Source organism: Numenius arquata, chromosome 10, assembly GCF_964106895.1.
Source record: "Numenius arquata chromosome 10, bNumArq3.hap1.1, whole genome shotgun sequence".
Lineage (NCBI taxonomy): Eukaryota > Metazoa > Chordata > Aves > Charadriiformes > Scolopacidae > Numenius > Numenius arquata.
This window is the reverse complement of record NC_133585.1, coordinates 3,063,194-3,175,102: the sequence shown is the minus strand read 5'-3', so window position 1 is coordinate 3,175,102 and position 111,909 is coordinate 3,063,194. Positions and strand designations below refer to the sequence as shown.

The window sequence follows — 111,909 nt, the reverse complement described above, 5'->3', positions numbered from 1 at the left end:
GTCCTTAAATCAGGATTTCATTTTCAAAACATTTTGAAAATTGTGAAAATTTCATTTTCAAAAAATTACCTGATTTCGAAGTAACCTTAATAGTGCTGCCCACTATTCACGTGAACCTGCTGGGTTTTTTCTCCAAACACTATTTTGTCTCATAGTCTAAAAAGCAAAGTTTGTTGGCTTATAACAGTACCACTCTTGTCGGATGGGCAAAGGCCTTACGTTTCCATAATTATATTACAAAAGACGTTGTGCAGGCCTTGTTTTCCTCAATAGGCCTTCTGTTAAATTGTAAGATCTTCAGGTGGATTTTCCTGCCTGCTTTGCACACCTTTGGAAAAACAGGGCCTGGCTCCTCCATGTGCTGGGACAAAAATTTTATTATTACAGTGGTTGTTTTGGGAAGAGGCGTGTAAGGCTAGAAGAAGATTTACTTCTGAGCTGGAACCTCAGCCAGCATGAACTGGGCTTTCTGTTTGTTTTCCAGTGACTTGGGTGCATATTTTGGGGGGTCTGGTACCAGGCCCCCCACAGGTGAGAAAGGGAGGTTTGTGTCATGGTTCTGCTCTTCTGCCCATGTGGATTGAGTGACCGGGTGATGCTTTAGCTCAACTGTCTTCAACCCATGTCATCTCTGTGGATCGTCTCTGCCAGGAGGAGTTACAGACGTACAGAGTTTATGAACTAATCACGGTGTGTATGTAACCAGTATAAAATCGATATATTAAGGGTGTCTTAGAGTCTCATTTGTGAGATAGGTCACAAGTGAGACTCTAAGACACCTGTAATATATCGATTTAAAAAAAAAATAGCCTGGTGTACCCAGACAACACCAATATCTTCTCATCACACAGACGGGGCTTGTGTCAGAGCCGAAGTAGAAGCAGACTTCATACTGCACCACCGTCCAGCCTCTGCCCTAAACAATAACATACAGGAACCACAAACAAGAGAAGCTGAGCTCTCAGAGCATGGTCAAGGCTGCAGAGTGGGAGACTACTCCTAGGACTGTGCCCTGGGAGTGACATGCAAATCATTTAGGCCTTTAGAAGTAAAAATCTTGTGTTGCATATGTTTATATGGCAGACCTATAGACAATCTATAGGAAGAGCAGGCTCCAGGTAGTGATCTGCCAGAGCTTGCAGTGTCTGCTCCTTCTGGAGGGTCCCTTCAGCATCTACTTCTGTCTATTTACTATTACAAGCACTTTATACACATATATTTATTTATGATTAGAGGTTCTTACCTCTTATTAAAGTCAATGGGAAAAGAAAGTTTCATGCAGCTCTCTGCTCTGACCGTAGGTCATGATCTTGAGAAGATGTTAACTGGACCCCAGCCATCCAAGAGAACTTCAACAAAATCCATGGTGCTCAGTCCTAGCCTTGAATCTGTCCAGACAAATCAGCTACCAGGATTGGAGCCCAGACAAGCTGGGATGTTAATAAATCCCTTTAAAGTGAGCTATTTCTGGGGTAAGGTTTCAATTTCCTTTGCAGACAACATCAAGGTCTCATTGATAGCCACATGCTAAAATTAACGAGAAACATGAGTGCGTTTTTTCAACTGGCTTCTTCTAGACGAAAATGGGAAATATTTTAAGAGCTATGTTGCAAGTTCAATCTGAATATCTTGACCCCTGGGATTATTTAGCCTTAAGCCTGGATGTAATAACTTCACCCTGCCCTCAAGACAGAAATGTTCTTTTACTTAGTAGGATGTCTGTCTCAGCACAAACTTTTGAGACTTCAGAATGGAATGTCTCCACTGGTCATCAGGTGAGGGAAGTGTCATAAGTGTTATAACAACGATTAGTGGGACAACCTCCCTCATTAAACTAACTCCCAAACAAGTATGTTTAAAAATAATTTGGGCTTCTCTTTAAAAGGCTGCTGGTTTGCAAAGAAGGAGCTGTGGTGGTGTTAAAATCTCAGTTCCTTGGCTGGCAACTCACAAAACCTGCAGGCTATATATCTATATCTATATATCTGTATGCAGACATACAGCTATTTTACTGGTGTATGGCATAGAAGTTTTACAGGGTATTTTTTACATTGCCACCTCATCAGATAGCTTCATGTCAGGTCCTTACAGGTCACCTTTGCTTGGGAGGAAAAAGGTAAGCATAACTAACTTTATTTATACATTATACACAAGTCCTTGGAAAGGGTTGGTTACAAACACAGATGATTTGAGAGTTACGTGAGACAGTCCAAACATCAAAACTCAGTTCCCAGGGAGCAATAAGCCTTGAGAGCTGGTTCCAAGTAGACAGAAAGGGAAATTGTGCCACAGCTCTATCCAATGGGGTGGCAGGGTCCTTTAGAGCTCAAGCTCCACCGCCTGATTCAGCGAGCATCAAAACCCAAGCAAAGCTGTACCACGTGGTGAATCCTGCCCTGTATGTTCAATAGAAATTACTTACCTTCCAGCAGACTTGGTGTCTGTCAAAACCTCCAGTTCCAGGAAGCGAGGATTTCAGTTTACCCAGAAAACAGAGAGCACAAGGAACAGTGACAGCACAAACTCCCATTTCCCTGACACTGCTGCTGTTCTTACCCCGGGAATGGGTCACAGACCTACCTTTTCTTGGTCCCTTTGACACTCCGGACCAATTCTGATGCAAGTTGTTTAGAGACTGCAAATATTTACCTGGATCCACAACAAAAGAGGGAGACGCATTTGGCAGAGCACCAGCCTTGGACCCGGGAAGATGCGATTTTGTTCCTTGCAGCATCACAGATTTCCTGTGTGACAACAGGCACGGTCAAGCCCTGCTGCAGGGAGCAGCATCGCTCCCCGTATTCACTCAGTTCTATACCCTAAAGCAGAAGAGAAATGTAATGGGACTTTACACACACAAGGAAGTATTCAGGTACCACAATAAAGGTGTTGTGTAAATACCCCCAAGTAACAGCAAGAGATGTTTGTTCTGCAATGATTACCATCGTGACATCCAAAACTCACTGCACCAGATTTATTTATCAGCAAGACACAATCATAAATACATGATGCCTTTCAAGCACTGTGACATTCCCTTCCTGCAGATGGCTGGAAATGTTCTTAGATACAATATTTGCAATTAGCCTGCTGATGAAATTAGTGCTCTGAAATGGTTAGTTTTATAGATGCCCATGTTGCTCCCTCTGAGGCTATTACTGGTTTAACCTCTTTGAGACCTTGGCTGAGAGCACTTTCTCAGGACTGCAATATTGAGAGCGCAGGTCAGAAAGGAACTGAGCCCAGCACAGGCAGAGAGAAGAGCTGGAGCCCCCAGGTGGGTGATTTGCCTGGGGCTCTGACGAACTGCATCCTAACCCCTGCTCCACTGCTGACCCTGAACCACTCACTCCCCTCTGTTTCTGTCTCAGCAAAATGAGGACAGTTCTTCTTACTGCCTTCTAGCCCTCCTGCCCCTGGCAGAGGACATGCCATGGGAGAGCTCAGAGTCATCAGCATTCCCAGCGGCCAGTCCTGGCACCTCCTTTTGGCATGCCTAATCGTCATTCCTGATGTGCTGCCCTGCCCCTCTCATTTACCCAGCAGGAGGGTTTGGGGCATGTGTTCGAAACATTCAGGAAAAAATCCCTCCAACTGTTGCCCCTGAATTCCCCCAGGAGAACCATGCTGGTGAACACACTGCTGAGAACACTTGCCCCTTACCTGTAGACTGGAAGCACATCAACGATGGAAAGGGTCCATCAGGAATACAGGGACTTCATAGGTCACATCAGGGCTCTCGTGGTGTCCCATGCACCCAGGGCACAGTTGCCTGAATCCTTTTTGCCACTGTTCACTGCTTTGTGCCATTGGGATGTACGAGAGAGCAGAGTCTCTTCCATAGGAAGCAACCAGGAAACGCAGAATTTAATGAAGCTCGGATTCCTACTCTCTTTGCACTCATCAATGTCTGGGGCTGGTTTTCACCTTTCACTAACAATAAAGTAATTTGCTCATAACAAACGCCTTCTCCTCTGAAAGGGGACTGGCATGAATCATAGCGAAGGCATGAATCAAAGAGGACTGGCATGAAAAGCTCATGCTCATTTTTAAGGGCTGCATTATGCCCTGATTAATTGGCAGTGGCTTGTGGCTCTATCAATAGGACACGCTCCCTGGAAGAATGACACATTTCCGAGAAACCCTCAGCAGACCCAAGCATGTATTATTGATGAGATAGGAGAAAATCATCTGGGTCTTGTTACAAACCCGAGGTTTAAATCAGTTTTGCTGGGAGGTCTGCCAGTCTTTTTGATTATGGCTTCCCTCTGAAATAAAGTGAATTTCCCCTGAGGTAAAGGATTTAGCTATGGCACTAGCCTGCAGCTCGGGAGACCTGTTCTCCCTCTTTTGTTCTGCTTCAGACACCATGGCTGGAAGGTTTCCTATGCCTGCTGAGCTGGAGTCTTGGTTTTAAAAGCATCTACATGGCCGCAATGTCAAAACCCAAGGAAAGCAACCCAGTGGGCTGACTGGTGTGTCGCTCCCCTCTCCTCCATTCACCCCGTTCTCTCCCCTGTGGTGGTACAGTCTGATGATCCCACCAGGGCAGGGGTCTGAGCCAGCAGGAAAGGAAGGAGGTGGGTTTGCTATTACTGAACTAAAGTAAGAAGGGGATTTCTCTCGTCACTGAGCTGATGCAATTCCCTTCCCAGGAAAGAAGTGTTTTTTGCGTGTGGTCAGACAAGACCTGGGAGCATTGACAGGCAAGAGTCCATAGAATCACAGAATCACATGGGGTTGGGAGGGACCTCTGGAGATCATCTAGTCCAACCCCCTGCCAGAGAAGGGTCACCCACAGCAGGGTGCACATGAAAATATCCAGGTTGGTTTTGAATGTCTCCAGAGACAGAGACTCCACCACCTCTCCGGGCAGCCTCTTCCAGGGCTCTGCCACCCTCAAAGTAAAGAAGTTTCTCCTCATGTTTAGGTAGAACTTCTTATGTTCATGTTTGTGCCTGTTCCCTCTTGTCCTGTCACTGGGCACCACTGAAAAAAGACTGGCCCCATCCTCCTGACACCCACCCTTTAAGTATTTCTAGGCGTTGATCAGATCCCCCCTCAGTCTTCTCTTCTCCAGACTAAAAAGACCCAAGTCCCTCAGCCATGGTTGGGAGCAGGGAAGGGGGAGCGGAAAGGATTCTTTCACCATCAGTGAGTTGTTTAGTTGGTTCACGCAACCCCTTGAGATAAATTTGCAGCCTCAGCTACATATCTTGAGGTAAGTTCTCTACTGATTTGTCCCCAGAACCAGCTCGTCACTGAGTCAGCCAAGTGCCAGAGTAAAGGACATACATCATGTCTGCTAGGGGAGCAGGTAATTAGCACAGCAGCAAACCCGTGTCATTAAATCACATCCTAAACCACCTAAGTTCCCCTTGGCTGGATCTACCACCCATCCCATATCACCCATCCCATACCTTGTGTGTTTTTTCTATTTAAACTCAGCCTTGGATCAGGAGCTTCCCCTTAACATGGACTTGTACAACTCGCAGCACCATGGGGATCCGGTGTTAATTGTATGCCTGGAGATCGTAACTACTCTTTAAGTAGTCTCACAAAAAATGGAAAGCATTCAACTGCTGCCAATAATCCTGGCTGCCCGGTAGCGCTCCTTCCTCGCTGCAGTATTTGCAGACCTAGTTTGGAGAACTTTTCCATCTTCTTCTGTTTCCTGCAGGGGTATTATCTGTGCTTGCAGGGATTCAATTAATGCCATTGATGTGGAATGTTGTTCCATTCATCACCGGCCACTGCATCTAATGAATAGGATAATCTAATTCTCCCCAAATAAATATGACACCAAATTAAAAGAGTTCATAAACAGCCTCCAAAATGGAGTGAGTTTGTTTCAATTTATTGCCTTTCAAATTGCACTGGAACCCTCAAGTACCAACCTAGCTATAAACAAGTCATTGACTGAATTTGAAAGTTTATTATCACTAATGTTTGCCTTTATTTATACTAGAATTGAGTATTAGTATTAGCTGGAAGAACAGCAAAAGGAAGGTCATCCAAATGCCACAGCTTTTAACCACAATTTTCCTAAACTAGTGAGAGCACTTTAGGCACACTGTATTCTAGATAATTATTTTTGCTGTGTTTGCTGAAACATTTAACAAAGTGGTTATGATCTACCATTAGAACCACGTGAAAAGTTCACCAGGAAATCAGAAGAGACTTCTCTCCACGTCTTCCATCAAAACCCAAACCAAGAGGTCTTCCAACTTTTTGCTGGGTATAATTTTATTTGGAAGTCAGCTGTTAGACAAATAATTACGTACGTGAAGACAGGTCATCCTGGCAAACTCTTCTTTGAATTTAGCCTGGTTTTCAGTATCCTAAGTTGTCTGAGCAGATTTTCCAGAATTTTCCAGAAAAAGAGATAATCCACATGGCTTTGAATTTCTTACAGGATGATCTAGATGAAAGAGGAAGAGAAAGGAACTATAGACTTGGTGTGGTGCTTACAAAGTATATCATATTGGATCACCAGTTTAACAATGGACAATGTCGCATGCTTCAGAAGAAACCGACCTTGTGATTTACTGCTTGAAAATCCTATTTATTTAAGAGCTTTTATTGTTAAATCTGAACACTTTCCTGAAATTAATCAATTTAGCCTCATTACAGACAGTCCTGAGATGTAAGGATCTATTTCTACCTGGCTTTTACAGTTAGCAGATTACTCACGGTAATGAAGCTCCAGCTTAGTAATTTGGGGCTATCATATCTGCAGAGCAGAAAACCATCTTGTGCAGGGATTTTTTCTTTCCGTCCCAAAAGCATGACAAGCAGTGAAGAGTAAGTGGATTTATCATAGACTCATAGAATAGTTTGGGTTGGAAGAGACCTGTAAAGGTCATCCAGTCCCAACCCCCCAGCAATGAGCAGGGACATCTTCAACCAGATCAGGTTGTTCAGAGCCCTGTCCAACCTGACCTGGAGTGTTTCCAGGGATGGGGGATCTGCCACCTCTCTGGGCAACCTGTTCCAGTGTTTCCCCACCCTCATTGTAAACAATTTCTTCCTTCTATCTAGTCTAAATCTTCCCTCTTTTAGTTAAAAACCATTACCCCTCATCACAACATCACAAACCATACCCCTCATCACCCCTCTTTTAAACAGTTTGTCCTCATCTTTCTTATCAGCCCCCTTTAAGTACTGAAAGGCTGCAATAAGGTCTCCCCGGATCCTTCTCGTTTATATAATGCTTTTCAAAGACCTCAGGACATTTTTCATTTCAGCCCTAGGCTCAGCCTTTCATACTCCATGTGTGCAGCACGGACTCTGAAAGCTTTTTCCACCTTGCCTGCAAGGACAGAGCAAAGGCTGAGATGGCGACTATGTGGGGAGAACCAGGAGATCCTGTCATATTTAAGCAGTAATTTCTTGCGTTAATATGAATGATTTATACATTAGGGAAAGCAGTAGCTCTGTTTATTTAGTGAAAGCATCTTTTTTTTTTTTTTTTTGAGTCTAGGATACCAGAATATTGAATGAATATTCTAGTATTTTAGGTTAGGGAAAAAGAATTCTAAATAGCTAATAAGCTTCTGAACAATAAGCTGTGGTTGGAATTGTTCAGCAACAGAGTGTGAATAAGCTTCTGCACCTTCCTTTTGCTACTTTTTCTGCTGCAAACAGGAAAGGTGACCATGACTTAGCATTTCTTACAAAAATATTTCATATTCTCGTGCCATAGTTGCTTCCTAGCAAAATAATGAAGGAAGGTTAAGGTGAAATCCTGGAAACCGCGGAAAGGCAAGGCCAAGTGACCAACACAGGGAGGTAGCAAAACTGGTGGGGGACTCTGATATGCTTCAGAAGCTTTAAATAGGAAGTTCTGGCATGGCTAGAAGTTGATATCAGCTGTACTCTTCCTATTTCTTCTTTTCTAGACTTTTTGGGATCTTTTTAAACTCAGAAGTTAGCCCCCACAGCACTGATCTTGTCTATTGGAGAAGATGGCTATTGACATTTAAAGCAGTGACTCTTCCCTCCTTTTTGAAGAACATCGGCCTTTATTATGGCTAAAATAACACAGCATCTTTCAGCTCGGTGGCTAAACCAAGGAACCGAAGGGGAAACTGTGGTTCTTCGGCTTAAACTAAAATAGAAATTCAGGAGATATTTTGGGAAGTAAAAAAAAAAATATTCTGAGGCAAACTGAAATATTTAACTTTCTCCCCTCCAAAATGTCATGTTTCAACTTCAGATTAATGAAACCTTTTAATAATTGTTTTTCATCCTGAAGCAGTTTTTAAAATACAGCTGCCATTTTAAAATCAATACATGGAAATGTTGACTTTCTTTCCTCCCCCTGTTTTTCTGCCTGAGATTCATTTTTAAGCTCAGTTAAATTTCATTTATGTCCACCAAATGCCATTTTTCAGTGAATGTACTACTGTCAATAACATTTTGCTCAGTGCTGACTGTGATTCTATGCTTCCCTAGAACATTGCTACACATGACTCAGTTCCTGCTTGGACTGTAACTCAATTTCAGAGCTCACTGTCATCTTTAACTCCAAAGAGCAATTTCAGCTGAAATCCTAAATTGAATTACAGATTTGTACTGCATTGCTCACTATTTATTAATAATATTGTGCCTACAACATATCCTGTTCTTCATTACCACAGAGAGAACAGTACTGGTTCCTCCCTGTGATCCAGAGCTATTCATTTCTCCAAATGTTAGATCCCTGCATGTGCAGAATCTGGGGACATCTGCATTTCTTTTGCAATAAGTACTTTTATCTAACCAGTAATGCAGGAAAGGTTTCTTAGGACTATAAAGCCACTTGGATGCATCTGTGTGATTTATAAGTCATAGAAAAATATTACTATGTGCAATTCTTCTAGTAGAAATACTAAGTATTATGGGATAAAGTCCCTGGGAACTTTTAACTCCTGTGTCAATGAACCCCTTCAAGTGTCAGGGGTACAACTTTCATTCAGAAATGCCAATCCTGAGCCTCCAACAGACACGAGCAGTCCAAGGCATGATGCTGACGCACCATGGCTAATTGAGATTTGGAACAGGAAGGGATATTGGGAAAAACAGAAGCACAGCTTGAACAAATCATACTTTCCTCCTAACAGACAGGAGCCCAGGTCCCCAGGGCTGACTGTTTCTATCATCTTCTAGGAGGACAATCAGATATAAAACCTAAAGTACTGAATTTTTCCTGCAGCCTAACATAAAGTTTTCAGTAAACAACAAATTCTTTACCAATAATTTCTTGGAACCTACAGGATGAGTCCTTTGGGTTCAAACAGATGACACCAGAAGGCTGAACGACAACTACTTACAAGGTCAGTATTGTTTGCAGCGACGGGAGTGATGGAGAATTGGAGTGACCTTCTTGTTTACATGTGGTCTGAGGAGAAGAGGTCACTGCACTGCGTCAAACAAAACATCCAGGCATGGGGATGCACTGCAGTTATCGACCCCAACCACTGAAGAATTGAAGAGTATTTGGAGTCACCTCAGGCATCTGAGTTCAGGGTGGAAGTCGAAGGAAAGCCTGTTGTGTCTTTGGCACAGTCCCATCTCAGCATCTTACAGTTTGGTACTATCTTTCCTGCAAGGGAGATACCATCTCATATGTCCTGAGGCAGGTCTACAGTTTTGTCATCAGATGGCCACCTTGCCAGCAAAACGGGCTCCTTCAAGAAAGCCAGGCAATAAGCCACCACACTAGGAGACTCCATCATCCCATCTGGATGCCTGTGGCAGCCAGTATTTCCTCATGGCAGTACGTTACATTAATAAATCAACACTAATTTACCACTAATTTATTAAGAATAGAAAATAATAAATTTCCATTCAGAAAGGCTCCCATCTGCCTGGCAATGAGGATGCTCTCCCCTCAATCCTCCCTTCAGCCCACCCCAGAGCAACTAGTGGGGCCATCCACACTGGCACGACCCACCTCCCCCCCCCAGGCCACACACTGTTCTGTCCTTGTTTTGGCAAACCCACCCTCTGCTCTGAGGAGAAGAAATGCTGTCTGGGCTGCCTCATAGATGCCCCAGTGCCAGCTCTGGTTCCTCGGGCAAGGCTCTTCCCCTGCCCCACACCAGCCCCAGCTCAACAGCCTACACCACCCCAAGGTGCTGGGAAAATCATAGGAAGACTGAACATCCTTCTCAGATGATTTCCTCACCCTTAAAAATCATTCCTAAGCACAGGGAGGCGGTAAAGAGATATCCCACTTTGCAAACTCGGATATTTACCATTTTCTTCTTCCACTTCCCTACAGGAACAATGCTTTTTTTAACCTCAGTTTGAACGCTTGAATATGTTTTATCCAAAAATGCTCCAAACTGCTGCAAAATTGAAATGCATGTGAAGCCAGACCCATCCAATCTTTTCTTCTTCTCTCCAGAATTCAGAGTGATAAGGTATCTCTTAAGCAGAGCCTTTGTTTGTCTGTGGTTGGTCATTGCCTGGGGATCCTGTGGTCAACCTACTGGGTTTGAGGCCACATCTGCACTGGGGTGCTTGAAGAATTAAACAACATTATATAAAGTCAGCTTTCTTTGGAGTGGGAGTCTTCAGGAGTTAAACATGATTTATGTGCATTGGCATCATATCTGGAATAGCTTTTTTGGTTAGTTTTCCCAAGTGTCAGGAACAGAGCTGGTAGTTGGAGTCAACTATTCCTACGTACAACGGGGTGTGGGTCGAGCAAAGAGCCTACACCCCAGCCCATGGCTGGTTAGCACAGCTCCTGCCCTGTCCGTGCTGTGTCTGGGGACACAGAGCAGCCACACAGGGAGGGGGACAGCAAGGTGGCATTAGTGCCATGCCTGGGGACCACCTACACACAAGTCTTCCTCAGCACGGGAGGTGGAGAAAGGCTGGCACATGGGCAGCAGAAGGCCTGCACCAGTCCTGGGCATTTTTCACATTGCCCCTATTACCTCTTCCTTGCTGAGCATTTATCTTGATTTTTGTGCAATAAAATCATGTTAATTAAACTGTGAATGACTAGAAAGGCCCTAAGTCAATATTTGCATTTGGAAAAGACTGGTTAGAACAAGCTTAGGAATTGATTCCGCTTTATTAAAGCACCTGTTCACCCAGGGAACATTTTAGCAGCAATCAATATGTAATTAAATCTTTATTGATGTTTTACAATTGTTTTGTTTCCCAGCAATTATGGTGATAGAATCAGCTTCCCTCAGTTGTTCCTGCTTCCCAGCTTTACTCCTGAGCTCCCGTGAGCCTACGGGCAACTCACCTTGCAACTCCCAAGCTGTTATTAATAAATTGGGACCACAAACAACACTGAAACAACTGTCTAATCCTAACCCACTGTGCTAAGCACAGCCCAAGGAGAAAAGCCAGCCTCTGACCTGAATAACCTGACAATAATGACAACAACAGGAGCTCTGAGATGGTGTAAGCACAAAAACTTCAGTGAAATCAACAGTCAGACAGCTCTGAACTAAAATATCTTTGAAGATCTGAGCTTTCTTTCTTTTCTACCCAGATCGTTTTGTTGTTTTTTTTTTTTTTTTAATTTGCTTACTTTTTCTACCCAGCTTTTCTACCAAGTCCCTCCAAGCTGGGATCACTTCTCCCTTGCTGCCTGTCCAACCTCAGGAAGCACAAATGTTGTGGGTACCACCCTATAAATCATCCACACTCCCTGCTTGGGCAGTTACAAATTCCCATTTGGCCTTCCCAAAATAAAACTCCAAACACTGGGGGAACGGCTCATATTTTGCCTAAAGCCTCATCACAGGCATCTGGTCAGAGGAGAGCATTTCTGCAGAGCCTCTTGGCCACACCAGGGCTAAGTGGCCGCAGGGTGAGAGTCCCCAAAAACTGGAGTCACAAAGGGGACATCTGTCCAAATGCAACCCTTGATTACAGGTTTTAAAACAGCTGGAAGGGAACGTGTGAGTTGTTTAAAGGGGACCAAATCTCACCACCTTGCGCTGGCTCAGCATCTCTCCGGCTGGAGCCCTGGCCCATGCCCCAGGCGTTTGGGCACTTGGCAGGGAGGCGAGGGGCACAGGGCCACCGGGATGGTCCCGCAACTCGCCCTCTTCGGCCAGGGCTGCACACAGGCTGTCACCCACAAGATGGTGGTGTAAGCACAGTTTTCTCTGCAGCAGGCACCCCCATCCCCAGTCCTGGCATGCTTCTGTCTAGAAATCACCACCCGAACCTGCCCTAAAGCAAAACCAAGGAGAAAAGCAGCTCCCCGAAAAACCAAAATCAAGCAGGTCCTCTGGCTGGTGGAAGGCAAATATGATTTCTGACCTTTTGATGCCTGCAGCTGGCCCACATCCCCCCAAATCTGAGTAACGAACTTCCCCTTGATGCTCAGTCTAGGGACGTGTCTCCAACTCATTTTAGTTCACATAAGAAATTGGGCTACCAGTGAAAACACAGAGTTGGGGTTGTTCAGCCTGGAGGTGAGAAGGCTTCAGGGAGAACTTATAGCCCCTTCCAGTCCCTAAAGGGGCTACAGGAGAGATGGGGAGGGACCCTTGATCAGGGAGGGGAGCAACAGGATGAGGGGTAACAGTTTTAAACTGAAAGAGGGGAAATTTAGATTAGATCTTAGGAAGAAATTCTTTCCTGTGAGGGTGGTGAGACACTGGAACAGGTTGCCCAGAGAAGCTGTGGCTGCCCCATCCCTGGAGGGGTTTAAGGCCAGGCTGGATGGGGCTTTGAGCAACCTGGTCTGGTGGGAGGTGTCCCTGCCCATGGCAGGGGGTTGGAACAAGATGCTCTTTAAGGTCCCTTCCAACCCAAACCATTCTATGATCAGAGACTGAAACCTCCTTCTCTTCATGTTCACCTGGAGATACCTGCAGATACCCTGACCCCAGCTCCGAGTCCCGGCACCCCTAAGCCTCCGTCAGAAAATTCACCCGCTCCATCAGAAATGCTACATCTCCAAACACAATGGCTTTTGGTAATTACACATTTAAATGAGTTGCTTTAAGTGTGGGGAATCATCCAGGAAGGCAGACCTGAGCTTCTCAAAGCATTTTGTCCAGTTCTCTCTGTATCAGTGGCCAAATCTGGGGCCTCACTCAGCAAGTGGTAGGTGGTCATGGAGGTGGTGGTGGTGGGGAATTTTCCAAGGGAGTCCACTGACTTCTTTGAAGTTTCTGTGAAACTATGAGCAGAAACCAGTCCGCTCCCAAGAGCAAGATATCCTATATTCACCAAGTTGTTCTTTCCCCACGCTCTGACACTGATGTCACCCCCTGAGCTGGCCGGTCCCTCCCCTGCAGACACTCACACAAACAAGAAGGAAAAAATATAAAAATCAAGCAATACAGCTTTCAACTTTCACATGCTTACAGCCAGTTTGGCTCTGCCATTCCCTGCTCCTTGGGGACCCCCCACTGAAGTTATGCAGATAAGGCTGCTAAACCAGTCCCCCCCCGGGCTGTATTCTCCATTCTGACCCGTGCCCTAAAGCCCCATTAACATCTGGGACTCTTTCCAGCCCTACCCTGCCAGCATGGAATGGTCAGTGCCGTACCACCTTGTCCAAGCCCAAGCTTTGTAGGGTTGTTCAGACTTGTGCAACACCTACAGAGGGCTCAATGGCTCAAAAAAAAAAAAAAAAGCCTTAAATTTCATGCCTAAGTTCCCCCCCTTCACAACTTGTTAAAAAAGAAGGGAAATCGCAGAGAACGAAACAGAAACAAAAAAGAAACATTCCCACTTGTGTTTGACAAAACTGCTAGGGAAGTGAATAGCCTTTAATGTGTAATGAGCACCCACGTCCTTCAGAGACCTTTGGAAACCTTGATCAGTAATTTAATCTTTTTTTTCTCCCCACTCGGATCAATAGAAAGACTTTTCTAGGTGTGCATTTGCAGACTCTTGTTCACTGTTAATTTCCCCACTGTATCCGTTTCAGCATCTTCCTCCTAGATTTCGTCAGTCACTGCCACAGAGATTCAGTAAAGCTGTCTTGTAATCCCCACTGGTGTCATCCTGACAGGAGAAAAAGAGGGGAAAAAAAAAAAAAAGAGAGAGGAAAAAATAGGTGAGTGTGGAAATTCCTCTGCACGCCCCGAGCACTGACTTTGTCAGTCCGTGGAATATGCCCACACGGGAAAAGGAGTTTGGAAAGAGCAAGCCAGACTTCAGCAGAGCTACTGCCAGCTGACACGCCATCAAAAATGAAGGGAGAAATGAGGCTTGTAGCTGCCACCTGAAATAACACGTATAAAGTCCAGTTCTTTCCTTTGGAATGCAGGTGAGCAATCGCTCGTGGCTCCATCCCACAGAGCATCACAAAGTCAGCAACAAACGAGAGCAACCGAGCCTGTTGTGTTCAGATTTTATGTCTCTGGGGATTTGGGCAGCATTCTCTCCCCTACAGGAAGGGAGAGGGCAGTATAGTTAGCCCTGACATATGACTTTTTTTTTTTTTTTTAAAAAAAAAGCCACAAATATGGTCATTTTGATCTAGAGAAGCACTCCAGAGATAGATACCAGATAAAAAATGTGCTCCCTTTGAATGTTTTTGTGATGACAGGTGTAAAGCCAGTTACACTTCTCAGGAGGAATGAATATTCCACGCAGACCCTTGAAGACTGATCATTAATCAACATGACAGACACTGACAGTGCAAATTAGAAGAAAGGGCCTTTGTTACAGAACTAGACTTCCCATGGGGGCTGCTGAGGATAGGGCTTCTGTGCCATTTGCACCGGGGGAGAGGAACGTCCCAGAGTCCTTAGGACAAATGGTAAAACCCAGCATTTCAGCCCTAAAAGGGGAGAGTCATTCACTCAGAGCTGAGACTCAAACCTCAGAAGCTACAATATGCTTTGACAAGGTTCAGCTTCTAAACCTACCTTACCACAGTATAGACCAGGCCTTCATCTGGCATAAATCGGTTAAAAAACAAAACAACCAAACCAAAACCACAAACCCACCAATGGCACTCCTTTGACTTATATGGCACTGGCTCGACATGGTTAAGGACAACAGAGAGAGGAGAAAATAGCACAGCAGTGTGGGAAAGGTGTAACAGGGAGAATTAAATGAATCTAGATTCATCTAGGAGGTCATGAAATGCACGGATACAGAGTCTGGTCCATGAAAAAGCTGGAGCAGTCTCTCCTCAGGGTTGGCTTTGCCCAAGTTGGTCACAGAGCACACAATCTGACTCACCTTTCAGGCACATGTGTCTCTTAAGGAGCTGATTTTTAATAGGCCTAATGAAGGAGAGCAATCATCTTCGCAGAAATGACACTTATACTGAAAACAACCATGGAATCATCCCGCAGTGCTGGACAGATTAGGAATGTATGTGATGGCTAAGAACCATCACATGAAGATGCTGCTTACCAGAATCATACTGGAGAGAGACTTTCCTGCGATCTGCTTGAATTCAACCTTTATAAGATTTAGGTCAACTTCACTTCGAGAAACGATCACCCTTATAAGAGTCCCGTCACGGGTGCCAGCCCCCTGAAATAACAGATATATCAGTCTGTGATGTTAGTGGGTGTTCAAGGGATAAGCTATTGAAAACTGGTCCAGGACAGGAGGAACTTGCCAAACATCACTTGGCAGATGTTCTGCAGCACATCTTCTTCTCCTTCTGGAGGACCAGCTCCCACCCGCTGCCAGAGGCCACTGTCTGTACCACAAGCCCACCATGGAAGCATGCTGTAAGTCTTTGCACGTGTCAAATGCAAAAACAAACATGCTACAGAGTTGGGAGCAGGCACTGAATTCATATTGTCCTTCTGCAGCACCACCCGTAACAACACTTGGCTTCAACCAATATTGTTTAATCACTCACAGGAAAATTAAGATCATGTCGATAACAAAAAATAATCACTCAGCTTTCCACGAACTTGGTAAAAACTGACATCTTTTACAAATCAGTTGAGAGTTACAGGGGCAGAGCCTGCAGATGCTTTATGTGTCCCCATCTGGGACTCTTTCATTTATAATGCCACTGGGAGAATTGCTTCCTCAAAAGAAAATATTGTGGTTCAGTCCATTAAGTCAACATTATGGGCTAAACTCCACCATGATCAGCCTCTTTGAAAAGCAACTTCCAGAAGTTTTGTCCATGCTCCAGAAGGTGGGACTAGGCTCCTTGCAGACTTCTAAGTCAGAAAAGCCAGGCTACCTTGGTATCTCAATCTTAAAGGGTACTTCTCTTCCCAAGATGCTGGAAGGGATTCTACTGGCAACAACAGCACTAAACTTGCTGGATTTCACCAAAACTTTGGCTCTTCTAATTTGAATTGGCAGAAGCCAGGTTACAAGCTAAGGCCAGTATGAAAACAAGAACCTTACAATGAAGAGTCTTACCTTTAAAGCATCATACAGCCTCTCTGCAAAGTAGCAACGGATGTTCCTGGTGCATTTCACTAGACATACAAAGAACCTCAGTGAGAATCAATGGTAATTCCAGCCCAGAGCAGCAGGTAGCAGAGATTCAATATGCTTTCCATTACTTCAGTGTGCCCCTGGGATCCTAAAGCACCCTTTACTTCCTACCAGATACCTTTATTATAAAGTAGATCCATCCCATAACAGTCAAAAGAAAGGGAAATGAAGCCCCTCTTACCAATAGCCAGCATGGCATCCTCAAGTGAACCATTAGTTTCACTCTTGATAGAGTCTTCTATGCTCTTACCAGCCAGTTTCTGGTATTCTTCAAACACTGTTCGAAACAAAAAAAATTTCAATTTTTTGCCAAGCAACTGCTCAGGCATTTTGTGCCCAATATTTCCAGGTATTGCTTGTATGGAAACACAGATCCTGCTAAAGCAACGGCCACGTTTGCACCAACTTCAGGAGGCTTCAGTCAAGCCCAGAAATCAGGTACAAAAGCGGATAGTGACATTCACAAACACCCAACCCATCCACAAGTCTTAACTCCCTGCAAGTTCAGTCACCTCATGGTTCATTTGGAACCCTGACCCTTCAGCGCTGCCTTTAACCACAGAAATGAAGCAGACAACAGCAGGTTAAGCACAATTCTATCATTTGGTCTCTTGTTTGTTGACATCACTAGCTTCAGGAGCCAAAATAAAATAAAATAAAACAAAATAAAATAAAATCTGGGACTACGCTGCCTATGGCACTTGGACTTCTAACTCATAGAATCATAGAACTGTCTAGGTTGGAAGGGACCTTTAAGATCATCTAGTCCAACCATCAACCCAACACTAATGAAAACAAAAAACCCATATATCTAAACCATGTCAGTAAGCACCACGTCTACCCATCTTTTAAATACCTCCAGGGATGGTGCCTCAACCCCTTCCCTGGGCAGCCCATTCCAAGGCTTAATAACTCTTTCAGTGTAGGAATTTTTCCTAATATCCAATCTGAACCTCCCCTGGCGCAACTTGGGGCCATTTCCTCTTGTCCTACTGCCTGTGACTTGGGAGAAGAGACCGACCCCCACCTCTCTACACCCTCCTTTCAGGGAGTTGTAGAGAGCTATAAGGTCTCCCCTCAAATGATGACAACAGTTTGGGAAAACTTACTTGTTCAACCACAACTTTTAATAAACGCAGAAAATATGAGCAAAACACAGATGCAGTTTCCAAGATATTTCAACTCCCACATTAACAAAAGCTCAGCAACAGAGTTGTTGTTCACCTTATACACTCTGGATGCTCTGGGGTTCAGAGTTACAGCTCTCAGCTTTGATTCCCTAGCTTTCCTAGGAAAGTTCCTAGATTCCTAGACTAACAAAGAAGGACAACTGCTACGTGATGGAATGGACATCTTCATGAAGTTGGCTCAGCTTTCAAGGTTAGATACCCTAAACATTAACACTCGGATACTTTGGGGAAAGGCAATACCGCTGAATAGACAGATGGAAACAACCTTCTCAACACAGGCCTACTCTCCATATTAAAAACAAACAAATCGGCTGCAATAATCGCACTCAAGTTTTGAAGATAAATGGTTACAGGCTGCTGTAGCACGGAGGAAAATACTTGTGTGGTGATACAAAGGTCCCAAAGACTGGTTGCATCCTGACAACAACTAGTTGAAATTCAGTTCTTAAAGGGAGACACAGCAAAAGACAAGACCACTTTTTTTTGGGGGGGGTGGAGGGGGTGGAGGGGTGTTTTCTAAGTGATGGTGGAGATTAAATTGAAACACAAGGGGGAGCTGGCCTCCAGGGCCTAGAAAACAGCCTCGGAAGACATCAGCCTGAAAAAGCTCAGGCGTACCTAATTACGGCCAGCTAAACTTATCAGTTTAGGTCCAGCTGATTTACACAGTGCTTGATATGCTCAGATTCAGCTGCCATAACAAAATCTGTTAGCATTGGACTGATGAGACAAGTCCCTGCTGCACAGGGCAGTGGGGAGCCCAGGGTTTCCTTAGCTGGAGCTGGCTCAGTGTCTTCCTCCCTCAGAAGAACCTGAAGCAGAAATGCAGGGTGCACCCTGTGGTTCTCCAACAGTGAATAACCAGCTACTTTTTCAGTGATTTTTCGATCCCCAGAGGAACCCACGTCCAAGGAATCATGCATCTGTCCACTGCATGCTCCTACCTGGTTAGAAAGGGACTCTCTCTCTCTCCCTCCCCTTGGGTTTAGAAAACCAGCTATACCATCCAGCCATCATCACTGTATAAGGACTCCTAGATAAGCCACTTGATTTTCAGCAGCACTAAACCTTCCTAAGTTTTCAGGAAAGCTGCTGGCAGCTTTTGATCACTCAGTAACCAAGGTTTAGGACACAGACTCAGGTACTTATTTCTGACCACCCATCTCTCCCGTCCATAGCCGTGCCTCCTCTTTTTGCTGAGAGTGATTTCTCATTTCAGCCCTTAGGTCTATGGGCTCTGCTCCTTACCTTTCAGCAAGTGCGTAGCACTCCTTGTGCACAAGATGGTGATGAACTGTATCTCGTCAGTGCCCCGAATCTTCTCCCCAGCAGCGTAGAGAGTCTGTAATTTAACACACAACTGTCAGAGAGATGTTCTGTGTGTGCAGCTGGCAAAGGAACAGAGTCTGGCCTAAAGCACTGCCAGGGTAAAGGGGTCTGAAGTGAAAACAGTGTGAACTAGACTCTCGCAGAATGGTTGATTATGAAAACCCTTGACCATATCTTCTAGTCAAATTGGAGCGGCCGCTATCTCTACCCTTCCCAGCCCTCCTGCAGCAGGCAACAATACTTTTGTATTTTGAAGTTTCCTCCCTATTCTTTGCTGTCCCACTCCACCATACTTTCACATATGCCCAAGCCCAGCTCTCATCACTCCTCTTTGGAACCAGCAAGGCTCAGCGGTGCAACAAAATTGAAGAACCCCAAGTTGCTTCTGCTTGAAGACCAGCTCTCTCCAAACTATTGTGGCTCCAGCCCTCTGGTGACCAGGACTCTGCTGCCCACTGAAGCACTCTGAAGCTCAAGACAGGTGGGATGCAGGCATATGACCAATCGCAGGCATTTGAGGGTACCTCTGCATCCTGGAGAGCCCGTGCTGTGTCCACGTAGAGGGTGGCATTGTCCCTCTCACCCTATGAGAAGAAAAAGAGAGGTAAGCTTTTTGTCTCAGGAAGATCCTTCCCTGTATAAGCATCACAGCGTACATTCTGGGCAACGATTGATTGCCCTTCTCAGCTATCTATTTCTGCAGAGTATTCAAGCAGCAATCTCAGACAGCACAAGGGCTGACCCCTTCACTGAAAGGCACCAAAATCAGTCATATGAAGCGCAGCCAAAAAAATTGCTAAGCAGGAAAATTTGGGAAAAGTGATAGGGTAAACACATCTGAATGCACTCAGCATTGAGGACACAGACCCTGGAAGAGGGTGAATCATAGTTGAGGGGCGTTGTTCTCTAAGAACGTTGTAGACTGCAATGGCTTTGTCTCCCTGCAGCAGAGCTGATGGTAAGTCCCCAGCTCTCTCACTGCTGCTGAGGGAGGGAGTTTCCCTGCTTCAGTCACATTGAAGCTGAAACACGGATGCAGTGCAAGTGACATAGAATGGTTTGGGTTGGAAGGGACCTTAAAGATCATCCAGTTACAATCCCCCCTGCCATGGGCAGGGATACCCCCAGGTTGCTCAAAGCCCCATCCAGCCTGGCCTTGAACACCTCCAGGGATGGGGCAGCCACAGCTTCTCTGGGCAACCTCTTCCAGTGTCTCACCACCCTCACAGCAAAGAATTTCTTCCTAAGATCTAATCTAAATCTCCCCTCTTTCAGTTTAAAGCCATTGCCCCTCGTCCTATTGCTCCCCTCCCTGATCAAGAGTCCCTCCCCATCTCTCCTGTAGCCCCTTTAGGGACCGGAAGGGGCTCTAACGTCTCCCTGAGCCTTCTCTTCTCCAGGCTGAACAACCCCAACTGAACATGCTTGTTTCTGCAGTTTATCTGGTGATCATGACAGTCCTGCCTCTTCTATTGAATGCCTTCTCCAAAAAGGAGGACAAAAATGTGAAGATCTTTATACCCTCATTTCTCTTCTCCAGCATTACCTGAAGAAGGCAAAGCAGAATCTGTTCGAAGTAGCCACTTGTTTCCGATTTTATGTCTTCTTCCAGATCAGAACCGTATTCTACCCAAGGGAAAGAGAAGGATAAGGGAAGGATTTGTTATTTGGGCCATATAGTCAGGGTATTACCAGTCACCCAAGGACACACAATAGCCCGACACTAGTCAAGAAGGTAGCTAGGATAAAAAACCAGGGCTGAGATCAGCTCACACTCTCAGTGATACCCAGGTCAGCATTCACATCCAACTGAGTCTCTAGCTCCACTAATGTACAAGAAATAAACACAGAGCTAATGTTAGAGATAAAAGTTTAAGGGACCAAAGAGATGCCAAGTAGTTACAAATACATTTTTGATAAATTCACATCTTGAGTGTATTTAATGGGGAGAAAAAGCCAAGTGCATAGCTATAATTCTGTTTGCATTCTGGCAATAGCCTCTGTGGCAAACTGAACCAAATTTGTGATTTGCTGACTGTTTCCTCTAGCTTGATGGAGAGTTGGAAAGGAATTTTCAAATTCTTTCTGAGTAGTCACATTCTGGTTGCCAGGCTGAAAGCAGAGTTAGGTTGCATCTTCTTGCTTTTAAAAAATCCCATTTTCCTGCTGCCAGTGCTAAATTGGTAACACCATTCCCGGTGCACAATCAGGCACTCACACATGTCTCTGACCACGCAAATTAGAGCCCCAGGTACTTTACCTTCTTTGTATGCCTTGATTATCTCTTTGATCTGAGCTTTTGTCCGGGATGCCAGGATCTCTATGATAACATCTTCACTTGTTCCTACACCCTTTAATAGAAAACACAGTGGAGAAATAAAGGTGGGGAGAGGCACCTAGTCACGGAGTGTAATTTATTGCTAGAGAAGTATAGTTAAGGGAGGAGTCAGATGGCAGTAAAGTGATAGGCTGAATGCTGAGCTGTGAGAAACTGTCAGGATGAAAGCTGGAGACACAAAGCACATTTGGTTTGAACATGGTTTCTTCTATTGAGGTGTCTAATTCACTTCCGCAACACATTTCTGGATCTGGATCTTTGATGACAGACAGTGTTAGAGGGTTAGGATTCCATGACGTGGGTTGACCAACGCTTGCCTAGTCAGTCCATTTTAATAGACCTCTCTGCGTGTGAAACTTGAAAAGAGACTGTATCAAGAGGTAGGATCCCAGCCAACCCACCCTGACCCTCACACCACCACCCCTTGGTTTCTTAAATGTTTCATGTGTCAGGTGGGGCACCAGGGCAACCGCTTTGTGTCATTAAGCTCCATTCACAAGAGGCACTGCAGAAAGCAGCGAAGAGATGTTTAACCGAAAGCCATCATCTGTGGACGTTCATTCCTTGCCAAAGCTGAGTTTAGTTTTGCTGCTGCCTTCCCCAGGCTCCGAAACACGTGTGTACGGAAACTCTCGTACACCCCTAAATATTAAAGCAGCATTTCCCCCCAGATATGCATTAATGGCAAAATTAACTATTTCATAGAATCATAGAATCATCTAGGTTGGAAGGGACCTTTAAGATCATCAAGTCCAACCATCAACCTAACACTGCCAAAACCACCACTAAACCATGTCCCTAAAAGGACATTTCTCAAAGGCCACTGCTAATAACAAACTTAACCATGTGACAGTCCAGTTACTATCACTTGCGTTAATTAGCAGAGTTACAGGAAATTAACGCTGGATCTGTGCTGCTATGTAAGGGTCAGCATGCAATTCGCTCACCTTCATGGCATCATGGAGCTCCTTGGCATCATACTTGAATGGGGAGTACATGAGGGCTACCATGAGCCTCTCAAAGTCGCCACTCAGTTCAGACTTCAGGCTTTCAATCAGGTCCTGTTAAACACACACCACACAGTTACATAAAAAGCCTCAGAGGACCTCTTTACTGCCTGGGGCTGTTTCCATCCCCATGGCCTACAGCAATGAAGCTGAACGACAATATTGTCTTGTCAGTTTATTAGAAAAGGTCTTGGGACTGAAAGAGACACCTAACTCCAAAAGGGGATGTGTCTAGGTCCTTCCCCATTCCCTGTTGTCCCATTACTCAAGCTTCTCCCAGGTACTAATTAATTCTGCAGCAGAGTAGGGAAGACAAAAAGCTCCCTCCACCCTCTTTTACTCAGCGAGCGGAACCAGGCAGCTGAAGGCTTGAATTGAGCAAGGGATGGAGCTTCACCCAGCCAATTCCCAAAGCCTGCACATGAACAGGCACCCAGGACTTCTGCAGAATCAGATATACAGTCTGTTTGAATCATAGAATGGTTTGGGTTGGAACGGACCTTAAAGATCATCGAGTTCCAACCCCCCTGCCATGGGCAGGGACACCTCCCACCAGACCAGGTTGCTCAAAGCCCCATCCAGCCTGGCCTTGGATAGACTTGAAGATAGACTTCAAACTTTCCTTTCACTATAATGCAGGTTTTTAGGGTATGACTCACTCTGTTTTAATGGGATGCAAGCACTCTATTCATTGTCCCATACTTGCCCCCCACCCCCTTGCATGGCAGCCCCCCTTCCAGCAAGGGTCATTGGAGATCCCTGTTTCTACACTGACGCAAGATCCTATGTTGCTCTTTCCCAATACATTTCCTTCTTTCCCCCCCGCCTTAACTGTGACTCTCAGAGAACTAGCTCTGGAGTATGGCTGGTGGAAGAGTTTTTCCCAATAAAAGTAAGATTTTACCAAAGACAGAAAGATAGCCTCAGGAAAACATGGTTGTCAATAACCACAGATTGTTTTCATTTTCAGAATTTCCAAACAAATGTAATTAAATAAGTCTAAGTTGAACTTTCTTTGGCATTTAGAAAGGCCTCAAACCAAACCAATATTTTACTTAAAATGCTACTCAGAAAGCTATCGAGTTTTTTTATAGCTTTGAAAGCAATAAGTTACACTTCTAGTTAAAATCGATTTTTAAAAAATATTTCTGGTCAAAATGTAATTTAGAAAATAAAATTGGACTCTTTGGGAGAAAACCAGTTTTTCCAACAAAAAAAAAATTAAATTTCACACATTCAGTCCAGGCCTTATAAATAAATATTAATCTACTTATTTGCAGAAGACCTGCGGATTGTTTACACCATGCTTGCAGCATGAACTGCACACCCATTTACTACATCCTGCACGCAGTGAAACAGCGACTGAATATGGCCTTGTTTTGGAGGAACCTTTCCAAACTGTGCTTTGAAGGATTTGGCAATCTGTTGACGCTGCATATTGCTCCTCTTGGTTAGCACATCAATTATAGCTTGTTCATCAGTCCCTGTGGAGAACAACGATAAGCCATAAACACAAAGTAAGTTAAGACTTGTCCAAAATCCTAATTCAAGTATTCAGACAACCTTCCCTAGTTCATTGCCGTCATAGAATCATAGAATGGTTTGGGTTGGAAGGGACATTAAAGATCATCAAGTTCCAAGCCCCTGCCAAGGGTAGGGACACCTCCCACCAGACCAGGTTGCTCAAAGCCCCATCCAGCCTGGCCTTGAACCCCTCCAGGGATGGGGCAGCCACAGCTTTTCAGGCAACTTGTTCCAGTGTCTCACCACCCTCACAGGAAAGATAATGTAGAAGTTTAAGTATGTACTGAGGAAACTTTAGTTTTTCATTTTCCACATCAAAAAAATGGTATCTCTGGCTGCAATTTTCTTAAGGAATGGTTTTTAACTTGGCAATTATAAGCAGAATGTAGAATTTACACCTGTGGTTGGAGTCAACTCACCAAGCCCTTTCATGGCCTTGTACAGAGTCTGGGCATCAGGCGTGGGGTCGAAGTTTAAAGCACCGGTCACGGCCTTGCCCTCTTCTTCACTCTGAAAGAAGAAGAAAAATAGGGGGCTTTTCACCACTGCTTTGGCATCAGCTGAAGAAAAAAAAAAAAAAAGTATTTTGGCAAGTAAAATATTTTTATTGATTGCCTACACACGGGAAAGGCACAGGAGAGTGGAGGGGTTGGTTCTACTAGGCTGGTTGGTTTGTTCTAGTTCTTCTCCTAGCTGAGTAGGCTAGACTTTCTTATTCACCCGTTAAATACGATACTTCATAACATGTATGCTGTCGTATTATACTGCTATTAGGAACTGCATTTCTCAGTGGTTTGGTGCAGGGTAGCTTTTTCCCCCCACAGTTTTTTGATTTCATGGAGTAGTCATGCTCTCCCAGACCATTTCTCCAGGCAGCAGATTTATTCTCCTGCTGTTGCTTCACTTCTGCACAGCTGATCTCAAGAAGGAAGTATCTCTGTGGGAAGGATTTGGGCCAAGAGACTACCTTGAAGGTACAGATTCACCTGGAGAAGTGAAGGTTTGATGTTTTCCCCTGAAACAAGGGCCAACTAGACAGGAATCCTCCTGACAGATGCCTAAGGCACTGCCAGTGCTGGAGTCCCAGGGCAGAAAGACAAGCTGAGACTTATTCCACTCACCACAAGGCGGTGGGGCCATCAATCAGAGCCCAGGCTTGAGTCTAACAAAAGCTGTTAGTCAAGGGACTGGCTGGAATACAATAAGGTCCTTTCAACAGGTGAGTACCTGAGGGGTTAGTCACAGAGAGTCACCACCACCTTATTCCAATAATGGACAGAATTTTCTCTTCCTTAGCAGCAGAGAGATTTAAGTTGCTCCAGGAAACTACTATATTCTCACAAATTTACTTGCAGGGATGTGGTTAATATTGAACTAATGATATCGGTATGACTTGATGGATTTTTCAATGGGGGTGGCCTCAGAGTCAGATAAAAAGCACCTTTGAATCAGAGCTTAAGGACCAGAAGGAGTCACGATAGTTGTCCCATCTGACTCACGTAACACGGACCACTGAGTGCCACCCAGTAGCCTCCTGCTATGGTGCAAATCCCTTCTGCTCTTACCTCCTCTGCTAAAGAGGGTCCTGCCCCTCTTCCAGAGTGTCACCCAAGTCCTCCCCAGAAAAAAAAGCCTTCCAGCGATTCTCACCAGGTAGAAGAGCTTGTGGAAATTCCCTTCAGGACCTGCATTCCTGCTTTTTAATGAGAGGCTGGAAGTTTAATGGCTGTGTGCTCAGGAGAGCCTGTCAGCCAATGCCAGGTCTAGCCTGGTGCCATAGCTGAAGTGTACCCAGATGCTCAGGCTGGCTCTGGCCAAACTAGCTCAGGTGTCCTTCTTGAGTGCTTTACCAGTAGATACAGCTGGCACGTGTTTGCAGGCTGGCCCTTTTGCCAGCCAAGCTCTGGGAGCAGTGACAAACAAGCAAGTGGCAATGATGGGCATCAAGAGAGGCAGCGTGTTCATAAGCCTGGAAGATCTGGAAGAGGTCTTCAGTTTGCAGAAGTTTGCTTTACAGCCAGCACAGGGACAGAGAGGACAGCGTCAACAGGAAACTTCTCAGCAGATGCAGCTTTGAGTCCCAATGGCTACTGAGCAGCAAATTTAATGCCATGGTGAAGCTGTCACTGCAGAAAGAGCAATCACCAGCTAAAGCATTGCCATCCCCAAAGGTTTCTCATGGGTCTGGAACAGGAGTTTTGGCTGAGCTGGTAGGACCATCGCAAGGGCTTCTTTTCTGCTGCCCTGTGAAGTCAGCCAGCTCCATCACAACTGCCCTGGAGAGCAGGTTACACGGAACCATTTGATTTTGCTCTGAAAAAAGATGGACAATCCTCCTTTCTCATGTGAAAGAAACACTTTGGACCTGTGCCTGGTGACTCAGAGAAAGAGGGAGTGCAAAGCCGAGCTTTCCTTTGGAAGCAGCGGAAACAACTTAAACAATAGTCTTTTTTTGGTACTAAATTCCAATAAACATTTACAGCCCATCCTGGCTCAAGCAGCGCAGTCATGACTCATGCATACACCTCATTATCCATGTGTTTAATTGTTCCAGCACAGGTACAATCACAACAAGTTTCCAGAGTAACCCTGTTGAGTTTGGTCTTGTTTCCCCAGATTAATTGATCCTACAATTACCCAACTGAAACTACTCGAGACATCTGTCTTAACGCTCATGTGAAGGTGCATAATTGGTAGGAAGGCAATGGAATCAGTGTACCTTACAGCTGGTGCTCTGAAAAGTTTTACCTGTAAATGAAGGGGAAGGGAATTAAAATTTCTCCTACCCAAATATTTTCAAACCTAAACAGTAGTTTATTGAAAAGCTGGAGTTTATGGACGGGTGGGGTTGCTGGGTTTGGTCTTTTTGGTGTGATTCCTCCCCTTCCCCTCCCCAGTGGAATATTTCTGAAAAAGTTTCACATTTTTTTCATACTGTTTGCTTTTCAACTCTATTTTTTAATGAAGGGTTTGGAAAACTAAAACAATTTTCTACCATCCTTCCTTTGCCCTCTCATCTTCTCTTCATGCCTCCACCCCCTACAACACCAACAGGTAAGAGATTGCTGGAGCTTTCAAGGGCTTTTCTCCTTCTCCTTTTCTCACTCTAAGTTTTAAAAAGATTCCCAGCTTGGGGTAGGGGTGAGGTTTGAACAGATCAGCAGAAAGGGAAGAATTAAAGCCAGAGCTACCCCAAGCTTTGGAAAAAGTCCATTTTACTGTACTAAACTTCCAAAAGGAAATAGGAAGGCAGAGGGCCATCGGGGAAAGGAAGATTACAATTTTAGTATTTCTGGGGATGAAAAAAAATCATTATATGTTTTTAGATCACAAAAAGTTTCCTATCTGAAGGAAAGTAGGAATTACCTTCCTAGGAATTCCCCAACCACCAAGGTGTTCTGTTTTTGTTTTTGTTTTGTTTCTCCAGTTTCCACCTTCACTGTTGCAAAATTATAACCGAGAACCTGAATGGTCATGTCCATGCAAAGTGGTTTCTCACTCCTTGATGATGTGTTGCACCTGAGGTAATATAATAGACCCCGAGACAGCTTTCCTACGCTTCCCAGGAACCTTCACTGGCACGTGGCAGCAGAAGCCCCTTTGAGACCCCCCGCTCAGCTCACCCCTTGCATGTGCTGCCAAAACATGAAGCCTTCTTCATGACAAGGTGAAAGGACAACACAAATCTTTCTGAAGACAACACAAAAGCAGTCAAGAGAAAGCCCGTGCACTACCAGCAGCGGTGCTGGGCTGGGAAAGAAGACTTCTGTGCCAGTGTTCCTCCATCCCATATCTCCAGCAGGTCTCTTCTAGGTCTTGGTTTATAGGTATCTGGAGATCATAGAATGGTTCAGGTTGGAAGGGACCTTTTAAAGGCCCTCTAGTTCCACCCCCCTGCCATGGGCAGGGACACCTCCTACCAGACCAGGTTGCTCAAAGCCCCGTCCAACCTGGCCTTGAACCCCTCCAGGGATGGGGCAGCCACAGCTTCTCTGGGCAACCTGTTCCAGTGTCTCACCACCCTCACAGCAAAGAATTGCTTCCTAAGATCTAATCTAAATCTCTCCTCTTTCAGTTTGAAACCATTACCCCTCGTCCTATCAAGATAAACCCTAGGGGTAAACGTGGCCATGGGAGAGCTGCCATCGATGGCAAGATCTATGCACATCACCAGGGCTGCCTCCTGCCTGACCTGACCCATGCCCTGAGGCCGCCTCAGCACACCCCCCAAGCATCCCCCCATCCTGCCGCATTCCCCCCCCCCCAACCACAAGAGTTTAAAAGAGAACACACGCAGCATTTCTGGCTCCCAGCAGACAGACAGGGTGCCCAAGTCCACGTCGTCGCTGCGATATTAAAAATCCACCAAGGATAAAGACACCGCGGCTTGGCCACATCATCCTCCCTGACCACAGCCTGCCAGCACAACTGGGGACCAGAACAGGGACAGGCCAGTGCCCTGAACTCACTGTTCAGCAGATGAAAAACCTGCAGCTTCCAGACCTCAGCTGTGTCACTTTGCTTTCCCCGCGCTACCGTCTCCCCACGCACCAAGGCACACAAACACCCCCTGTACCCCTCTTGACTGAAGGACCAGGGAGAGCCTGCTCTTCCTTGTAAAGCCAGCAACCATCTTAACGCCTTCTTTAATTAAGGTTTTGGAAGTGCTGAAAGCTGTTTTACACTCAGAAAAAAATCAGTAAAGAGGTCTGGCTGATTTTTAAAGGGAAACGTTTCCTTCCCACCCAGTGCCTGATGCAACCTGTAAGTCGAGGTGTTTTACTTCAGTATTTCCTCTACTTACCCAGGCCTTCCACCATGCCATTGCAGTCTCAGTAGTGGTACCTGGGTCTGTTGGTGAAAAAAACCACACGTGTCACACCCCACAGTCAGGGAAACTGAGATTTGAAGGGGGTAAGGGGAGAAAAAAAAAAAAAAAAAGAAAGAAAAATTCTTTTCGATAAACTTACCCCAAGAAAATTGGAATAACTGTACTCCTCAGGAGGCTTATTCCCTCTGGAAGCTGCAGAACGTAACTGGCCTCTCTGTGCTGGGAACATGCAGGTATGAGCCAGCCTTATCTACAAATTCTGTGGGGAAACGCCTTCGGACATGGCTCAACCTGTTTTTCACATATGATCTCACCGGGAGAGCTCGAGTTGCTTAATAAAGCAGGCTTCCCTTGTGAGGAGCCCTACACTCAACCCCGTTGACTAAAGCTCACTGCAATTTTTCCACTGCTTCTCCCCGCACACACCCTTCCCCGCTAACATTTTGGCCCCTGGCACCGACACAAAACGCAAATTGCAACCAGGTAATTTCTCCACTAAGACTCAGTGAGTTCTGCTACAATAAAATAAGCCACTGGCTCATTACTATGGACTCTTTCTATCTGTACCAATCTGGAACACAGCAAAACAGGACTCGAGGAACTTAACAAACCCTCCTCTACTTCCCTTCCTTCAATAAAGCTTATTTAAAAAAAACCAACCAAACAAAACCTCAACACACACAGCCACATTATGTGTCCTACATCTTATAGTAAAGCGCAATAAAGCAGCAGACTGTACAGAGACTTAGAATCATATAATGGTTTGAGTTGGAAGGGACCTTAAAGATCATCAAGTTCCAACCCCCCTGCCATGGGCAGGGACACCTCCCACCAGACCAGGTTGCTCAAAGCCCCATCCAGCCTGGCCTTGAACACCTCCAGGAATGGGGCAGCCACAGCTTCTCTGGGCAACCTCTTCCAGGGTCTCACCACCCTCACAGAAAATAATTTCTTCCCTATATCTTATCTAAATCTCCCCTCTTTCAATTTAAAACCGTTCCCCCTCGTCCTATCGTTCCACTCCCTGAAAGATGGGATCCTCCCATCTCTTCTGTAGACCCCTTTAGGGGCTGGAAGGATGTTATAAGGTCTCCCCAGAGCTGCGTTCTCTCCAGGTTGAACAACCCCAACTCTCTCAGCCTGTCTTTATAGGAGAGGTTCTCCAGCCCTCGGGAGATTCCTCCCCCATCCCATATCTAGACTTGCATGGCACGAGTCAAGAGGCATCTCTAGGCTACCATAGGGCCAGCATATTTAAGGCCAAAAACTTTCAGTGGTGCCAAGCCCAGCAAAGCTGTCACAGGGCTTGCAGTAGCCGCTGTGCCATGTTAAGGCTTCAGAGTGGAGTGTGAAATGTTTTTTAGATTTTAATTTTTTTTTTTTCCTTTTTGTGTTTGTTTTAAAAAGAGCCGAACTGCTCTTAGTACTTTAATTTGGAGAAATGTTTCTGTGAAATCAGCTAAAATATCTTATGGTTGTAGCAATATTTTCCTGTCTAGACTTTTGTCAGAATCCACCCGTGCCAGCATTTATTTATCTATTTTAAATGGAAAGCTGCCACGATGGAAACGTTCCCATCAGCTATATCTTAACCTTCGTTATATAGGAGGTTTTTCCCCCTCTCACATTTACAGACCCACATGGGACACTGGTTAAACCCCAAACTATGGGCCTCTCGTTTCCTTTCCACACGCTGCTATTTCACTTAACCCAACAGGTTCCACGATGGCCTGGGAAGCTGCCCTGGCCATTCCCAAGAGAATGAGTTGTGCCAGCTGCTCCTGCCTCAAAACACATCCATCATATGGCAAGGACAAGCTGTGAAGAAGGAGGCATTGCCCTTGGCATAATAAGCCTGTCACTAGAGGCTGGTTTCTAGCCATGTTGGAGAGGCAGGTACATCAACAACGGGAGCTTCATCAACAATGGAGGACCACATGGGTGGTCCTCCATTCCCTCTCCTCCTGGGGAGAAGATGGATTCTCTTTGCTGGATCCCAAGGTTCTGCCCGGCTGGTTACACATGCCTTTTCCCTGTGTTGGGATTTGGTTGGGTCAGCTTGCCACGGAGGTCAGCTTTCTCGAGGTCTCCAAGGACAAAGAAGCCCTGCTAGACAGAAAAATCAGTCACAGCTGTAGGTCGCAGAGGGGAGCAGAGACCAAACCAGGCAGAAAATGGGAAAAAAGCCCAAGAGGTCATTCTCGCCAGCATGAACTAAGAAGGCTGTGAAGGGACACAACAGGGGATTTTAAAGCAGAGAAACACTGGCCAGATTTTAAGAAATCAAGATGGATGGGCTAAGAAAGGTCTGGAGAAGCTGAACCCCGCAGCAAAGATCAAAGCTCGCTCAGAGCACACACATCTTTTATACCACCGCTAAGCTATGAAAGGCACAACCTCACATACAGCCCAGTGATTACCCCCAGGAACACAGCGAACTTCAGAAAAGGGGCAGAAGATGATTCATGGGTTCTCCCAAGCCTCACTGTCTCATACACACACTCCAAGGCCATTTTTGCACCTCAGATAATACTCCTTTTCGGAAAGGGAACTCCAAATCCACTAACAAGACTGTCAATAGAAATTCTGCCCAACATCACGTTAAGGTGGTTAGAATTTGACTCGGACATCGATCCTGTTCGCTTGTACTGTAGGGTACACCGTGGTACCCCACAAAATACAGTCATCTCTCAGCTGTCTGCGAGGTGGCTACCTGGGCAGCGGGTCAATCACACTGTGGGTACAGACATCCATAAAGCGTCTCCATAGTCAACCTTTCTCAAACCTCATCCGTGGGCTTCCTCTAAGCTTTCAGAGAATCCCTGAGCTGCCCAGCACAGTCATCAGCCAGCAAGAGTGGGCAGAGACCTCCAGCAGAAGAAGCACACGCACCCATGATCAGGTTTGGTTTGTGGGTTTTAAAGCCATTTGGTCCAAATCAATTTTCAGCTAGACAAAAATGAAGAAGCTACCAGGGTACTTTGCTTTTCTTGACTCTGCCCTTGGGACTTTCCGAGCTTGAATCGGTGACAGCGGAGCTGCCCATGATATATACTCAACCAGCATAAGGAAAGTTAAGAAATCACAAAAAGGTTTGCTCCACCTTTTTCAACCCCCCAAAATATTTAAGGCATGAAATAAAGGTGCTGGTGCATTCCTGGCACTGTCTCAAGAAGTTTTCACCACTCCTTAAGCTCCGGCTGCTCTGTTTTAGGTCAAATAAGAGTAGCCTGAAGCATACTCTAATTTAGATAGAGGGTGACTAAGATCTTGTAGGGTGCAGGGGCAGCCCCCTCTTCCATCTGTAGGTCTTTAAAGTCTGGCCCTGCGCCTGGAAAGCTTCAGGTCAGGGGCTGACTTGCTTTGGAAGCTTATGGAAACCAGGTTCCCAACTGCTCAGCAATTTCTCTTCCTCCACGGCTTTCTCTTCCAATAGAACTTTTTCAAGCCTAACAAGAACAGCACAGCTCGTTGGGAATTTCATCCCAAAGTTTGTATTTGTTTGGGGTGGTTTTTTTTTTTTTTTCAGCCAGGCACTTGGAAGTCAACTGGAATCATTACGGAAACAACACACCAAGCACACAGAGATACTTTCATGCAAAATGATCTGAGGGATCGTATAACAGAACTACTTAAATTTGAGGAAATCAGAGCTCATCCCTCAGCCTGAGCAGGAGAGAGGTATTCTGTTACAAGGCTAAAATATTAATAACTTTCTCCAATCCAGTCTGAAGTGATACCACGTAGAACTGTAGCTCTGGTGAGGAGACAGCTCAAACTGCAGAATTTCCTTTTATACATAAAAGAAATGCCCAAACTCACGCAGTCCTCTGCTTTCCAGGTCTCGACATAACCCCCTTGCTTGTAACAAGTCTTTTAGCTCTACAGCCATTATTAACACCGCTTTGCCCTACCTGCCAGTGATTTACACCAGGCTCTGTCCCCAGCAGCTGCTGTGTTTGCAGACAGGCTTGGACTCTCTCACTGTGCAAACTACACTGATTTCATCCCACTGATTTCAAGCCACTGCACAAACCAGCCCAGAGACAAGGCACTACCTCCTTCTACTAACCCCCCACCTTTTTCTTTTCTTCCTGTTTATCACTACTTAAATGGGCACAAGCAGCTGAATGCCCTCACAATCCTTTAGAGCAAATGCCCTTACATCTGCTAATCAGCTCGCCATCACCTGAAATCAGATCATTATATGGGAGAGCTGGGTAAATTTGCCAGCAAGCCAATCCAAACAAAAAAGTTATTATCTGTTTATGAAGGAGGTGTGAGCTGGGGAAAATGAGCAGATGGGGAAGGCAGCAGTTCTGAGAGCAAGGAGAGCGTCTGCAATGCAAAAATAAAGTCACTAAAGCCTAAAAAAATCATAGTCACATACCTGGCAGCCCAGTGCTCACCCTGCCCTTTCCTCTTGTGCCTTTGAACCGTCTTTCACAGTGAAAGTGACCCCAAAATAGGATTATTTCCATTTGAAAATCACTACCACAGCTTAATTTCCCAAGTTTCCTTTATTACCGCAAGTGTTTTTGTGCCAAGTATCGTAAGAGAAAATCGTTGTGGGGGTGTGTGTGTTCAATCACAGAAGCAGCAACAGAGTAAAAACTCAGGGCTCGATCCCACTCGGCACCTTTGTGGCTCAGGAGGATGAGCCCTGGGGCCAGCGGGAACTGGTCTGTGGTGCAGGGGACTTTGCCCAGAGGTTTGCACGGATTAGTGAGGTCGACTATTGCTTTTCCAGAGCACCTTTGCTGCACAGGGCCCCTCTGCGGCCGGTGGGAGAGGCAGGAACACAAACACAGCCCCTTGGCTGCCTCCACCTCTGCTCTGCTTCTGGCTGACTCCGCCGGAGCGTTTTTCTCCTCATTCCTTTCTTGCAGCTCCAGCCTGGTGCCAAGGAATTCCTCCCAGTCGCCCTAACAACCGCTCCCCACACAAAGCAGGCAAGCGCTGCTCCTCTTGTTTAACCCCAAAGGCCAAGAGAGAAAGCACCCCGTGAATCCAAAGGGGCAAAGGCAGCTCACTTGGGTCTGCTGGGGGACGTGACAGATGCCAGGAGTTCAAATACCAGCAGCGGCCAGGATGCAGCATTCGGGACGCCTTTGGATGCTTGTGCGGGAAATCATGCCCTCACCTGCCTCTATGGGGATTATTTTCTTGTGTAGGAAATAAGGAAATAAGCACAGGTGTCTGTACACAGCTAAAGATGGTGCTGCTGTTTCAAATGACCCTGTGGTGGAGACAGACTTACACAGGGAGAAGAGACAAGGCCCCTGGATGTGTCTGAAGTCCAGCTCTTTGTAGCAAGGCAGCAACATGCCCTTTACTCTTTGCATTGACTGGCGTGTCGGACAGCCTTTCTAGATAAGAGAAGCTTTTCTCCAGCTTTTACACACTTATTAGTAGTGCTGGAGACACGAATTAACGTTTTCTAAGGGTAGAAAGATAGCAGGTTTGTCCCACTGCTAGCACGGTGTACAATGTAGGTGTCCAGCCTTTTTGATCAGCCAAGGTACCTACTGATGTCACTGCACGGCCAAGAGCCACAAGTCACACGGTATCTAGTTCACAGAGGAGAGAGAAGCCTTTGGTTAGGGACAGGGGACAATAATAACTCTCCAGAAATCCTGCTGAGGCCTGGGGGAGGCTGGACACAGCTGGAACCAGGTGCCACCACTTGATGCCACCCTTTGTAGCCCCTACTGACCTGGCTTCTCTTTGCAGCAGGAACTGAGCCGGCGGCCCCTGTCACAGGCTCACCCTGATGCTGATGGTGCAGTGCTGCCCCCAGAGTAGCAGCCACAGCTGGATGCCTCAAGATCCACACAGAGTTCAAGCATCGTGGAATGGTCCGTGCTGAAGGAGGTTAAGGTCAAAAAACAAGAGAACCTGGTAAAATTAGAGGTAATATGAGTGCTTCAGGGAATATCCAGCTTTGGCATTGACTCCTTGTCTGCTTATATATCTCATTTTGATTGCATGTAGTGTTCTTTTTCACATCCTTCTCCACAGCTAGGTTTGCCTTGAGTTTTGAAGTGGCCATAGTCCAGTCTGGAGCTGGCTGCACTGAAGAGAACATCCTGGAGCGGGCTCCTTGAGAAGGTGGGCTAGGAACGATGGCTTGTAATTGCTCAGTGGCACAGTCTGGGACCGCTGCTCAGCAGTACTGTGTCTGGACTCTGGCAGCAAGGGCCTATCACCCTCCACTTCAGACCATGGCCTTGTTGAGGCTGAAGAAGTTGGGAGCCAAAGAGGAATCCCGGTTGAAAGAGCTCACAGACTATTAGGGTACCATATTATCATGATGTTATCATCAAAATAAAGAAGCATTGATACACTAGGAAGAACCTTTCCATGGGGGGCAGATCTTTTGTGAAACTGGTGGGAGCTCTCCCAGTGATTGCAGTGAGTGTTGAGCCAGACCCATCACGGCCTTTCGGCTGGCTTTGGTCGCCCTCCCACTGCTGCAGTGACGCTACTGAAGTCAGCATGGCCATGCCAGTTACACTGATGACACTGCATTTGGTGTCCAGACCTCTATTTGCCTCCATTCAGATGTCTCGGGGGACATAGCAAAGGCATCTGTGTCTCAAAATCTTGACAAAGGAAAACAGAGGCAAAGAGACACAAAGTATTGCCTTCCTCTCCCAGGAGCACGGCGTTCAGTCCTGCTCAATTATCTATCGCCTGAGCAGATGATTGAGGACACTTTACAGGTTTCTTTTATTTTATTTTTAATGGTTTGGGTCGGAAGGGACCTTAAAGACCATTGAGTTCCAACCCCACTGCCATGGGCAGGGACACCTCCCACCAGACCAGGTTGCTCAAAGGCCCATCCAGCCTGGCCTTGAACCCCTCCAGGGATGGGGCAGCCACAGCTTCTCTGAGCAACCTGGGCCAGTGTCTCATCACCCTCACAGGAAAGAATTTCTTCCTAAGATCTAATTTAAATCTCTCCTCTTTCAGTTTAAAACTGTTGCCCCTCGTCCTATCACTCCACTCCTTGACCAAGAGTCCCTCCCCATCTCTCCTGTAGCCCCTTTAGGTGCACATGGGCACTCACGGGCAACAGCAAGGCTTCGATAAATGGGTCTGCCTGTGACAATTTGTCATTCAAGGTGTAGAGAGGTCACTGAGCCAGACCTCACAACAACGTGGGCACTTACACATCCTCCCCCTCACCTGGACACCAGCTTCCAGGACCCACGGAAGAATTCACAGCTCCTGCGAATGCCCGTGGAGGAATTGTTTGGTTTTGCACTTTCTTGTGTTCTTACACGGTGGCTGCTACTTCCTAAGAGAAACCAACATATTTCACAAATGGTTTTTGTAGTAATAAGAACAGAAAACAGGGCAAACAATATTATTAAGAGCAAAAAAAATAATTCAAATCAAAGGCACTAAAATTAGCAATTGTGCTGCTAAACCAGCCAGCTCTCCTTAAGCTGAGGGCTGTGGTTTAGCTGTGTTAGTTGAAAATCTTCCAAGCGCTCAAGTTTTTTTCTTGGGGACCTCTGCCAGACACGGGTGGGTGATCTAAAACCAGTCTCTCTGCGATACTGAGGTGATCGGAGTCCACTGGGTCAAACCAGAGAGGATGTGTTCAGGGTCACGGAGAGAGCAAGAAACCAAAACAAGCTCTCCCGAGAGCCAGACCCAGCGCCACAGCGCCTCAAATGCGGGACGGCACCAAGTATCCGCTCACGCCCGAACAAACTACCTCGTGTCCCAAACTGTGTGTTATTTTCAGCACCGATTTTTGTCACAAAGGTGATAAATGAGGGCTTGAACATTTCAGACATGGAATCACTGTCATCAGCTCAGTTAGGTGCAAGAACAGAAGAGGACAGGGATTGCCTGTTTTTTCACTCGGCGCACGTTTCAGGGTTGATCTGTGTCTCTCTGATAGTGACACGGCAACCAGGTCACACCTCACCAGCGAGTGTGCCTTGTGAAAGGCACAGTGAAGAAAACACAGCGCAGGCTGATGAATGCCCAGAGGAGGCCACGAAGATGCCCAGAGGGCTGGAGAACCTCTACTGTGAGGACAGGCTGAGAGAGTTGGGGGGGGTCAGCCTGGAGAAGAGAAGGCTCCGGGGAGACCTTATAGCCCCTTCCAGTCCCTAAAGGGGCTCCAGGAGAGATGGGGAGGGACTCTGGATCAGGGAGTGGAGCAACAGGACGAGGGGGAATGGTTTTAAACTGAAAAAGGGGAGATTTAGATAAGATATAGGGAAGAAATTCTTTCCTGTGAGGGTGGTGAGACACTGGAACAAGTTGCCCAGAGAAGCTGTGGCTGCCCCATCCCTGGAAGTGTTCAAGGCCAGGCTGGATGGGGCTTTGAGCAACGTGGTCTGGTGGGAGGTGTCCCTGCCCATGGCAGGGGGGTTGGAACTGGATGATCTTTAATGTCCCTTCCAACCCAAACCATTCTATGATTTTATGGTTGGTGTGAAGATGAGGAGGACCAGAGAGCCCTGTGGCTCACAGGTTTTACAGCCAGGGAGTTGCTCCTTGGCAGGACAGACAATCAGAGAGCACCTTGAGAGCACATCCACTTTGTGAGTGGTGGAAGAGGCTGTTGCTGGAGCTGGAACTGCTGGTTTAAGCAAGGTTTCCACAGCAAAACCAGCTTGAAATAGATTTTTTTTTTTTTTAATGTTGTTTTAAAGCAATGCCGATTTCCCACTCTGCTCTGGAGGAGTCCGAGCCGGCTGCTCCGCTGTGGGAAATAGGCTGTCAAGTCCTGCCCTCCAGCGGCAGCCTGGCCAGGCCGGCCACCACGGCCACCACAGCCCGATGTCCCCCTCCCCAGCCCTGCAGAGCCCAAATGGCCACTCTGTGCCACAGTGGCCTCATGCCCGCGTGAGGTGGCCTTCCTTCCGCAGGTGACAGCCCTGCCAAGGAGCATCTCCTGGCTGGCATTGATTTGGGTCTCAGAGCATCCATGCTGGGAGAGGCTCTGCCAGCCCTCACAGGACAAACACACCTTAACCATTCCCTTGCTGTTTACAGCCAGAGGGTCAGGATTCCCACTGAAAATGTGATGGGAAACGCTGTGCGTGTTGCCAGGCTCCTCCATGAGGCAGGGGGAAGCACTGGGGGGGGGGATTCACCCCTCAGCAGAGGAGCAGGGGAGGTGTGGGGCAGCCAGGACACCCGCTGGGACTCCAGCCCCACCTCTCAGAGGGATGCTCAGACAAGGAGATGGGTACAGTGAAGCTGTGGTGGCTCGTGGCCCCTTTCCCACCCTGGAGGTCTGCTCAGAGCGTGGCCTCCAGGGCAGCTTCCACCACCTCCTGGTGGTGTGCTGGAAGACAAGCAGTGAGAGTGTCTTGGGGCTCACAGGCAACCCTACAATAACAAGTCAACAGGCTCTGGGGGCTGGCATTTGCCCTCAGCCCACTCTCTGAGCAACAGTAGACTTGCGGGGACAAGTTCTTCTCCATAGTTCATCCTCTGCATTCATCCTCCAGGAGCCGGTCAGGAAAGGTCCAGATCCCAGCAGAGGGACGTCACGCACTTTCCTTGGCTGCAAACACACTGACAGTCTATTTTTACACTAATTTCCTGCTGCTGAGCTGGGGCTGCTCTTGGACTACCAAAAATACTGGGATGCCCAGACGCGAGTCATGCACATGGCCAGCACCGGGAGCCTCTCCCGCCTCTTCCCTCTGCCCCAGGGGGAGCTGCGAAGGTACCCGGGGAGGAAAGCTGGTGGCTGCTGGGGCTGAGAGAAACCACCATCCCTACAGCTGCAGAAACTGCCCGGCCGGGAGAGCTGAGCAGTTCAAACAGCCAGAGCTGGGCTCTGTTTTTCCAGCAAGGGAAACTGAGGCACAAAGTGAAGGGCAGAGAGACAAGCATAGCCTGATTCTCCCATGTAGCATCACGGGAGGGAAGGAAAGGCTGTGCCACCCCGCAAAAGTGACTCTGCAGAGTTGGTGAACCCAGGGATGCTCTGTTAACTCCCCAGAGCCCCTCTCGGCTGCTGCTCAGGGCCCCGGGGAGCAGAAAACCGTCGCCTGTGCATGTGTGCGTGGCTCAGGAAAAGGAGAAAAACGGGATTCATGCGGGAGTGCAGAAAATTCACCCTTCCAGAAGACCATGGCAGAGCCGCTGTGTGTCCCACCACCTGGGAAACATCCCGCCTGCTCTTCCCGGGGCGGTGCTGGGTCGGGCTGGCCGGGGTTAGAGGCAGAACCAGCGTGAGGGAAATGAGCTGTTTCCTATTCTGACCCGTGAGTCACTTCAGCGACGCAAGCCATTAGTACCGGGGAAAAAAAACCAGACAGAGGGCTGGGAAACTCCAGAGCCTGCAGAGAGCTGCAGCTTCTCCCTCCCCACTTTTTCCCCTAGAGAAGGGAAACCGCTGCAAGGCATCAGCAGTACCTGGCCGGACCTGCTGACCCGGGAGGAGACAGACCCCACCAGGGTCTCTGGGACTGTTCTGGTGGATGAGCTGTCACTCCTGGTGTCTCAGAAGCAAGCTGTGTGCATTCCTGCAGCAGGTGGCTCCTGGTGAGCCATGACGATGGGTCAAGTCAAGTCTATCATCATGACAACGATGGCTTCTAAGGGTTATTTACCTTCTGAAGCATCTCTCTGCTGAGGATGTCGCAGTGTTTCCTGAGGGGCACCAGGCCCAACAGCATCCCCGCTGCTCTGGCATCCCCTTAGCACTGAAGATCCCAACACACCTCACATAAGTGGAACAGAAATCCAGAAAAGAATAGAAAATAAAAACCCTAAAGCTGACCGGGACTAACCCCTACATCTGGGCATGTTCGCTTTTAACTAAGCTGTTCCTGCTGCACAAGGGAAGAGAGGCACGAAGCAGCCACGGTTGTGTTTTTGAAGGGGATGAGCTGTCGCATGTGCTTGCCATATTTCCCCGTTGGTTTTGGTTGGGCAAATATGCCTTTGATGATGAAGGGGAATCTTGGGACTCCCATTTTCCGCCCAAAACATCTCCCTACTTACTGAAAAAACACAGACTAGAAAACATTTGAGGGCCTTTAGTGTTTTACCTTAACAGCGCGTGAGCCATGATCAAAAAGGAAAGAATCACTTAATGTAGTAACCTGTGTCAAACGCCCACTTGTTTATTACGTGTGGATAAATAAGCCTTGACTGCTGTGTTCCCCTGTGCCCCCTGGGAAGGCTCATGCTCTAAATCCATCAATCCCTCTGCCATCAGGGGGAAAGGTGCACACCTCCAGCGTGAGGTGTTCTGTGTGACAGGACCCTGGATATTCCTGCAGGGCTCCCATTTCTATCACGAAGAAAGAAATTTCACCCAAGAATCACGGCCCGGAGGCTCAGCAGGATGCAGGAGGCCACCAGCACGGCCCAAGGGCAACTCAGCTACTACATGGCAGCGACAGGCTGGTCCGAGGACAGCTCACCTCAATGAACTCCGTGGCAGAGACACAGTCGGGGTTACCTAAGGACCTTCAGCGAAGTATTTAGCCATGCACAACAACCGTGCATCTCTGAAAGCTTGAAAGGAAACACTTCTCCATCTATATCACGGGTAAAACCTTTCGGCAGGATGTTCCCTTTCTTCCAGGGAGCTCTTTCGTCTTCTCTCATCGTCTCGCAGTTCTCCCGAGCTGTGGTCACGAAGCAGAGTAACACCCGGCTGGGAAACTCCCAGTGTAACCCTCCCCTGCAGCGAAAAGGGGGGTCCTCAATGTGCAGGGAGGGGGGTACTTTGCTGCAGAAAATGATAAAGATCAAGATGAGCCCTAACCCAACGGGCAAAGCACGTTCACGGAGTAAAGATCCGGCCACTTCCAGCACGGGCAACGTGCTCTGCCTGTGGTTTCTTGGGGAATGGGAGGATGGGGAGAAAGGGCATTTTTTTCAGTTCCTGGCTCAGATCGCTGAAGCCAGTAAAATTCGGGCTGCGGATTTTCCATGCAGCCAAATAGGGTCTGCTGGGGTATGTTCACATGTAAACGCCCCTCCTGAGACCGTGGAGTATGTTTGATGAAAGATGCTAAATCAGCACCAGAGGCTATTTATAGGCAGGCCCGTAATCAAAGCCCTGGATCTGCACATTCCCGAGTCTCTGGGGAACTTCAGGTCAAAGCTGAATTTTGTTGTCTCGGGCATGAATAAACCCAACCAATAAAACCAGCCACAGCTGCAGCCAGTGTCGGGTTTTTTTTGTTAATGGGGAACAAAAAATGCCCAAAGCCTTGGCTCCGGGACCCCTTTTGTTTATCTGATCTCTTCCGAGAGCCTGCATTTCGCATAAGAAGCAGATGGAGGAACAAAAAAAAGAGCGAAGGCCACAAAAACCCATTCGGGGCGAGTATTGTCTGGCCAGCCTGGGGAGCAGAGCGAGAGCAAGCCGGGCTCTTTGTCAGAGCCCCCGGCTCCAGAAGGGAGGAGCACAGGATTTCGGCTCCCAGGCTACTAGATCCCCCCCAAATCAGCACCCATCGCTTCTGCAGATGAGGCCGATGTGGGCTCAGGGGGTGCCTGTGAGCAAGGACCAGCTTCACAGAATCACAGAATGGTTAGAGTTGGAAGGGACCTCAAAGAGCATCTTGTTCCAACCCCCTGCCCTGCGCAGGGACGCCTCCCACCAGACCAGGTTGCTCAAAGCCCCATCCAGCCTGGTCTTGAACACCTCCAGGGATGGGGCAGCCACAGCTTCTCTGGGCAACCTGGGCCAGTGTCTCACCACCCTCAGAGCAAAGAATTTCTTCCCTATATCTTATCTAAATCTCCCCTCTTTCGGTTTAAAACTGTTCCCCCTCATCCTATGGCTCCCCTCCCTGATCCAGAGTCCCTCCCCATCTCTCCTGTAGCCCTTTAGGGACTGGAAGGGGCTCCAAGGTCTCCCCGGAGCCTTCTCTTCTCCGGGCTGAACCCCCCCAACTCTCTCAGCCTGTCCTCACAGCAGAGGGGCTCCAACCCTCTGAGCATCTTCGTGGCCTCCTCTGGACTCGCTCCAACCGGTCCATGTCCTTCCTGTGCTGAGGACTCCAGAGCTGGACACAGTGCTCCAGGTGGGGTCTCCCCAGAGCGGAGCAGAGGGGCAGAATCCCCCCCCTCGCCCTGCTGGCCACGCTGCTGGGGATGCAGCCCAGGGTGGGGTTGGCTTTCTGGGCTGCCAGTGCACGTTGCCGGCTCATGTTGAGCTTCTCGTCCACCAACCCTCCCAAGTCCTTCTCCTCAGGACTGCTCTCTGCTTCCTTTCCCATGGCACGCAGGGGGCTGTGGCTGCCATGCTGGGCAGACTGGGAGCCCAGCACAGCTCAGCAGCTTTGCAGCAGCCTTGATTACCCGTAATTGCAGCCTGTCAGGGGTTGGAGATTTTTGTGGCCGACCCCTCTTGACCTTCTTGCCTGTCTTATGTTTCCACCAGCTTCCCCCCTCAGCCTAAATCCTCCATGGGGCTCGAAGAGATGCAGAGGAAGCACTAGCAGCAGGCAGGGAAGGAAAAACCAGCTTCAGAGACATTGAAGAAGGGATCTTATGGTCCAGTCCCGCATCCTCCAGGCAAGGCTCCTAAAAACCAGTGGTTGTGTTTGAGTGTGGGCCTTGGTTGGAGCCTGGTGCTTCGGGTGCTTTCACAGGGGTAGGATTTTCCAGAGAATTTCTCTTTGCTAAAGCCTTGAGCTCCGGCATCTTCTCTTGTGTGGCTTCTCCTTTGTTGTTTCTACGCGTTGGATGACTTTTCGAGACAGAGCAGTAAGTTCTGGTCCTGCCCCGTGTGTCAATCGCTGTTTGAGCACTGACCCCAGTGGAATTTGCTCAGCGTTTCCACTCTGCTACCTGGGATCGAAAAGGGCTTCCAACAAACGATGCCCAACCTTTGAATCAGGGAAAGACTGAAATTTTCAGGCTAGAAACAGGAAACTGAGGCACAGAACATAGTCTCTAGTCAAATAATGAATCAGTGGCAACTTGGGGATGGGAGTTCTGACAGCCCAACCCCATGTTCTCCTCCTGGATGATGGCCAGGCTGATTAGAAACCAGGGACACACAAGCTTAACCCCTTCTTAAAATGACCCTGCCATGAAATTCTCCATCGTGTTTAACCAGTAAGCACTTTTATTGGTGATTTTGAATCCATTAAGACTACATTATGTTGGATTACAAGACTTTGGCTACATCTCCCACACTTGCATGCAGGCATTACATTTTGCAAGGTTTTTCTCAGAAAAAAAAAAAAACGGAGCAGGCGCAATAAAATGCATAAAGGTTATACGACTATAACACGGAAGCAGCACGTCAGTTACAAAAATTTGTACCACATGTACCAGTAACAAACCCCCCCACTCCCACATGAAACTTCTCTGTCCCTCAAAAAACCCAACTGCTCCTTCCGTCCCTCATCTCCATGACCCGGCTGTCTATCAGCCCACATCCCCACTGTTTCTGAAAACACACGTCTTTTTCTAAAAAAAAAAAACTTTTGTACAGTACATTTTTCCCCCCTTAAAAAACAAAAACATTTCTCCTTCGCTACTCCCTCCCCCCCCCAAAAAAATGAAAAATCTACCATAATCTATACATCTGTTCAAGCACTGTTATATGCTAGGAATCTCTATTGCATTATTCAAAAGTATCAGATCAGTAACAAACTTCTAAACAAACTAGGATGACCCCAAAATCCCCCAAAACTACAGAGAACTGAAAATGCTATACTGCATTATCACACTTGCATGCATGTATCCTGAGCCACCTCTATTTATTCACCTTAAGCCCCTTTTAATAAATAACTGTCCAGCAGTAACATCCAGAAGTGTGCTGTCTCCTCCAAATTAAACTCTATATTTACAGAAGTAGGGCTGTCTTCTCAGTGAAATGTGTTTTTTTAAAAAACAAAACAAAACAACAATAAAATCAGCAAAACGATTAAAGAGGGAAAGCATATCACTGATCGCGTTGTCTAAAGACCAACAGGAGTAAAAAGCCTTGAGGAGCACCAGGTGCAGATGCATTTGAACTGGTACAGTTCATGAAATAATGTCATTCATCGTTATGCTCGCTCATTCAGAAAGAGGAGCTGATTCTTTTCCTTTCTTCTTCCCCCCCCCCCCCCTTTTCACGTTTAGGCCCGTCTGCTCTGCAGGCTACTCCCACAGATGGCAAGACCCGCACTGAGGTCGAAAGATGGCCATAAATATGCTTTGATCAACGCGGTTCTCCGTCAGCTTGAAACCCATGGGGTTTCCCTCCCCACTGCTTCGCGCCTTGTGTCCTCTCACATCTGTGCTACGTGGGAGCCAAAGGTCCCCGGAATCCACATTTTTCTCTCAGATTCTCCAAATACTCGCTTTCTGCGAGTTTCAAATGATGCTACGCGCTGAGAGAGATGGGAATCATCCCATACGAGAACGTTTCTTAGCAGCGTAACTACTGTGATCACGCCTGACGCGCAGGCACCCCGGAACACACACACACTGACCTATCAAGCCAGTCAGAGGATTCTGTCCATTTATTTTGAGCCAGCTCTCAGCTGACAGACACCAGAACTACTGCCTGGACTTCAGTCGGCCTGTGCTGACTGACACCAGGTAAGGATCAAGCTCAACAGACGGTAAAATAACAACCGGTTTCTCCTACTGCGTTGTTACGGTACCCGAGGTCACCGCGAACGGATACGTTTCTACGCAACCAAAAGGCCTTTCTGCAGCCAGCGCAGCATATTCACCACCCCCCCCTTTGCAAAGGTAACTCCTCTCTTCCCCCCACTTCACCGGCAAACTAAACCTGCAGCGCTCCCATCACAGCAGCTGCAGCCAGAACTGGAGTTACAGCCCAAACGTTTAATTTTATGTAGTGAAAATGCCGGGAACTCCATTTATAGAATCATAGAATTGTCCAGGTTGGAAGGGACCTTTCAGATCATCTAGTCCAACCATCAACCTAACTCTGATAAAAACCACCACTAAACCATGTCTCTAAGCACCACATCTACTCATCTTTTAAATACCTTTGTGCTGAATCTGATTTCCAAATTCATGGTGCTTCCGGCTCTATCATACATGGAACTGATCACCTGGAAGCCCAAACCACTCCTACCCTTGCTGCACTTGCAAGTTATGCAAAAAATGTCAGTAATCTCCGCAAGACTGGCTCTTCCAGCAGAGAAGAATATTCTCCTCAACCACACACAGCAGACACGTTGGATGAGCAACTGGGAGAAGCCCTCCATAAGCCAACACCTCCAATTCTCACTGGAAACGAGTCCAGTTCTACCAACAACAACGCAAATCTGCAACAGCTCTACCGACCCCTCTCAAGATCTGTACGGGTGCAAGACAACACAAAATCTGGCTGCCAGGCTTTCTCATGAGCTAAAGTTTACTCCTGAGCCATGAATTCAACTTTATTAGCAGATACTAACCCTGTAAGCAAGTTTTCCCTTTTATTATTACCTCATTTGCGAGCTCCACCTTTGTTTTGATCTCATCACCACCCACTGATAAGAGACGCGGCACCCACCGAGCAGCGGGTCTGCCCCTCTCCCACAGGCAGCTAAACCTCAAACGCCACGGCTTGTTCTGGCAGGGGAATAGGGTTTATTTCCCTCTGCCATTTCAATTCCTCGGTAGCATTTCATGGCTAATTATTCTTAGACAGCCAACGTGAGAGGCTGTAAGGTTCAACCGTACGTACATATTACAGCTGGTCTTAGAGCCAGCAAGTTTGTTTCACGTAAGCGTCCACGCGACCAAAATAACGTCAGCCGATGATCTCTGCTTGTAAAGCACCTTCCCCCATGTCCGGGTCCCTACCCCATCACTGGAGTCACCCCTTTTCTTCCACTGGTGTCAGACCTTCCACTGATGGAAAAACTGACGTGTTTTAGTTTCACCTTTCAGCCGAAGAGAAGGGAGATAATTAAGTGCTGTCTGTGTGTGTTGCGCTGGCTGCACAAGGCCTTTCCGTTCATAGGAATGTGATTCTCCCAGCCATTTTTGTAAAAGAAGAGAAACCAAACAAAAACCTACCCAGTTCCCACACACGCAGACACACACATACACACACACTTCCCTCTCCTCCAACCAGAAATCCAGTCTTATGGACCAAATTATGCAGACCCTATTCAATTGACTGAAAAGAACAAGGACAGGGTTGAGCGCATCCCAATTCTCCTTTCTGGTAACGATGAGGTCACAGGTCAGCAAAGTACTTGGGCATAAGGATGTTCCTCTTGACCTGCAGGACATTTTAATGCATGCAGAAGTGCTTCGCTGGCTCAGGCCTAAATTAGGAAGAGCTCCAAGGCCAGCTGGCACCCACGGGTGTGATTCCACTACCTGCACCAATATACATGAGGTAAGAGCGTAACTCAAAGAGAGCGGAGCAGCGCAAGAGGAGGAAGAGGCTCTGTGGTTCTTCTGAGTTTATCTTTGACAGCCTCAGCTGCATACACACGGCATGTCACAGTGGTCAGCAGAGACGGATGAGAGCTTGGTACAAAGTTCTGCAAGTGGGATTCCCACTGGAAAAAGGCAAGCCTGATTTCTAATTGTACCAGTGCAGCTTTATACGCCTGTAACAACTGCAGGAAGAGGCCTTAAATGTGGAGTAACTGCTCAATACAGCTAGTGTTTTACCCTGGACTTATGTGCCAATAACCACTGTGATGTGCCACACACCCACACACAGATGGAGAGATAGGTATATGCTGTGTCATAACGCAACATAAACATTATTTCTACAACTATCTTAATAACGCAGCCAGCGCCAAAGCGAACCAGCACAGTGATCTGCAACCACCCTCTCCAGTACAATATGACAGGCAGCGGTGGAGAAAAAAGCAAGCTCGGGTGTTATTTTGATTCACTAGGGAACGATCTGGGCACAACCCACTCAGGTGTTGCTCAGTGAACACTACCCATGGGCTGTCCCACAGTCCCGCGTCAAAAATTCCCACCTCTGTGTGGGTGCTCACATCGCTTTCTGATGACACAGGGAATTGAGGGCACGGGTGAGCAGTCACAACGTTTGGGAAATCCTCTAGCAAACGTGTTTTAAACCAGGAGTAAAAGCTCATACCGACACATCACGCCATGCCTCTCAACCCCGGGCAGACTGCAAGGTTCCATACCAGTGGCATCTGGACTGTCTAAAGAAAGAGCTTCTCACGGAGGAACTCAGGTTGGAATCACAAGAGGATCTAGTTCTGCCTGGCAGTGAGATCAAAAGGAAACTTATCTAATTAAACAGCAATGGAATCAGTCCCTCAGTGCTGCTGATACAAATAACGTGCTGTTCGCATATCATAGCATTCATGCTCAAATTGCACGTATATTTGCTCCGTTTTGGACCACGTTTTTTGCAAACGAAAACTAAAATCCTAGCCAAAACGTTTTTTCTCAGAATTCCTCTGAACTTTGGACAAATCTGAACCCAGGTCTTGAACAAGGTTTGGATTTCCAGAACCGATTATCTGCCCTTCAGTGGCGATTCTATGCAACCAAATCTAAACACAGGCAGAGATGGCAGGCTCCAAACCGATTTGCTCAGGAGAAAAAGGTACCTCTCTTCTCTGCTACGTTACTGTTGGCAGATTATTGGCACATAGTCTCGTTTTACCTCGTTATTGTTATAGCCGTCCTATAAACTTCCGTGGAAATTCGACCTGCAGAACCAAAGGCAGAAAGTTATCTTTGCAATTCTTGTTCCGTATTAACTGTCGCAGGGGAGGAAAAAAAAAAAAAAAGCTAATTCCTCAATGAACTACGTTTAAACCAACTTGCAGGCGGCAGCGATCGAAACAACTGATGCACGTGTGCCCGCTAAAGTTATTACTGAAGGGTCCGACGTAGCAAGTCAGACAAATGTCATATGTAAATACATCTTCAAATGTATACATACAAAAGCCGCTGCTGTGTCTAGATGATCGTTTTGGTTTGTTTCTATACCCCATAGCTCTGAATCTATCCACTGAATGCTTACTCAGCACGTGTGGTATAAATATATTCATACACTAAAATTGACACGTGGCAATTTTTCTTTTTTTTTTTTTTCCTTTTCTTCTTTTTTTTTTTTTTTGCTGACCAGCAACAAATTCTGATATCTTTAACTGTAAACCAATACTCAATAAATATGCCGTGTTCAGCAAAGGGACATGTGTTGTCGATCAGGGTTTTGCTGCGCTCTAAGCCATGGGCTGTGGGGGTGGGCGGGAAGGAGGAGGTCCAGGGGGGGCTCGGGATGGGGGTGGTCCGGGAGGAGGCTGCCTGGAAGGGGGCTGCAGAGACACAGGAGGAGAAGCATTCCTTGGAGCGTTGTTGAAAGGAACATCATCACGCCGTGGCAGCTTTGGCGGTGGGCTGTAAGGGGCAGAGGTTCCATCCGATTTCACCCGAGTGAAGTTTATGCATCTTCCCTAGAGGAAAAGAGAAATTCATTATTTATAAAAAGCAGGTGTTTTGACTCAGCAGCAGCTAAGCAAAGGGACTACAAGCAGAGGGGCCAGGCTGCTTTTTGAGATCTTCATCCAGTAGGATTCACTGGGTCCAGGACGTAACATTCAGACCGCGCTGTCCTGAAGGTCACCACCAGAAACCAATACGTTCCTTGAGGGTCTCAGTGCTCCTGCTTACAGAGAATAGCCCAGGACTGGTTTAACCCAAAAGGTACACCAGTGTGACTTTGCTCACACGTGCCCTCTGCTCTGCTTCCAGGCGCTATGAAGAACATGCCTAAAGCCACCAAAGTGATGCATGCCTTGGTGAGATCCCTGACTGAAAAAGCTGTGATTGAAAGAAAAACTCATGGCAGAGACAGGATTATACCAGAGGAACAACCTCAGCAAAGACACCATCTGTAGCTTTCCTTCTCACAGTGATGCTAGCCTAGCTGGTGGCCATGCTTTGAACGTCACACTGGGATAGTCCATCTGTCTTCTGCGCTCCAAATGTAGACGTGGCTTCCCTCACAAACACCAACAGAGTGTGGGACTTGCACAAAGGGCTCTCCAATGAATACACTTTCAGAATGGATGTGGGATGCAGGCAGGCAGGACCTGATGGGAGAACTGTGGATGGAGCTTTTAAACCAGGAATAGCTTGGGTTTGAAAAGAAAAAACACCAAGCACTGGGGATGTCCTAGTCAACTAGGGGCTAAATGCAAATAGGTCAGGGTTTCCTTTAGCTTTGCACAGGTTCCCACTAACCAAGTTCTGGACAGGAAGAGAGACAGCGAGACCCCAAAGAGCACCTAGGCTTTCCTGTGGGGAGCAGCCAGGGGCTCCTGGGCACTTCAAAACCAACACGGCAACCTCAGTCAGACACCAAGATTTCTGCTGTACTTGTTCCTTCCCACGACCCCTAAAAAGTTTTGTTACAAACTGCCCCACTATTTCTGCAGAAGCCTCATGAAACCCTGCGGACACAACCTTGCGTGAGGAGATGCAACACTTGGCATCACTGCCTCCACCTCCTCACCTGGGGATGTGGGAGATGCTTGTGCAAGAACCCAGCTGCCACAAGCTTGCCAGAAGCCTGCCTGAAAATGCAGGAGCGACACCACCAACACCCCATTTACAGGAGCTGGGATGTGGTTTCCAAGTAAGTAACTGTGGGCCGGCAAGCACTCATCCCATCAGTGAACACCATTTGCCACCACCTTTTCCTCTGCGCATCAGGCAAAGGCAAAACATTTTGTTCCACGTAACAATCATCTGAATGAAAATGGCCTCTACAGTTTAGCATGGAGGGCAATGTTACCTGTTTTTTCCTCTTCTCAAGGCAAACACTAGCTGGGAGAAAAAGAAATAAACTTGTTTGGTTTGTTTAGAAAACATCTGTCCCAGAAGGCATCTTCCCTCCATTGTTTTGAAAGATGCGCAGAGCCATGACGCTGATGACAGCCAGAGGTTTAGGTTGCATGCTGGAATCAACAAACCAACTTCAGCTCAAGATTATGCCAACATCCCCCAAGTAAAATTCAGGAGAAGGACCCTGGATTTAGAAAAGCTTATCTCAGAGCTAAGCAGCTGTGAATCACAATCCCCACAGCTACCAATGGCTGTGATAACAGGGAATACCAGAACCCACACCAGTGACAGGTCACTGCTAGCCCAGTGCTGCCTGGCACGAGGAAATGGAAGGTGTTCAGGGAATGGGCTGAGTTTCTGTGGGACCCCACAAACGACAGTTTACCGTGAAATCCAGGCAAACGCCATCCCAGCTGAACCACAACTATCTGTTTTGTTAAGTGATTTCCAATGCCTGCACCTTCGTTCAGGAAAACTAGTTCTTTAAAAAGAAGTGACTCACTTCAGTCTATGGCTTCTCTGAAGGAAGGCAAGCAGAGTATCAAGAGAAGCTTGTGCAAGCTCCAGAGAGCTCAGAAAATGATTCAACAACTGTACTAACACCCAAAGGGTACCACCCTACTGCTTACTTGGACTGGATGGCTCAGGGCTTCAAGAGCTCAGCTGCAGCCAAGAGCTGTTTGAATGGGCGTGTTGTTGTCTGTACATGAGACATACTTATAGGTCTCAGTCCCAGCCTTCACCATCACAATTCACCACTGCATTTGAACAACAACCGCACTAAGTAGGATAAAATCCCCTTTCTAAAAATCCAGGCTTCTTACAGCAGACTTTGGTTATGAACCAGGTTCAAGGCAATGCTTACTGGGGCCAGAGCCTCCGCATGGAGGCAAAGGTCTTGGTTACTTCCACAACAAAGATAAGCCATTGGATCAAAAACCCACAAGCTTTACTCTACTCCATCACAGAACTCAAGTCCTCACCACCATGAGTTAGTACCCCACCAGGAGTACTGCGTCCAGCTCTGGAGCCCTCAGCACAGGAAAGACATAGATGTGTTTGAGCAGGTCCAGAGGAGGCCACAAAAATTATCAGAGGGCTGGAGCCCCTCTGCTGTGAGGACAGGCTGAGAGAGTTGGGGGTGTTAAGCCTGGAGAAGAGAAGGCTCCAGGGAGACCTTATTGTGGCCTTTCAGTACTTAAAGGGAGCTGACAAGAAAGATGGGGACAAATTTTTTAGCAGGGCCTGTTGTGATAGGACAAGAGGTAATAACTTTAAACTAAAAGAGGGAAGATTTAGACTAGATAGAAGGAAAAAATTGTTTACAATGAGGGTGGGGAAACACTGGAACAGGTTGCCCAGAGAGGTGGCAGATGCCCCATCCCTGGAAACACTCCAGGGCAGGTTGGACAGGGCTCTGAGCGACCTGATCTGGTTGAAGATGTCCCTGCTCATTGCAGGGGGGTTGGACTAGATGACCTTTAAAGGTCTCTTCCAACCCAAACTGTTCTATGACCCTATGATTCTTTAACATTGCAGTAAGCAGCCGTCCTTGTCAGCTATTTGTCCTCTCCCGCGCTCCATTGTATCCAGAGCACACTTGGAAACTCAGCAGTATTTACTGCCATGCAATGGACGTTACAGATATATTTAACAGCTGTACTGCAAATACATTTGAAAAGATTCAACCTTGATATTTGTAAAGTTAGGAGTAGAGAAGAGCTAAATAACCACCCAGGATAAAAAAAGAAAAAGAAAAAAACCGTAAAAAACATTAGAGATACTCAGATGAGATGCACCGTATGGGAAAGGAAAAAATTAAGAACAGAACAATCTCCCTTATAGTAAACGCAAAGCTGCAAACCCAACACTAGTGCTTTTGCCTACGAGCCTTTCCTGCCTCTCCGCTGTGTCTCTCTCCCAACCATCAATTCCAAATATATTCATAGTTTATAATCAAAGGGGATCCCATAAATCTGTTTGCATTACTTTCACCTCAGTTAAAGTGATAGGCGACGTCAAACTGCTGCCAGTTTCTGCCACACTCACTGATTTGTCAGACAGATGGGTAATTTAAAGGCCATGCGCCGCATTGTGTCATGAAAGATACGGTTGGGTTGGGAGAGTCTGACAGAGAGAGGCTTGGGTGATCGATGTATGTATTGTGACACTTCCTCACAAAAGATTATCGGTGTTAGGCTACAATTTCATATATCAAAGACTTCTGGTGAATACGGGAGCAAATCCTCCTGAGCACTTCGAGCAGCCATTGATAAAAGGAGGCCAAACCCTTAGCCAGCATTAGGATTAACAACCAAAAGGAAAAGGGAGGAACACATGATAATAAATCCTAGTTTGGATTTATCAAGCATATTTCCTCAAAGGATTTCTAGGTTGGAGAATTAAGCCCTCCACTCATCACACTTTCCTAATAACTGAGTGTCACAGCTATTCTACCTAACGTGCACATCCCTTTGGGGTTAGTTTACAAAAAAAATCCATAATGTTTCTCAAATAACAGGATTTTTAATATCTTATGTTTGAAAGGATTAACTTTAGGCATATAAAGCATTTAAACCATAGAGAACATGGACAGAAATCAGGTAATCTGCACACTCACCTATGCTCTCCCTGCACAGGGGATTAAGAGGGATTAAGTGGGATTAAGAGCCACCGGCCACCAGCACTTTAGCGGTGGCAACAGTATTTCTTCCCCCGAAGCATAGTGTAAATGGAATATTTTAGGGAAGGAGTCTAGAGTTGCAAGGTGCAGTAATACCACGATGATCTCGGGCACAACAGCTGTCAGGAGCTGCTTTATTGTTTTGTGGGAAGCAGACGATGCGCGTAAATCCAGTTCTGTCTGGTTTCAGCCCCGCTCCCAGTACAGGATCCCTCAGATGGTGTGACCCGCTCCGCGTACCGTCATTCAGGCACCAACTGAAGGTCAGCCATGCGCCATATGGAGTTACGCCCTTACTTCAGCTCACATCTGCACACTCTTCCCCATGCACAATTATTTTGCCTCCCCATATGTCCATCCACTTGTTAGGCTCTTGTTATGCTGCTTGCCAAATTGGCTTTTCAAGAAGTACAGATACTGAAGCAGCGGGATCTGCCCTTGTCCCAACTCCAGCTTTTATCCCAGTGTAACAATCACATGTGCAACTCAGGCACTTTGTACTTCCAGGCAATGCCTCCTCGACCACCTAAGATGTGTTTTTGTGTGTGGTTTAAGGGGGGGAGAGGAAGGGAGGGACCTCTTGAAAGCCACCACATCTTGTTTCTGGGCTGCTTTCATCACAGTCCTCAGTACATCATTCCCCAGTGCTTGTTCCCCAAAATCTTTAGCTACTACTCAGCAAGTTTTCAATGGAAAGGAACAACTGTTAAAAGGATCCAGGCAATTTGAAGAGTGCCATGGGCAAGTCTCTTTCCCCCCCGGTACCAAGAGCACTTCAGCAAAAAGAATTTTAAAAATCTGCCTCATCTGCCAGAAGCTGTTCCTTCTCTCTGTTTATTTTAATACATGCATTGGTGTTTATTTAACAAAAAAATCAAACCCAGTTTCATCTCTGTGCATGCCAGAGTGTGCGCAAAAGTATGTCTGTTTCTTATTTTTAGCTGCATTAGTTGACCTAATAAAAGATATCCTTCCTGTTACAAACGTTGCTTGAGTTTTCATTCACTCTTGGTTTTGCCCGGGGAGTCTCAGTGCTGCAGTTCTGTCCAGCAGAGGAGGGTATCTGACTGAGGAAGATACTCTTAAAAGTTTACTGAAATTTCTTGGTCTTTGGCTTTGCAAGAATATGACACTTGCCTTTACATTTTAGAATGGATTCAAATAAAATCATTCCTTTAAAGTTTGAGCGTAGCAATCCAAAACACTGGACCACCAAGTTAAAAAAATAAAGTAGCTCCCAGTCAGAAGTATCACATACAGGTTGCTGAAATCTGAAACGAACACGATTTCCTTGGGCTCAAAGTAGTCACCTTTCTCCCCAGTTTTGTTTACAGATGTTACTGGGATGACTCTGCCAGCTTGCCATGGACATGGTTTGTCAGAACATAGCTTCTCTTCCTAAAGTTCCGCGTAAAAACGGAGCTCTAAAATTCAAAATTATTAATAGATTTGGGGTTTTAGGCTACCTACAAAACCACAAGAGTGAGCATCTGCAAAAAGTCAGAATCATTTCAGCTCAGGGAAGGTTTTGATCCACGCACCCAGAAACCAATGGGATATATACCTTCAGGATCAGTGTCTTTTGAAAAAGCTGAATCTTGGGAAAATTTGAGGACAGGATAACCCCCAACCTCTAATAATGAACAAAAGCGTTCCAGCAGAAACAGCTATCCTAAAACAGCAACAGGATGGGAAACTTGTTTAGCAAATGTATTTATGAATGAGGTAGATTATGGATACAGTAATTTTACGAAGAAAGAGCTGAACGGAGGTGGTACAGAGTTCCCACTATCCGAGTTCCCTGGGCAAGTGTCAGGATCAGCAGCTGGCTCCTCGGGAGCCAGGATCTGTGTGCACTGGGCTTTGCCAAAAGCCTCCTCACACTGCACTGCTTCATGCTGACTGTGCGCTGAACATGTCACGGCTCATTACAACCTTCACGGATTTCCTGGGAATTGCACTGATTACCCTGCAGCACACAGGCTAGAAATTAGGGAGCTGCTGAAACAGTTTGTCACGTAAAACCTAAGCCTGCCTGGTTTTCAGGCGTATTCAAGTAACTTTCACTAACTCCTAACTCTTACATTTGGGACTGAGTGGTTTTGTGTTGAAAAATAAACTATTAGAAACGTCAGAGATTCCCATATCAGCAGTTTGGTGGCTGATCATACTTTCAGGTCAGCAAATATGTAATTTATAATTATTTTCTAATTATATTATTTAACAATTAAATTTTAATCACCATTAATTATACTGTGGTTATGGCATTAAGCATTAACAATCATTTTATTAACTTGTAATTAATTTTTATATGAAGCCATTTTCAGTTATTAGGTCTCAAATCAAAACATTAAATACCATCAACATGAAATATTTGTTTACGTGAGAATCTGGCTCTTTAAATATCTTTCAGTTTAATAAGTACTGTCTTGTCAATAACAATTTTCTGGGAATCTATCTGGCAGCTCAGCACTGATGCCTAAAATGATGGTAAACCAAAACTATGAAGAGAAAAGAGAAAATGAGGTTGACCTGGAGAGAGGAGGATTTTAAAAGTAAGGTCCAGTAAAATGGCAGCATCCAACAATGAGAATAGAATTATTGTTTCCTTTAGCGTTGCTTTTAAAAAGGAAAATCAGTTCAGCCCTTTCTTTATCCAGTGTGTTATTCGGCCTCTTTATAAGTGAACTCGTACCACTTCTGCTCCCTCCTTCTGTGGTGGAGTTATTGGAGGGGAAGGAAATCACTGCCTTGTGAATCATTCCTATTGTAACAGTGAGGCCCCTATTACGGCCTTCGGTACGTCACAAAGTCAAGCTGAAAATTACAAAACGATGAGTGCAAATGCACAAGGATGATCCGAGCAGCAGCAGCAAACTCTGTTTACAGCACAGTGGGAGCCAGCTGGAATTAGACTGAGGCTTAAGGTGTGAGAGGTAACACAATTTTAAACAAGACATGTCCTGACCCAGAAGGGGCAGAGATATTTAAAAGCAGCTGAGGCACGTGTGGATCCTTCACACAGCCCACAAAGGCACCTTATAAGCAACTTTTCTGCCTTTTCTGACTTTTTAGCAAACAAACTTAAACCACCCAAGAGCCTCGTTCACTGGCTCGCTGGTGCAGCCCCAGGGAGACACATTACAGAAAATACAGCTACAGGAGCCAAATAGCTGAGAAAGTAGGATTTATGGGGTGGGGGTGGGAGGAGAGAGCACAGGAGCTCCTCTTTTGAGACCAAGGGTGTGATAACCCCATCCAGGGGATCCCCCAGGGGACGAGGGAGGTGGGTTGCCAGGGCAAACTCACAAACAGCCCCATGGCATGCACCGCACGTAACGGTGGCAATAAAAGTCATCTTTCGGTTCACTTGCTGGCCGAGCAAAAAGTCAACAACAACCAAAAGCCTTCGGTTTTCAAGCAGAAGAAATATGTCAAAGTAAGTTTCACTCGGGCTTGAAACATGTATGTTGTTCATTTCAAAACATCTTTTCTTTGAGTTTCAGATGGAAAAAAAGTGTTTAAAAAAAATAAATTGAAAATATTCACACTTTCTCAAAGGTATTTGTTCAACTGCAGCTAATTCCACGAACGCGGAATACATGCAGACCATCTAAAGAAGCAGTTTTTAGCCAAAACAAAAAGAGTGACCTAGAAAACGGTGTCCAGACCTACTAGGGAATTACGATACAGATAGGAACTGTTTTGCAGTAGGGTTAATAGCTGCAGTATCCCAGGCCACTGAAGCTTCTTTAATCAGAATAGCGAGAGCTGAATACAATCAAGTACTGATAGGTTCCCAATTCATGCACATCTGCAGACACTGCTCCTCAGTTCAGTCTCAACTGTGCATGGTACTGCCTGAAACCAGGGATGGATCCTCTGGGAGCAGCCTATTGCATTAGTTTGAGGACCAGCGCAGGAATACACTGAAGAGAAGTGGGTTACCTCCAGCTTTCCCCTGGAGAAACCAACCAATACTGAGGAATCTGAAGGAGGAATAGCTCAGCCAAGAAAATCAGCCTTTTAAACGAGGACCAGGACCCTTCAGCAAGATAAACTTGATGAGCACATTCCCACTATCCAGCTCTCACACGCCTGATACCGCTTTTCCCGCTTAGGCACACAAGGAAAGCGACAGGGAGAACCCAGCCCAGTATTGAGGACAGGGCTATTCAAACAATTTCTATCACAATCCATTCAACAGGGAGCTGCATGTTGTTCCCAGCCCTGCCTTAGCAGGAAAATGCAGCAAAGGGCTACAGACACCTTCTGAAAGATGGGCCAGAGTCACAAGACATCTTGCAGGAATGCACAAAACATCACAGGTCTTGGACCTTGCTGAGGTTGTGGCTGAAGTAATGCACAGTGCAGATCTATAGCAAAGCCCTGTTGAGTCTGAGCCCTAAAAAAGCTGACGTGGCAAAGGGAATAGAAAAGGATAACACTGGACGCAACCAAAGTTAAGGTCTATCAGGCATACTTTATATTCAGTACCGATCTCAAAGTACAGTCAACGCCAGACCAAATCCCACCCAAACCTGAGAAAAATATCTTAACCTAAACCTGCGCTCAAAATGCACAATTTACTGCCTTCCTCTTTTCTGGCAGCTTTTATGGATGAGGCTCCCAAAGAGGAGGAAGCGAGGAGAGCCACTCTTGGGTCATGTCATCTACCCAAGGTTATGCAGCAGCTTGGGGGGGGGGGGATTAAAAAAAAAAAAAAAAAAAAAAAAAGTATTTACAAGTTCAGGACTTGTGACTCACATCCCTTGTTTTAACCACAGCACCACACATTTCCACACTTGAATGCTGACCAGACTAGAATGTGGTTCAAGAAAAAAAAAAAAAACAACAAACGGTAGTTGGTTTGCAAACGATTTTTCTCTTTCCTTTGGCATTTTCAGGGAAAAGGAGATCGCACTTGTCCATCACCTCGAATGGGGAGGGCTTTGGAGCATAGCAACGAGAGCAACAAACATTCGCTGGGTGCAACAGGCTCAGCCTTGAGGTATTGGCAGCTTGCTGGGAGGAGCAAATTAGGCCACAAAGGACCATAGCTGGTCTTGCTCAAACTGTAATTAAGTGTCACCGTGCTTTCCAGGGTGAATTGTTTGATTGTCTCTTCAGGAGCAAGCTGTGATTATGGCAAGCACAGAGGAAGAGTACAATGCTCTTCACCCACCTAGGGCTAAGGATAATGATGGAGATTCTCAGATTTCTGGTGAAAATGGTTATTACTTTTAACTTGCCTCAGCCCAAAAGGTAAGATCCTGGCCCAGCACACAGACAAGCTGCCTCTTTGTCCAGAGTCTGGAAACTGGTACAAGTATCCCCAGCCCATCTCTGGGCAACTGGCTCCTAGATGGCTCTGCTGATACCCACAGCAAGTAGATGGTAAACCTACAGCTCCCAGGTTCCTCTGTGCATGTCACAAGGATTTTCTTCTCTTGGGATGAGACTCATACAGTTCATTATCAGTGCTGGCGTATTGACAAAGCACAGAAAACCTCTCCTCCCCAAAAAGCTCCTATTTTAAGTTAGATGGAAGAGCTCCTTGGGACACCACCACCTTATTATTTCTAGGAATGAACATACCAGGGAAGCAAGTCAAATATTGAAGTCCTGACAGGGAGGGAAAAAGAAGTGATATGTTCACATGCTACTGAAAAAAAAAAAAAAAAAAAAATGCAGATCTTAAAAAGCTGCAGAAACCACCAGTGTTGCTGGAAAGACTGCCAAGCACTTGCAGTCTTGTTGCTTGTTGCAGGAACAGTTCCTATCTGAGACTGGAACTGGCATATAGAACTGGAGGATTTATTATTAACCTGATGTTTGTGTTCAAAGCAAGGTTAAGTTAAGATCAAGACTTGTCAGACATAGCTCAAACTCTTCAGGTTGAGTAGTATCTTTGAGTTACTTGTACAACGGCAGACACAGTCATTTGGGTTCTCTTCTGGTACCACATCATGACCCACAGTAGTTTATAGAAGAACAGAGGCATCCAGAAATACAGCTCCTCTGTACAGAGCAATGATGCAATACCTTTTCATCTGTAGCTATCACTCCAGCCAATAACTTTAGTATGAATAATAGTATTAACACATTATCTTGCAGAGTGGTTTTTTTATTTCCAAAGCTCAACCACCTTCAGAGGAAGGTCACAACATTATTTTGCATATGGGGGAACTAATTCCTACAGAGTTACCACAATTATGGAAGCAGAGCGCTAAAGAAGGCTGGGTAGGGTAAATTAAGATGCACAGGTCCCAGCAATCCAACTGAGACAAGAAAAGGCGAGGTTCAGCACTGATCCTGGGTGCTGCCAAGAAACAACAGTCCTTATCCCAAAGTCACATTCCCTATGAAAAAAAAACCCTGAGAATCAGACCTGGTGAGCCTTTTTCTTTGCCATAAATACCAAAGAAATATCAAAGTGGTACACGTGCTTTTAGAGTAGCAGAAGAGCCCCCTGTCTACCTAACAGAGTCCATCTATGAAGTGCTCAGAGCGCTGTTAGGACCATGGTCTCACCCTCCTAGAATTTACTGTTCATCTCATTTATCACTGTGGAAGTTCAGTACAACAGGAGTGAAGAACAACCTACACCAGCTACAGCCAGGGTCCCCAGGGTGACAGCTTAACGACAAGGCCAATCCATTCTGTTGTGTAGCTTGTGCTAAGCAGGATTTGCACCCAAGGCCCATTTGTGAAGCCTTCTTCCACGTCAGAAATAACATGATCCTGGCACAAGTGAGAGGTAATGTCAGTTTATGGGGGCTTCTTGCAGGATGGGAAATTCATTTGTCACCGATTATATATTTCCAGTCGCAGTGCTCAGCACATGGAATGGTTTGGGTTGGAAGGGACCTTAAAGATCATCCAGTTCCAACCCCCCTGCCCTGGGCAGGGACACCTCCCACCAGACCAGGTTGCTCAGAGCCCCATCCAGCCTGGTCTTGAACACCTCCAGGGATGGGGCATCCTGGGAACCGAGCATTAGGATGCTAGCCCCACACTAGGGAACTCTTTTTTTCTCCATGCCATGCCTGCTACAGCAGGAATGAACCCTAGAGATACTGGTCTCCTTTGGAAAAAGGAAAAAGAGTAAAACGGGGGCTACGTGTCACATTTTCATTGAAAGTGACAAAGTGAGATCACCTACTGTGGCAGGCAATGTCCCCATCTCCTTAATTTTTCAGCAGCTTATAAAGATAATTGGATCCAGAAAGGTTAAGCAAAGGGAGAAAAGCCCCAGAACCAGGCAGCAGTCTCTGATACACACAGTGTGAAGGAGCCAGGTGCTGCTTTTCTAGCACCCCCTGTAGCTCTGCCAATTACTACTTGGGCGATTACAACACATCTCCAAGCAAGCGGCAGGTAAACCTGTTAAAGGCCATTACTCAATCTTGAAAAGAAGTAATTAGTATGAGCTCTAAATAGCACTGCTACGTAGGCAGCACGGAGTGATGGGCGGGTACTGCCCTCCCCGTGGGCTGCATTCAAACTGCTGACCACCCGTGGGCAGCAGCCAGAAAATAATTACTAGTTATTAATGATCCATAGGCTTGATGTCCCACCATTCATCTGGGGAGTCCCAAGTGCCTGGGAAGCCTTAACTAAACCTCACAGCTGTAAGGAAGGTAAATACTGTGTTCTCATGATTGTTTTGCAGTTGGGAAAAGTAAGGTACACAGATGTCATCCTCAGCATTACAAAGAATCACTCAAAATTGGAGGGTAATCTGACCTTCTGAGCTTTAACAAACCTATCAGCTTATAAATGATTACTTTGAAAGGGACACACAGAATAAGGAACCCAAATACTCCCGTTCTTCTCATTTCAGAGGCTGATGTTTAAAATTCCAGCTGCCATGTCTTGTTCAAAGTCACACAACGACTCAATGGTGAGAACCTGAAAGGACCCAGAAGTCCTGGCTTCAAATATGACCAGCAGCTTACAGTTTGTGAAATTGTATGGCTGCACAGCAGCCTTTTTACTTTCAGTTTTACGGAATGAAGAATTAAAAAGAGGCTTTCAGGTTTTTGTCCAACAGCCTGCTTCTAGTCCCCTCTCCCAGGAAAGGGCTTTGCACGTGCAAAGGGCAGTACTGCTAAAACATTACTTTTTTCTAAGTAAAGTCCCACAAACATACAAGGGTGATGATGACAGCAAAATCCAGTCTACACTCTAACTCTCTGTTGCAGGTAATTTTTCAGTGACAAAAATGAGATCACTTTCTAAAGCTTTAAAGTAAACAGGAGCAACTCTGCCCGGGGGGAAAAATGTAGGGTTTTTTTAGTTGAGGTTTTCGGTAAACCAAGCCTCCGAGAATTTCCTGTGGCAGTATGTGCTGAAATGCAAAATGGAACGGATTTGCTGAAAGCAGCAACTAAGCAGACCGTTTGAAAGAAGCATCTCACCTTCTTCTCTGCACATATCGGGGCTTTTAATGCTGACTTGCTGGCATTGGTAACAGCCCCACTTCTGATCCATTGGGCCGAGGAGAAGAACCTGAAAGTTCCCTTTTGCAGAGACTATTGACAACCTGCCCCACCAGCTACTGCGGTTTCTATGAGATACTTCAAGATAGCCAGACATTAATATTTCCCAAACTCCAGTGTTCATAACAGCCCCTGCAAGGTCATAACTAAGCTCAGGAGGACACCAACATAGAGGTGATGGGGAAGTCCTCAAGGCAGCCTGAGTATCCTGAACAACACACAGCTTGCAAACCCATGTGGCCACTCTGGCACGCTCCCTGTTGCTGGATGAGCAGTGTCCCCACCTCAGAGTTGTTAATCCCTTTATTGGGCCAAAAGGACTGCTGGTCCTCTAAATCCCAAATTTCTGGTGGAGGAAGGGAAGAACAGCAGCCTAGCTCTAAAGGATTTATCGCTGCAATAGCACAAATGCCTATCAAGGCTTCACGGTTGCACACTACTGCAAGGAAGAAAGCCCAGCAATCTGCAGAAGAGCTGCTAGCCCCTTTTTCATCTCTCCATTCTTCTGCTGATGCCTTCGGAGAGCTCAGCAAAAAGCCATCCCACTAATAGCAGCCTGTCTGCTAATGATGGGGTAGAGCTAAGTGTTTGTTTATCCCTTGATGTCTCATCCTAGTGCAAGAGGCTCCTGCCAGGGGTGACCTGCAGAAGTCGAGTGAGCAGGGTCCTGTGACCCTTGCTGAGGTATTTGCCAAACTAAAACCCACCAATTTCAGTGGTGGGGCTTTCGCCCTGAAATACAGGCCTGTGATAGCCTTTATTTTTTTTTACAGCAGAAAGATGTCCAGTCATTTTCTTGCTTCACTTCCAATATTCTTCAGCTTTAGTTAATTTCACAGGCCAGGGAACAGAGATGATCCTATTCTTCCACCGAATCTGACTCAATAGGATTCTTTCCACCCTATTTCCCAGATGTACGTTTGATTTTCTAAGATTCCCCCTGATACAATAATCCTTCAGCTTGCTCGGTTTTACATTGCCTCTTTTGAGTCCCTCGTCCTCCCCACAGCAGAGCTGGAAGGCGAGGAACTGAGGATCCCTGTTCGGAGCCAGCCCCCTGCATGTTTCTTGACCGCGTAGGCAAACAGAGGCTCCCTTGTGCTCTGCACTGATAGAAACGTACCAACCGAGGGAGTGAAAGGCAGAGGATAGATTCGTATTATACAATGTTAGCGCTATCAAAATACAGCTGGGCCTAAAGAGCCTATTCAGAAGCTCTAGATCGTGCTCAAAAAGTAAATAAGGTGTCTTGAGCGCAGCTGCCTTGAAAAGGCAGCTCAGTGTAACAGTTAAACCCATTTTACAAAGTAGCATAGGAAGCCGAGTCTGTTCTCTTAGTTTCCTTACGCACCGAAAGAAAAAGGGACGAGACTAAACTTTAAATACTGAAGCTGCATATGTTTGGTTAGTAACTAGACAAATGTCCTACCAGTATTTTGCCAAAAGTTGGAGGGCTGTAGTGTATCTGCCCTAGATGATGTAAATTAGGGCTGCTTAAGACTGTTATTAGGTGTAAAAACCATCCAGGCAGACAAGCCCAGCACAAGGGCCTCTGCACCACTCACACCCACAAAAAATAAAAAACAAAACACTTTGCAGCCTCTACTACTGTAACTCTATAACCCCTTTCCCTGAGGGCAAAGGCAATGAAATGTATAGATTCTGGCCAGAGAAGGGCAGCAGGGGAGAGAAAGATGGTGTCTCTGCTTGGTCCTCCTGTTTCAAAGCTCCACTGCAAAAAAACCATATTTGAAGGTACAACAGGACTCAATTCTTATGGAGTTGTCCCCCCAGAATAACAAGATAGAGACAACCGTAACGGTGCCAGGCTCTCACAGGGAAATCAGGAGAGAGCTCTGAACTAAGCTAATTGCAGTGACCCAGCGGCTCTGAAAGGCACACACTCCCTCCATCCTCCCAGGAGGAATCTACTCCTGACCTACCTTTGCCCCATAGACTTCATTAAGGCAGGAGATAACTCTCTGCTACATATAGGACAAGTCCAAGAAACGTGTCTTTGCACAGAATTCTACAGAAACTTTATTCTCCTTTAACTTTGCTATAATTTGTTTCTTCATTACCTGCACAGTTCATGGCTTCTCTCATTAATCACTTAACTCTATTATTAAATCTGAGAAGCATTTTTATGAAGTTGGGTAGGAAGGATAATTACTGTTGTAGAATGACTACCGCATATTTAAATTCAAAACGAGCAGTCCCCCAGAACCCACAAACAACGAACCTATCCTTTGACTTCAACACAGGTGGCCAGGAACAAGGCTAAGAATTTATATGGCTGAAAAAGGTCTCATTTACTACTTTGACCAGCCAGTTTATTCCTTAGTCTGCTCAAATCATCACAACAGAGACATTACTGCTGACCTTTTGGGGCAATACTTTTAAATAGATGCCACAGCAAACATTTTAGCTCATTTTGAAATCTCTGGTTCTTGTGACAAATTTTTAGCCTTAGGGTAATGTGAAAAAAGTCAAGCTCACCAAAAAAAGAGAGGAAAAAATAAAAAAAGATGGGGTTGTTGGAAGGGAAGAGTATTGCGGCTGCTAACAGAGAAGTGACACATCAGTGTGTTTGTCACACCTTACCTTATCCCCTGGCTGCGGTCTCATAAGAGAGACTTGATCATAGCCTCGTCGAACCAAAGCCCACAGTGCATCAAGTTTGCCCTGGAATTGAAAAAAAAAATTAAAAAAAATGACACAACCAAGAAATTTGGGGAAAACAGCACAAAACTACAGGTGAGTTGATCCAGCCTTTCCGAATTAAACTGTCTACACAAAGACTGCTCTTGTGCCCTTGCCCTCTGTACACTGCTTATCTAGACAGCCAAAGAAGAGACCTCAGTGGAGTAACATGTACCCAATATGCAATGGGCCAAATTCAGCTGGCTCAAAACTCACCAAGGATGACTGTAATTTAGTGTGAACAATTCCGCTAAGAGGTACGATTAGACCAGTGTTACATTAACAAAAGGCAGAACAACAAAAAGTACTGTACTGACTGGGCGGTGAGCTGGAGGATGGATAAACAGCCACAAGAACTACCTACCTAGGCAGGCTTTAAAATTCACAGGTACTTTCCAGACAGTAAATTCAAGCACTGTTAAACTGATCTGTGAGCATGGAGGGGAAGGGGGAACTCATCCCACAAAGCACTGGTTTGGGACATGGCCACAGGTTTCTGGGATGAGCACGGTATGCTGCTCCCTTGGCCTGTGCTTCCAGCCCTTCAGCTTCCTTCCCTGAAAGGGGAGATAACAGCTCTGCCCTGCCTCAAGGGTTGTCTGAGGATACATACATTAAAATACACCAGATACTATAACTATACCGGGGAGACACCAGATACTATAATGACATGGAAGAAATGGGGATGAAAGTGTGGAGAGACTGAGCGACTTGCCCAAAATCAAACACTACGTCTTGTGGCTGAACTAGAGGGGAACAGCACTGAATCCCAACCCAAGGCCTCAGCCACAGCGCAATCTAAGCAAGGATGGTGCAGTTCATCTGATCCTTTTCATACGCTGCCTCACGATGGCACAAAACAGCATCCCCCCTCTTGGCCCTCCATAAGAGTTGAGGTATCTGCTGTTGCAACTCAGGCAACACAAAAGTACCTGAAAAGGTGTGAGCTAAGGGAGGGCAGATCTCTGCTTATGCCTTTCAACCTCCTCCACTCTTCCTCAAAAAGCTATGGTGACACAGTCCCAGGTGAAATAATCATAGAATGGTTCAGGTTGGAAGGGAGCTTAAAGATGACCGAGTGCCAACCCCTCTGCCATGGGCAGGGACACCTCCCACTACACCAGATATCTTGCACGTACCAAGATACCGGCAAAGTTCAGGGTTACTGGCCATTTTTCTAAACAGCCTCTCCCAGATTTGCCATAAAAAAAACTGCACTAAAGCAGCGGGATGTATTAACACGAGTGACATGAAAGATTTAGTAAAACCAAAGGGCAGACACTTTACCTTGATCGGAGTGTACCATTTCCGCTGGGAAGGTGGTTTTCGCACATGGGGCTTTTTCGGCTTGGGTTCCCACGGCTCATACTCCTGTTCTGGCAACTTAATAATAGCATTTTTGGGCTTCTCCAATTTTGCTCCTTCCTCTGTTGACCCCTTGTCTCCCCATCGCACCTGAAGTCAGAAGAACACACTGTAAGCAGACACACTACAGCAGTCCCCACCAGCAGGTGGTTTTCAGAGACATTAACCTAGTTCCCATCAGATGACCCAATGCCACCAGACATGAAGCCAAATTGATGAAGGCACCAAACTCCCACTGCGATCAGAAACACACATTAAAGAGTCAAAACAGTCTCACTCAACTACTGGAACCACTACCCTTTGCACCCTGCAGTAACGAAAGGTGTTGTAGGACTTCATAGCATGTGGATGGTTTAAGAGCATCAGCCCTCAAAATTGTGCAGCTACTACTAAAACCAGCTCTTCCAAAGGCACCTGGCACAGTCACAAGAGAGAGATCAATAACTTTATCTTCACACACTATACACTACTTATTTCAAGCTGAAATTCCGATTTGGTTGTGTTTCTTACCACAAATGGAAATGTGATCCTGCATTTAAGGGCAATATATAGGGTTACTCAGCACCAAGGATAAAATTCCCCCAAGGAAAATGGTTAAGGATATTAAGATGCAATACTTAAGCTGCAGACTTGCAAGGACTTGCTGGGAAGCCATTGCTTTCATTCTGCCAGCCCTAGTTTGGTCCAGATCCTCAGCTGGTTTACATTCACCCACCTCTCTCAGCTACCAATTATATCTGATGGGAGGTTCTGGTGTGACGTCCCTAAAACTCATCATTAGGCCCTCAGCTGAGTGACAATTTCCTGCCTTATGTTACCCATGGTTAGGAACACTGAATTGATGTCACTAACACGGTTATTTGCAGGAGTTAGCAGCTGATCCCAGCGTTATCCACTGACTCCCTGGAATGCATATGCCATAGGACAGCACAAGGCAAATTTCTGTCACGGTGACACCTCACTTCACACATCAAGACCGGCCTGTGCATGAATCCCAGAGCAGGATTTGATTCATTGGCCAATTTTAACACAGATGGGTTAAACCTGGGTTAACACAGGTGCATTAGGAGTTAGTGCTTAACTGAAAAAAAAAAAGAATTTAAAAATTCACCCAAAACTCAAACCCAAAAAGAAAAAATAAAAAAAAAAAAAAAAAGAGGTAAAAAGGAAATATCACTGGTTTAAATTCCTCAAACCAAGTTCTTCCAGCCAGCCAGGCACACTGTAGACGGCACCCTCAAATACTCAGAACCAGTGTAATTCTGCCTGAGACAAGAGAACTGGACCCAACTGCGCTGACGGGTTTGAGTCAGTAAATTGAAACTGCTTTTGGTGCTTATCCCATTTCTTAACCTGTACATTTTTTTCTCTGGCTCATCATGCTAGATTCATTTAATTATTCATGCGAACGATGGCGGCTTGATGTCTGCTACTTGGACAGCAGGTGCAATCAGGTGGACAAGCCCTAACTAAATCCCAGTCTCTAGTCAAGCAAGGTAGCTTTTTAAAAATCACATAAAAAACATATTGCTATGATTTATAATTAAATGTGCTGATTTTGACAATACAAAAGAACAACCCAAATACCTCCATCCTCTTAATCCCACCAACACCTCGACCTCCATAATAAGATGCATCCACAGTTGGCCACTTTTTCTTTGGCAATCCATCTTCATCATCTGATTCCTGTGGGAAAGACAGGGAGATATTACTGCTGTTCTCACATAAACAGCATAAACTATGGAAAACAAATGAACATCCTACAGTCCAAGCCTTGGATATCTGGCTTTGCGTGTTGGACTTATTTGCTGACAAAAACAGAAGTCTCTTGTCTCTGCAGCTGCAATTTTAACTAGGGAAGCCAAAGAGGGTTGCCTATTCCTCTCTCCGGGCAGCTTTTATTTAGTCAAATATGCATTGAGCTTCAAAATCACAACTGACTTGTAAAGGAAGGCAAAGTGGAGATGAATCGTACATTATACTGGCTTGCAGCAATCAGTTAGCCCAAAGAAATAATTTCTTAATTGCGCTTTTAAAACTTAATGTCACCTAACAGGGAAAAGAGCTACCACTGTGAGTTTTTTTAACATGTGCATCAGACCCTTTTCTGATGGCAGCTGTAACCAGTTATTCTACGCTGCTTGATTCTTTGTGGAGCCTGGCTCAAGCTGTACAGTTTGGAACCAGGACTCAGACTGGAGCGTCTCCAAATCGTCAGGAACCTCAGATCCAGAGTTTTTGACCTGCAATTACAAAGGCTGCAGATTATTTTTCTGGAGCATGGGAGGGTCTGAATCAGGGCTTTACTTCAGGTTCATTGTTCTGTTCTTACTTAACTACAAGCTGGCAACCGCTTCTGGTTCGGATCGAACTTTTTTTACCTTTTTGGGTTTTTTTTGGTATTATAAGTGAAGAACTTCTTAACTAGGCAGACTAATAGCAAAATGAAGTTAATCATAGCATAACCTCATGTCTATTTCTTATTTGGAACAGGAGGAGAGGTCTATTAAACACTGACAGGAGCTGTAAAAAAAAACCTTTGTAAAAAAACCTCTGTCACCTTGAGCCAATAAAAGTCACTGGGATTTCTCAGAGTCCCTATCGTTACGCTGACTCGAGGCAGCTGAAAGTCACACCCTGACACTCCCCAAGTACATACATAATTGACGAAAGAGCCCAACAAGCCTCCTACAATACCATTTCCATTCCTTGCATTCTAATATAAAGACCAATAACTACACCTCATGCTGATATATAGATGTGCATGCTGCTCTTGGACTGGCCACGCACAGTGCTCTCTGCTCATTTTCATCCCGACAAGTATGTTTCTAGATACATTGCCTGGACTTAGTTTTCACTAAAAAAAAATTTTTTTTAAAAAAAATCAAGTGAAATCCAAATACTAGAGATGGACACAAATTATTGTCAGAGTACTAGGTGACATTTTCTCAAAATTGCCCTACGTGTTTTGACTGGAATGTAAATGAAATTGAGATTCCAAAAGCCAACAACAGCTTTTAGAAAACATGCCTTAATATTTTATTTTTTTTTTCCCTTTTTAACTCTTAGATTATGCCTTGGAGAAAGGTATTTCCACTCAGTGACATCTGATCTCTCAGTTATGGTTTATGGGTCAGTTCCTCCAAAAAATTCTTTAGTGTGGCCGGGCAAGACGAGAGTTGACATTTTCATTAACTAGTAAGGAGGGCTCAGTTTTTGTTTTGGGTTTTTTTGTTGTTGGTGATGGTTTTTTTATATTGTTTTTGGTTTTTTTTATCCCAAGTCAGGGAAATAAATATACAAACCAGTGTGGTTTGGTGTTGGGTTTTGTTGTTTAGATTTTGGTTTTGTTTGTTTGTTTTTAAGAGTATAACAAATACACAAACAAGGTCTATTGAATTTCGTGCCACATCTAAAACAGTACCCAGTGACCTACATCAGCTGTTTGAATTCATTTATATCTGATTCCATTGTGAACTTGGAGTACTAATCTAAAATATCCTGCCTCTTCCATGCAATGTAACACAGATTTCAAGACTTCATGTCTAACAACCCTTAATTGCTGGCAAGTCTGACAGTAGCAAGACACAGCTAATCATGATGGCTGATGCCTAGCTATGTGTTCAGCATAGGAGATATTTTATCAGCTGGAAAAGTAACACCAACAGCTACTACAGACATTTTTAAAAGTAATGGAAATCTAATGCTTGCACTTTAGAACAAGTTTTAGATAGCAGCAATAACAGATTGTGAGCTAAAGGGCAGGCCACCATAGCTAGGAAGGCTAAGTATAACGAAACAACTATCCATACTGGAAAGACAAGGCCAAGTAAAGGGATGGATACCATCTGTATTCTGTGTTATTCCTGGAGGCTTACGTCAGCTCACAGTTTCTTTAATTGCATTGAAAAATCTCTGCTGGTCAGAATAATCGCAAAGCATCTGGGAACTCTGCTGCAGGGGTGCGATGCTCTCTGAAACCTCCTTCCAACACAGCACGGCTGCAATTTAGTGCTTCACGACAACACTAATCACCCTAAAACCAGCACAATTTTCAGTGCCTATTCTAAAGTTAAATTGTCACAGTGCTGCTGCCCAGGACAAGCAACAGGATCACATACACAGTAATGGTGGCCTCTGGCAACCTCAAAACAGCAGCTGTGGTTGCCTCCTGATATTCATGCCAAGTTACAGCGAGTTAGCAGCAAACTGTAAGCTTCTCTTGTGGGTTAGGCAAGTATTTTTCCATCATTTAACTGTCTATGCCTAGGAAAGAAATAAAGGCAGGCATGAGTTTTCCCTGGAGGTACTTTTATTTATTCCTATTATTTTCACAAAATTAGTACAGTGAAACTAAGCTGAGGTCAGGGTCAGTGTTACTGTCCCAAAAAGAGCAAAATACAACCCTGCCTCAAACAGCTCCCAGCCTAAATGGAGAAAGGCCAAATGTCCTTCCAAAGGTCACACTGCAGCAGAACCACAGCCAGGGCAGGCTCTTGCCTCCCTCTTCTGTAGCAAAGCCACAAGAATGGGGCCTTCGCTGTCCTTTCTTCCAGCTGCCAGACTTTTTTCCTTACTGCCAGTCTGGGCTAAACTCCTGCTGAGGGCAACAGCAATTTTACTGGAGAGACAGCTTTCAGCACAGCTTGAGAAGCCAAGATCTGCTTTCACACCTGTTTGATGCTCAGCAGAAGGAATAAAATACCATAAGAAGTGTCAGTCTGTGGACTTCTGAATTATGCAACTATTTTCTCTGTGGGCCGAAATAATCTTGCAGTACGTATATAAAAAAAGGCCAGAAGGCAGAAATAACTGTCCTGACCAAAAAAGACTTCCTCTCACAGCCTTCAAGGTGCCATTAAGACGCCTACAGGGCTAGTGTTCCTGGGCAGCACAACACAGTACAGTGGCTGCAGACAGTGCAACAGCTCAAAAATAGCATACTCACAGGCTCTGGAGGTGGTGGTGGTGGCGGCTCCTTGATCACCTGGAATACATAAACAACAGGAGAAATCTGAGTTAATGTTAGGGTTCATCCATCTCCATGCTATGCCCTCGCTGCTTTCTTGCTCATGCCACAGAAAGGTTGCCCTGATCCATTCACCAATATTCAATCCCATCATTAGCCCCACCGCTTTTCAGCAGGCATAAAATAAATGCAGATGAGAAGCTAAACCCATCACATTGAGCTATCCAATTAGTCAAGTGCCTTGTTAAGTAATTCGTAATACAGCTCTGCATCGCAGCAGTTCTGCCTTAATGTCATGCGATTACCAAGCTAGTGCTTGGTAGTATTCACTCAGAATCCGCAGGTCCTACAAATAAAATAAAAAAAAAAGCCTAACTCTTGCCTCTATGCCAATATTAGTAAATCAGTTCCACTGCACTTCTCTGCAGCAGGTTTCAAATCTCATCTAAGGAGGTCTTGATCCCTACAGAGACTTAGGCCATGTCCACGAGCTCACTCAAACTTCTCATTCAGCATCAGAATCACATAGGCCTTGCAATATTCAAAAAACCAGACCAGAGTGACTTCAACAAGGACTTAAGGCAACTTTTGGAATTAGGGCCTTACAAAACTGGCAGCATTTTTCTTAAACAAAGTTAACCACCCACTTCAACACTCTGTGCTTTCGCAGAGAAGAGATGAAACCAAGTCAAAATAATAAAGCCCTATACTTACCACTGTGCAGCAAAGGGGCCAAAACCACCAAAGGAGAGCCAGAGCCAGCAGCAGAAAGAGAATCAGGAGAGCGATGAAAAGGATGGTCCCAGTCAGCTGCAAACAAAATGATTACTTCTGAGTTATCTGCGTGTCACCAACAAGGCAGGAGCCCTGAAGTTACACAATCAGACTGGGCAAAATGAGCCAGGTTTCCCTCAGTGCAAGGTCTCAGGTAGATCATGCAGTCAATCACTATTTTCATTAGGGTCACCTCAGTGTTCAGTGTGACAAATCTGTAACTGAAGTCACGATTCAGGGGTGCACCTCCTGTTTGTGGTGTGTATATGGATAATTTATGTATGTTTATGGTATTCTTACAGTCTAGTAGATTCAAGGGTGCTAAACTTGTATACTAACTGTTCCAAACTGTGCTAACGGGTCCCTTAATACTGTCAGAGGGGTATTTCAAAACACATGACCACAGACTCCCAGGTGTGCAGAGGAACTTTGCATCACTAGAGATGCAGAATATGCAAACACTGATATTCAAAGCATGGGGATATTGAAGCTAAGAGCTTATGGGTAATTGCTCATATACCAACATCACAGAACAGAGCTCGACTTCCTCGCTCAGCCTCATCAACTCCCAAGTCTGCCCAAATTGCCTCTCGACTCAAACTGCACACACAACCCCAGCCTGTGGCTTATGCAAACTAGCCCTTAGTGCTGCTGGTTCTTGAGAATCTTTCCAAGGCTGGTTGGACTGTTTTTAATGACATGCTGTAATCATGATCTTATCCATTCCTGATTGTTATATTCCATCTATTATTCTGCAGAGAACAGCGGGACTCTGAGGCCAGGTAGCTAAAGGTCTACATTCAAAATAGAAGTTAAATTTTCTTCAAAAGGACTCGAATTAAAAAAAAAAAAAAAAATCAAGTAGATTTTCTGAGTTTGAGAAGAGGTTCAATTCACCAGCAACTTGTGGTAGCAGAGAACAGGAAAAACCTGGCAGCGAACTGGAGGATAGCCTGGGACTAGGAAGATGTGAAAAGTGCTTGAAGAAATACCTGTGAATCAGGCTGAGGGAACAGGAGCTGGCTAGAGAGGAAGCTGTAAGAGATTTTCAAAGAAGGATAGGTCATTGGATTAATGGAAAAAAGAAGTTCCAAAGAAGATTTATTGAGGATAAAGTCCATGAGATTCACCTTATTAAATCTGAAACTACTTGCTGAATTCCCATGACACCAGAAACTGATGCTTAGCCCCTTTTACAACAGGAGTTCCCTTCACTGTTCCAAGTGGGTTTGTTTTCCCCTCGGAAAATAAAAAGGCTGAGGGTAGAAAATAAAGTACCAGCTGGTAAAAGTTTTGCAAAGTCTGGGTGAGATCCCAAATGGCTGATTTGGATGGTACCTAGCTCTTTCTCAGGCCAAATCCTAGAGCTGTCAGGACTGACATGTTCAGGATGGGACTAACAAAATGATGGTTCCTACTCCACGCTTTTAGGCAGGTAGCCCAGTATCCCATATCTTTGTGTCACAGCATCACCATCCCTCCACCGGTCTGTGGCTTCTTGTTATAGACACAAACTGACTTGTTTTGGGACACACTATTTAGCTCACCTCATTCATTTGGTGAGGGAGCAGAAGCAAGCCAAGGGGGAGTGCTGCGACATGTGCCAGAGCCCCTGCTCAAAAGAGTCCTGTTAGAAGACACACTACGCAGCTGCAGTTCAGTGCTGCAGCACCCCCTCTCTGGCCCTTCTATGGCCCCATGTAGTGCTAATGCATCTGCAAAGTGGACACTTGAGAGGCATGAATTCCCAGTTGAAGTCAGTTTGCTGAGAAATGGATGAATAAAAGTCAAGCATAACTTTAAGAAGTATTGCTGCACGCCTGAAAAACAAATCCAAGCACAGTAGCAATGCAGTGCATGAGCCACAGATGCACATACCACTGCTACTGTTACTCCAAACACACATTACTTCCTTGTTTTTTAGCTTTTGTTCCCAGGAATTGCTTTTCCCATGCTAAGGGCTCATATAAATCGCTCAGACATTTGCCAGCAGCAGCTCAGAAGCTGCTGGCAACAAGAAGCTAAAGAGTCCTCTTTTAATGATTAAATATACAAAGCATTATAGTGAAGCTGGGCTTCGAAAAGGAAATAGCAGACTTCATGCAGCTGAACAGAAATAAGCACAGGGATGCCACAGAGGCTTTAGGAGTAAAGCGAAGAGAAGATACTTACTGTAGAGAAAGGATAGAAGGGCCAGCTGGGGAGGAGAGCTGAGCAGGCCAGCTGACTGCCACCCACAGAAAAGGAAACGGGAGAGGAAAGGAAATGGAGGGAGTCTCTAAAACGAGAAGAGCGAAATGCATGAAATTAAGACAAAGTTGGAAACTGAACTGCCAGCCTCCTCGCTTACAGGGTGTAACTGGAGTGAGACAGTGTTTTCTTGTACCAGCTGAGAATCAGGCTCCCTGTCTCCTTCACATCCAATCTGCAAGAGGCTGGTCAGAAACTGTCAGATTGACAGGACTGCAGATTGGATTCCTCTCTTTATCCTAAGGCTACTGAGAGGAAAGCTTCCTCCGTCCGTGCTCTGGCCTGTAGGAAGCCCAGCTAGGGCTGAGACTTCAGTCCTCATCAGAAATGAATTACATATGGGTAACTAAATGCACCAGTTAGCACTTGTGTTTCGTTGCAGACTCAAAAGGTTTTATCATACCCGAGGTAGAAGAGGGGAATAAAATGTGAAAATATCAGTCTTCAGTGTGGAAAATTTGGAAAAATAAAAATAAACAGGTGAAGCAGCAAACACCTCTGCTAAATTCTGAGTCTCTAGACTGCTCCAGCAATCTGGTGTGAGATTTCTCAGCTTCATTGCTGAAAACATCAGAAAATGAGATTTGCAAGTTCCAGTCACTGCCTCTGTCTTCCTTCCTTCCTTCCCTTCTGCTCTGCAGCTGTCAAAAAGGCCAACAATGATTACAAACCAATATGACAGCATTTGGCATAGGCTATAAAAGTCCTTTTGACACAAATAACAATAGAGCTCAGCTTTGGTACAAAGCCTTTGCTCTCAGGTACACTTCAGCAAACTTTATTTCATCCACGAGCACGAGGCCAAATCTTTAACTACTGTACTTGCTTTGACCAGCTATGGGTGTTGCCTATTTTTACTCCAAGGCAAAGACAACGACTTCTTATCTAATAGTAAGCTGCTTCTAAAATCAGATTTTGCTAAAGGATCACTTCTAGCTGTTGGTTCCTGATGTTCCACCTAAGGACGGGTGGCCTTTTTGACCAGGAGATGCTCATATCACCACCATTGCTGTCCAGCAGCAGCACATTCTCCCTTGGCTAGGCTGAGCAGCAGCATTTTATCAAGAAGCTCATCCCAGGATCTGAAGCTGCTCTCTCTTTCTGGTCATCTCCCGTGACATCCGGAGAAAAGGAACCAGCCTCCTCTCACTAAAACCGTAAAAACACCTTAGGGAATCCTGAGCTAGCAAAGGCAAATTGTGGGGGTCTAAGAACAAATGCTGTAAGCTCCAACCACAAACATAATCACGTAAGTTTAGAGGACCTTCCATGCTGTGGTCCTTCCAGATCCAAGTCCTGGCAGTTGCACCTTTCACCCCAGATCCCACAAGGGATCCCAAAGCTCCATGGGGTGTTGCTTCATGATGATCCTTCCCTCATTTTCCCTTTCTAGTCAGATCCCAGCTTTGAGGATCTCTCTTTCCTGAGATGGGAATGGGCAGGGTGCTTTTTGTTATAATTTTTTATTCAGTAAATTTATCATGATCTATGCATCACCAATAATGATGTAATCTTAACTAGCCCTGGTTATTTTTCAAAGAGCTGCTGGGATCCCACCAATAACTGTGACGCAGAAGCTGTAGAGAGCTCAGGCTCACTCAAGGAGGCTTTGCCTGAAGAGCCACCGTCTCTTTCTAAGATCTCATGGTTTCTCTGTCAAGCCCCATTGCAATTACTTACACACTGTGTGCTGGTGATGCTGACAGAGCTGGAGACGAACGTTAGCCCGTTGTTCATGCTGACTTGTAGGAAAACCACCCTAAAGCACAAAACAGATACACTTATTTTTAGTGTCATCTTTATACCCATTGTTCCTTTTATTCTGGCTGTGTTTTAGCCATTGGCTCATGAACACGCATGGATTACATGTCCTGCTGAGTCAAGGCATTTTCATGGCTCCAGGTGCTTACCTGCATTTGTCTCTCCACTTACCCAGGAGCTACCCTTTTATGTTGGCTTAATTGAGTTGGGGCATATGCTCTTTATTAAAAAATCACCATCCCACCTAGGGCAAAGGGCACTAGGACAGTGAGTCATAACATAAAGTCTCAGATATTTGCAATACTACCTTAGATAGCACAAGAAAATATAAGGCTTTTTTTTTTTTTAACCCCTTCGGCAGCTTGAAGAGCCAGAATGTGTTTTCTTTTATATCCAAGGTAATCCAGAATACTTGTAGTGAGGTCAAGGGGTAAAAACACCAAAATGACAATGAAATTAGAGAAGAATCTGGCCCTATCCATACTCCAATTATCAGAGAAAGGGTCTGAGGAAAAAACAAACAAACAACAAACAAAAATCCCACAAAAACCCCACCAAACAACTTTGGTCCAACAAGGTCTTTGATTAAGCTGTGCTAAAGACCCAACATTGAATAGGTCTGTGCTGGCTTATGCTAGGAGAGGATTTAGCACAAAGGGGATGGAGGTAATCCTGCCACACACACTAATTTATTAGCTTGGCACTTTGGGCAAAACTCTGAGCTCTTAGCTCAGACATCCTCATCCAGAAGCCCCCTCTCCCTTGACACTTGCTGGAAAGCAATACTTACTGTCCAGCATCTTCTATCACTGGGGCAGGACAAAGTAGGTAAGTATCGTGGACAAGGGTTGGCTTTTCATCTGAAAAGAAATGAATATAACTGTTACAGAGGAAAAAAAAGAAATTGCCCCAAGCAGGCCGCCCCCTAGAGAAGTGCTGACACCAATGAGAGCTACAGATCAATTCTGTGTGTATTCCCCAATGGTACTGATTACAAAGCCAAGTACTAGGATGACCATTCTTGTTGATGCCCATATGTTATCAGGCTAGAGATACCACAGCTGAGAAATGGAAGTACATCTCTGTTCCTGACAGCAGCGAGCAGCCATTTGGAAGCCAGCTTTGAGCAATATTCATCTTGTCTATCTGACAAGTGAGTGCAAACTCTACTCGTACTGAATGCTCTGAATCTGCAAGTTACTCAGGGGGTCAAAAGTGCGGGGTTCAGTTTTTGCCTACCCACTTCCAAAAACACACACAGGAGAAGCCGAGGCTGCACTGTTTGAGGCCAGGGAAAAGGAATAACAGAGATGGGGTGGAACTGAGGTAGACAGACACCAGAGGGGAAAAAAAAAAAAGAAAACTTGGTTGGTCATGTTAGGGACACAGGCAGAGGGGGGGCCATGACTTTTATTATTGTGAGGACCTGTCCTGCACAAGCTGCTGCTTCTCCTGTCCCCAACCTCTCCTCTGTGGCAGCATCATCCGGAAACCGTCCGTGTTTATAGGGGTCTGGTGCAGGCAGTCAAAAGCAAGGCCATGAGTGTGTTCCTGCCTCCCTGCACTCTGCTGCTCCAGAAGTAAGCAGCACTAATCCTGTTGCTCTCAAAAGCCACATCCATAATACCAAGCCCCAGAACCACCAAGAGGAGAGGCAGCAGTAATGCTGCAATGCCACTCCACTAAAGCGCTTAAGCCGAGGCACAAGAGCAGACAAGTCACTGCTGTGACTGCACTTTCGTTCCAAATCGCCCAACAGAGCAGCTAAGGTGCTAGTCCAGAGGAACACTGGTCCACAAAAGTCCAGCCAAGTGGCTGATAAAAGCTACCAGCTTATTTAAACCTTAGAGACTTGATTACTCTTTCTGCCTAGGAAAAAACCAGTAACTTGAGCAACAACAGATATGAGAGTTGTTCCTTCAGGCTTCACCCACTCAAGCACACCTGAAGACAAAGTTCATTTCCCTGCTTTGCAGAGGCTATGAAAATTATAGTGGTATGTTTTAGGGTCAGATGGAGGGGAAAAAAGCCAGCTAGTATACATCAGTGTTGCAGACCTAACTCAAGGAGAACACAGCATGGAGGAGATGTGGAATTAGGGTAGTTTTCCTCCTGCGTACATCCAGCCCGGATCAGCACTCACTGTGTGAAGTCCAGTCAAGGTGCCAGTGCATTAGGGAGAATGAAGAAAAAAAACCCCAAAAGTCTGTCTACCTGGTAAACCACAAGAAACAAATCCCTAGCAAAGGGCATCTGTAAGTAGAACGAGAGCGAGACCACTGGAGTTTATTTAATGCAGCCTCCACATAGGCAACTAGGATGGGAAATGAAGGAGCAATTCATGTGCTCCCTCTTGTAAGTGAATTCAGTGCTAGGGAAGGCACCAGTCTGACCGCGACAGGATATGAAAGCCTCTACTGTGCTCAGCCAACAAGGGCAGCATATAGAGAAAAGGAGCAAAGCTTCCCCCGCCCCTCCCCAGCGCTGTGCTTCACCCTGCCAGACGTACACCGCTTCTCGGGAATAAGAGAAGACTGCTGAGAAACTGGACACTCAATCTTTTTTGGCCATTCAGTCCTTTGCCCGGCTGCTGAGACAGCAAACAAAAGACCCCGTTTAGCACAGCAATGACAGGGAGTTTCCATGTTACACACTCTCTGTGATGAGACCAGCAACTGGTGTCAGGAATGGAGGAGGCCTGGGAGGGCCCTGCATGAATATCTCCTGAATTGGTGAATAAATAGTCTGAAGATACCACCAGAGGCTTGAGATAGAGTTACTTCTTTTTACTGGTGATGAACAAGTGATTTGGGAGCAATTTTATTTCTCTCTCTTAGAACCTGATACGCTGTCCTCACTGGCATCGCCTACCTGCATCATTGCAACGACACTGAAATTCAATGGGCAGCAGCACACCCCACATAATGCCCACAGGTCGCAGGATTTGAATAAGGATAAATTTCAAGCTTCTGTTAGGTACAGATCCCTACCCAGCCCCCTCCACATCCACTGCCAGGACTCCCCCAACACGGACGTGAGGTGGGCTGTGTCACCTGTGAGGTGACACAGCCACAAGGGACACTGGAATCCATGAGCCTGGACACTTACTGATAGTAAGGCTGTCATTGAGCTTGAAGCTGCAGAGTACCTGGTCGATATTTCTTGCATGATAAAAGCCGTTGCCTCTTACCACAACTTGAAAGGATTCTGTAAGTAAAAACAGGAAAGTTGTGAAAAACAGCTCATATACAGCATTCCTTTCCAGAATGATCTGAAGTACAACATGACAATGGCTGTCCTCAGCACCAAAACATTCACACTGACGCTCAATATTCAGCAGCAATGGCCAAGAGTGCCAGAGTGGCACTGGTGCTTCACAGAGCAACACTCACCTCAGCGCTCCTCCCACACGCATCCCATTGACCCTCAATATTGTGAGCCTAATATGGGTGATGTCATCTCATGGCTCCTCCGTGGCTTGTGGGGCCAGACACCTTTGCTAACCATAAGCATCAGTCCTTCCTCCTGTGTCCACAGCAGACGGCAATCAGCTTTCAGCAGCAGCTCTGTTCAGATAAGGTCTCCCCTGAGCCTCCTCTTCTCCAGGGTGAAGAACTACAGTTCCCTCAGCTGCTCCTCACAAGACTTGTGCTCCAGGCCCTCCGTCAACTTCATTACTCTTCTATGGACACGCTCCATCACCTCAGTGTCCCTCCTGTAGTGAGGGGCCCAAAACTGGACACAGCACTCGAGGTGGGGCCTTACCAGTACCAAGTACAGGGCAGTACTAGTCCTGCTGGCCACACTATTCCTGATACAGGCCAGGATGCTGTTGGCCTTCTTGGCCACCTGGGCACGCTGCTGGCTCATATTCAGCTGGCTGTCCACCAACACCCCCAGGTCCTTTTTCACCAGGTAGCTCTCCAGCCACTCTTCCCCAGGCCTGTAGCGATGCACAGGGTTGGTGTGACCCAAGTGCAGGACCCTTGGGGGATATCAGTACAGGACCAATTAATCTTCAAACCACACACAGAAAAATAAGAATAAACTGCATCAAAGTTCTCCACCAGCAGCAAGTAAAACCATCATGAACAAGTCCATATGCGTTATCAATTATATTCTGACCAACACACTAAAAATGAGAGGAAAACAATGTCATAGAATCATAGAAAGGTTAGAGTTGGAAGGGACCTTAAAGATCACCGAGTTCCAACCCCCTGCCCTGGGCAGGGACACCTCCCACCACACCAGGTTGCTCAAAGCCCCATCCAGCCTGGCCTCGAACCCCTCCAGGGATGGGGCAGCCACAGCTTCTCTGGGCAACCTGTTCCAGTGTCTCACCACCCTCACAGGAACCTGATATCTAATCTAAATCTCCCCTCTTTCAATTTAAAACTATTACCCCTCAATCCTATCGAGGGGATATTGTCCTATGTCGATAGGATTGAGGGGAGCCATACCTTATTTTTAGTGATATGAGATCTGGCTTTTGATAACATTTCATGTGATGTATCGCCATGTTATTTGTGTGCTTTGGAGGAAGGAGTTGTTATTGGATAACACTACATGAGGCCCAAAAGGTGGCTGAAATACATATTCAGCTTAGTTTGCTGGCTCTTCACTATCAAGTTACTGCAAGGCAAGCTAGCATGAGGATGTGGAGCGCTTTAACTTTTCCGTACAAACAGTTTATTCTTGCCAAAAACACATTCTCACTACATTGAGGTCTAACCCAACTCCCAGTGAATTGGACAAGGGCATGCACAAGTTATGATCAAACACTGGAAACCCACGCTCTGGTTTTCCTCCTGTGAACTTTCCCTTGGAGCAACGCTCTGAACTGACACGGGCTGCAAGGAACAGGGGAATGAGAGAAGATATTTTGGGTGGGGAAAAAGAAAATATCTACTGGAGTGCATATTAAAGTGAAACACATGCTTTGGCACTTTTGCGGAAGAAAGATGATCAAATTCGAGACCTCACTGCACGCATCAAGAGCCAAACACACAAAGCCAGCATCAGGATTTGGCCTCTTTTCTAAGGGAAGGGTTATACCTCCTGGTTCCCACTGGAGGTGGAGGGCATTTCTTTAAACAAACAAAAATGGACTGAAGTCCATTCAGCTGCTTCTTACTCCAGTAAAAATCTGGCGTTACTCTGGTTCATGCCTTGAGCCATTCCACATCTAATCCAGCTGACACACTGAGAGTTATTCTTGATGAGCATCCCTTTTCTTTGCCAGCAGAGCAGAGACTCATGCCTCTGCCCACCCTCCTGAACTACCTGCCTGGGACCATGCAGTACCACAGACTTGCCCACTCCACAGCGACTGGAACACCCAGTTAGCATAATAATTTCTTTTTTTTTCTTCTTAATTTTATATTATAAAAGCAGCTTGCTGAAATAAAATTGCACTTAAATTCCCCCCCCCCTCCGAATTAATGGTCTTAAAAGGCAGCAACCACAAAGGCAGAATTGATAGCTATTTCAGTGGCTCCAAAAAGATGCAGCAAGTAAGGGACCTTCAACGCAAAACATCGAAGTTAAAAGCTACATGTAGAAGTTTAGTCTTGTCAAGACAGTTTACCTCTCCTGCCCTTCTTTTCACCATCACTGCCACCCTGCACAGTCAGTCATGAACGACTGCCTGGGTAGTAACCTATCCACCAACACAAGCTGGCACTGTAGTTTCAATACCAGACTTGCAGGGAAATGTAAACAGCTGGTACTGGGTTTGGTTGTTGCTGTAAGAAGCCTGCCCCTTCGGATGTTCCGGAGCATTAATATTGGGGATGATGGTCTGTTGAAATGGCTAATTCCATTTAATTTTGCGCCCTGGCTCTGGCTGCGTCCTTTTCTTCCTTAGTTACTGTCAGATCGTAGCTTGTAGCTTTTGACAAGACAGCGAAGGGAAAAAGGTCAGCACTGAAATAACCGGGCGGCGCTGGCAGCGAGATGGTAGGTTGAAGCTGGTGTGCACTGGCTGCGCTGTCGGCTTCGCTTCTGTGCCTCTGATGAGAAGCTGACGGCTTGCATCCACACCTGGTAGTTGATGTGGCCAGTAGGATGCCACATCCAACAAAACCTTTCAATCACATCCGCGTACCGTAAGTGTAATCAAAGCAATGATGCTGTCAAACGGGATACGAGGCACCTCCAATCCTGCACTGATAGCCTGTTTACAGGCTGCATGTCTGGGTCACTTTAAATCAGAGGGAACGAGGAAGGACCCAACTATATTGCTCTACATCGGGGACGATGAATTTGCAGGGTCAAAAAGCATTAAGCATCAGATGGCTGTCACACCACGACCAGATCAATTTGTAAATGGACATGCCAGAAAGCTTCGTCACAGAGAGCCAGAGTCCCAACTGGAATTGTCACCACATGGAAATCGTTTCATCAGCATTTTACTAAACCTCTGGCAAGTCAAAAACAAAGCTGAGATTACCAGTAATCACCAGCACAGCGGTAATTATGAGGTGCAAGAACAGTTACCAGGAGTGGGTCAGTCTGCTCTGAGCCCTGATCACAACTGGCTTCCACTGAGGAACACAAAGCCCTCGCGATCTCATACCAGACGTGATAACACAGTGCACTCTTGCAAAAGGCCTACCATTTTTCCCATCAAAATTTGGAAATGTGAATTTGAATTACATGTTGTTCTTTTTTAAATAAAATTCCTATCTTAGAAAAGAAGGTAAAGAATGGTGCATTTCTAGAACGTCTTATGCTCTAATTTTCAGCCAGCTCTAAATGCATGTATATATATATTTTTTATATAGGATTCAATGGCTATATATCTTACCTATACATTATCAGCAAACTACAGTAGTAATTACCTAATTTTAAAATGCATTAAAATTCTGAGATTACTTCACAGGCTTCAGTATTTTTTGCATTAAAGTCAAATCAAGTACATTAAAAAATAGAATATATTACTTATAGAGTAGAACTATATCTGACTGTCCAGCGAACTGGATTCAGGATCTGGATTCACACTACCATGAAGAGAGTTGTTCAATCCCAGGAGACTCCCCCCAGGAGCCAGTGGTGCACAAAGCTATAAAGATGAACCTCTGGCTGTGTTGAAATAAGTGGGATAACAAAGGATAGATAATAAAGCCAAGCACAAATGTAAATATTTGCAGCCTCACACTGTAAAATCTCTTGCAGGAGCTCATTTGAGATAAGACTTGCAGGACTCGACTCATAAAAAAGAAAAAAAGCTATTTCAGGCCATTTAACATGCCAGAACAGAATGCACCATTCGGAGCTGCAGTTTTGCCTTCCTCCTCTTGTCAAGCTCCCTGCTGCTATTAAGTAAAGCTTCAAGCATTCGAGATCCAAGCCTTCGTGCCCTGGTGATTCAGCCCCACACTTCACCGCGTGCCAGCAAGCACTGGACAGCTTTGTCAACGGGGACAGAAAGAACTTCAAAATTCAAGTGAAACAAGTGCCAGTATTTTGCTGAATCAGCAGCAATACACAGAAACTGGTCCTGCCTGATTTATATTGGTCTGATTTGAAAAACGGTTTCAAATTTAACTTTCCAGTATTCTTAACACTGTTCCAAACAACTACAGGAATACTACTGAAATCCCTCCTATTGGAACACTCACATTCTCATGTAGCTAAATGCAACTGTTGGTGAACAGGAAAGCTGACAATAACCTGATATACAAAAAATTGCCTGATATAAAAATAAGCAAGCATAAAAAGGAAATAATTACTATGAAATAAAAAAAGCTTTGAAAAGTCAAAGCTTTAAAATTGTTGTTTAATCAACTCCACAAAGAGATTTTTTAAAAGCAAGATTTTATCACAAACGCCTAGTCCACAATTATATATTTAGGAGTAGTTCAAAAGATGCAAGGATCTTTCATTTTAAATTGAAATACTCAGGGCAGGATCATATTGTGATCAACATGTGGAAATGAAGAGTGAACAATTTTGCTGTGATATTTACTGGATTTTTCACGAGTTTCCTATTTTTATCTGTTTTCAAGGTCAGCTTTCACGCATCATTGCTATTTTATTTTTATGTGCTCATTTTTACAGCGTATAAGGAAATGAACACAAGACAGTAAACATCAGATCTAAACAACCACGCTGTAAACTGTGTACCTTCCAGCAAACTTATGGTGTCACTCTTACTCTGCTGCAATAGCCTCTCGAGTAGACAAAACCACAGCAAGTGAATTGCTAATGTAAACCAGAACAAATCCAAGTTAAATACAGTAGACACGAAAGGCATGAAATTATCAACAGCTCCTCTGGGGATTCTTCACGTTTACCATATACACTAATGGGTCCTTCACTGCGCATAAGTAAAACATTAGTACTTTGGAAAACACATCAGGTACCTTGGCCTATGCAGTTAATTATATCTAGTTCAATAAACCTGAAATTTCTGTGAATGTTTTGCAAAAATCTTGTTGGAGCCGCTCACTAGTCCTAGCAGATCCCAGGAATGCAGTCTTTCCAGAAATCTGTGAGACATCACCTCTAGACCCTAAAGCACGTCTGGCAGCCTGGCTTTACATCACTTACATCTCCTCTTGGATATCTTAAAAAGCAGTATCCCCAGTTCCCTGGGTGCTACCTCGGTCAACTCTCCAAGCTGTCATTCAGCCACAGCAACTACGTGTTTATCAGCGCAATTTTTTTTCCCTCAAGTGAGAAGGAGCACACAGGGCTTTAGCCGCAGCCCGAGGGGATGCTCTAACACATCCACGGGCTTCAGCTCTGATCCCACATTAGGGAGCTACTGACATTTCATCATTGTCACTCGTTTGCCTCATCACATTGTTCTCGTGGAAACTCACCTCCTGCACAAACACTCGACGGTTCAGCTGCCAGGATCTCAATGCAAGACTTCTTGAGAATCTAAAAGATGTAGATAATGGCATTTTTGGCAATCATTTTTATCTATGCTTTATAAATACAGGAAAGGGTGCCCTTTTCTGGGTTTCAGAATACCCAACTTACTGAATCAATGGTTCCTCTCAGGGCATAAAAGCCTCCCGTAACTGGAAAAACATGATCGATGCTGTCAGCAATTGTTGACAGCTGCAAAGAAAGACAATCACAAATCATGAGGAAAACAAAATTACAGTGAACAAAACTGGGTCTTTCATACTTGCTAAAAGACATCATACTGACACAAAATGATTTATGCCTCAAGTAATTAAATAAATGCCTTCATCTGATGCTGTTACTTGTGCACTAGTATAACAGAAAAACAAAACAAGAAGAAAAACAAGAAAAGTTACCTGAGTTTCATTGAAATCTTTCACTCCAACACAATAAACAATAGCTCCAAAGCTTCTGGCTCTGTTGGCCTAAAAAAAAATTGCCATTAATTGCAAAGCCATATAATTAGCAGAGCCAACAATAACTGCCTACAGGTCTGACATAAGCTGGCTTGGATAAACGTGAAGGTGACTTACTTCTTGTTCTGCGTAATAAAACTGAACGTCTTGCAATTCTCCATCCGTCAGAGCAATAATCACACTGGCGGTCCGAACTCCTACGTGGAGGAGAGTTAACAGATTGCATACGCATGACACAGGATTCAGCAATGCAAAAACAAAAAAAAGTCTGAAGCGAGGCATTTGTTTTTGCTGCCAAATAAACGCAAAACCATAAGGCCAGACCCTCAGCCTCATTTGTACGGACTTTATTGGAGATATACTGAAGGTGAGATGCATAATAGCATGCAGTAAGCCAAAACCTGTGCACCTTCACATCACAAGCATCACTGAAGGAGGGGCTTCTGCTCTAACAAGGTCCACGCACAGACTTCTCTGTTCTGAGTATAATACAGGACCCACCGAGATCACATCCAGACCCTTCGCGTGGAGAAGCAGGAAAACGGGGGGAGAGGTTTCCTCTCTTCTCTTGACAAACGTGACTCTACACAAACCTTGCCCAGAGACTGTGATAGGAGATACCTCTGCAAGAGGAGCTTTCCTGCCATATTTTCAAGGTGCAACTCCACTGAACACAGCGGAGTGCTTCTATAGCAGGGTTCAGTCCTACTCTTCTTGAGCAACACGAGCTGCCAGTGAAGTTCACAGGAATTCTGAGCGCATTAAAACCTTAAGATCAGGCCCACGGAAGAAAATTCCTGTCTTGTGGTAAGACATTTCATATCCCACCTAAGCTTAAGTGAAAAGGCTGCACAGATTTTGGATAGCTACGTATGTACGGTGATACACAATAAAATACTACCTAGAAAAAGGCAACGTGTTAAGAAAATAAAACCAAATTAATAAGCAAACTATGGTTCAATCCACCATTCTGCTTCAATAGTTCTTAAGCAAAGCAACTAATACACATGCATGTTACTTTCAGGCAAGTATTTGTTATTTTTTCAAAATAATCTCTTACAATTTCAAGTGTCTTTCCCCATACTGTCTGAAATTAAAGACTGATTAGTTCTGACAGGTTTCTTATGCCATACAGTCCTTCCCATGTCATGTCAGACATGGACATAACTCTTAAACAAATGACCTGCAACTGGGGGGGGAAAATTGCTCAGATTCCTGTATTCCTCTTTTTCTTTTTTTTTTTTTTTTTTTCTGCCCAGCATGCTGGAAAAAGGCTGAAAAATTGGAGATCTTATTTTGCTTTCTTTTGAACACTTGCTTCTTCCCTGATATTTTAACTTATAAATCCAAATTTCATCTACTCCTAATCAACTTACAGAATAGTTCGTTAGTTCTTAGTTAGATGTTATGAAGAAGAAACATAGTTTTCAGCTGGACTCCTCAGGACTCTTGATTTCACTGCCTGAGAAGCCAGGCAGAGTCACCGCTGAAGACACTACACTCACAGCCTGTTTCATTGAAAAGGCACTGACCCATTTCTCCATCTTCCAAAGAGACCACCAGCCCACAAAGGAGAATAACCTCCACCTGGGTACAAACCAGGCAAGAAGTGTTCAGTTTAACTACTTAGGCCTTCTATCGGCATGGACAAAAACCACAAATACATTTCGCTCTCAAAATTGAGTGAAAATTTACACTTTAGGAACTCAGAATTTGATCCAAAATCATTCATACTGATCAAAAATCTCAGCTGATTGCATTCATGCTAATGAGAACAAGAATTTGGGTGCACAAGGCACACAGGGCTGAAGGCGTCAGAAGGGCCCAAGAAAATCTGGGTGTCCCTGTCCCCTGGGTGCAGGACAGGCAGTTCTGGCTGTAATGCTCTGGTCTTTATTCTGCACTGGGTCAGATCTGTGATCATACTGGTCTCCTCTGGTCTTAATAAACCATGAATCACGCATTTAAAAGTAGGGCTGTAGTCAAAATGGAATGTAGAGATTGTGTAACACCAATTCCTTCTCCAACACTTCTTTCGGAGGGTTTACTGCAGGTCATATAAAGATCTATCATCCCTGTCTTTTCAATGCGTATATATAACATGAGGGATATACAACACGTACCTCCATAGGTTTCCTGGTAAATCTGCTCATTTGCCTGCAACGAAGTGTAGAACATTGTTAGCTCTTAAGTACACCGGCAGCAAGCAAAGCAAATTTTATGGGTATAAATCAAAGAAAGGGAGGTACTGTGATGTCTACCCTTTTAAATCCCTCATGCATGAACGTGTCTCCTCCAGGCACTTCATACTGAAGAATGTCGAGCCCTCGTCTTATGGCTTCCCTTTGGATTAAAAAAAAAAAATAAAGGAGAAAATGTTATTAAAAGTTCTTTTTTCTTTTGTTGAGATATTCCTGTACCACAGGTAAATTATGCATCCTCTCAATACATTGCAGAGAGAGCGTACACATAAGCTAAAATACTGGTAAAAACAAGATTTCTCAAAATGCACAATTTTTCTGCCAAACACCTATGGGAGCACAAAATTGGACATATGATACAACACTGGGGTTAACACATTTTAAGGGTGTGATTCTATCCCTGCTCCCTCGCTCTGGTATACTGTCAGACAAGGTAAGATTGAATTAAAGCAAATGCCAGATATTAAACTCTGACAAAGTGCAGACGAAATGAGAATTTAAAAGCTTATGACCCTGTCACGAAAAACAGGACACAAAAAACTCTGTATTTAATCAATCATCAGGACAGTTGGGATTAGGACTTTTCCATTATAAAGACAGAGGCCAAAAGATAAGAGAACAGGATGGGAATGATGAAAATTTTCCTATCCTACACCAGGGACTGATCAACCTTCCTGGGGCACAGATTGCTCCCTGGTAAGAGCAAGGTAACTTTGATACCGGGTCTCCTGTTGCATAGCTTCTTACTCCACAAATACCTGTTAAGCAAGAGGATCACTCAGGGAAATTAATAATTTAATTGATCACTGATCACTAAAAGACCCCGATCCTTAGCAAAGTTTTCATTATGTTAATGGAACACAAATAAGGCACAAATATTCAACGGGCAAGCAGTATGCAGTCCAAACATCAGCCCCAGGTGCTGTGGGACATCCTTTTTTTTTTTTTAAAAAAAAGACAAAAAAAAAAGACAGTGAGCACCTCTCAGCTCAATTTCACAGCTGGGTGTTTTAGGCAGCACGACCCCAATTACAGAGGAAACAGGAGTCTATGTGAGATGAAGGTAAAATCAGGAGCTGGGACTGGGGATGCTGTTAGGACAAAAAGCACATTTTTACCCATTCTGAGTACAAAACGAGCTGAAAAGACACACATGGTGAATAATACAGAGAGCAGGAGTTTAGAAGAGAGAACGTTCGAATACCACGTTCAACCTATTGTCACAGGGTTCCTGTCTACTTTCCACCTTGCAAAGAGCATATCCACTTGGAAGAAGTAAGCAAGTTTGAGCTCTGTCACCAAGATACAAGACCAGAGCCAAAACTCGGTGGAGCCAGCAGAAACGTAAGACCCCGGGCAGGGTTTCTACGTTTCGGACGAGGCCCTGGAGTAGAAAATGGAGAGGGCAGTGTTGTTCTTTGAATACTGCTCCAGAGCCCCCTTTATTTACAGGGTGCGCGGTACTCCTGAGGCCCCCTTACACAGACAGAAGCAGTAGCAACAGCAAGGGTCTTAAGCTGAAATGGAAGAAAATACTTTGAAACAACTCCATGACAGAGATTTCTGTGTCAGTCAAGTTAAATCCAAAATTATTCTGGTTTTTTGCTTTGTTTTTTTGGGGTGGTTTGGTTTTTTTAGTTTTGTTTTGTTGCTGGTGGTGGTTTTGGGTTTTTTGGTTGGTTGGTTGGTTTTTGTTTAAAAAAAAAAAAAAAAAAAAAAGAGGATTTGGTTGTGAAGGTGGCAACAAGAATTTTGCTCCAGCCTCAGGCTCTCTTTTTCTTAAGAAACCTGTGGCGTGGCTTGGCTTTGCAAACCACCTCTGGCACGGGTGCTGTCTGGAGGTAGTCCAGGAGAGGAGTGTGATAGTCTGGCGAGATAGTGCTCCAGCACCGGGTACAACCAGCTGCAGGTGTGAAGTTTGGGGCTTTGGGTCACTTTGGCAATTTCTTATTCTTTTCCTTATCAGCTCAGGGTCAAAGATCTCTTACACAAAAACTGTCCTGATTTGGGTAGCTGGGGATAGTGAGGATGTACTCCCTGAGTACATCCTGAGGACCAAAACAGACCTCCAAATTCTGGTTTTGGAGCCGCTTGCTGCTTGAAAGGAGGGATGGAGGGCATTTCTGAATGAAAGCCGTGGGGAGCACTTGCCTGTTTTCTGTTAGCTTCATGACTGTAGTGCCTCGTGAAGAAAAAACGATGAAAGACATTCGCAACATTGGGCTGAAACAGAAGAACAAGCCAGTTCCGTGTCACACACGCACACATTACTTCAACGGATTTTCATTTGCTTAAAAGCAGTGAATGAAAAAATAAATTATACATATATATATAAAATTAAAATATAATCTTAAGAAAACATTACCTTATGAACTTCTCAGCTAGGCTTTCCACAAAGGAGTAAATCTCAGTCCAATGATTTCTGACACTTCCAGACCTGCGCACAAAACATAATTGATTACACTAATCTCATTTCATGGCAAAATTCCTTGTTCCACTCTGATTTTTAAGCCTGGGCTACTCCAAAGGTGGTCAGAGACACAAATTACACAGGGGTCTATGGAGATGAGGCAGCAAACCCTGTCAAGGCTCCTACAGCAGTTGTGTTGGAAGCTGTAACAGGAACCATCACGACAAAACCCACTGACTCGAAGAGAAGTAGAAATAGGCCTGAAATGGTTTACCATACGACTTTGAAATAAGCTTAGTAACTCTTCCATCTGCTTTTGTTCCTTTTATAACATAAAATATTTATATTTTCTTCTAGTTTAATTAATTTTATGCGACTTCACAAAATCATCTGCCAGCAAATTATTTACTTTACTAGAGCACAGCTCTGCCCTTGCAGCCTCACAGAAAGTCTTGACTGATCCTCTATTCTCCCAGAACGCGGGGGAGAATGTTTGCATGAATTACTGTTTGTTTCAACAGAGAAAGCTTTTGAAGTAATTCAGAAGGGAAAGGCAGTGCTCATAGATAATTCACTCAGCTAACATTCTGGACAGTCAGTCACAGAATCCCAGGATGATATGGGGTTGGAAGGGACCTCTGGAGATCATCTAGTCCAACCCCCTGCCAGAGCAGGGTCACCCAGAGCAGGTTGCACAGGAACGTGTCCAGGTGGGTTTTGAATGACTCCAGAGATGGAGACTCCACCACCTCTCTAGGCAGCCTCTTTCAGGACTCTGCCACCCTCACAGCAAAGTTCCTCTTCATGTTTAGATGGAACTTCCCATGTTCAAGTTTGTGCCCGTCTCCTCCTGTTCTGTCACTGGGCACCACTGAAAAAAAAAACTGGCCCCATCCTCCTGACACCCACCCTTTAAGTATTTAAAGGCGTTGATCAGATCCCCCCTCAGTCTTCTCTTCTCCAGACTAAAAAGGCCCAAGTCCCTCAGCCCTTCCTCAGCAGAGAGATGTTCTAGGCCCCTGATCATCTTTGTAGCCCTCTGCTGTACCCTCTCCAGCAGTTCCCTGTCCTTCTGGAACTGGGGAGCCCAGAACCGGACACAATGCTCCAGATGGGACCTCACCAGGGCAGAGCAGAAGGAGGGATGACATCCCTCGACCTGCTGGCCAGTCCCTGGAGCCATTACGGATTTCTTGTGAAAACCAGGGCAACTTAGTTGCATGCACAAACTTACATATTCATGCTGCCCCTCCCAATACATATAACTGGCTTTTTTCCGCTTAGTCTTACATTCTCAGAGCCCCTCACACTCTGATGACACTCAGACCTCAATCAGAGCCTTGCACGCAGCAACTCTACAGTAAACGATAGGTAATTTCTACCGTGTAGGTCTACCCCATACACTTTCAAGCCATTAAAAAGGCTACACAGCATGAGAAGTCAATGGTTTTAAAAGCCCTCCCTAAGACTGTGGTGTTTATGAAAGAATGGCTCATTTGCTTCCCTTGCCAGGCAAACTCACATACCAGGTGTCTTGGGCAGAACGATAAATAAAACAACAGCACATACAGAAGGATCAGAGGGGATTAGGCACAGAACTGAAAAATTTCCTGAAGTTTAACTACTGTAAAGCAGTAGGTTTCCTCTAACTGCCATGAGACACTTTTCTGTGTAAGCGTATAAAAAAATAAGTGAGAAAATGATCCCATATTACAATTCTCAGTTCTAGTACGGGCTTCCCAAGTGACCCTATGTCAGTCACTCCTGTCAGGTACAGATCAGCAGGATTTTTCTGAAAGTCCCATCTCGAAACATGATGAACTCAAAGAGATTTTCCTTGAATCTATGCAATACGCATTTACTGCTCCCAGATTTCTTTATTTTTTAATTCTTTCCCCCCTGGAGTTGGCACTTTCAGTTTCACTCTGAGCTTGCCATCCCACTTAAATCCAATTCCTGCAATTTCCAGTGGAGTCACTTCCCTACACAGAATAGCCACAGTTTCGTACTTAGAAAAGAATGACCTATTTTGGAAGAGGTATCATATTTCTACTGCCAGCTGCAGAGGCACTGATGCAATCCGAAAAAGAAAGCAGCAACGAATTTTCTTTATAACAGCAGCAAACGATCATTTCCAACACCTTTTTAGGACTGTCGGAGTTGTTTCCCCTCCTTCCCCTGCTTTTTTTTTTTTTTTTTTTTTTTTTTTAAATCTACCACTCAGGCAAAGAATAGCTCGGCAAAACAGCCAAGATATCAAAAATCTGAGAAAATCATAAGCCACTAATGGTGAAAAACCAGGAAGACTTTTAAAGTAAAAACGCACAGATAACCTTAAGACTATGCATTTCCGTGTACTCTTGACTGTAACAAAACATCCCTTTTTGGAACAACCAGTGAGACTAGGAGTAACTAAAAATGGCTGAAATAAACCTATAGATGCCCACCTCTGAAAAGCCAGGGAGGTCTCTGTCATGGGCGAGTCCCCACAGGACATGTACCATGCTCTCGGGGTACCTGGATCTACATCACTGAGCTACAACCCCATTGAGCAGAGGTTCTTCAGCATGGCAGTGGGTCTCCTCCTCCCCTCAGAGGAATTTTGCACCCACACATCGCTTCTCAGCTGGGAGTCTCGAAAGCCAGACAAATACTAGCAAGAAAATTTTACTGTTTCAAAATCTCAAGTAAGGAGTACCGGTGAAGTGGTCAGTGTCACCTCCCTCTGCAAATGATGCTCAAGTGCCACCAACACTAGTCGTGCCAAACCCTTCAAGAACACTAGTGGGGGTGTCCTGACTTAGAAAAGAACCTGATTTCCCACCCCTCCCCCCAAAACTCACCTCTACATATCCCTGTTTGTAAAGTCGTTTTATTTGCTGTTTCATATATACGTGTATTCTAGAGGCTTCTGGGGTTTGTCCTGATGTAGTTTCATCTGTCGCCCCAGAGGCCTGACCCCACGTCACCAGCAACAGCAGTTTTCATGGCAAATTAAACAAAAATTTACGACAATAAAACGTTTGCTTAACTACGCACTAAGTTGCCAAATGCTGTCAAACATTACCCCCAACACTGATAAACAAAAGCTGCCCAGGACTATTGAAAACAGTCACACCTTTCACTGCTTTTGGGATCTTATCTTTTGAACTGCAGAATCGCTTTTGCTGGCGGCGTAAACTAAATTGCTGTGTTTCACGGCTGGATCAGACTTGGAAGTTTTTGCCTTGGTCTCCCATGGCAAGTGGGATGCTCCAAGCACACTGTAACCTCCTTTCTGACCATGGCCAATGGTTGAAAGCCACACTTATTTTTAACTCCACAGTTGCCAAGCCTGGAGAAAGCATAGGGTCTTTCAGTGATGCTCTACATCACAGCTTATTCTTGGACATCCACACAGAATGATTTTTACAGCAGTTTTGCTGTTTTTGTTGTTTCCCTTAGAACCTTACAGTAATTAAAAGAACTCCCGTCACTCAGCGTACCTGTGCTAACAGGAGCCTTGAACAAAGCCATGCCATGATTGTCTCAAAGTGCCATCAGTAAATAACCATAAGCAGATTGCTTGCCTGGCCTGTTTGGCCACCAAATGACACACTCCTGTAAGATTTCAGAGGAACTGTGAGGACTTCTGAACAACGAGGAAAAAGCAACGAAGCATGGAAGAGATTGGTCCTGTGCAGAAGCAGCACCGGGCGTGGGGCACACACTCATCCATCCTCACCAGTAACTGGGGGACGCCATGAAGGAGTGATGCAGCCAGGGGGGAGGTTTGTCCCAGTGGATGCACCAAGCCAGCATTGTGGATGTCTGCAGGGAAAGACTATGTTACAGCCAGACCCATCTTGTTGGCGCACGCCTTGGAGATCCCCTGCTTTTGGTCACCAGCTGCCTGGTTCAGCTCCTCACATCAAACAAAATGGCTGCCATCCAGCCGAGCCCTGGGCTGCCTCCCTGCCTTCTCCCCGCTGAAGCGGCCCAGCGAGCCCGACGTTCTCTGTGAAATACCAAGCCCCACAGGCCAAAGGCCTCCATGAATAGAGAAATAGAGACCCACCACCCACAAGCGGTTCATCTGCCTGTCAGAGCCCAGCGGGGCGGTGGGGTTTCAGCCCTTGGAGGCTACAGAAGTCTCACGGCAAAGGCAAATGCAAAGCAATAAACAGCTGGGGTGGGCAGCCCGAGCGCCACAGAAAGTATTTCAGGGCCTGTTTCTGCTGCTGGTTCCGCTGGGGTGAAACAGCAGAATTTCCCCCAGGTTCATACCCACAGAATTGTGACCGGAATTAGGCCCGAGTGATGTGAAAAAACCCACAGGAGCCATTTGTTACCAGCGCGCTCCCTGCTCCACGAGCTCTGCTCCCATTACACACAAGACAAAGAGGAGAGTCAGCAAACCACAACATAGGAAAGAATGTGCTCCCGGCCTCATCGGGACGCGGCTCAGAGGAGCAGCTGCTGCTGCTGCTGTTTTTCCCGAATTTCACATTGCTACCACTTGATGGGAGGGGAAAGAAGAGGAGGTCGGCGAGTATTTCTGGGGCTGGAAGGAAGCGATGTGATGGCAAGGCCTGACCCTGCTCCCGCTTACTTACTGCGGAGCTCTACGTCCGTATGAAAACGGTGAGCAATACCTCAAGCTGAGGTATTTCACTTGCTGTTTGTGAAGACGAGAAAGCGTGAGATGGGCTGGAAGCCTCTTCTTCTTTCCCCTCAGGCTCCCAGAGGAGGCGGAAGCTGGAGCCCAGAGAAACCAAGAGGCACAACCCTGGCATACGGGGTACCACGCTCAGCCCAGCTCCTTCAGCAGATAAAAACCAGGAGGATCATCTCTAAGGTGCCATTCCTAGGCCATACGTTGATTCCCAGTCACAGCTAAACTCACCTCAGGAGCCTGCACAGACCAACTGAGGGCCGTACACATCAGACCTGCAGCTTCACAGTGAAAGCTAAAACCCCAGCACTACCCAAACAGCAAACATTTTTATTTCCACACGTACATACAGAAGGCAGCAGGACCCAAAGCCTTTCCTTCCTGCTAAAAGTGAGAAAGTGAAACCCCTTGAAGACAGAGAGCTGCCCCCTGTCCCATTCCCCCCCTCCCTTGCACATTTGCCTCTACTACAGATCAGCTGAAAGCAGCAATTCCAGACATCCTGTAGCAAAAACCAGACCCATTTATTATTGATGCTGGCTTCAGTTTGAGCACGGTGTCAGGGGGGTACAACACCCATTGAGTTTTCAGAGCCCTGTAAGTCTCTGTCCCCTCCAGCTAATGGTGGCCCTGTATACAGTCCATTGCTCAGGAAAGGTGGCACTTTGTTGTCGTTATTTGGAGAGCCCTTTGTGGCCACAACCACACTGTAGACAACAGAATTCTTGCACATGGCTAATAACTGCTCTGCAATAAAAGCAGACCCTGGGGCATCAAGTTTGTTGTGGTTTCAGACACGCACGCGCGTGTTCATCCACCCCTCCGCTGCCTTCGGAGCCAGCAGAGCATTCGAAGTGACAGGGATCCTCCTCTCCCAAACAATGCTTCTCGCAAGCATGGAAGGGACCTTGACTGGGTGATTCATCCAGGCAAGGAAGGACTAGTTTATATTATCTGCTCCAGAGGCAATTAGAAACACTGGCGGAGACAGCCATTCAGAGACAGTCCTTGCTCCGGAGTACTCCTAACATGAATGGACAAGACAAGGGCTGGAATGTGGCAGGGAAGATGCAGAGAAGCAACTGGAAAACAGATTTTAGTCCTAGGCCGGCGCCCTGAACACAGGACCCAAAGTACTCGAATCCAAAAGGTTTCATGACCAAACCCATGAATTTTATAAATAGCTTTTCTCATATAAAACTACTGACGAAGTCTGCAGTGACATTACAGACTTTTGTTAGTCATGCCTCAAAACATTGCCCTTTGCTCCTACAGTAATCCATCTAATCCACAAGTCCTGCCCACCTGGCACTGTAGCTCTCGCTATAGCTTTTGCCAATAAAATGAGCTCAAAGTGAAATTCAGAACCCACGCTCAGGCTGCCTCCAACCACTTCAGATCTCCCAGTAAAGCCCCAGAGCTGCTTTGGGCAGCATCAGGGCTGGAAGACACGCTCTCAGCATCTCAGTCCTCTTCAGCACAACACGGGGAGCAAAGCAGGACAATCCATCCCAGTCACACTTAACAAGGCAAAAATGATAGCCAGGAGCAGGGAGATACAACTCTTGAGCTGTGAATAACTCACAGGAGTCGATTCATCTTCTCTGCCTTTGAGATGAAAAAGTTCAGTGATACCACACCTCATACAAACCCACAATTCACACCAGCCTCTGGCCTGCAAGCTCAGACAAGAGTAACGAAATTCTCAATCACTGAGCGCGCACAAACAAAAATCCTAGGTCAGTGGGAATCTTACGGTTTACTTCCTTGGCTCAAGCCCCAAATAAATCAGATTTAGTTACATGCATAAATAGACTGCAAATGACAAGCTGCCACGGCTTTTTCTTCCTGTTAACTGTACACATTTTACGTCAAATAACCACTACCCATTAGCTTTGCCTTGTGTTTTATAAAGAATTTTTTTCTTGGGGCAGAAGGGAAGAGAATTGGTTTTCCTGAGCATTTTTTTTCCTGCCAAAAGGCAAATCTGGCAGAATAATAGCAGACAAAATGCAAACAAATAAAACCTGGTTCCAATAACAAAGGTATGTCTGAAACTGAATAAAAATTCACTTCGGAACATTCCAAGGAATTATACCTGGTTGTAAGAAAAATCACGGCACTGGCTGCGATATAACCACAACAAAGAAAGATGCAAAAGGCAAAATACCAACAGATTATGTCTTGAAAGCAATAAGGAATATTGCTTACAGGCAGCTGGGGAGTATGAGAGGTGTCATGCAGATGATGTGGTTACATTATAAGGGGAGGGGGGAGGAAAGAAAGTCAGACAGGAGGAAGACAGATAGACACAACCATTTTTAAATACATTTGCATAAAAACCAACGCCACCTAAGGAACAAAGCCGATGCTTTTGTTCGGACAGCAGTTCCTCTCAATCTCAGCAGGCAGCTGACCTGCACCAGGTCCTACAACTGACGATGACCTGAGGTCTGGCTGCGGTAGGTAGATATGCTTGCTTACAGAAAGGGGAGTTCAGCAGTGGTTTGTCAGTTAATACGAGATTTTTTTCAAATGCAATTAAGTTAGGTGACAGAACGTGTGTGTTCAGGCACCTATCTTTGCCAGCAGTCTGAGTTCCAACCACAACAATGTCGTTAACCACTCTCTTCCCCCTTCAGTGTGCAGAACAGCATGGGACCCAGATAAGCAGCTTCTCCCTCTGTGCTAAGCTCCCACCGGTCCAGCTCCATCCTAACACTCTTGGGTTGGGACTACGTGGGCGCAGGAAGAGAGGCAGAGGGCTACGGCGAGAGCCGAAAGCGAAAAATACTTGTAACTCACAAGTGCTAAATTCATTCAAGTCATTGGCAAGGAAATCATCACAGAGGAAGGGGGGGGGAGGAGGGGGCACAAAATATGTTTACCAAACTCTCTTCTTTGTTTGCTTTAGATCCAGCATATCATGAAAAAACAAGGTATGTAGAGATCAGAATAGCAGCTCCTGAAACACCTTTTGTTCTGGTGGCTTTTTGGCTTCCCTGAAGTGAATCAGGAAATATTAACCTGTTTCCCTCCCAACACCTCCCACAAAACTGGCTTTTCACAGGAAGTTGGGGAGGTGGACACAGACCCAAAACCAGGAAGGAGATGAGATGGGGTAGCTAATTTCCCATCTAATGAGGTTGTAGTCTTCCCCACCCGCTCCCCACCAGTGACATTCACCTCTGGAGCGAGGCTTTACCAAGTTTCAAAAGAGAGGCATCTGGAAAAGGGATTACAGGCGAAAGGCTAGCCACATCGCACTGATGTCTTTACCAAAGTTACTGTTGACAGGGATGCTCTTGGGACCACAGGAGACAAAGCAAAACCGATGTGAAAGGCAGTATTTTTTTGTGGCCAAGAGATGGGAATACCATGAAGAGGGTTCAAGGGGAAGACGAGGAGCAGCGAAAAGGTAGTTAGGACAGCCTCCTCCCCACCCCCCCCCCCCCAAAAAAAAAAAAAAAAAAAGAGATATAATCACTGCTCTAAAAGAGAAATCAACCAGGGCCTTACTCAAGACACTTGCGCTGCCACGGTCTGTGCTGCGGAAAAAGAAAACATTTTCCCAAGGCTGTGCAGCTCATTTTCCCTCAAAATCCAAACAATTTCTTAGCAAACATCCCAGCAGGAAAAATGAGAAAATACTTCTGACTATCTCACATTCTCCCTCCCGCCCCTTTTCCCATCCTGTTTTACAGTCAAAAGATAATCAAAGACATTTCTTCATATTGCGTAAATAGAAGATACAGACAGCTCTGCAGCTCAGATCTGTCATGTCAAGCATCGCCAGCAGCAGGTATTTATGGCAGTTATAAGTCCTTACTTTAAAAGGGTTTATATTTGTTCCACTAATAAACAATCATAATGATGCTATCAGACACTTATAATTAGAAGACAGTAGAGGTCAGTCATCCTTTCCCCTCTGCAAGTGTGTTTCAATATGATTACAAACAGCAGCTGGATGTTAACAGGGAGACAGGGATGAAAGGCAGCTATTTACATAGTCAAGCACAAGGATGTCACCACAAGGCCTGACAGTCGAGCAATCAAATCCCTAAGAGGATCCATCAAATCCCAACGAGGACCCATCCTTGGCAGTTTGGGATGGGACTGAAACAAGTCCTTCATGCACCTGGGCAACCAAAGCAGATGAAGCAACCAAAGCAGGTGAGAACTACTCAGGCTGGGCTTAAGACCTGCGCTTGTTTAAAGGTAAACATGAGATCTTTGATATCACAGGCGACTTGATCTTATTGGAGAGATGGCTACCCAACTGCACTGCGCACTGCCTTACCTCAGGCAGAGGGAGCGACTTAGCTGCGAACAGAAAAATTTCTGCTGCTTCAGTGTGATACTCCGAAGTCTCCCACGACACCTCCAAATAAACTCAAGCCTGCATAAACTCGTAAAAGTATGACATACAGACGCTGGGCAGCCGCCCCCGCAGCCAGCGCACGTCCAGTTCTCCTGCCTTCAAGGGATTTGCTCATTTAAGCATCCCCAGGGACAAGGCAGTCCTGATGCGGCTCTGGCACTGTCAATCCTAAGGAGGACAGTGGCAGGTCTCTCTCCCACACACGCTGCCTTTCCCTTTCCGCTTCTTGGGCATCCCAAGGCTTAGTTCCCCCGCCCTGATCTTACCCATCCCATGGAGTTAACCTAAAGGGCTGCAGTCAACTTCAGACGGAGAAAAACTGTAAGAAATCAGCGAGTTTCTTTTTCTAACTGGCAGCATCTATATTATAACAATAACTTCACCAGCAGATGATATTTTCCATCTGATGGTTGTTGCCTGCAGGATTAAATCCCCACAGACTTTGCTTGGCAGAACTGAAAAGGAAAAAAATCATGCCCCAGTAAAGTCATTGCAGTAACACACAGTGCTTAGATGCGTAAGGAGGAAGGCTTCTTGTCTTCCTCCCGTTTGCCTCCTACTGATGTGAGATCACATCTTTCTACGGGGAAGCACAGCAAAGCAGATTTAAAGTCACTTCGGTTCACCCAGGCTGACTTTGGAGACAGGGCCTGTCATCCAGCTGAAGAGCAGGATTAAAGGCAGGAGTTTGCACGGAGCCAACGCTCCAATCCCATCTTTAGACAGCTAATTAAGCCTGAACACATCTAACTCCAGACTGGCAAGGCACCAACGAAGGGAGGCAATGCCCAGGCCGTGTGGGCATACCCTGTGGTGCATAGGGCTGGGTTTTTCTGGGGATTCTCCGATGAGAAATTAGAGCCAGGATTCTTCCCAGATATTCAACAGCGTGGATACAATTCTAAGAAAAAAAATGTGTCCACTGTATTTTCACTTTTAACCAGCTGTTTCTGATTGGCTTCCTGCCCTCTCCCTACCAGGAATACCCTGACCCTTCTCAACACTAAAGGATTATCTAGTTCCTTTCTGACGAACTCTCTCAAGATCCAGAGTTTACTCTCACAGCCAATCCTCCCTGTCTCCATGAAGCTCCTTGGGCTGTGCCAGAGGTCACAGACCACAGCTGGGCCTAAATACACCCTCAGCCAGCGCGGGACCTACGGCTCCTAAAATCTGGCACTCTTAAGATTAGCCATATGGATTGAAATGCAACCCCATCGAGGCCAAAAGCAGCTTGGCCACCACGTTGCCACAGACTTGGTAGGAGCAGGGATGGATTCCGAAACCGCTCAGGGGCCCAAGTAACTCTTAAGGCAGCTTTTTACCAAAGAGGAACTCTTCGTTATAACTCTCGGAGGTTATAAAGGCTCAGTTTGCAATCGAAGCCGAAGAGAATTTTCCCACTGGAACCAAAGTCCGTGAGTTTTACTTTAAACATGATCAGGTCCAATCTCCGGCGGACCACTGCACCGAGTGGGCAGCACCTGAGTCGAGATACAAGACCGGTAGCCTCTTAAAAGAAAAGAGATGATTTCATGCCCACAATACCACACAGGGACTCACTTACACAACCAACTTCCTATTGCTTGACACATCAGTGACTCTGAGCAAATCACCCTCTTCTCTGCCTTGATTTCCCCAAATACAACCCGAGTGCTAACAGCCACTATCCCAGCAAAGTGGGTTTTGATTTACAGATGAGGAGGGGCATAGGAGCGCAGCGTGGTGATTGCTGGGGGTACACAGTGCCTCTGTAAACATGGAAATCACGCTGCAGAAGGCAGATACCACGTCACAGAACCCGTACTGCGACCACCAACACTTATTGTTACAGGGAATTCAACACGGGAAGCGAGCATAACAGCAGCACCAGCCACTTCTTGAAAGCCTGGCGAGAACGAATGCAAGAACTAACACTAGCCCCCCCCAGTGCTCTTCCTAGACACGGAGGTTACTTGAGGAACAAGTTCTTAGTGAAAAAAAACCACATCAAAACAATGACCACATGGTGCATTAGTGCATCTTTGAGAAAAGCAGAATGCCTTTGGTCTTCGGGTCCTTTTGCTCTAAAAACAGAATCACTACTTAATGATACCTTCTTTTTCCCCCCTTTCTTCTTGAACACGGGAATATACTGGCTCCTGAGGGATGGTGGCTTTTTGCCTCACGCAGGAGGCCGATGGACTGAGCAGCTCTCCCAGCTGGGAAACAGCACAGACTTCGTACCTGGCTTGTGGGTAAGAATCACGAAGAAAAGGCTTGAGTCTTTCATACCTAACCCAGGATGGACTAGATAACAGAACCATCACACCCAGTACGCGTGGGAGACAAACAATTTACTCCTCGAGTTTAACCCTCGGCTGTCAAGCTGGAGCTGTGCACCAAGAGAAACAGAGATTTGTGCCTTCTGAAAAACACCTGTGGGTGCACCATTTTACCACTCGCTTTGCCAGTGCTTGCTCTAACACGCCTACGAACGTGAGCTCAACCATGCCCTCTGGCCATACCTAAATTGGGCTGACGTAGCGTTAAAAAAACCAGTATTTGCCAACCTGTTTTAATAGACGTAGCTCAAACACAGGTTTAGACAATTCCAAAGAAGTCGAGCACAAACAAGTTTTATAAAACCTTGCCTGTGAGCCTGTAAAAAAGCAACCACTACAAACAAGCGGGCTGGTCTTAACTTCAGGTAGATCCGCACAGCCCCGGCGCTGCTAAATCCCACGGGTGACATCTCAGCGCTCAGCCCAAATCTTGACACCAAACTCCAGGAGCGCTGGGGGCACTGACCAACATCCCCCCCCAAATCCAACACGCCACACGCTACAACCCCAAGGCGACCCGCTCTCCCAGGTTCGCGTGTGCCACTAACCCAGGATAACGCCTGATGCTCCCCTAAACGCTCCGCTTGGGGAAAGGGCAAGTTTTGGGGAGCAAAAATAAGGACCCTGCCCCAGACATCACGTTTGGCACCGGCGGAGGCGGGGGAAGGCAACCGGAGAGACGGGGGTGGGGGGGAACAACGTGCCTGCTGCTGCAAGGAGGCACTGAAGGGTGAATAACCGTTTTTAAATGCGACTGTCACTTACTTATCCAGGACGAAGTAGAGATCAAAGGCACCGTGACAGGAGCGCTGCTCTTCTTGCTCTTCCTCCTCCTCGGGCCGGGCGCAGGAGGTGAAGCTCCCCATTGCCAGCAAGAAGCAGCACAAAAACGCTGCTTTCTCCATGCTGCTCCTGCAACTCGCCATCTTCTCCCTTCCTCAATCCTTCCTCCTCCCCCCGTCCCTCTCCCTCTCCCGCTGCAGACCGTACGGGCTCTTCGGCAGCAGCGAGGGCAGAGGGAAAGACAAGAACGAAAAATAATAATGAAAAATAAAAGATAGGAAAAAAAAATATATATATATAATAAAAATCACTAACTTCAGGATCTCAGCTCAACCCTGCGGGCTCAAGGCAGCCCTGCCCGCCGGGTACCGGAGCGCTGGCTGCGGGCTGGGGGCTGAGCCCGGCCGGAGGGTCCCCAGAGCCCCGTCCCCATGTCCCGCCGCCGCGGCGGCTCAGCCCCGTCCCGCACGGCGAGCGGCGGCTCCTCTCGCCGGGGCCAGCGGCAGGAAGGGGCAGAGGGAGGGGAGCGGAGGGGAGGGAGACAGGATCTTATAGGGGGGAAAGCCGAACTGGGACTTTCCTGTTCCGGGATACCGAGGTGGGAACGGCGGCGCCGAGCGGGGGGAACCGAGGTTAGGGACCGCTGCGCCCCAGCCCCGCCGCCCCCCGCGGGCACAGGGCGGGCGGCGTCCCTCCTTCCCTCCCTCCTCTTCCCTCCCGGGCTGCCCGCGGCGGGGAAAGGAGCGCAGCCGCCCCCGCGGGCCGCTCCGGGGGCAGAGCGGCGGGGAAAGGGGCCGGGGGGGGGCCTCCGGTGGCGGCGGGACGGGAGCCCGGCCGCGCTGCGGGGCATCGCTGCGCGTCCCGCTCTGCCTCTTCGGCCGCGGACTCGGGGGGCAGCGGGGGTCCCTGAGGGGCGAGAGCCGCCCAGGAGGAGAGAAGTTGCTGTGGGAGACGGGCGTCGTTGGAAAAACCTGTGACAAACTGGGGGTGAAGGGGATGGGGGGGGGGGCACTTGTGAAAAATTAAATTGCAGGAGATGAGTGCCATGAAAAAGTTTATTGCCTGGGGGCGGAGGTAAGGGCAGGTTTTCACGACCCTCGTGCCACACCAATTTTTTTTTCTCTTCCGTGGTAAAAAAAAAATTAAATAATTAAGTTTCCTGACATCCTGCAGGCAACGAGTAACGGCGGAGCGAAGTCCCTTACCGGAGGCTCCGCACAATAGCATAACCCCTCCTCGCCTGACACACGCAGGGCACGAAGCGCTGCCCTGAAGAGCTGACCCAGCTCATCTGGATGCTGTCTCCAAAGTTTGAATAATTAGTGGCTTCCAGCCGCTTCCCCCTCCCCCACCCCCTTTGCAGCCCCTAATTAATGAAAAGAGCCACGGGGAGGGATGCGAGCGGAGTCGCTTTGCATGACGGAGTTGGGACTAGACGTTTCTCTCTCTTTCGGGGGGGGGGGAAGAGAAGGCTTTTGAACGCGAGTCAAGGTCGAGGGAATCCATCCCCTGTGGGGTGCTGGCAAGCTGCCCCGTCGGGCAGTAGCCCCCCAAACACCCATCGCTTCGCTGGGGGCCTCTCCATCCGGCCAGCGGGATGCCAACAGCGAGAAGTCACGCCTCCTTCACCCCGACAACGGTGGTACCCGAGGGGGGTCCCGGGGCGGGGGGGGGGGGGAGCTCCGGAAGGGCTGCGGCGTATGGGCTGTCCCCCCCCCGCATCACCCCGCAGCCCAGTCCCGGGCCCTGCCGGCGCCGCGGGATATTTGCGGGTCCATCTCGCCCCCACGCAGCCGGCGGGCCCCGTCCCTCTGCTCCCCCGTCGGACCCGGTGTGTGTCCCCCCCCCCCCCCGCCACCCCCAGCAGCCCCTCGCGTGTTTTGTGCGGGGTGGGTTTGCCGCCCGCAACTCTGAACTAAAGTTTCGCGCTGCGGGGAGAGCACCCCGGTTGCAGTTCCCCGTTTCTGGGCTGCACCGAGTTCAGGCACCGGCGGCGGGGATTTATCAGGAAAAGATTAGAGGGTCTGGGTTTAAGGTTTTAAGGAAGCGGAGCTGGAAGTTGAAGGCGCTGCTTGAGCCCAACCACTTTAAAGGTTCTTGCGCAGCGGCCGCCTGAGACCCGGCGATTAAATCATGGAGAAATAACAAGAAACCCACATCCTCCCTGGTGACATTCACAAAAAATGAGCAAGCGGCTGCTGGGCGGCAGCAATATCCCCCCCCCCCTCCCTCTCCCCCCCCCCATCCCTCCTCCCGCTCCGCCGGTGCCCACTCGTGTCCGCAGCCTGCAGGGTCCCCGGCAGCACCGCCTCCCCCCGTGCCCGGGGCAGCCTCCCGTCCCCCCCCCCTCCCCGCAGCCACCGGTTCGCCTTTCCAAAAGGCGATTAAAAACGCTAATGGCTTCAAGCTTGCCTCGGCGCTTGGGGAGTGTTTCGGAAAGCAGGGCGGCAGGCTCCCCGGGACTCTCCCAAGCGGAATAAGGCACTACAAAAGGAAAAAAAAAAAAAAAAATAAATTGGCTATAACTATTTTCCGGCCTTTTCTGATCGCTAATAAACGATCTGATCCTGCAGGGAGGGCAGGCTCCCCGGCTTTCCTTCCTTCTCCAAATGATACGCGCTCCCGCCGAGGGGGGGGGGGGGCATGTTTTAAGGCTGGTTGGGCAAAATCAATGACACACACGCGGCCCCCCCGCCGTGAGGGCTGGCGAGCGACTGCCAGGGCTAGTCCCGCACAGAAAAACATCCTGGGAAACGCGGAGGGGGGGGGGGGGGGGGGGGGGTTGCCGAGGGCTCTGCTGGCGCCCCCTTCCCCCGCCGGGAGGGCCGGGCAGGGCGGGGGGTGCGGATTGTCCCTGCGGAGCCGCCCCCCCCCCCCCCCCCCCCCCAGCCACAGCCTCCTGTTTTCAACAAAAAGGGTGTTTTCCCATCTGCGGTCCGACCCTGCAGGGGCTGTCCCCTCCGGCGGGAGAGGTCGGGAAGCGGAGCGAGGTGTGTGCGGGGTTAGGGCTGTTGTGCGGGGGAGCGGGGGGGAGGCCGGGCCGGGCCGGGGGGAGCCGGGCCGGGGTCGCAGCCCCGGGATTGCCGGTGGTCCCGGGCTCATTTTTCTCGGGTATTTCTCCAGGGAAACTCCAACCCACCGCGACCGTAAGATGCGGATCTTACGCGGGGACACAGGTTAGCTCCGCGCCCGGTCTCACAGCGAGTCGGGTGACAACGTCTCGTTACCCGCTTCCCACGCCTCCCGCGGCAGAAATGATAAAGGCGGCCAAAAAAATATCACCTCTTGCCGTCTGAGGGGCAGAGGGAGTCGTTCCTCTCGGATTCCTGACACCCGCACCCCGAATGGGGCGGCGTTTCCACGGGAGGATGGAGAGATGCCCCCGGCGCAGGGGGGCGGTGGGATGCGGGACCCCCCACCCCCCCCCACCGGCGGCGGGTCCCCCCCGGTGCGCTCCGGAACGTTGCCCCTAAACTGGGAAGTCATTCTCCCCCTCTACTCTGCACTGGTGAGGCCACAACCGGAGTATTGCATCCAGTTCTGGGCTCCCCAGTTCAAGAGGGATAGGGAACTACTGGAGAGAGTCCAGCGTAGGGCAACAAAGATGATTAAGGGATTGGAGCATCTCCCTAATGAGGAAAGGCTGAGAGAGCTGGGACTCTTTAGTCCGGAGAAGAGAAGGCTGAGGGGAGACCTTATTAACGCCTATAAGTATCTCCAGGGTGGGTTGAAGGAGGATGGAGCCAGACTCTTTTCAGTGGTTCCCAGTGACAGGACGAGGGGCAACGGGCACAAGCTGGAACATAGGAGGTTCCACTCGAATATGAGTAGAAACTTCTTCCCGGTGAGGGTGCCAGAGCCCTGGAACAGGCTGCCCAGGGAGGGTGTGGAGTCCCCTTCTTTGGAGATTTTCAAGACCCGCCTGGATGCAGCCCTGAGTAGCATTCTCTAAGCAATCCTGCTCCGGCAGGGGAGTTGGACTAGACGATCTATACGGTCCCTTCCAACTCTAAAAAAAATTCAGTGAAATTCAGTAAAATGCCTGAGCGGAATTTTAAAAGGGAACACAACCCCCTTGACTTCATCCTCTTTAATCCCCGTAGCCCAAAAGACGCAGGGCGCGATTCACCCTCTTTATCGGTGTAAGATTACGCTTTAATTGCGGCCAAACCCCGTCTTTTCAAAAGCATTAGAGGGTTGACGTTTCTTTTCCCGATAGGAGCCGATATCCCGATTACACGGGCGCTAATCAAATAACCCGCGTTATTTCAGTTGTCAACACGTTCAGAAGAATTTGCTGCCAGGCGTTAAAGGCGTTTATAGGGAACGACATCTTTCAAAAGCGATGTCGCCAGTCCAGGTTTCGGGAATATTTGATTATGACAAGACGGTTGATGGTTTTATTTGGCGTACCAGCTGTGCCACAAACCCCTGCCCTACCTCAGACAAACTCCTCGCTTGGCATCCTGCGGAGCGGGGATTTTCGTTCTAAGCCACCTTCCTGTCAACACCTGCGGCTCCTAAAAATAGCCTTATATTCCAAAAAAATAGCCTTATATTCCAAAAAATAGCCTTACATTCCAAAAAATAGCCTTACATTCCAAAAACCAGCCTTATATTCCAAAAAGCCGATTCCAATATATAAGGAATCCCAATATTCCTTATATTCCAGATTCTCTATAGGACAACCGGCAAGAAGGCTTTGGGGCTGGTTTTGTTTGCTTTGGGGTCTTTACCACCACCCCCCCCCCCAACTTTCAAAGAAACTCCTCTTTTTAAAGTACCGTTACAAGGGGGACTCCCGTCCCCCTTCCCAGCCCCCCCTCGCCGGGGTTCGCAGCCGCTCCCGGGATGGCTCTGCCCCGGCCAAGGCTCCGCGCCCCCCCCGCCCGAGGTGTGTGTGTGTGGGGGGGGGTGGTGGCAGCGGGTCCCGGGGGGCGGGGGAGGGCTGGGGGGCACGGCTGGGCGCCGGGAGGGGGGTACCGGGGGATGGGGGGGTGTCAGGCGCTGCGGGAGGCGTTTCCCGGGGTCTGCTCTGGGCGGGGAGCCGCGGCGGGGGAGGAGGATGCTGTGGCGGGGCGGTGCGGAGGCGGCGGGGGGGGGGCTTCTCGGGGCGGGGGGGGGGGGGGGGGGGTGTGAGGGCTCCGCGGGGACGCGGCGGTAGCGGGATCCTGGGAGAGGGCTGCGCGCCGGGAAGGGGGCGCGGGGGGGACGGACCCCGCTACCGGAGAGGCCGCGCAGGTGAGCGGGGCCGGGGCGGAGGGGACCGCGGTGGCCCGGGCCCGGCGGCAGAGCGCGGGCAGCGGCTGCGCCGTCCCGTCCCCCCCCCCCCCCCCCCCCCCCCCGCCCCGGCTGCGCGGCCGCGGAGCGCTGCGCCGTCCCCCCCAGCCGCGGTGTTTCGGGACGCACCGAGGGGGCGGCGGGGGCGGAGAGGCGGCCCGAAGGGGGGGGGGGGGGGGTCCCCGAGCAGGGACCTGCTGTGCTCGGGGCAGAGCTGCGCCGGGGGCGGGGGGGGGTTGCCGGGGTGCAGGAGAGGGCACGGGGGTCCCCCCCCTTGGTGACTGGTGCTTAACCCCGACCTTGTCACCCCCCCCACCCCCCGGCGGCGGGTACCGTCCCTGGGCTGCAGGGGGCGATGCGGAGGCGGCTCGGGGCGGGGGTGGGGGGGGAAAGGCACCCTCCCCTCGGCAACCCCGAAGGTGGTCGCCCCTTTTCCTCCCTCCCGGCTCCTCTTCTCTCGCCGAGACCTCTGGAGCATCGGCTGCCCTTATAATTGGTTGCCGTTCTCCTCATCCCTCCAACTTCGAGAGGTGACCGGAGCATCGTGGCCGTCCTAGGTACTTAATTAGGGTCTAACTGCTTTTAAGGAATTAATGAACTTTCTCTGGAATACCGCAAATTGTTATTCTCTATTTGCATCTAATACAGAATCATAGAGTTGCCTAGGTTGGAAGGGACCTTTCAGATCATCTGGTCCGACCAAAATAGAAGGATATCCATGTTCCTTAGGAGAAATTTCCTGCTGGTTGAGTAAGTTAGAAGCTGCTATTGTTGTCACATTTTAAATGTCTTTAATTTCTATCTCTAATTGATCTTTACATTTGCAAATCTTTCCATGAAAAGGTTTCTTTCTGCAGGAATTCAGTCTGCTACAAATGATCGAAGCGTTTTAATGTCTTTATTCCGTGCTCAGACAGGTACCAGTGGGAAGAAATGTCAATAAAAACTTACTGGGAGACATGATTTTTAAGTAGCTTTATATTTTTAGTATAGCTGTTCTTAAATAAAAAGCAACTGAACTCACGCATGAAATTCGGAATGTAATCGTAAATTATTGCTCAGGAGCTATCCCTTATTTTTGGCTTTTAAAAATGCAAAATGTAGTGCTTGACAGCTCTTGTTTCCGTTTACTAAATATAATTGGTACCAGAGAGAGGTATTAGTCATTTAGGGCATAGGAAGACTGGAAGATTAACATTTCTTTCTTTTAATATGTAAAACTGCACCGAAGCGTGAGCTGCACTTTGAGGAAGCAAATTTATTCGGTATTTAAGCATCTTCCAGTATTTCTAAGCAAAGTCGAGCTGCCTTATAGAGCTATATAGAGATGTCATCCTATAGAAAAAACAAATAGCTTTATATCCGTAGAGATATTAATGTATTACCTTGGCTTCTATTATCTGAACATAAATATAACCAGATAAGAAAGTACAATGTTTTAGTAAATTCTGTGCAAAGAATTATAGATTGTGTGGAAGATTTTGCAGAAGAAATTACTTGGCTACGTCCTGGTGTGGTATCTGTGGATATTGCGGGGTCTGTGGTGCCGTGGATCAGTGAATTTTCGTGCAGCACAGCCATGTGTTACTTGCAAATGCTATTAATAAACACCAAGTCGAAGGTCAAAGTACTTTGGTGGCAAACAAGTTATTTTAGGTTAATTATTTTAATTTACAAAATTCACTTTCCATTAGAAGGGTTTCTCTGCTTCACTGTAGTGAAAAATAAGTTGTTAATGCTGTTCCCCACAATTTCACGTTAGGTGGGGTCCTTCAGCTCAATTACTGGCTGTTACTGGAGCTGACATTACGTAGGAAGTTTATTATTAATGTAAATAAGATCATTATAAGTTAACTTTGCTTAGTACTGTTGAAGAAATCTCCAGTATCAACCGCGTGAAAGTGACTGCTCTTAGTTTTCAAATATTTCTCTTTAAATACAGATAATGAACCTGCAAAATTTAAAAGATTATTTAGGTGCAGGTCTAACTGTATGTATAGTTGGGAATGCTGAGTGCATGTATGTGTGTACATATATATATATGTATATATGCTTACACACCAATAGATTAGTTTTCTGTCAGAAAGAAATATTTGGACAGACAGAACAATTTTTAAATCAAGAGTTGCTGAAAATAAATAGCGGGACTGTTAAACAAGAACGTACCTTATATATCTCGAACATCAATCAGTGTAATTTATTTAATTTGTGGAAAGGAGACCGGAATGTGAACTGTATGAAGAGAGAGGAAAGATGGTTTGTGACTGTTTTGACAAGTTACAGGTTTTGGCTCCCTCTGGTTGCGTTTGGCTCGGTTTGGTTGTGTTTGGGTTGCGTTTGGGTTGTGTTGGTTGGTTGTTCGGTTGGTTGGTTGTTCGTTCCTCCGTTTTGCGTGGCTACAGGCAGGGAGCGGTGGTTTTATCTGGGCGGATCCCCGGGGGAAGGAACAAATGCACAAATGTGTGTGAGGACAGATGCGTTAGCACAAATTGCCGCAGCCGGGGCTCCTCTTTAGGTGAAGAAAACGAGGATTTTGCTGAAAGTGGCTCTGTGCCTCTGCGCGGCGAGTAACTTCCCTACGCCGCGTTGACAGATGAATAGTTCCTTCTCTGTCCCCCCTCCCATGGAACAACTTTGTTGCTTTAAAATGCACGTTTGTTGTATGTTTTTCCGTGTGTGAGAAAAGTAGAGGCGTTTTTACATTCAAGATTCCAAACTCGTGTGACATTTTGGGGGCATTCTGTCTATTGCTGAACGGTGAGCAGCGTCAGAGCAGCGGGAGCAGGAACCACACCAAGTCTCGGAGGCGACCACTAGCACCATTCAGGTCTGGAGTATGAAATACTGTGAGTTCTGAACCAAAATACACCCGTAGAGTGTAGGGCATGTACAGTGCAGCTGCAGTGATGTTAATTTGTAATATTTATCGTCTGATAACCCTCAAACCCGGCTGGAGAGTCAAAACATGCTCCCTGTACCCTACAGGAACCCTGTTTTTTAGGTCTTAGGCCTTGAAACCACAAGAGTGAAGTGGTGGATGAAGGTAATGCTTCCGTCAGACAGAGCAGTTGTCCAGTGAGGTGTCAGCCCTTCAGTGCAGTGCCCTGCACACAAAAGTTAAGTCTTTGAAAGCCAGCAGACGACAGAGCTGTCGCCAGCTCCTCCGTATCCACAGGTGGACTGTCTGCCTTATGAATGACTCGTTCAAGCCAGTACCATCCACCAGGGTCCACCAGATCAGACGTGGTGCCGGAGAGAAGAGCTCATTCTGCCTCTGGGGCCAACCCAGCTGGAAAGGAGTCTTGACATTGTGTGCATCGTGGAGCCAAACTCCTAGACCCAGTCTGTCTGAACCGCTGGGACAGTGGAAAATAAAGATATTTTATCCTTTCTAATTAGGGCAGCGTGGTGTTCCTATTGCTCGTTGTCCAGCTTGAAACACCAAGAGCCCTTCCAGTGCCTGCAGTGCATTTCTTGTATTCAGGCACCGAGAGGTGTGGAGCAGGGACCTCGGTGACTCTGTCACTCGTGTTCTACCGGGTTTAAACCCTCCAGTTCGCTGCAAGGTCTGCTAAGTCAAAGAAGGCTTCACCTGGAGCTACTGTGGCATCACACATCCCAGCGAATCAGTATTAACCGGGATTTCCTGCTGTGTGGGATAGTCCATTCCTCTCCTGCCTACCCCCTTTCCTGCCATGGAAGTTGGTGGCAGTAGAAATAGGGGCTCAATGTGGACATTTCCTAAGAACACAGGGAAGTTTGGTGCTGAGCTGCCATTTGGAAGTCAGTGGGGCTCTAGGGTATGAGACTCTACTGGGACTTGTTCAAATCTCAAGTTATTTTCTCATCAGCTAGATCAGTCTCAGCTGGGTGTCAGGAGGATGGGGCCAGTCTTCTTTCAGTGGTGCCCAGGGACAGGACAAGAGGTAACGGGCACAAACTTGAACACAGGAGGTTCCATCTGAACATGAGGAGGAACTTCTTTCCTTTGAGGGTGGCAGAGCCCTGGAAGAGGCTGCCCAGAGAGGTGGTGGAGTCTCCGTCTCTGGAGACATTCCAAACCCGCCTGGACACGTTCCTGTGCAATGTGCTCTGGGTGACCCTGCTCTGGCAGGGGGTTGGACTAGATGATCTCCAGAGGTCCCTTCCAACTCCATATTGTTCTGTGATTTTGTGATTTTGTTCCTGGGCTTGAGGTAAAGAGCAGAAATTCAGTCCTTGTGGTGGTCTTGGAGAAGGGATTCAACCACATCTGCTTTGGAGAGGCAGCTCTGCATGTCTGTGGGGCAAGCACCATGCATCAGGAGAGAGCCCTCTTCAGCCTTCCCTAATCTCAGAGGAAATAAGAAGAAATTTGGAAGCTTTTCTTTTAACCTGCACTTCCAAATGGCTCCTGTATTTCACAAGACTTGCTCAAGGCAAATGTGGAGCTTGAGGTATTTACTCGTTTCCAAGCAGGGATTTTAGCTCTGTCTTCTTCATTATTCCCCCTGAAGTTTGAGAGATTGTTCATAATAAAAAGATTTGGCAGCTTCATGATTCACTGGGCTGGGGATCCAGCCAAGATATAATGATGGTTCATCAAGAGCTGTCAGCTTACGTTGCCTGTGCTGGGGATTTCAGGTTGATGAAAGACAGTCTGAAGACCACAGAGCCTTGAGAGGGTAAGAATTGGAGAACTCCTCCCCGAAGATAATGAGGATACAACAAATTTGTGAGCACCCCTTAAGCTTGGAGGTCTCCTGATTCACAGTAAAACCTCCAGATTGAGCTCACACTCCCGAAGCGGCCGGTTTCTGGAAGCTCAAAGTAGACACTGGGCTCTTCGCTCCGAGCTGCCTCGTGATCTTTTTGGGGGATGCCAGGCAGCGAGTGTCCCTGTTTCTACTGACTGTTTTTAGGGTGTCAGGCCAGAGTTGTGTCGCTGCTGTACAGGAAGGTGTGATGAAAGAAAGCTGGGGGTGCCGGGAATGCCGAGGGAAAACCATTTTCATGGATCAGGCTACGTGAGTCTTGATTTTATTCCGTTCTCTTTCGATTCAGTTCAGCTCCGCAGTCAGCGAATTCCTCCTCGGTGCATAGTTGTATTTTCTTCTGCTTCTTCCCAGATGCCGAGGGCAAGCTGCAGGGACCGAGTCACCCCAGGAGGACAGGGAATATGTTCAGAGCAGCAGCACATCCAGGGCTACGGGGAACTGAGAAGGGAGGTGCTCACAGAGTGCCCCCGTTGTAGCCCTGGACAGCAAAAAACTTTCCAGTCTCCAACGGGTTTTGTTATCATGAGCTGAGTTACTTTATCAGCGCTAATTGGGCTGTTCTTAACGCAGAGGTGGGAAGTGGCTCGCTGGAGGGGAAGAGCCATCTTTGGGTTATTGCTGGGATCCAGATTTGCCACCGGTGAAAAGGGGAGGATGAGAGACCATACTCAGAGCTCAAGAATTCAAGGAGCTTTGTCTCTGGGCTGTTTCTCGAGGATGGACGTGTTGCTAAGCTTGAGACTTAGAAATAAGTGACACGACTAGTTTTCTTTCTTAAAATCAACAGCAACTCCGTCCGTTCTACGGCAATCCAAGACTTTTGGGTAGCAAACCCACAGCTGGCTTTGTTCATCCCGAACAGGCTGGGAATGGTGGCACACGGCTATCTGTAGCTACCTGTCCTCTCGTACGCCTGTACAGTGTTCTTCCCCTACGTGGGGCTTTCAGCAGTGAAGGTGTGAAGGAACCACTTCACGCCCAGAAGGAGACGGCTCCCAGACCTGCGCCCAGGCTGAGGCACAGTAGCTCTGTCTTGCAGCAAGGAACAGCTTGTGTGTAGACTTCTCATGCTTCAAGAGGATCTTCTCAGCTTGTGATTTAATAGATTTAGGAAACGGGTTGCAGTTTCTTTCAGGATTTATTTTGTGGCTTCTGGAATGACTCATTTTGTCTTTTAAAACAAGAGTTCTCCATTCTTTTCTTTGATTCACTGCCAGTTTCCTTCAGGTTTAGTTGTGATTCTTCTTTGCAGTTCACAACTTGAATAAAAAGAGACGAAAAGCTTGCACAGAAGGAGAGCAAACGTATAAAACCCAAGGAGGGGGATTTTCTCCCTTTTCCATCTCTGAACTCCCTTGGAATTCCCTTCACGTGTTAAGA

The 111,909-nt window shown here is 46.6% G+C and overlaps 2 protein-coding genes across 4 annotated transcripts; both read right to left on the bottom strand.

The window, feature by feature from the left end:
- Window positions 1–13,725: 13,725 nt before the first annotated feature.
- On the bottom strand, window positions 13,726–28,844 carry LOC141469144 (annexin A8-like protein 1). Of its 3 annotated transcripts, XM_074154495.1 has the most exons (13): window positions 28,763–28,844; window positions 28,597–28,643; window positions 24,212–24,302; window positions 23,658–23,752; window positions 22,209–22,322; window positions 21,184–21,274; window positions 20,470–20,549; window positions 19,448–19,507; window positions 18,843–18,936; window positions 16,586–16,681; window positions 16,327–16,385; window positions 15,346–15,468; window positions 13,726–13,980 (listed from the first exon to the last, which is right to left on the bottom strand). In XM_074154495.1, exons 2-13 carry the CDS (start codon window positions 28,615–28,617, stop codon window positions 13,924–13,926), a joined length of 981 nt encoding a protein of 326 aa, XP_074010596.1. In that variant the 5' UTR covers window positions 28,618–28,643; window positions 28,763–28,844; the 3' UTR covers window positions 13,726–13,923. The 3 variants fall into 3 exon arrangements, with proteins under 3 accessions (XP_074010596.1, XP_074010598.1, XP_074010597.1); XM_074154497.1 differs by lacking the exons at window positions 23,658–23,752; window positions 24,212–24,302; window positions 28,763–28,844 and having other exon boundaries at window positions 13,775–13,980; window positions 28,597–28,617; XM_074154496.1 differs by lacking the exons at window positions 20,470–20,549; window positions 21,184–21,274; window positions 28,763–28,844 and having other exon boundaries at window positions 13,924–13,980; window positions 28,597–28,617.
- Window positions 28,845–47,665: 18,821 nt separating this feature from the next.
- On the bottom strand, window positions 47,666–100,961 carry ANTXRL (ANTXR like). The gene is made up of 18 exons (XM_074154563.1): window positions 100,475–100,961; window positions 88,306–88,377; window positions 88,092–88,163; window positions 86,001–86,082; window positions 85,863–85,896; window positions 83,857–83,936; window positions 83,680–83,748; window positions 83,396–83,476; window positions 83,233–83,293; window positions 77,513–77,611; window positions 75,195–75,264; window positions 74,324–74,402; window positions 70,334–70,429; window positions 69,599–69,637; window positions 66,238–66,336; window positions 64,573–64,740; window positions 63,187–63,267; window positions 47,666–48,002 (listed from the first exon to the last, which is right to left on the bottom strand). The coding sequence occupies exons 1-18, from the start codon at window positions 100,633–100,635 to the stop codon at window positions 47,772–47,774; spliced, it is 1,674 nt and encodes a 557-aa protein (XP_074010664.1). The 5' UTR covers window positions 100,636–100,961; the 3' UTR covers window positions 47,666–47,771.
- Between the last annotated feature and the right edge of the window lie 10,948 nt (window positions 100,962–111,909).

Bases quoted from the DNA above. Each gene is read 5' to 3' on its own strand.
- LOC141469144 (XM_074154495.1), bottom strand. From the start codon at position 28,617: ATGGCATGGTGGAAGGCCTGG. The intron at 23,753-24,211 runs GTGAGTTGACTC...TGTTCTCCACAG, and splicing joins CAAGGCCATGAAAGGGCTTG to GGACTGATGAACAAGCTATA. The intron at 16,386-16,585 runs GTAAGAGGGGCT...TTGTATGTCTAG, and splicing joins GGATGCCATGCTGGCTATTG to TGAAATGCACCAGGAACATC.
- ANTXRL (XM_074154563.1), bottom strand. From the start codon at position 100,635: ATGGCGAGTTGCAGGAGCAGCATGGAGAAAGCAGCGTTTTTGTGCTGC. The intron at 88,378-100,474 runs GTAAGTGACAGT...TTTTGTGCGCAG, and splicing joins CTCTACTTCGTCCTGGATAA to GTCTGGAAGTGTCAGAAATC. The intron at 48,003-63,186 runs GTAAGGTGTGAC...CTTTTCCTCTAG, and splicing joins GACCGCAGCCAGGGGATAAG to GGAAGATGCATAAACTTCAC.